The 144,179-nt window shown below is 39.1% G+C and overlaps 6 protein-coding genes and 1 long non-coding RNA gene across 15 annotated transcripts in view; 5 read left to right on the top strand and 2 right to left on the bottom strand.

Annotated features, from left to right (window-relative positions):
- LOC131125206 (acyl-CoA-binding domain-containing protein 5-like) overlaps positions 1 to 11,111 on the top strand; it is a 21,026-nt gene extending 9,915 nt beyond the window's left edge. For 2 of the 7 annotated variants that reach the window (XM_058066513.1, XM_058066509.1), the window contains exons 2-14: positions 848 to 956; positions 1,205 to 1,328; positions 2,827 to 2,899; positions 3,003 to 3,138; positions 3,216 to 3,252; positions 3,327 to 3,502; positions 6,721 to 6,927; positions 7,672 to 7,760; positions 8,149 to 8,308; positions 8,403 to 8,605; positions 9,856 to 9,906; positions 9,956 to 10,083; positions 10,159 to 11,111. In XM_058066513.1, coding sequence (XP_057922496.1) covers positions 848 to 956; positions 1,205 to 1,328; positions 2,827 to 2,899; positions 3,003 to 3,138; positions 3,216 to 3,252; positions 3,327 to 3,502; positions 6,721 to 6,927; positions 7,672 to 7,760; positions 8,149 to 8,308; positions 8,403 to 8,605; positions 9,856 to 9,906; positions 9,956 to 10,083; positions 10,159 to 10,171 — 1,506 coding nt within the window. In that variant the 3' untranslated portion in view covers positions 10,172 to 11,111. Of the gene's footprint in view, positions 1 to 238; positions 752 to 847; positions 957 to 1,204; positions 1,329 to 2,826; positions 2,900 to 3,002; positions 3,139 to 3,215; positions 3,253 to 3,326; positions 3,503 to 6,720; positions 6,928 to 7,671; positions 7,761 to 8,148; positions 8,309 to 8,402; positions 8,606 to 9,855; positions 9,907 to 9,955; positions 10,084 to 10,158 lie in introns of those variants that run through there. The other 5 variants (XM_058066516.1, XM_058066514.1, XM_058066515.1 and 2 more) reach the window with 5 other exon arrangements.
- Positions 11,112 to 11,922: 811 nt separating this feature from the next.
- On the top strand, positions 11,923 to 21,190 carry yme1l1b (YME1-like 1b). Its single transcript, XM_058066952.1, has 18 exons — positions 11,923 to 12,065; positions 12,546 to 12,677; positions 12,754 to 12,937; positions 13,145 to 13,234; positions 14,182 to 14,291; positions 14,421 to 14,571; positions 14,659 to 14,742; positions 15,690 to 15,863; positions 15,934 to 16,086; positions 16,165 to 16,297; positions 16,368 to 16,430; positions 16,556 to 16,668; positions 18,062 to 18,217; positions 18,304 to 18,455; positions 19,209 to 19,335; positions 19,429 to 19,502; positions 19,572 to 19,658; positions 19,728 to 21,190. Exons 1-18 carry the CDS (start codon positions 12,033 to 12,035, stop codon positions 19,869 to 19,871), a joined length of 2,160 nt encoding a protein of 719 aa, XP_057922935.1. The 5' UTR covers positions 11,923 to 12,032; the 3' UTR covers positions 19,872 to 21,190.
- Positions 21,191 to 22,159: 969 nt separating this feature from the next.
- LOC131125424 (ras-related protein Rab-18-like) lies at positions 22,160 to 27,228 on the top strand. Its single transcript, XM_058066986.1, has 7 exons — positions 22,160 to 22,353; positions 22,692 to 22,747; positions 22,843 to 22,904; positions 23,593 to 23,665; positions 24,426 to 24,544; positions 24,661 to 24,727; positions 26,212 to 27,228. The coding sequence occupies exons 1-7, from the start codon at positions 22,286 to 22,288 to the stop codon at positions 26,385 to 26,387; spliced, it is 621 nt and encodes a 206-aa protein (XP_057922969.1). The 5' UTR covers positions 22,160 to 22,285; the 3' UTR covers positions 26,388 to 27,228.
- A 4,870-nt stretch (positions 27,229 to 32,098) lies between these two features.
- On the bottom strand, positions 32,099 to 42,655 carry LOC131125707 (homeobox protein Mohawk-like). Of its 2 annotated transcripts, none has more exons than XM_058067506.1 (6): positions 42,294 to 42,655; positions 42,077 to 42,236; positions 41,858 to 42,011; positions 39,264 to 39,554; positions 32,630 to 32,663; positions 32,099 to 32,554 (listed from the first exon to the last, which is right to left on the bottom strand). In XM_058067506.1, the coding sequence occupies exons 1-6, from the start codon at positions 42,521 to 42,523 to the stop codon at positions 32,221 to 32,223; spliced, it is 1,203 nt and encodes a 400-aa protein (XP_057923489.1). In that variant the 5' UTR covers positions 42,524 to 42,655; the 3' UTR covers positions 32,099 to 32,220. The 2 variants fall into 2 exon arrangements, with proteins under 2 accessions (XP_057923489.1, XP_057923490.1); XM_058067507.1 differs by having other exon boundaries at positions 39,264 to 39,512.
- Positions 42,656 to 48,902: 6,247 nt separating this feature from the next.
- On the bottom strand, positions 48,903 to 82,885 carry LOC131125705 (MAGUK p55 subfamily member 7-like). Its single transcript, XM_058067504.1, has 18 exons — positions 82,750 to 82,885; positions 80,942 to 81,095; positions 80,271 to 80,382; positions 78,851 to 78,928; positions 74,914 to 74,994; positions 71,783 to 71,917; positions 69,583 to 69,664; positions 69,431 to 69,516; positions 65,861 to 65,935; positions 64,309 to 64,505; positions 64,180 to 64,238; positions 62,356 to 62,409; positions 58,053 to 58,226; positions 54,235 to 54,315; positions 54,037 to 54,130; positions 53,757 to 53,865; positions 52,010 to 52,153; positions 48,903 to 49,302 (listed from the first exon to the last, which is right to left on the bottom strand). Exons 2-18 carry the CDS (start codon positions 80,971 to 80,973, stop codon positions 49,072 to 49,074), a joined length of 1,824 nt encoding a protein of 607 aa, XP_057923487.1. The 5' UTR covers positions 80,974 to 81,095; positions 82,750 to 82,885; the 3' UTR covers positions 48,903 to 49,071.
- On the top strand, positions 82,718 to 95,016 carry LOC131125706 (WW domain-containing adapter protein with coiled-coil-like). The gene is made up of 13 exons (XM_058067505.1): positions 82,718 to 83,181; positions 83,534 to 83,567; positions 83,766 to 83,952; positions 84,981 to 85,072; positions 86,166 to 86,275; positions 86,385 to 86,479; positions 88,019 to 88,279; positions 88,627 to 88,743; positions 90,914 to 91,047; positions 91,520 to 91,611; positions 91,700 to 91,883; positions 93,616 to 93,743; positions 93,822 to 95,016. Exons 1-13 carry the CDS (start codon positions 83,141 to 83,143, stop codon positions 93,889 to 93,891), a joined length of 1,545 nt encoding a protein of 514 aa, XP_057923488.1. The 5' UTR covers positions 82,718 to 83,140; the 3' UTR covers positions 93,892 to 95,016.
- A 166-nt stretch (positions 95,017 to 95,182) lies between these two features.
- LOC131125771 (uncharacterized) lies at positions 95,183 to 115,212 on the top strand. 2 transcript variants are annotated; one of them, XR_009129060.1, is made up of 4 exons: positions 95,183 to 95,324; positions 114,510 to 114,647; positions 114,719 to 114,786; positions 114,895 to 115,212. It is a non-coding gene; the product is annotated as an uncharacterized LOC131125771 (long non-coding RNA). The 2 variants fall into 2 exon arrangements; XR_009129061.1 differs by having other exon boundaries at positions 95,251 to 96,019.
- Positions 115,213 to 144,179: the final 28,967 nt, after the last annotated feature.

Here is a 144,179-nt window from a genome sequence, read left to right as displayed (position 1 = left end):
TGACGTCTCTGAACTACATTTCCCGTGAGCACTTTCGGTTTAAAAACCCTTTCCCGGTGCATTGTTGGAAATATGTTTAGCTAGCGGATTTTCTTTAAACTACATTTCCCAATCAGATTTTTTCACCGTTTCGATAGTAATGATACATTATTTAAAAAAGAAATTGTATTTTATATAATTTTTACGATTAATGTGTTGAATTGTTTTGTCATTTTACGTATTAATTACACGTAAAAACGGAACTATTAATCAGTCTGAACAGAATGACGTCACTGAACTACGTTTCCCAGTAGCACTTTCGGTTTAAAACCCCTTTCCCGGTGCATTGTTGGAAATATGTTTAGCTAGCGGATTTTCTTTAAACTACATTTCCCAACCAGATTGGTTGATCGTTTCGATAGTAATGATACATTATTTACAAAAGAAATTATATTTTATATAATTTTTACGATGAATGTGTTGAATTGTTTTGTCATTTTACGTATTAATTACACGTAAAAAGGGAATCATTAATAAGCCTGAACAGAATGAAGTCGCTGAACTACGTTTCCCATGAGCACTTTTAGTTTAAAACCCCTTTCCCGGTGCATTGTTGGAAATATGTTTAGCTAGCGGATTTTCTTTTAAACTACATTTCCCAACCAGATTGGTTCACCGTTACGAGATTTATTTTTTACATTTTACATATGTACGCCAGGACACAGTATATTGAGTGAGTTAAAATGAAATTTTTACGTGTTTTTTGTTTTCGGTAAAGTGCTAATAACTTCAATTCAAAAGATTGAAATAAGATGATTAGTAGTGTATTGATTGAGGACTTATTTTCTCATTTGTGTGATGTTGACAGGTGAGGACTATCGCGTTGACGGTCACCATGGCGCAGGAGGAGGACGAACACACCCTGCAGGATAAATTTGCTGCTGCAGTTAAAGTGATCAGAAGCTTACCGAAAGAAGGTTCTGTATTTCATGGGGGAAGAGTGGACAATGGGACATGGATTAGTTCATTTGAACGAGTGTTTGATGCCCATAATAATACAGTATAGTTTGTCCAGGAGTTGTAGGTAGCTCAAGCTGACCTACATTGCAGTTTAGAGATCACCAAGCTGATTAACTGACCTGCTCCTGTAGTTTATCTTTATATTTCTGATTCTCTTAATAATACCTGCACCCCCCCCCCCCCCCCCCCCTTGTTCCCCTGTTAGGTCCTTTCCAGCTGTCAGATGACATGAACCTGATGTTCCACAGTTATTACATGCAGGCCACCTCAGGGCCGTGCAGCACAGAAAGACCCTTTAGGATCTGGGAGAGACACCAGAAAGCTCAATGGTGAGTGTGTTACCTTCAGTGGGGAGGAAGGGGGGGTGTTTGGTACCCGGGGCCTTCAGTGGGCGACTGGAATTTTTTGCCACGGCCTGCATTTGGAAGCCCGTTGAAAAAAAATTGTTTGTATCTCATAATTTCAACGTTTTATTTCATCATTGTGACTTTTTATCTTATAATTATGACTTTTCATTTCATAATTGTGACTTCCATCTATCCATTTTGTGTCATAGTGTTGAATTTTTATGTCATAATCTCGTAAATAGGACTTTTTATTTAATAATTGTGATTGTGTATCTCATCATTTTGACTTGATCTCATAATTGTGACTTTTCATTTCATAATTGTGACTTCCATCTATCCATTTTAAATGTTGCTTGGACTTTTTAGCTCATACTTATGTTTTTTTGTGTCATAATATCATAACTTGGACTTTTTATCTCATAATTCTGACTTTTTATCTCATAATCTCACAATTAGGACTTTTTATCTAATAATTGTGACTTTTTATCTTATAAGTTTGACTTTCTCATAATTCAGACTTTTATTTCATAATTGTGACTTCCATCGATGAATTTTAAATGTCGCTTAGACTTTTTATTTCATAATTTTGATTGTTATCTCATAATTATGACTTTTTATCTGATAATTGTGACTTCCATATATCCATTGTTAATGTCACTTAACAATGTTAATGTCACTTTTTAGTTCATAATTTTAATTATAATAATTATTAATATTATTAATTATAACTGTTATTAACAATTATGTACTAATTATTTATTATTGTATATTATAATTGCTAATAATTATTATATTATATAATATTATTATAATTAATTTTTATCTCATAATTCTGACTTTTTATCTTATAATTTCAACATGGTCTCATGATTGAGTTTTTATCTCATAGTTATGACTGTTTATCTCAGAATATTGACTTTTTGTCTCATAATTTAAACTTTATCTCATAATACAATTTGGACTTTAGGTCATAATCAGGACTTTTTATCATAATTTCAACATTTGATCTCATTATGATTTTTTTTATCTTGTGATTTTGACTTGTAAAAATAAATTCCACTTTTCCTCATGAAAAAGATTTTATCTCACAATTTCAAGTTTATCTCAAAGCTGTGACTTTTTATCTCATAATTTTTTTAATTTAATAATTAGGGCTTTTTTTTAATCTCATTGTGATTTACCATTGGGGTATATATTTTTTTCTTTCTGTGGCGGAAGGGGGCTTCCATAAGTATTGCTAAAAAAACAAAAAAAACGCTCGGTGATCCAGACAACTCCTGTTCAAAAGTGTGAAACTTGTGTAGTAATATCTAATAGTAATAGTAATAGTAATAGTATTCTGTCTAGTGTTCTGTCCTTTGTTTTGCACCAAAATGCAAATGTGCTTGAAACCAAGTAGAGCTGAAATGGCTGAGATTTAACACCACTTAATATGATTATGATATTCAAAGTGTGTATTCGTCCTTGACTTTGTTGCCAGGGATAAATGGAACTCTTTAGGAAATATGACAAAGGCGGAAGCCATGATGAAGTATGTTGAAAACATCCAGCTGGTACGTTCAACTTTGTAAATGTTTTACATCGCTTGAAATGAAGAATTCTGGAATGTCATCAACAACTGTTTGTACTTATACTTGTACTTGTCTTATATGTCAGATTTTGGAGACCATGCCCGTATCAAACGAAGTTTCTGACCTGGTTCAGCAACTTGGAAATTTCTACACAGAAGTTGAAGGTGACGAGAATGAGGTGGACAGGAGACCTTTCACGAGGCCTTTTGCAAAACAAGCAGGTATGCAGTTTCATTAGGAGATACAATGCTTTTAAAAGTGACTTATTTTCTTTCTAAATATGTATCTATGTCTTGAGAAGAGCTGGTGTTTCCGAAGAAACCTGTACTGGAAGGAAAGTACTTGATTCGGAATAATTACTCAGTGGAGAATATTTCAAATGACTTCATTTGTCCTGTCCCATTCCAGGCTATGGAGGTCTGTGGAATGATATCCAAGACGTTGGAGAAAAGGAGAGTGCTCATAGCATGAGTTCCAATGAGAATGAGGCGGAGGGATGCAAGGGGAGTAGTGATGATCTGGGGAAAGAAGACAAAAGTGATGATAGTGAGACTGACAGTGATGAAGGCAAGATGGAAAGAAAAGGTATCGGGTATCTATCTATCTATCTATCTATCTATCTATCTATCTATCTATCTATCTACAGCGGGGAAAATAAGTATTGAACACGTCAACATTTCTCTCAAAAAACATATTTCTAATCGAGCTATTGACATGAAATTTTCACCAGATGTCGGCATCAACCCAAGTAATGCACACATACAAAGAAATCCAAACATTTATGTCCATAAATTAAGTTATGTGTAATAAAGTGAAATGGCACAGGGAATAAGTATTGAACACGCGTACTGAAATTTATTTAATACTTAGTGCAAAAACCTTTGTTGGTGATTAGAGCCTCAAGACGCCTCCTGTATGGAGAAACCAGTCGAATACATTGCTCAGGTGTGATTTTGGCCCATTCATCCACACAAACTGTCTTCAAATCTTCAAGGTTCCGGGGGTCTCTTCTGTGAACCCGGATCTTCAGTTCTTTCCAAAGATTTTCAATTGGATTCAAGTCTGGTGATTGACTGGGCCATTCTAGCAGCTTTATTTTCTTTTTCTTCAACCAGTTGAGTGTTACCTTGGCTGTGTGCTTGGGATCGTTGTCTTGCTGAAAGATCCACCCTCTTTTCATCTTCAGCAGCCTGGCAGATGACAGCAGATTCTGATCAAGAATGTCTCGATACTTTTCTCCAGTCATTATTCCTTCAATGATATGAAGTCTACCAGTACCACATGCTGAAAAACAGCCCCACGCCATGATGCTCCCACCTCCACACTTGACTGTTGGTATGGTGTTTTGGGGGTGATGTGCAGTGCCATTTTTCCTCCAAACATGTTGTGTCTTATGACATCCGAAGAGTTCAATTTTGGTCTCATCTGACCAGAGTATGTTCTCCCAGAATGTCATGGGTTTATCCAAATGTTGTGTCGCAAACTCCAAACGAGCTTCAACATGCTTCCTCTTCAAAAATGGAGTCTTGCGTGGTGTGCGTGCATGGAGGCCATGGCGGTTGAGTGCATTACTTATTGTTTTCTTTGAAACAACGGTACCTGCTGATTCCAGGTCTTTCTGAAGCTCTCCACGAGTGGTCCTGGGCTGTTGGAGAACCCTTCTGATGAGTGTTTTGACTCCTCTGTCTGAAATCTTGCGAGGAGCACCTGGCCGTGGCTGGTTTATGGTAATGCCGTGTTCTTTCCACTTCCGGATGATGGCCCCAATGGTACTCACTGGAACTTTCAGAAGTTTAGAAATGCGCCTGTAACCAATGCCTTCAGTGTGTTTTGCAACAATAAGGCTGCATAGGTCTTTGGACAGCTCTTTGCTTTTACCCATCATGCAATGCTTCTTGTCTAACACCTTGCTGGTGAGAAACCTTTTTAAAAGGCATTAATCAGGACTAAACCAGCTGATATTACTTTGCACTAATAGGGGACAGGTTAACCTTCTAAATACTGACAAACTCCAGCTGCTTTCTTGGCTTTCCAGACCTTTTTACCCCTCCTTTTCTTCATGTGTTCAATACTTATTCCCTGTGCCATTTCACTTTATTACACATAACTTAATTTATGAACATACATGTTTGGATTCTTTGTATGTGTGCATTACTTGGGTTGATGCCGACATCTGGTGAAAATTTCATGTCAATAGCTTGATTAGAAATATGTTTTTTGAGAGAAATGTTGACGTGTTCAATACTTATTTTCCCCGCCTATCTATCTATCTATCTATCTGTCTGTCTGTCTGTCTGTCTGTCTGTCTGTCTGTCTGTCTGTCTGTCTGTCTGTCTGTCTGTCTGTCTGTCTGTCTGTCTGTCTGTCTGTCTGTCTGTCTATCCATCCATCCCTCCATCCCTCCATCCCTCCATCCCTCTATCCCTCCATCACTCCCTCTATCCCTCCCACCTCTCTCTCTTTCTCTCTCTTTCTCTCTCTTTCTCTCTCTTTCTCTCTCTTTCTCTCTCTTTCTCTCTCTCTCTATCTCTCCCTCTCTCTCTCTCTCCCTCTTTTGCTCTTTCTCTCTCTCTTTCACTCTCTCCCTCTGGCCCTCTCTCTCTCTCTGTCTCCATCTCTCTCCGTCTCTCCCTCTCTCCCACCTCTCCCTCTCTCTCTCTCCCTCTCCCTCTCTCTCCCTCTCTCCCACCTCTTTCGCTCTCTTCCTCTCTCTCTCGCTTTCTCTCTTTCTCTCTCTCTTCCTCTCTCTCTCGCTTTCTCTCTTTCTCTCTCTCCCTCTCTCCCTCTCTCTCTCTCTCTCTCTCGCCCTCTCGCCCTCTCGCCCTCTCTCCCACCTCTCCGTCTCTCTCTCTCTTTCTCTCTCTCTTCCTCTCTCTCTCTCTCTTTCTCTCTCTCCCTCTCTCTCCCTCTTTTGCTCTTTCTCTCTCTCCCTCTCTCTCTCCCTCTCCCCTTCTCCCTCTCTCTCCGTCTCTCCCTCTCTCCCACTCTCTCTGTCTCTCTCCCTCTCCCTCTCTTCCCTCTCTCCCTCTCTCCCTCTCTCCCTCTCTCCCTCTCTCCCTCTCTCTCTCCCTCGCTCTCTCTCTCGCTCTCTCCCTCTCTCTCTCTCTTGCTCTCTCTCTCTTTCACTCGCACTCTCTCTCTCCCTCTCACCCTCTCCCTCTCACCCTCTCCCTCTCTCTCTCTGTTTCTCTCCCTCTCCCTATCTCCCTATCTCCCTCTCTCCCACCTCTCCCTCTCTCACTCTCTCCCTCTCTTTCTCTCTCTCTTCCTCTCTCTCTGTCTCTCTCGCTTTCTCTCTTTCTCTAAGGGTGTGAAATCCCCTCCCAATACACTTTATATACATTGTTCACATTTTTCTCTTCAAAAAAGTTTTAAACCTTCATTCGTCAATTTTAATCACCAACCTACGGGTCAGACACAAGAAATTATTAAGTCACTCACGCATATTTAACTCCTGTGACCGTGCGTTTTTTCCTGGTGCTGTTCTGCTGTACTGTAGTCTTTTAAAAGGGATCTATTTTGCTAATTTTTGGCCCTTTGTATTGACTTGTGGACTCATAGAGCAGCTACACACAATAACCGGCACAGAAAGCTTTCTAGATCTTCCAGAATCTGCACCTATTCCAGCTTTATTTCCTTGGTTTTTCCAAACGGGTTTGTTTTGACTTATTCCTCCGGGCACGGCCAGTGGAAAAAGTTTGGACGCCCCTGATTCATACAACAAGAGCTTCAGTGAACGACTCTATTTAGTGAACCGCTGCGTCTTTTCTGATTCCTATCCTTCCATTCCACTCTTAACCCAGATTGGACCCCCCCGCTGGAGGACGAGGGGTGGTGGTGTGACACCAGGACATCCAGCTGCAGCAGCATGGAGCCGAGCGTGTCCTCCTTGACGAACGCCACCCACAGCTCCCTAAACAGTGAGATAGAGGAGGAGGAGCTGCCCTGCTCTGTTGAGCCCAGCCTACGCGGCAGCCCCGTCGACATGCACTTGAATGGACACTTGAGCGGTAGGAACGTACTTTTCGAGAGGCGGGATACACCCTGGACTGGTGGCCAGCCAATCACAGGGCACATATAGACAAACAACCATTCACACTCACATTCATACCTATGGACAATTTGGAGTCGCTAATTAACCTAGCATGTTTTTGGAATGTGGGAGGAACATGTATACTCCACACAGAGATGGCCGAGAGTGGAATTGAACTTGGGTCTTCTAGCTGTGAGGCCTGTGCGCTAACCACCTGTGCACCGTGCAGCCAGGCGAAAATCAAACTTTGGTCTCAGACCTTTTTACACCCATCTGTGTATTTTTTTGGCACATTCAACAACAAAAGTTCCCCCATGAATAGTGTCTGCATGCTCCCAAATCCCCCAATTCTGCCCACACTTGCAAGTACCGCTGCCTGACGGATGATCACATCGCGAGCCTCAAACTCACCACACCCTGCCAATTGTTTGGCTCCAAATACAGCACCAGTCTAAAGCTTTTCAAAGATTTTCAAGTTATTGGACGAGACATCGATACTTCCTTTTTCACTCATATTGGCCGATCAACCGGAACATCCCTAGTTCAAACAATACCTGGAAATTAATAACCCAAATGTTTTCAGAATGGAATGCGCCTCACTCTTCCAATACTTCTGGCGGGGCACTGCATTGGTGTCTAACCTTTCTCTGTTTCTCAGCAAATTTACAATATATTATATATATTTTATAAACAGTCCATATGTATGTTTGTGTATTTCCAGATTACAAAGATATTGAAGAAAACAATCATCACGCAGATTCAGATAATGAGGAATTCTGTGATTCAATGGAAGATGTGACCATGGAGAAGGTTAGTTCTATGTCCTATGAACAAATAAACCACTGGCACATCTGTCCATAATGTCCTATGAACAAATAAACCACTGGCGCATCTGTCCATAGTGTCCTATGAACAAATAAACCACTGGCGCATCTGTCCATAGTGTCCTATTAGCAAATAAACCACTGGCACATCTGTCCATAGTGTCCTATGAACAAATAAACCACTGGCACATATGTCCATAGTGTCCTATGAGCAAATAATTCACTGGCACATCTGTCCATAGTGTCCTATGAGCAAATAAACCACAGGCACATCTGTCCATAGTGTCCTATGAACAAATAAACCACTTGCACACATTTTGGACTGATGTACATGTTGTATTGTAATGATAATGCATTCCCATTTCTCCATTAAGATGCTGTCTAACTCCAAAATTGAGTCAATTGGATCACCGACTGCCTCAGTGAGGGAGCAAGATCTTTGGTTTGAGAGCTCCTCCACTCTTAAAGCAGAAGATAGCTCACTCAGAGCAGAGTCTTACCTTCAAGAACCTCACAGCGCTACCTCCATCAGAGGTAAACGTGTTCCAAGTTTGTTTAAAGGCATCGAAGCAAATCCACGCATGGTGGTGGCTTTAAGCGGTCTTTTTCTGTCTGGCTTCTGTCTCAGAGTCACCGAAGACCATTTGCAAGTCTCAGCCGTGTTTGGTGTCCTGCGACAGCGCGTCCCTGTGCACACACCCCAGCGGTGCTTCCTGGGGAAATGTTGACGATCAAGTCGCTGTGGCTCTGTTGAGGCTGCAGGACGACATGGCCCACGTGCTGCATCGGCTACGAACTCTAGAGGAGCTCAGTGTGACACAGGGACAGGAGGTTCGTTGCACAGTTGTGTAGAAATTTCACTAATTTGGTCAAAATCTTATATTTTTTTAAATATGTATATTTTATATCAGTATTTATAGTAGATATCATATAATTGTGTTAGCATGCTACCATTAGTATGCTAACACCTATCATTATAGTACTAAGTGTTCATTAATGTGTTTACCCATGAAAATGGATAAAAATGCTACTATGCTCGTGTTTGCATGCTAGCAAAGCTAAACTGTTAACGCTAGCATGCTAACAATGTCTCCCTGTGAAAATGGAAAAAATGGCAAATGTTAGAATGCTAGCAATGCTAAAATGCTAATGTTTACATGCTAACACACCAGCATAATAGTGCTAAGTCTTTATATACAGTAAGTGTCTACCCATGAAATTGGCTAAACATGCTGCTATGGTCATGTTAGCATGCTAGCAATGCTAACCTGCTAATGTTAGCATGCTAACACCTAGTATGATAATGTCTACCTATTAAAATGGCAAAAAATGCTACCATGCTAATGTTAGCATGCTAGCAATGCTAATGTACTAATGTTTGCTTGCTAGCACCGAGAATAATAGTGCTAAGCGTTCATATACTGTATGCGTCTACCTATGAAAATAGCTAACTATGCTAATGCTTTTGCTGTGCTGTGAGAAGAAAAAATGTTCATATAAATGTTTACCCATGAAATTGGCTAAACATGCTGCTATGCTCATGTTAGCATGCTAGCAATGCTAACCTGCTAATGTTAGCATGCTAACACCGAGTATAATAATGTCTACCTATGAAAATGGCTAGAAATACTACTACGCTAATGTTAGCATGCTAGCAATGCTAATGTACTAATGTTTGCTTTCTAGCACCGAGCATAATAGTGCTAAGTCTTCATATACAGTAAATGTCTACCCATGAAAACGGCTAAAAATGCTACTATGCTAATGTTAGCATGCTAGCAATGCTAACCTGCTAATATTAACATGCTAACACCTAGTATAATAATGTCTATGAAAATGGCTAAAAATACTACTACAATAATGTTATCATGCTAGCAATGCTAATGTACTAATGTTAGCTTGCTAGCACCGAGCATAATAGTGCTAAGCGTTCATATACTGTATGCGTCTACCTATGAAAATAGCTAACCATGCTAATGCTTTTGCTGTGCTGTGATAAGAAATACTATTTTGACATCTCATTAAAATGTGTTCAAGTGGTGTTTTGGTTAACTGGAATATGGATGTTCTCCCATTTCAAGTCAAGATCATCTTCATCAAGGTGCGAGAACCCCCTCCCTGTTGTACAAAAGGTATTCACATATTTTCCGATGAAATAATGACATTATTGATTGTCACCAGTTCTCTTTACAGTTTCTTAAGCCTTCTTGGTGGCCATTTGACCATTCACCGGTTACCATGGTGATGACCGCACTCTGGCCTGCTGTTGCGTTCGGACTGGTCCAGCTGTATTCAAATCATAGGAGACGGTGAGCAAGATGCTGGCTTAAGAAGAAGAGTAATAAGTCCAAAGTCTATTGGAAATCTCTGTTTTCATATTACAGGAAAATCCCTTGAATGAGTCCTGGTGCATGGAGAAGGTGATCCCTGCTGCCGTATTGTTTCTTCTAAGACAGATCGGAAGCATCGTGGTGGGAAAAAATGCCGACAAATCAAATGCTCAAGAGTATAGATATGGAAGTTTTGAGTGTTACCTGTCGACATTATTTTCAATAGCATCGTGTAACTACTGATAAAACAGTCATTGTATATTCAATTGAGGGACACCTCACACCACACATTATTTTCATTCAACATTTAAGGGAACAACATATACATTTACACTGAGTGTTTTAAGTACATTTTAGACTGCACAATAGAGTAGAAACATGGACATGTGGTATTTTATGAGGTATTTATTTGACAAGAGACTACTGTGTAATGGTAGGTTTGCCAGATTGAGTCTGTACTCCTAAATGTGGACCAGGACTGTTTTTCACGAAATGGAAAGATTCTAAAAAAAAATAAACGTTCTAGATTTAACAAGGGCTGCTTTCTATTCAAATGGTAAAACACGTACGCAGTACTTTAGATAGTGGGTCGGAATCTTGGATTTTGCAAGTGGATTAATATTTTTAGGAATATGTTTAATAATAGTAAATAATTTAAAAAAATTAATTAAAAAAATTAGTAATATAGAAATATATAAATACAACATTTATTATTTTTTTATTATTATTATTATTATTATAAGACTTTATAGCCCAAAGTCACAGAAAAAAATATTTACATCTGAGATTTTAAGACCTTTGCCCTTAAATTTATGCGAAAACATGAAAAACAATATAAAATATTACTACAGTAAAGTCGGAAATGTATGTGAGTATTATGTTACAGGCATTGAAGGGCCAAAAATGTATGACTTTATTTGGATAATAAATAATAATAATGACATTCTTGTAAATTTACAACTGTATTCTTGTATTCAATAATACAACTTTATTCTCGTAAATTTATGAATTCTCATATTCTGACTTCATTCTTGTAAATGTATGATTTTATTCTTACTCTTTTCAAATGAATTCATAACTTTTTTTGGTAAATGTACTTTTTTTTTAAATTAACAACTCCATTCTTGTAAATGTACTACTTTATTGTCATGTTAGACTTTTAATGTACATTTTTTTCTCCAAAAATGTATGATATTACAACATTATTCTCATAAATGTACAACTTTATTCTTGTAATATTACAACTTTTTTAGATACATGTCTGACTTTTTTCTCTTAAAAAAATTATTTTAATAAATCCATGATCTTTTTTGCAAATGCACAATATTTTTCCTGTAAATTTAGGACCTTTTTCTTCATAAATTTACAAGATTATTTTCATAAATGTCCACCTTTATTTTCTTTTTATTTTTTTACTTTATTCTCGTAAATTTCCAACTTTTTTTCTTGTAAACATACTTTATTCTCCTAATATTAGGACTTAATTCTTGTAAATGTATGAATATTTTTGGAATATCATAACTTCATTCTCATACATGTGTGATTTTATTGTTGTAATATTATTTTTTTCAAATGAATGTTTTCACTTTTTCTTGTACGTAAATGTGTGATTTTGTGTACGACTTTATTCTCGTATAGGATCGACATATTAGAAAATATACAAAAATATAATAATAAATAATAAAACACGTTAATGTTCATAGTGCTTTAATACAATTGTCTTAGCGAGACAGTTTTTTCCCTGCTAAACTACTAGTATGTACCACTCCAGTCCGATAGGTGGCGATGATGCATTTTATCAAGTTATATGCCCGGTCGCCGGTCAATCCAGTCCGGGGAGGTAAAAGAAAGTTAAAGAGACAGTCACGACCATTACGTCTATAGATTTAGACAATTTGTATGTATTTACTGTCCCTGTAAGCTTAAAAATGCTTTCTCTGTCAACGAACATTCAACCACAGGTAAGAATATATGTAACATTTGATTGTTTTGTCAAGCTAACGCTAACACTGTCGTATTTGTCACTAGTATAACCCTTACATCATAGCTAGCTAGCTAGCTAACCTTCACATTTGCTTTTGTACTCATTTGAGTATTTGGAGTTGTTCTTTTTTTAAATTCATCAAACATCGTATATCTGCATGCCAAAGAGCACTAGGGTTAGGTGGGAATTTTCTGATATTATTTTGGCGTCAGTGTTTCTAAAAGAGACGTGACGGACTTGCGTGTCGTTAGCTGACAGCTGGCTAACATTGCGTGAGCACATTTGACAACCGACTGTTGGCTAATAAGGAACTCTTATATTTCAATTATTTCTGTTAATCTTGTTTCATTATAAGCACAAACAGTATTACAATAAATGTATGACGTCAAACATAACCGTAGCCATATACGTGTTGTCTTGAATGGTGACAAAATGGTACTCACCCTTTACATTGCAGGTGACAGTTCCCCTGAGTCACCTCCTTAATGTGCTCCATACTCTGAAGAACTCGGTTGGAAGCAGCAGTACCATCAGTAAATCAAGACTACCCAGCGAGCACGCCTCTCAGTCGGAGCTACATAACCCAGAGGTAATGATTCTGATTTTGTATCTGCATCATTCCCTCATTTCTTGCTGCTAATTTGTCATTAAAACAACATGTACAGCTCCTGTGGAATCTACGGGAGCTCGGCCTGTCAGATTTGGGTGTCCATCAGCTGAAGGAGCTGGAGTCGAACCTGTTACCACGTTTGAATTCACAAGAACCACCACCCCCGATAGCGACTGGTACTCAGACGATCTGGAGAACGTCCCACCTTTCCACACACTCCTTTTTCCTTAACAAGCATGGTGAGTGAAATCTTGTCTGTGGTGGTTGTATAAATGGTCCTGATGCAAGAGAATGGCAAAAAAACAAAACAAGAAAGGGCAAACATAGTTTTCCAAGTACAATTCTATTTGAGTGCAGTCCACCACACCCATTTTCTCGTACTATTTTAGTTTTATTGTTTAAAAAACATTGACTGTCTTGGTAACAAGCACCCACTCTGTTGCCAGGCTTCTCCAGTCAAGTGTCAGCCCCCGTTTTTTCCAGGCAGAACCCGTCTCCTCTTCGTTCTATCTGCACGGAGCTGCACCACTGTTCAGGTGAAGGAAATGGGCTCATGTTATGTTGTGACGTTTTTTTTTGAGACGAACAGAAATCTGTGGGTGCGTTTTCAAACCTTTTACTGCAAAATACAAGGATGCAAGGGCACTTTTTGATATTTTAGATATGCTAAGATGTCGATTTGAAGAAAAATATTGGTGATGCAGGTGAAAAAGCGTGTTCTTTTGCTCTTTCTTTTCCGTTTGTGCTGGCTTTTTAAAGCTTTCTTCTTAAATAATCTTCATACTTTTTCTTTTTTTTTTAATCCCTAAACCTCAACCTATATTTCCATAAATTACAGCTTTTTGTTTTGTTTTTGTAATATTAAAATAAATATATATTTATATTAAATATATATAATATTTTTTCTATAATATTTCAACTCTATGCTACTAAACTTTTTTTGTAAAAAAAAAATTTTGTAAAATTTTTTTCTAAAATAAGTTTTGTTAATAATATATTTATGTGTATATATCAAATAGCAGAAACAATTGCATTTTTTTCGTCATTAGAATACAACTTTTATTTCTTAATGTTTTTATTTTATTCTCTTAAAATTGAAGGATTTTTTTTTCTATGTGTGCTGTTTTTTTTCTCCAACTATTAATACAGCTACTATTTCAACTTTTTTCTTGTAAATTTTCTTATAATTTTGACTTTATTCTTCTTCCACAGTCTCTTTATTTGTTGTTTTGTGTGTATCAGGACTTGATTTAAAAAATGTGTTATTTTTCTTTAATATTACCACTTTATGCTATTGTTTTTTCCTAAAATTAAATATTATTTTCAACAAAATTACAGGTTTTTCTTGTTAGATTACAACTGTTTTTGGGGGGGGGTCTTGTTTAAATATTTTTAGAAAGTGCTGCTGGCCACACTTTGGACACCCCTGGTTTAGTCCATGTCAAGAAACGTCTTAACATACTTGCATGTATTACTTTGATAGTGTGGATCCAGCGCAGAGGTTTTAAAACCTTGAGGAGCAGAACCAAAAGACAGCAGTCGGCCTACGAGCGCCCGGCAGAATATGAAGGTTTTACTCCGTCTTTCATGAAGGTAACATGTCCTTCAGTGTGAGTGACTGGGATTTGGGAATAATATTCGTTGCCCTATACCATAAATTCCCATGAAGATCCAGTTAATGTGAATATGTATTCGAGCTGTGTGAATCCTCTCTTCTTGTAGGGCTTTCTGGCACGTGACAAGGGCATGGATATGGAAGGTCTTGACACTCGAACGAAAAGCGGGAGCATCCCCGATGGGCAGCATGATGCTTTTAACAGAGGCTTCGCTGAGGGTTTTCTTAAAGCCCAGACTCTGACGCAACGAACACAAGGCAAGCCGCAGCCGATGCATTCGCTTCCTTTACAGGCAGGCAGGAATTGTCATTGACGCTGACCTCTTTTTGCATGCAACTGTGCAGACTCCCAGAGAAGGAATCGTCTCATTCTGCTGGTGTTGCTTCTCGTGGGGCTCTACGGCATCTCTAAGACACCCTTCTTATCGGGTAAAGCAGAGGTCTCAAACTTAATTTACTTGGGGGGGCCACTGGAGCTAGGGTCTGGGTGAGACTGGGCCGTATCAGGTTTTCCAAAAAAAAAAATGCATTTATTTAAAACAGAAAAATGAATAAACTTTGCTTTGGTTCCGATTTTCTACAAGAAAAGCTCTGATAAAACATTCCACTGTTCTCAAATATCTTACTTTTTATTTTTCTACACAAAATAAAATGAAAAATAATTAAACAAATCAAGAGTAAAGAAAATCGATAATAAATCAGTAATAAATAAATAAATAAATAAATAAATAAATAAATAAATAAATAAATAAATAAATAAATATAATAATAATAATAATAATAAAAACTTAAGAAACCACATATAGTTGGTGGGTAGACAAATTATTTTTTTCAGATTAAAATGAACAAAGCATTATTAGAGCCCTGTAGACATGACAAAACACCACTATAGTCACATTTATACTTTTTTTTTAAATTTACAACATATTGCGCAACTGCAGGGTCTTGAGACACATGCTAACTCGCAAACTAGAGAGCTAGCGGTAGCCTTCAAGTTATTTCCTTTAAACTTAAATAGCCAAAAACTTACCACTTCCACACAGATAGGGAGGATAACTATTAACAGTTATTTAACCTTTAACATGAACATTAATCAAACGTAATAATTTTTTTCTGGGTACATGATACCATACAGCATCCATATCAAACTTGCGCGGGCCGCACTAACATTAAACTTTCATATCAAGGCGGGGGCCTCAAACTAGTGGCCCGTAGGCCGCGTGTTTGAGACCCATGGGGTAAAGACTTCTTATGTCTTTTAAACCCATGTACCCATAATAAATGTCAACTTAAGCTAGCCCTGCATGTACCGTACTGCTCTGTCACAACATATCATGCCGAGTGATTTCGAACTTTAATCTTACCGTTTTTGACAGTGCGGTTCCGAACCACAACAGGCCTGGACTCCTCCGTGGATCCCGTCCACTTGAAAAATGTGACATTTGAGCACGTCAAGGGCGTGGAGGAAGCAAAGAATGAGCTGCAGGATGTGGTGGAGTTCCTGAAAAACCCCCAGAAGTTCACGGCCCTGGGAGGGAAACTGCCGAAAGGTTGGGCCTTTTGCTCATCCTGTTTCCATTGACTTTAGAATGGTGACTATATGTTTGATCATTGGTCTAGGTGTGCTTCTGGTGGGCCCTCCAGGGACCGGTAAGACCCTGTTGGCCAGAGCGGTGGCAGGAGAAGCCGACGTTCCGTTTTACTACGCCTCCGGCTCGGAGTTCGATGAGATGTTTGTCGGAGTCGGAGCCAGCCGCATCAGGAACCTTTTTAGTATGTCTGCTTCCAACGTTCCCCCAAGATGCTTCTTTAAAATGTTACTCCGCTGTGATTGTTGTCGATTTGTTCCAGGGGAAGCTAAGGCTAATGCTCCTTGTGTGATCTTCATCGATGAACTGGACAGCGTGGGTGGGAAAAGGATCGAGTCCCCCATGCACCCCTATTCCAGACAGACCATCAATCAACTGCTTGCCGAGATGGACGGGTATTGTGCTTCACACTTGCATATATTTGCTATAAATAATAATAATAATCATTTCCCTTTTATGTAATAGGTTCAAAACAAATGAAGGGGTCATCATTATTGGAGCCACCAACTTCCCAGAGGCTTTAGATAAGTATGTGTACATTCAGTACATAACAGAAACCTTAAAGAGCAGACCGGCTCTGCTTTAATGAACTAAATCATCAACCACTGTTGTACACTTGCACAACTTTTAAGCTAACTTCTTATTTCATTCAGCGCCCTGATCCGCCCAGGACGATTTGACATGCAGGTGACCGTCCCCAAGCCAGACGTAAAGGGACGCACAGAAATCCTCAACTGGTACCTGAAGAAGATTAAGGTGGACCCAGGTGTGAAATAAGCATCAGCAAATATAGCTCACAATTTTATGTAGCATACATAAGATCCAGTACATTTGCAGGACCACAAGCGAATGGCAGTAAAACGCGATTAATTGCTACATAATAGTAAAAATGTACAGATTTTTGGACCCATGGCTATGTGGTAGAGGTCTACACGGCTGTGCTTTTCCTTGGCCCCACAGCCGTGGTGAGATTTGAGCGGCCAGCCATCAGCTAGCCGAACAAGCGCAAAAATTAAATAATCGCTTTTCAGCTCAAGATAGTATAAATTGTGTGAAAAAGATGATACAAAGACAATATAGATGACCTTTCAAGAAACAAATGAGGCTATCAATATTTTTTTATATTAGTTTTCCATAGCCGTGGCCACAGCCGTGGACATATTCTTGAGATTTCTTCAGCCCGCCCCGCCCCTTTAGCCGAGGAGTCCGGACAGCCGTGGGGCCAGCCGCTCCGTGTAGACCTCTACTATGTGGTACTCGCCACTAGTGAATGATATCGTCAGAATCAGAGACTCAGAATCAGAATGCCCTTTATTGTCATTTTACATATAGTAGAATGAAATTGCAGCAGCTCAATTTTCAGTGCAAGACAGTATGACAGTACAAAATATAGAAATTAGTATAAATGAATAAATAGGTGGCACGGTGGAAGAGTGGTTAGCGCGCAGACCTCACAGCTAGGAGACCAGGGTTAAATTCCACCCTCGGCCATCTCTGTATGGAGTTTGCATGTTCTCCCCGTGCATGCGTGGGTTTTCTCCGGGTACTCCGGTTTCCTCCCACATTCCAAAAACATGCTAGGTTAATTGGCGACTCCAAATTGTCCATAGGTATGAATGTGAGTGTGAATGGTTGTTTGTCTATATGTGCCCTGCAATTGGCTGGCCACCAGTCCAGGGTGTACCCCGCCTCTCGCCCGAAGACAGCTGGGATAGGCTCCAGCACCCCCCACGACCCTCGTGAGGAAAAAGCAGTAGAAAATGAATGAATTAAAAATAAATAACGAAGGGTCTACATTGTAGAGGACGATTGGTTGCCTTGATTACATGGATATATTTTGTTGAGGGAATCAGAGTCAAATGGAATCGGAGTCGCGATTTACAGCACACAATTGTGATGCCTTCAAGGTCCGCCCGACAAAGTGTGGAGGTTTAATGCTTGATGACAAAACTTTATCAGTGACGCATAATGACACAAACGTGTAAAAAAAAAATGTTTTAATTGTGGTAATTGTTTTTAATTCTGTAAAGCACTTTGTGTTGCATGTCTACAAATAAAGTTGATTTGATCAGGGCCAGCAAAGCCTTCTCTGCTGGCCTTTCAGAAGCACTGACTTACATTTGCAACGCCGATTCTGATCATGATTACTTCTTTTGCAGCCATTGAAGCCAAGATTATTGCACGGGGAACGGTGGGCTTCTCTGGGGCAGATCTGGAGAATCTGGTGAACCAGGCTGCCCTGAAGGCAGCAGTAGATGGCAAAGACATGGTCACTATGAAGGAGCTGGAGTTTGCCAAAGACAAAATCCTCATGGGTGAGACCAATTTCACATATTTTATTAATAGCGTCTTACAATATGAGATAATGTGCCAAGTTTGTTTCTTTTTGTAATCCTTTAAGGCCCAGAGAGACGGAGTGCTGAAATTGACAAGAAGAACAAGATCATCACGGCATACCATGAATCGGGCCACGCCATCGTGGCTTATTACACCAAAGACGCCATGCCCATCAACAAGGCCACTATCATGCCACGGGGACCGAGTCTGGGACATGCAAGTTTACCTTCTATATTTTAATTCCCATATTCTTCATTGAGTGGTTAGCACGCAGACCTCACAGCTAGGAGACCAGGGTTCAATTCCACCCTCGGCCATCTCTGTGTGGAGTTTGCATGTTCGCCCCATACATTCCAAAAACATGCTAGGTTAATTGGCGACTCCAAATTGTCCATAGGTATAAATGTGAGTGTGAATGGTTGTTTGTCTATATGTGCCCTGTGAGTGGCTGGCCACCAGTCCGGGGTGTACCCCGCCTCTCACTCCGAAGACAGCTGGGATAGGCTCCAGCACCCCCTGCGATCCTTGTGAGGATAAGCGGTAGAAAATGAATGAATGAATGAATGAAAATAAGTTATAAGTCGGCTGCACAGTGACCCAGTGGTTAGCGTGCAGGCTTCAGAGCAAGGAGACCCAAGTTCAATTCCACCCTCGGCCATCTCTGTATGGAGTTTGCATGTTCTCCCCGTGCATGCGTGGGTTTTCTCCGGGTACTCCGGTTTCCTCCCACATTCCAAAAAAACATGCTAGGTTAATTAGCGACTCCAAATTGTCCATAGGTATGAATGTGAGTGTGAATGGTTGTTTGTCTATATGTGCCCTGTGATTGGCTGGCAACCAGTCCAGGGTGTACCCCGCCTCTCGCCCGAAGACAGCTGGGATAGGCTCCAGCTCCACGGGTTCCCCCGTGAAGAAAAGTGGTAGAAAATGAATGAATATTCTTCATTGAACTATACAACATCTCATTAGGTGTCCATGCTGCCGGAGAACGATCGCTGGAGCGAGACGCGTGCTCAGCTGCTGGCTCAGATGGACGTCAGCATGGGCGGGCGTGTTGCGGAGGAGATCATATTCGGCAACGAGTACATCACAACAGGTCAGAAGACGTAATGAAACCATCACATAAAATGCAATAATGATGCAGTTGCTCGACTGTGAAGATTGCATCTCAATTGGCGGTGTTCTCTAGGAGCATCGAGCGACTTTGACAGCGCCACCAAGATCGCTAAGATGATGGTGACTCGGTTTGGAATGTGCGAAAAGGTGACCTTGTAAAATAAGCTGATCTTCATATTTGCAGTAGTGTTTCATTTTCTTCACATTTGACCGCAGTTGGGTGTGATGACCTACACTGATATGACGGAGCAGAGCCCAGAAACCCAAGCCGCCGTGGAGCAGGAAGTCAGGGTGTTATTAAGGGTCTGTGCTTCAAACATCAGTTTGAAATGTCATGCTACTTTTTGCCTAAATTGCCTTTGTATTCCTCAGGAGTCTTACGAGCGAGCAAGAGCCCTACTGAAGTCTCACGCCAAAGAGCACAAGAACCTCGCCGATGCGCTTCTCTCGTATGAGACGCTGGATGCCAAAGAGATCCAGCTGGTCTTGGAGGGAAAGACACTAGAGACCAGATGAAAGACAAGGCAACACAAAGTTAAAAAAAAACAAACAAGGTGTCTGTTTTTAGTTGTATTATTTTCAAAGAGACTCAGGGCTTGTATAAAAACCTCTGAACCAGTGCATTAGAACATTTTAGTGTGGTTGTCAGACTTGACATTATCCCCACAACAGCGCTTGTGTACTGAAAGGCTTTTTCCCATCGAGAATTATGTCTGAAATCATCGATTAATGCTGGCACGAGTACCTACATCTTGTAAACGTTTGCTCAGGAGGAAGTCCTCGCATGTGAATGTAAATATGCACCACAACCAGAAAAAAGCAGCTGCTATAATTCACTTTCTGTTCAGCTGCATGTGGGTTTAATGTCAACGTCAAGCTGATCCCAATCCGCTACTCATAGTTGTCTGTTGTGTCCTCATGAACTGTAGTTACTTTTTTTTTTTTTTTTTTTTTAAAGTAAGGTTGCCTTTTGGGGAATGTACTGCATATACAATTTGTTTTCCCAGTAATTTTTTTTATTTTTAAGTGTCATTTCATCACAGCATTTTTTTGCTGTGTGTCAGAAACTGCTGCTGTGTACCGGTGGTCCTGGCGTTCTGGTTACGTAATACATAGGCGCTCCCTATCTTTTGGTCCGTGAAACTCACTTAAGAGCTAGTTACAGCGCAGTGTGCTGAAGAAGAATATATTGTGTAAGCCGCTCTAGATGCAAAAAAAAAAAAAAAAATGCGTTTGCGCTGATTTTCAAGCACACTTTGTACGTCCAATGTTTTTTTGACATATTTGGGCAAAATGTCACACTGTGTTGTCCACCACATGTGCACCTCACATACATACTGTAATTAGTATAGCCAACACACATACTTAATATTTACTAATATACAATTTATTCCCTTCCCATACCATACCGATGTAAGAAACCGGCAGGCCCATTCAACATTTCTGATGAATGGAACTCATACGGAACCTCCAGGGCCACATGTACATGGTATTGGTATTTCTACCTAGTACTTTACACATAGCTCCAAATGTACTGCAGGACTGAGGGAAGGTTTTGTTTATTATGATTATTGCTGTGCCCACTTTTAGCTTTTTTTTTTTTTTTTTTAGCACACCTCCCCACTCTACCCTCCCCGCCCCCATTCGCCCATCAATTTTCTTTTGGCCTTTTTGCCCTTATGTAGCTGTATATAAGAGTGGAATGTAATGGGAGAATTGTAAATAGATGTACATTAAAGTGTCTTGTGTGCATTGAAAATATACATTTTGCTTTTGATTGAACTGTTAAAGAAATAGTAGAATTATATGTAGATGCAATAAACCGTTTTTTATTTGTATTTTTTATTGGATAAAATTAGCGTGGTAACATTTTTCACGAGTTTTCATGAGTAAAAACTTCCATAAACATGAAGCGCTATTGTGTTAGGTGTTAGTGCTAGCATGCTAACATTAGCATAGCATTTTTAAAAACCATTTTTATGAGACTATACTTAGCGTTATCATGCTAGTTGTTGTGGGCAAATGTTAACATAGGTGCACTTCAGCCATTTTCATGAACAGAACCCATAAAAAATATTTTCATGTTAAGTGTAAACATGCTAACATTAGCATGTTACCCTCATCAACCCCAAGTTCATATTAATATATTAATGATATCAAAAAATACAGTTTTTAAATGACACTTTTTATTATTAAATAAATAATTATAAATGTTATAAAAACATTTCTAAAGCGTAGGGACTCCAGCACACCACAGTGAGAGCCATCAACCACAAATGGCAAAAACATGGAACAGTGGTGAACCTTCCCAGGGAGTGGCCGGCCAACCAAAATGACCCCAAGAGCGCAGCGACGACTCATCCAATAGGTCACAAAAGACCCCACAACAACATCTAAAGAACTGGAGGCCTCACTTGCCTCAGTTAAGGTCAGTGTTTGTGACTCCACCATAAGAAAGACACTAGGCAAAAACAGCCTGAACGGCAGAGTTCCAAGACCAATGACCGCTGATGAACAAAAAACATTAAGGTTCATCTCAATTTTGCCAGAAAACAACAGTAAAATGTGGTGGTGGTAGTGTGATAGTTATATATATTTTACTATAACATTTGTGGTTTATTTGCTACAATTGAATAAGCAAATGCCCATTAGGCACAAAAGAGGTAATTTTGCTGAGTTATCACTGACATAATGCGGTATTGGGCAAAACCTTGGTCTGTCGGTGTATTTCGTTTTCTCATGAAAAGCAATAATTTACGTGTGCGTTCAAAGATTATTTGTGACGTCATAGGTGGCGGAAGTTGCGCAGAGCGGTCAATGCGCAGAGCTGTCACGGCTACGGACGGGAGTCACCAGGCGTCTGTTGTTGTAAAAAGAACAGCATAAATTGTGTTTTAAGACAAGTTGACAAACGAACATCACATCGGAATATGGATGACGACGTGCTGACGACTCTGAAACTGTTGATAATAGGCGAAAGCGGAGTGGGGAAGTCCAGGTTTGTTGTTGTGTCTTGAGCTAGCTAGCGAGTCTGCTAGCTTTAGCATGTTAAGTCTGTTAACACTCTGGAGTAAAGTTTTATTAGCGCTGTTTTGCGCAGCAGCTGTTTCGACAAACATTGACTTTTTTTTCTTTTCCAGTTCATATTAATCAAATATGGTTGCCAATATATTATTTTTAATTCCTAATTATTTTTCTACGGTTTTTAGCGGATGACCCCGTCCATTTTTTTTAAAGTCTGCCAATATTTTGAAGGTCTCCTGTTACAATAAGAAGCTAAAAGTGTATGACGTCATCTCACGAAAGCTGTTTTCTCACAATTTATTTTATTAACAGTCTTCTCCTGAGATTCACAGAGGATACATTTGATCCAGAACAGTCAGCGACAATAGGTTTACTTTACACACACGCACATACACAAGTTAAAGACTGTATAACTTTTTTTTTAAAATCGTCTAAATGTGTTCCATATTTCTCTTTGGGTAAGGTGTGGATTTCAAGGTGAAGACTCTATCTATAGATGGAAACAAAGCAAAACTCGCCATATGGGTAAGAGAGATCACCACCTTATTGTCATTTGTTTATCCAGAAGTCGTATCAGGGAAAAACACCATGCAGTGTAACGTCTGTCCACTAGATGGCGACATTTCACAGCTTTGTACTTTAGTATTGCATTGTTTTTGTACCTGAGGTTGAACGGTTTTCTTGAAAATGACCAGATTCAAAATTATTAGATTACTATATAGCCATACTATAAAGTATAGTATAAAGCCATAGCATTTTAGTATGTGGAATCAAACTATGGAATGGATTGTGTAAGACCCTCAAACAATGCACAACGATGAGCCAATTCAAGAAACAATACAAGCAGTTGATGTTTGCTAAATACAAGGATGAAGAATCTTGAACCAGTTATGATGTGCTATACATATCACTATATTGATGGTCACTATATGGTCATATCACCTCGTACTTCGGTACAAGGTACATTATTAAAAAAAAAAACAAACCCTTAAACTGTGTTATGGAAAGCAGGAAGTGAACAAATGTAACAGTTAGTGATTGTAAAAGTACCAGATGGAGGGGTAGGATTTAATAAGCTTTGCTTCTTCCCACTCCTTTTGGACATGTAGAACTGTGAACTGATAATGTGATGCATTCAATTGTAATCTGATGTATGTTCAAATGAAATAAAACCATTACCATTACTTTCTCATCTTGCATGTTTTTCCCCCAGGACACAGCCGGTCAGGAAAGGTTTCGGACACTAACACCCAGTTACTACCGTGGCGCACAGGGTGTCATACTTGGTAAGAAATGTTATTTATATACCCACTCTTACCCAAACACATCATGTACTTTTGTTTTATACAAATCACACTTTTTTATTATCGTTGTTAGACTTCTCATTGTCTTGTCACTTTTATTGCAAATGTTTATCCAAATTTGTAGGAGAACGGCAGCGCCAAGCCAATAGGAGGCATGATGATTTGCAGTCTCACTGTCTATGCAATATTTTTCCTTATTTCTAAAATCACAAATACTTAAACATGCTGATATAGTTAATTTTCAAACAGCTAAAATAATGCATAAGGCTAAAAATAACCAATTAGCTAAAAATGTCATCCAATACTTCTCTACAAGAGAGGAGAAATATGATCTCAGGGAAGAACTACATTTCAATAAAACACTTATATGCTAGGACTACGTTAAAAAGCCATAGCATTTCAGTATGTGGAATCAAACTATGGAATGGATTGAGTAAGACCCTCAAACAATGCACAACGATGAGCCAATTCAAGAAACAATACAAGCAGTTGATGTTTGCTAAATACAAAAAAATTGAAAACAAAACCTTAAAACATATTAGGAAAGCAGGAAGTGAACAAATGTAACAGTTACTGATTGTAAAAGTACCAGATGGAGGGGTAGGATTTAATAAGCTTTGCTTCTTCCTACTCCTTTTTGACATGTGGAACTGTGAACTGATTATGTGATGCATTCAATTGTAATCTGATGCATGTTCAAATGAAATTAAAACCATTACCATTATTTCTTTTGGTGTTCCAGTATACGACGTGACAAAGCGAGACACCTTCACCAAGCTTGAAAACTGGCTGAATGAACTGGAAACCTACACAACTCGCAATGATATCGTGAAAATGCTCGTCGGGAACAAGATTGATAGGGTGAGTCACGTCTTTATAGGCGACTTGTATGGTTGTTATGGATTATATGCTTCGTATATAGACACAATTGTGTATACATTAAAAGTGCATCATATGGTGTTACATTTGCTTTGCAGGAAGACCATGAAGTAGACCGCAGTGAAGGCCTGAAGTTTGCAAGGAAACACGCAATGCTTTTTATCGGTAAGTAGAAGGCCTTTTAGATGATTTGGATGATTTCTCCGTCAAGGCACACAGAATATTGTGTTCTATTGCTATATAAATATGGAACCTACTAAAAGAAAGATTAGACTCCTGTCTTTCTGCCCTTTTCCATTCTTTAGTAATCAGCAATGGAACATAGGTAAGTTTCAGGACAATAGCAGTTCCCAACTAAAAACGGGAGAAAAACAGCTCAGCTGGTGGCCAGCCAATCACAGGGCACATATAGACAAACAACCATTCACACTCACATTCATACCTATGGACAATTTGGAGTCGCTAATTAACCTAGCATGTTTTTGGAATGTGGGAGGAAACCGGAGAAAACCCGGAGAGAACATGCAAAACAGATATGGCCAAGGGTGGAATTGAACTCGGGTCTCCTAGCTGTGAGGCCTGTGCGCTAACCACTTGACTGACATGCAGCATAAAACACATGATACATGAGTGCCAATTAACCTAGCATGTTTTTGGGAATGTGGGAGGAAACCGGAGTACCCAGAACATGCAAACTCCACATAAAGATGCCCGAGGGCGGAATTGAACTCGGGTCTCCTAGCTGTGAGGCCTGCGCGCTAACCACTTACCGTGCAACATTGTAATATAATGAGGAAAAATTACTGACTAATGAATAAAGTTGTAATATTGGAAAAATTAGGTTATGGAAAAAGTTGTCTTATGTGAATTTAGATATTATAGATTATATTATATTATAGATATTAATAATTAATAATTAATTAATAGATATTAATATTATTATATAAATTAATATTAATTTATAATTCATAATTAATATTAATATTATTATATAAAAACACAAAAAAATGTAAAAAAACAGCTGTAAATGTACAAGAATAAAGTCAAAATATAGAGAAAAAAGTATATTCTAATGAGAAAAAACATAGAAATTTTATAAAAATAAACCCATAGTACTATGAGAAAAAATAATGTAATTTTTGTTGCATAGATTTTAAATATTAAAGAAAAAATATTGTATTTTTAAGTGATGATATTGAAAACAAACAAAACAAAATAAAACTGTATTTTTTGGGGGAAATTTGATCAATGACAAAACTTTAAGGTGAAAGCTGTTTTGATGGGATGGCCTTTTTTGCGTTATGATTAGCATCTCTCGAGGATTTGACTTGTTTTTCAACTTAAAATCCGTGTCTGCACGCTTCCCCGGATTCCTTTTGTCTAATCTTGCATCTTGTCCTCTCTGTGAAATGAGGTTAACTTTTCTTTGGAGTTTCCATTTTAGTGACTTAGTACTTGGCCTGGAAAGAACGTTGTGTCCATTTGAATATCTCCTGCTTCCTAAATCGAGTTAATTCATCATGTCATTTTTTTTTTTTTACCATTACAAGATTTCCTTAAATCTCATTATCATGTTTGTCACGGAATCTGTTTTCATAGATTTTTTATGGTTTCCTGGTAACCCTCGTTTTTTTTTTTTTTTTTTTCAGAGGCAAGCGCAAAGACCAAAGACGGTGTCCAGTGTGCCTTTGAGGAACTTGTGGAGAAGATCCTCCAGACTCCTGGTCTTTGGGAGAGTGAATCCCAGGGACAGAAGCTGCACCTGGGTAGCCAGGAGCAAGGTGGCGTGGGCAGGGCGTGCGGAGGGTACTGCTCCGTTCCTTGAAAAAAACGACAGGAAAAAAAATGACAGACCAGAACCAATTAAGGAGATAAATACTGCGGAGTGGTTTACGAGTGAAGATGGGGGAATGGACTCCTTGCACACGACACTTCTTTCCGTTTAGCTGTTTTAGACTTTTGGAATGATCGTAAGCGATGCCGGTGTGGAACTACTATGAGATGATCTCACTCTTAACGGCAACATCTCGGCGACGGCTTCCTCTGCCTTCGTCATATGTTGCTGATTACCTAATGGTGGTTTCTGCTGGCTCCATGTAGACTTCCAGCATGCACCAAAACACTGTGCATCGTCCTAAATGAGACATTTCATTCTTTCGTTCTCACTTAATATTCATGTTACCACCTTATTCATGAAATTCATGTTACCCCTCCGCACTTCTATACATAAATAAATATGCAAAACAGGTCATATAGACTTGATGGACTTGTCTACAATATGGACCTTAACAACACACCGTATTTAACGCTCTAAATGTGCTTTAGAACACACTCGAACTTCGCTTAAATGATCGGCACACGTCTTATATATGATACACATACCCTGGTTAATTATGGACCGGTTCTAACTTTATTTGTAGTAAATGAATCATTGTCCATATTTATTATTCAGTATTCTACTGACCTATAAGAGCATTCCCAAGAACTTTATGTTCTGTTATTTCATTTTCATTAAATTTTGCTTTGTTCGATTATATTTAGCAATATCATGTCGCCATGATAACCTGCCTTAACCATAAATGATGTTTGCTGTAGTTGCAGTGTGGAAAAGTTTGTACTGTTTGAAAGAGAAATAAATGACACCGTGAAGGTGCGGTCGCTTTAAATTATATGTTGTATACTTTCAGTGCAAGAATACGGTTTTCGACTATTAAGACCACGTTGACAAAAAAAAACAAAGAGTTTTGAATTTAAAAAATTGTGGTCGTAAATTACCAGAAAAAAGTAGGCAATTTATGAGAAAAAAAAATATGAAAATTAAGTCAGGAAACTACAAGAAGAAAATTGTTGGCAATCTATGAGGGAAAAAGGAAAAAAAAATCACAAGTTTTGAGAATTAAGTCGGAAATTAAAAGAAAAAAGTAGGCAATATATGAGAAAAGGTTATACAATTATGACAAAAAATGTAATATTAAAAGAATAAAGTTGTACATTTCAGAGAAAAAATATTTAATTTATGTGGGAAAAGGGTGTAAATTTACAAGAATAAATAAATAAAATAAATTTCTGAGAATAAAGTCGTAAATTACAAAAGAAAAGTGACAAAAAATTGTAAATTCACAAGAAAAAAGTTGTGAATTATGAAAATAAGTCAGCACTTTACAAGAAAAAAATTGTTAGCAATTTATGAGGAAAAAATGCATAAATTTATGAGAATGAAGTTGTAGGTTTAGGAGAAAAAGTTATACATTTCAGAGAAAAAAAAATATATTAAAAGAATAAAGTTGTACATTTCAGAGAAAAAAAAATTATGGGGAAAAGGGTGTCATTTTACAAGAATAAAGTTGTACGTTTATGAGAAAAAAATCTTAAATTTATGAGAATAAAGTCGTAAATTACAAAAGAAAGTGACAAAAAATTGTAAATTCCCAAGAAAAAAGTTGTGGATTATGTAAATAAGTCGGCACTTTACAAGAAAAAATAGTTAGCAATTTATGAGAAAAAAATGCATAAATTTATGAGAATAAAGTTATACATTTATAAGAAAAAAATTAATATTAAAAGAATAAAGTTGTGCATTTCAGAGAAAAAAAATTAATTTATGGGGGAAAGGGTGTAATTTTATGAGAATAAAATTGTACGTTTATGAGTTCATGAGAATAAAGTCGTAAATTACAAGAGAAAAGTGTCAAAAAATTGTAAATAAATAAGTAAATAAGTCAGCAATTTACAAGAAAAAAATGTGTAAATTTATGAGAAAAAAAATCCTAAATTTACGGTAAAACAGGTAATATTACACAAATAAAGTCGTACATTTATGAGAAAAAAGTGCAATTTTTTAAGAAAAAGTGGTAAATTTATGAGAAAACAGATTGTAATATTTCAAGAATAAAATTCTAAATTTAATGAGACAAAAAGATAATGAAGTTTTGAGTTTAAAAATAAAACGTTTTGAGAATAAAGTCGTAAATTTCCGTGAAAAAAACGTATTAAAGACACATTGAAAAAAATCTGATTTTTCAAGGATAAAGTCGTAAAAATTCACGAGAATAAAGTCATACATTCATACAATAAAGTCGACACACACACGCCACCACATGCTTTCACCAATCATACAGACTCGTTCAATTGAATGAGTCAACTCGGGGAGCCGTTTCGTTCCTGACTAACGCATCACTACCAGATTAGATTAATCAAGTTGGACTGCCAGGGAGGTTTCCATTGCCGTTCAACATTCTCCGTACACACAAGTCGGCCACAAGTGGAAAGATCCTGTTAATAATATTTGGTGAAACGTCTGCCGAGGTTGCCGTGTGATTACAAGCTTATGTTTGGTGTCAGGTTTGTGCTCCAGGCTCGTCAGAAGTACGCAACGTTCCAGACATTTTTCTCCGAATTATCTTCCGTCTGTCCTTTTCCAGCGGTGACTGTAAGTGGGGGATAATTCTTATCTTGGCACATTGGCGGCTGTATTTTCACCAAAATATTACCACATCTATACGTTCTATACACATTAGGTCTGAACAGACTCAAGATGGTGGGTGGGCGCGGATATAAAGGTCTCGAACTATCTTCGAACTTCAGTTGTCTACGTCAGAGCCAGATGTCTGTCGATATTAAACAATCTTTGACCACAGATAAGTGAATGTAGCCAAGGTCTGAGATCAGCTTGACGCTCCATTTAGTCACTGTCATTGTCTGTGGTTGGAATCCATTAACTGTAACCCCAAACAATGAACTGGGACGTCATGTGCATGTCTACAATGCCGTCATCCATCCCTTGGGTATGTAAGGATGATCTCCACTGCCATATAAAGAAAATACTCTTACCTCCACCATAAAGAACACAAATATAATAGTTTTGAACTACTACTGATAATAATGATTAAGATTAGCTGTACTAATGAATGAAGTAGCCAGACGTAATTATTACTACTGTTTAATAGTAAAACCTACATTTAAATTACCAGAAAAAAGTAAGCAATTTATGACAAAAAAATTATGAAAATAAGTCAGCAAACTACAAGAAAAAAATTGTTGTCAATCTATGAGGAAAAAAGGATTATTTTTTGAGAATTAGGTCGGAAATTAAGAGAAAAAAGTAGGCAATATATGAGAAAAGGTTACACATTTATGAGAAAATAAAATTATTTTAATATTAAAAGAATAAAGTTGTACATTTCAGAGAAAAAAAATTAATTTATGGGGTAATAGGATGTAAATTTACAAGAATAAAGTTGTACGTTTATGAGAAAAAAAATCTTTATGAGAATAAAGTCGTAAGGATGTAAGGATGGTCTCCACTGCCATGTCACTGACCCTTTTCAAAGAAAATACTCTTACCTCCACCATAAAGAACACAAATATAATAGTTTTGAACTACTAATGATGATAATAATTAAGATTAGTTGTACAAATGAATGAAGTAGCCAGAAGTCATTATTACTACTGTTTAATATATCAGGTTTAACTGTGAACAGGAAATAAATCTGCATACATACAACATTTCTTCTCTTTCCTGTAAAGCCTACATTAAAAAAAAACCAATAACTTTACTTTTATAATGTCAATGTTGTTTGTTCGCCTTCACTTTCACTATTTTCTTAACTAACGATTGGATGCAGATGTTCTGTCATGTAAACATGAGACCACGTGACAAAACCAGGAAGTGTGAGTACCCGGAGAAAACCCGCGCACGCACGCACCACGTGACAAAACCAGGAAATGCAGTCTGAATTTCACCAGGCTGGTTCGCGGCTGGAGGAGGAGCCTCCGAACATCTGGCCTTCGTAGACCGGGTAGGTTACTGTGCTAGTAGGATGCAAACCACACCTCGGTGCGCTTTATTTGTGTTTGTAATGTGCTGAGATTAAGTATAGTTTATGTCATTACGGTCTTAGTTTGTTAAAATTTGTCTTCCTGGTTCATGTAATATTAGACTCAAAACAATCAAAGCTAAAGCTAAAGCCACGTTCGCTAACGTAAGGGCGAGCACACTCTTCACATAGTCATGGTGTAACATGAATGCGTTTTATTTGTTTGTGATTATTATTATTATTAATGATAACCCGATGACACAATTAAGTTAAAGAAATAAGTGAGAAAAATTGGCAGGAATAAAGTTTTGTACTACAAATTGATGGCACGTGCTCAAGTTTTTTTTTGGCAGTGCAGTGTAAGTGCGATCCAGCAGGGGGCAGTGAAGAAACGGGTAATCGACCTGGTGATTTACCAATATTTAATAGCTATTTTTAAATTATATCTGTTTTTTTATTCTTGTCAGATGTTTAAAACCAATTAGAACTTGTCTCTAGCAAAATCAAGCACTTAATGTGACACAGACTATAACAGAATACCTCATACTAGGAAATATTTGGCATGATTTAGTGTTGTCCATTACGGCCTTCACGCTAGATATTGGACCTAGTCCAGTCATTTTTGTCCCTGTCAAGTAGCAGACAGAAAAGGGTTGGAAATTGAGGTCCAGACGGCAGTCATTTGGGAACCAGTTGCAGACCAAATATTTTCCAACCGAATAAAGAAACTGAGACTGGTTGCTGGTCAGATAGGAGCAACGCACTTCGGAGCGATTCATGGAAATGTATAGCAGCAAACATCAAGCTGGCGAACTCTGTTCTGGTTGCTCAGTACAATATGGCCAAACGACACAACAGGTGGTTACGAACGCATTGCCATAAATCATTAATACTGCACAGAAATAGATCTATACAGTTGAAATATTTAGCATAAGTCTACATACTTAGATTCTTAATGTTAGCATGCTAACACATAGCATAATAGTGCTAAGTGTTTTTATATGTGTCGAGGTATGAATGTATGAATGTTAATGTTAGCATGCTAACAACTAGCATGATAATGCTAAGGCTTTATATAAGTGTCTACCTATGAAAATAACTAAAAAAGCTACAATGCTAATGTTAGCATGTTAGCAATGCTAAAGTGCCAATGTTGGCTAAAAGACTCAACAGGTGGTTACGAACGCATTGCCATAAATAATTAATCATTATTAATTAATTACCTAACCAAGCATAATAGTGCTAAGTGTTTTTATATGTGTCTAGGTATGAAAATTGCTAAAAATGCTACTATGCTAATGTTGGCATGCTAACACCTAGCATGATAATGCTAAGTGTTTATATATGTGTCTCCCCATGAAAATCGGTAGAAATGATAGTATGCTAAAATTAGCATGCTAGCATTGCTAGCATACTAATTTTTGCATACTATCATTTAGCATACTATCATTTGAGTGTTTATATATGTGTCTATCCATGAAAATCGGTAAAAATGATAGTATGCTAAAATTATGCTACAAAATATCAAAGTGGCCCTTGTATCCTTCCTTTCAGCTTGTGGCCCTTGGTGGAAAAAACTTTGGACACTCCTGTATGAAAGCGAAACTAAAAAGTGGCGGAATCAAACAAAGAATCTGTGAAGAGGTCTCACATTGACTTTATTGTGAAGTTGCTGTCAAATGAAGGCATTGGATGATGATCCAGTCTCATGGAAGTTAACTTAAAACAACAGAACGCAATAGAAACATATAAAAAAAAAATATTAAAAACAAAACAATAATATTTTTTTCTATTTTACAGTTTCCTGATTACAAATAAACAGTCCCTGGTTTGACCAAATGGCTACATTCCATTAACCACGCCCACTTTGATGGTCTGCACCTCAGAGATGTGAGACGACTTCTGGATGATGCGACTGGTGAGCGTGGACCGCTCGGCGCCGCAGCTCTGTCTCAGGGCCGAGGCGGGCGCCGTCGCGACAGGCATCCGGTGAGTGGCGCTCGTCCTCGTGACGGACAGGGGCTGCGGGGCGTAGCCGAGTCCGGCGGCGGTGCCAGGCACCGTTCTGATGTTCCTGTCCTCTATGCAGCTTTGCCCCTGGGCCAAACTGGTCAGGGCCACGGCGGCATTGATCTCTCGCCAGTCTTGGTTCTTTTGATTCTGCTGATGCTGACCACTGGAACAAAAAGTGAGTGAAGTTGGTCACATGTCGGCTTTGACAGAGAATTTATATGAAAGTAGTCATAATTACCTGTCACATTTGGGTGATGTGTAGTCCAGAGTCTCTGCAAGAGATAAAAATATTAATATTTACCATTATTTCAATCAGCAGGACCATAATGTGAGATATATGTAATTATTCCTAATAAAGGTACCTCAAAGTATCCTCATCTTGACTCTTTTAAGCTGGACAGGAGCCAAAATAAAATCATTTTTTCTATATTTATGTGTATATATATATATATAAGTATATATATATTTTGGCTACTGAACATCCCTAAGCACTTCTTTTTTTAAAGCCATAACATCCTTTTCCAAGAAACTATTTCGGAACATCTTATTTTATACCCAGAGAAAACATTGTTTTACCTCCTGCCAGTTTGAAATTTACTGCATGGAGAAGTTTTAGAAAGGGTAATGAAAGGGCTCGCTGCTTTTTTTTTTTGTTTATAATAAATGGCGCAGTACTGCAGAGGTACTTCATGGCCTCAGTTCCAGTATATTTCTGTATAGGGTCATTTACGCAACACAATGTGTTGTTTTTGTGTCACTTTTAAAGCAATTCAAGAGCACAGAGTGTTCAAAAATTAATATATACTGTTGTACCCGCAATTTGAGGATTTTGGGTGGAAATTTTTTTAGTTTTTCTCCAAAAATGTCAACATATGAATGTGTGATAATGCAGGTAAAATGAGCATACATGTACTACAGTTGCATCATGTTGACTGTTTACCATAGTTGCGTGCTGTGACTCCCGATTCCATAACACAGGGCTACCGTCAACTCTGCACCCCCTGATGTCACTTCCTGTCCGCCCCTCACTCACATTTACAGCAACGCCAATATCGTATTTTTCAGGCTATAAGTCGCTCCGGAGAGTAAGTTGCACCAGCCAACAATGCACAGTGAAGAAGAAAATATCATGTTTAAGTTGCACTGGACACGGTGGTCAAGTGGTTAGCGCACAGGCCACACAGCTAGGAGACCCAAGTTCGATCCACCCTCAGCCAGGGTCGCGGGGGGTGCTGGAGCCTATCCCAGCTGTCTTCGGGCGAGAGGCGGGGTACACCCTGGACTGGTGGCCAGCCAATCACAGGGCACATATAGACAAACAACCATTCACACTCACATTCATACCTATGGACAATTTGGAGTCGCTAATTAACCTAGCATGTTTTTGGAATGTGGGAGGAAACCGGAGTACCCGGAGAAAACCCACGCATGCACGGGGGAGAACATGCAAACTCCACACAGAGATGGCCGTGGGTGGAATTGAACTGGGGTCTCCTAGCTGTGAGGCCCGCGCATTAACCACTTGGTCCGCCGTGCAACATTGAAATATAATAAGGAAAAATAATTTTTACAGACTAATGAATAAAGTTGTAATTTTGGGAAAATTAGGTTGTGGAAAAAGTTGTGTTATGAGAATTAAGTACAAATATTATGTTAAAAAAACACAAAAATAAATGGAAAAAACAGCTGTAAATTCACAAGAATAAAGTCAAAATATAAAGAGAAAAAAAGTTTAAATTTGGATGGAATCAAACTCGGGTCTCCTAGCTGTGAGGCATGCGTGCTAACCGCTCGTTACATGACATTATTCATATACATTTTAGACTTTTTTTCATATTTTGACTTTATTCTTGTAAAATTTCAGCAAATTTTCAGTCTTTTGATTGTTTTTCATATTTCCTTGTCAAATTATATTATATTATGTATTATATTTAATATATATACTGTTTTCATGCCCCACAGAGCCTTTTTACGGGGGTGTTTTGAACATGATGCAACCGCCACATCATGCAAAGTCAAAAGAAAAGTGATCTCACATGTTTGTTTCCAACCTGTGAAATGGAGGCAGATATGTTTCGTGTGTCCTTGTGAGCGGCGATGACATCACTTCAAAGTCCATGACTCCATGTTTTAGTGCCTGCTCTTTAAAGCCTTGTGGAGCTGCACTACACGTGTTGTTAATGCTCTGCCATCATTCTGGCAGCCTGACTTTTCCACTTCAGCTCCGCAAAGGAGCAAAAAGTCATATTACGAGCAGCAGGGATACATTAGAAGTGTTCACAAACATTTCAACAGCTGCTAATGAGTTCCAAGAAAGCGCTTCTGGAGAAATGTTTAGATACGGTATTACCCTCAATATATAGGAAGATGTCCCTGCTAGCTAGCTTAGCATTGTGTCACAATATTACCTCTCCATCTTTTTTTTTCTTACAAAGAGTCTAAAGTGTTCCTAGTGGGTATACAAAGGTTTTCATTTGAATTGTAGCCAGCTTTATATTTGTTCTGTTCGTTGACGGCCATGAAAGTCACGTTTTAGCGTAAGTCGGAACTCGTACCTAAACTAGAAAAGCCAAGTATAGTTCCCCCCATATTGTGATTCACGTCCTGCATTTATTTTATCTATACAGTTAGACTAATTGACCAATGAAAACATGCCATTAACAATTGGATTCATAATGATACCAATCTTAGTTCATCAGTTTGCATTTTTCGTAATGGCGGTTTTCTTTAAGATCTAGCGCCACAGCTTTCTGACACCCGTTTGCATACTCCACATCCAGACTCCAGATTGTTTTTGCATGTTTATAGCTTATTTGTTGTTTTCCTATGATGAAAATTCCAAATGTCCACAATTTTTTCGTAGTCAGGATAATAGTATCCGGAACTACTACATTATCTGGATCAGTTTTTGACGTGATTCTGACCATTTTTTTGTGGAGTTATATGCACAAATGGTTGGATGCTGATAAATTATGGATCCACACAGCGATCTGGATCACCCCCAAAATTATATATATATATATGTATATATATATATATATGTATATATATATATATATATGTATATATATATATATATATATATGTATATATATATATATATATATATATATATATATGTATATATATATATATGTATATATATATGTACGCATAGATTTCATGCTTTCGTGATGTCATGCATGACAAAGGACGTTGAAAAATATTCACATTTGAGAGGATGAAATCACAGCATATGTACTTTACTCATGGGTGTTTTTTTGACATCGTAAGATTACGTAATATTACAAACAAAAAATACAGTTGTAATTTGGGAAAAATTAGGTTGGGGAAAAGTTGTAATATGAGATTATTATGGGAATAAAGTCATGATATTATTAGAGGGAATGTATATATATACCATTTTTGATAATTCCTGAAAAGTTCATCCAAATCCATTCAGAAGTTTTGAAATCAGAAAGTTTTAAAATGTTGTCTCAGGCTAGCCTGTGTCCAAGTAACAGCGCACCGAATCCATGACCCCTGTAACGTTCATTAGCATTCAAGTGTCTTTAAAGTTGGTCACGACAGTTGAGTTTTGGAGATCAATAAAGCGGCATTTTTTTCTTTAATATTTAACTTAATATGAACTCTATGTTACTAAAAGTACTATTTTGTTCTCATAATATTGTGAGTTTATTCTCATTAGAATCAGACTTTTTTTCACAATGTTTGCTTTTATTTTTTGTTTTATTTTTTGCTGTTATTTTTTGTTTTGCAGCTATTTTCCTCTCATAATATCATGACTTTATTCCCATTTTATTCTCGTTAGAATCAGATTTTTTTTTTCACAATTTTTGCTTTTATTTTTTGTTTCATTTTTTGCTGTTTTTTTTTTGTTTTCCAACTATTTTCCTCTCATGACTTTATTCCCATAATAATCTCATAATATTACAGCTCTTCCCCCCAACCTAATTTTTCCCAAATTACAACTGTATTTTTTGTTTGTCATAATATTATGATGTAAAAAAAAACACCCATGATTAAAGTACATACATATATTGTGATTCCATCAATATTCTTTTTAACATCATGAAAGCATGAAATCTAGGCAAAACAATCAGCTTGAAAAACAGCTTTTTTGCCTGTTTTCTGATATGTTGCAGATCAAACCAATAAATATTTGTGTTTAATTCATATTAATTTGGTCCATCGAGGGTCTTAACCGATTACTTGATTAATCAAAACAACATCCTTCATCTTAATCAACTAAGAAAATAATGATTACTTACAGGCTAAGGCTCAGACTTCACCATTGCAACTGCTCTCTTTACCCTTAATGAAGCTTTCATGCGTTATCACCATTCATTTGTGCCAATCTGAGGTTAAACACGAGGTTCCTAAAGATGAAGTGTTTTCACAGATCATAACAACATTAAATAACAGTCGGCAGACTGGAACGATTTATTTGTTTTCTGGGAAGCTGATCCATAGAGTCATAAAAATATATAAAAAAAGCAACTTAACACATGATTTGTAAGCAACGAATAGTTCTTGAAATGTAACTTTACAATAACAGCTAACAGGAAAAGAAGCATTCCGAGGAACAACAGACAGCCAAAAAGCGTACATGATTTAAGAAGAAAAACTCCAATGAGAGGAAGCCAAATGGATATTAAAGCTCTGGAGCATTTCTTTCACAGTTGACTTGCCGTTCTGAGAGACGTCTTGTGTGCCCTGGTGACCAAGCGCTATTTCTGAGTTTTGGCTCAGTTGTCAACTTCTCACCCTGGGAATAATAAAATCTTAGACATTCTGTAATTGTACTTGAAGCCCTACTGGACATTTCCACCATGGCAAGAAGCTGAAGCGGAACAAATGGCACATTCTGGTGTATGGAAATGAGATTTGTGGCGTGCAGAAGCAGCGCAAGCCAGAATCAACTCCGTCCAATCTTTAAAATGAAGGATTTGTGCGTCCACTTGGCTTTTTATTGCTAATGTTCATGAAAAAAATGTTGGCTCTTGTGCTTTGTTGAATTGCAGGTTTGTTCTAAAGGGCACCCAGGTGTCAGAGTCGTTGAACGAAAATAATGAAATGTTGCAGAGCTACTGACTTCTAGTGAATACCGGGCAGGGAACCCTGAAGAGTCATGTTCTATTTTGGTTTTACTAGTGACCTCTCACTTTGCTTCATGTGAAAAATAAATCTTTAACGACAATGGCACAGTACAAAGAAATGATTCATTGTCAGTGATAAAAAAACAAGTAATAAGGAGCAATATGTACACCAAGGACCGGTCCAAAGTTTCATCTCACTCAAGAACCCAATGACGACAAACCGTAGAGAAAATGGCTGAACTTACTAGTGGTGTGTCATTCATGAACGAACTGGTCAAAAGAACTATTTCTTTTTTGTGAACAGAATGAACAAGGTCACCGCCCCTAAAATACCCGTTTAGTCCGTTCAGTTGCAAATGTTTTTTTTTGATTGGCTGGAGAGTCAATTCACCGTTCTTTTTGCAGGGCGGGACTATCTGCGTGTCTTATCCTATCATCGCGCCTCGCTCTGTAGGTGGGCGGGGTTAACTGACTGAAAGACCGAGGCCGAGAGATTGACACTCGTCGGTCGTTCATTCGTGACCGACAGTTGGTCATGAATTGAACTACTTCTTTTGACTCGTTCGTTCATGACCGACACAGATCACAGGCTAATGACCAATTGACCGAAATGAACGAAATGAACGAAATGAACGAAATGAACGAAATGAACGAAATGAACGAAATGAACGAAATGAACGAAATGAACGAAATGAACGAAATGAACAGATCTTTTTACTGAATGAACCTTTTGACCCGTTCGTTCATGACCAACACAGATCACAGGCTAACGACCAAATGACCGAAATGACCGAAATGTCTGAAATGACCGAAATGACCGAAATGACTGAAATGAACGAAATGAACGAAATGAACAAAATGAACAGATCTTTTTACTGAATGAACCTTTTGACCCGTTCGTTCGTGACCGACACAGATCACAGGCTAACGACCGAAATGACCGAAATATCTGAAATGACCAAAATGACTGAAATGAACGAAATTAACAGATCTTTTTACTGAATGAACCTTTTGACCCGTTCGTTCATGACCGACACAGATCACAGGCTAACGACCAATTGACCGAAATGACCGAAATATCTGAAATGACCGAAATGACTGAAATTAACGAAATGAACAGATCTTTTTACTGAATTAACCTTTTGACCAGATTCATTCATTACCGACACAGATCACAGGCTAATGACCAATTGACCGAAATGACCGAAATGAACAGATCATATTACTGAATGAACCTTTTGACCCGTTCGTTCATGACCGACACAGATCACAGGCTAACGACCAATTGACCGAAATGAACGTAATGAATGAAATGAACAAAATAAACAGATCTTTTTACTGAAGGAACCAGAATGATGAACCTCGGTTAGCGTTTATTTCGGTTAGTTTACACTAAAATTTGGCCTCGGTTTACATGTCTTATTGGTGCAGCTTACACTGTATATGCACAAATATGTTTTTTTTTGTATAACTTTAGTGGGCGTGGCTTAGACACCAGAAATCATGGTACTATTTGGTACATTGACAGGTATTGGTTGTTTATTCAACCATCTTGGTCCACACACCCAACACTAGATGTCGCTGTACTTAGTTTTCACTGTACTACGGTATCCTATTTGCATTGTACTGTGTCATTCCGCGGATTCTCCCTAAAGCTTCAGAGACACCCGCTTTGCATATTTTTCGGATTCGTTCAGATAAATTACATCTTGAAATGTTACTTGAAAATAGACATTAGGGTTATCCATCAATGCGTGACGCCGTGTCTCTCACCCATGCGGTAGATGAAGTTGGTCTCCGTCTCATAGGAGGACGCCGGCGACGCCACGTCTCGATCGCACTCGTTTGAACTGAACGACTCAGAGTGGTTCCTCCTCATGAGTGCCACGCCGTCCGCCTTGCCCGCCATCATGTGTCTCAGGGTGTCGTTCAAATAGCGATTCAGCAAGCTACTCTTGTACTTGGATGGAGGAGAGGTGCCGTCATCGCCGGTTAGGACTCCGCTTGTTTTTTTCACCGTGTCTGATGATGAGCAGATAGGTGTTTGTAAGGGACAGTCATTGTCTGCACGTAGATGAAAACAAAACAAAAAAAAACATGAGGGAAGATGGAATGGATCAATGAGTACACTTGAGCACCGTCAAGACCTGGATCAAAAACTGACCATGCTTACTTTTAAGAGAGGTACAGTGGATCCCTGCACATTCGCAAATAAATATTACATTTTTAGTCAATTGTTACCCCCCTCCCCTGAAAATAGGCTTTTATTCTGCAGAAAACATGTCATTCATAAGTCAATAACAATTGATAACTACACAATAATACAGATAAAATGCACTGCATACATGTACCGCTGTTAGAAAGTCAAAATTTTCCACATGTTTATATATTTCCACGGTCCTTGAACGCACCATAGTGATGTGCCGTGAGACGAAAACTTTGTTTATCAATCGATGCACTACCTTGTACTAAGGCTAAGGCTAGACCACCAGGCTAAAGGCTACACCGTGTTTCCGATTCCATCTGTTCGTCGATCATCTTCGATTATCATAATTTAGGGCTCAAAACTGGATTGTGTCGCGAGTGAACAACGGCAATTGAAGATAGAAGGGGAATGTTATGCTACTAGGAATTATGTCAAGGGGTTGTAGTGTGATTATTGTAAGGTTACTGTGGTCGTTATGAGGATTATAAAGGGGTGGGACATTAATATTAACATTACTGATTGCAGTAAAATAAGTACCAGAACAAAAATAAGTGGTAGTCAAAGACTTTTACATATAGGATATTTACAGAATTTTTACAGATCACAGGAAGCCATTGAATAAATGTATGTACATAAAGTAAGGTGCAACAGATTCAGTCGTAGTGTACAAAATCATAGCAGCGTCAAAATAATCATATTCACGGAAAAAAAACGAGCATAGAATCTTCGAGGATTTTTCTAATGATGTCCAAATCCTAAAAAGTGGTTAAAGGAGCACCATTTTCTGCAAGATGACGAAAGATAGCTCAGTCACAAGAATGAGTGTCGTGTATGATAGCGCTACACCAGTTTGGGGTAAAACGTTCAGTTTTTGCTATTGCTGTCCGGTCACATGAGGTCCATGTGATGTACCAGTGACGTACATTTTTGTAATATCTCAAAATGTAATTGCATCAGCATGTTAGCATGTCAAATGTTAGCATGTCAACTGTACTTAACGTCAACGTGACAACTTTGATGCATATTTTGTAAAGCAATACATGTCGATATGCTAAGAAGTTATATATTCTTTAAAAAAGCCCACTTTTAATTTTAAACAAATTTTGCATAAATATATATAAATATAAATATTTCAAATTAAATATGAATTTTTTTGTGATATTATGATGTCATTACCGTAATATTTTAACTTTTATGTCCGACCAAATATTTCAACTAAACGCTACTAAAATGTTTCCTCATAATATTTTATTCTGGGAAAATTGCTGCTAGTTTGTCCATATTTGCTATTATTTTCTTGTTCTTTTTTTAGGTTTCTTGTTAATTAATTATTATTCTTATTATTTTTTTGATGTCTAACTTTTAAAACCTAACTGCTGTGCCCCGCCCCGCTTTTAGCCTTGTTTTTAGCTATGAATGAATGTATGCATGTTGTATTTTAATGCATCTTTTACTCAGTTTTTTACTCAACTTTATTTTTATTTCTTTTTTCTTCACTGTAAAGCATCTTTGAGTACTCTGAAAAGTACTATACAAATAAAATGTATTATTATTATTATTATATTTTTAGAATGATAGAAAAGTCAATAGAAAAAGAGCTGTGGGCCACACTTTGGATACCCCTGAAATTTTTATTTTTATTTACAAAGAGCTTACAAAGAGCAAAATCACTTTGATGGGAGAGGGGAGTGCTGAAAATAAGAACAACGTGATATAAAATTACAAATATCAATACAGTAAATATATAATACAAAAGCATCAAACAACATTAAAACAATGGGATATGGCAATAGGTCTAATCAGCAAGTGCATGAGTCGGATGTAATTAGTTGCAAGTTTTTGTTTATAATTGAAATGAAGATTGAATTATTATTATTCATAATATTATAATGTTATTCTTGTAAAATTATGACTTTTTCTCATTTTTTTTGGTAATATTTTTACTTGAATCTCGTGAAATTACTGCAGATTTTTCAATTTTTGCTGTTTTTTTTCCCTAGTTGTATTGTTAAATGATATCATGAGAATGTGCCACGGGCCAACATATTAATTTTTGGACACAATAATTTGCACAGCTTTCGCTCCTGCAAGTGTAGCTAATGCCATCCAGTGATTACAGACTCTAGTCCAAACATCAGAAAGGGTTAAAAAGCGTCCTCACCATCTGAGTCGGTGTCATCACTGCATACACTCAGCCTCTCCGCATTCCCTTGGATGTATTTATTATACAGTTTGATCCGTAAAGCCCAGCTCAAGTCTGGCTGTCTCACCGTGTTCTTCAACCTCCGTCTGGCATTCGCAAACCAGTTTGACACCTAAACAGAAGACGGTACATTGTCCAAATTGCGCTGTGCTCTTATCATCTTCTCTGCGGTCTCACCTGTACCAACGTCATATGGGACCCCAGAGCCAAGAGGACTTTTTCGGTTTTGGTGGGGTACGGGTTGTCTCTGTGTTTGTACAGCCAATGCTTAAGCGGGCGGGCCATGTCCTGCAGCACCTGTCTCTTGTGGCGAACTTTCACCCCACCCAAGCGAGACCTGTCGGGGTTGGGATAATAACTAACACTGAAGAAGAAACATAATGTATAAGCATACCCGTATTTTCTGTATTTCATCGGGGAGCTGTTTTCGGTGGTCTCACGGTATTGCAGCAAGTCCACATTTTGGGCGTTTTGGGATAGACAAGCCAGGCGACTCCTTTGTTCGTCTTTTCTATTGTCCTCCAAATGAAGAAAAGTATCTGCCACTGTGTTCATTGTCAAAATTGTCCAAAAATCAACAGGTGCATCAGTAGTTCTCCACAAGTAAATGCATGCAGTCGGCATCCATGTTACATAAATTGCCGTAAAAGTAACTAAAAGTTGGCAAAAAGTTCAATAGTCCTTAAAGTGGAGAATGATGACGGCTCTTCTAGTCACTCTTCCAGTAAAAAGAACGACAAATGTTTGAAAACTAAGAAGACGCTGTCTGGTTTTTGTTTTTTGGAGTTCAAATAACCTGCTTCCCTTCCTCCCATTGGCCCCTCCCACCCGTTCCAATCACCCCTTCGAGGAGCTCTTGTGAGGGGAACCCTCGCATGAGCGGAGGGAGCAGCCCCAAGCTATGCAAACTATTGCGCGGCAAACGTGGTTATTAGATTTTTTTTTTGTCTGGTGTTGAGCTAAGTTCAACATGATCTCATATTTTCTACATGAGGCATACAAAGCCTCTCGTCGCTTGCGGTTTTATATCCAAAAAAATCGTGTCAGCAAATAACACTGCATGTTTTACCAAGGGGGATTCGGGAGCTGGACGGGTGTAATTACAAGTTTCCTAATAACCAGCAAAAAAAAAACAACCCACCAATCCTGGATTTCAGAACAAATTGGGGCCATAATAATGTCAACACCAGCACTGGAAAATAACACTGATTGGCATTCATCTCGTACTCAGCAAGTGCTGCTTGTTTTGTGTACGAGTGTGTGGAGTTTGGTTTAGCAACTGTGGATTTTTTTTGCACCCGTCTGTGTGGGTTTATGTGGGTAACATTTGAGCCATTTCCATCAAGTGGCACATACGGTATTATTTCAGTACGGTTTGGAATACTAAACCCTTGGCATGGCTCACGTTATTGCTGTGTCAGCGATGTAAATAGGCTATGTAAGCTGTCAATCAATTGAACAAATAAGAACAAAGAACGTCTTGGGATATGGTTGTTTATTATATGAAGGAGACTTTTGGGGAAAAGGTTTTTTGTGTGATGGAATTCTGTAATAGTGACCTTTTTGTTGACCATTTAAGTGCAATGGGCACAGATAAGGAACATGACGCTGGTTGAATTCCATGTTGCTCTTTTAGTAAATTAAAGAACTCGTAATTTAAGGAGAAAAAGTTGTAATTTTGTGAGAATAACTTTGTAATATTCATTCATTTTCTACCGCTTGAGGGTCGCGGGGGGTTGCTGGGGTCTATCCCAGCTGTCTTCGGGCGACAGGCGGGGTACACCCTGGACTGGTGGCCAGCCAATCACAGGGCACATACAGTGCATATAATGTCCAACATAATAGAGTGAAAAAAGGTTCGCCTCCCATTCTGTGTGGAAGTGGTAAATTTGTGGCTAAATTAGACGCTAACTGTTGGGGTGTTATTTCATGTCTACAGTGCTCTAATAACATTTAAAATGTATTTAGAAAGTCATAAACAGGGGCGGCACGGTGGTCGAGTGGTTAGCGCGCAGACCTCACAGCTAGGAGACCAGGGTTCAATTCCACCCTCGGGCATCTCTGTGTGGAGTTTGCATGTTCTCCCCGTGCATGCGTGGGTTTTCTCCGGGTACTCCGGTTTCCTCCCACATTCCAAAAAAACATGCTAGGTTAATTGGCGACTCCAAATTGTCCATAGGTACGAATGTGAGTGTGAATGGTTGTTTGTCTATATGTGCCCTGTGATTGGCTGGCGACCAGTCCAGGGTGTACCCCGCCTCTCGCCCGAAGACAGCTGGGATAGGCTCCAGCACCCCCCGCGACCCTCGTGAGGAAAAAGCGGTAGAAAATGAATGAATGAATGAATTAAGTCATAAACAGATTTTTTATGTGTGATCTATGAAAATATTAATTAAACATTGAATCCTGTATCATTCATTCATTTTCTACCCCTTACCCTCACGAGAGTCGCGGGGGATGCTGGAGCCTATCCCAGCTGTCTTCGGGCGAGAGGCGGGGTACACCCTGGACTGGTCGCCAGCCAATCACAGGGCACATATAGACAAACAACCATTCACACTCACATTCATACCTATGGAAAATTTGGAGTCGCTAATTAACCTAGCATGTTTTTGGAATGTGGGAGGAAATCGGAGAAAATCCACGCAAGCACGGGGAGAACATGCAAACTCCACACAAAGATGGCCGAGGGTGGAATTGAACTCGGGTCTCCGAGCTGTGAGGCCTGCGCGTGAACCACTTGGGTTGCCGTGCAACATTGTAATATAATGAAGAAAAATTGTTTTTTTCAGACTAATAAATAAAGTTGTATTATTGGGAAAATTAGGTTGTGGAAAAATGAGAATTAAGTACAAATATTATGGTAAAAAAAACACCAAAAAAATGTAAAAAACCAGCAAAAACGGCATAGACAGTAGTCGATATTTATTAATACACCTTTTCACTACATCACAAAGCTGATGTTTTTACTTTACAAAATCTCAAAGTGGCCCTTGCATCCTTTCATTTTTCACTATGTGGCCCTCGCTGGAAAAAATCATGTTAGGTATGTTTTTTCTCTTCGAATAGAAAATCAAGCTCGAGGATAGAGCTAGATAAATACACTTTATTAATCCTGTGAGGGAAATTTAGTATTATGAAAACATTCTTATGTAAGACTGAATGGATATAGCATTATGACTTTGCCACGCCACATCATAAATTGATCTCCTACAAGCCAATATTCAAGGTGATAAAACTGACTTCTGGAATCAGCTTTGACAAGTAAGCACCTGTTTATTAGTGGGCCCACTTTACATTGTCTGTACTCGCGTTGTGGTTCACAGTTCAGCTGTATTAAAAAAAGTCGTTTGACTGCAGCTTAAACCCAAGCTGAAAAACACATGGACGAGACGCATCCCTGTTCTTTTCGCAGTCAAATTCCTCCGCTCACATTCCTGAGCAGAATGCTACATGCGACTGCGCACCATTTACTCTTGTCCCTCTGTGACATGTTCACCAGCGTATGTGTTGATATTAGCAGGGAACACACCCACGTTCAATCGCACCGAGACCTTTCACAAACAAGGAAGTACGTATATCTCTTCTATAGTGGGATAGTGGGATTCCTGTGCTAGTGTGTGTTCGTGTAATTACAGTAGCTCTACGAATTATTTAACCATAGTTTGATGTACCTCCCCGTGACTCTCGTGAGGGTAAGCGGTAGAAAATGAATGAATGATACAGGATTCAATGTTAAAATTAATATTTTCATAGATAACATATAAAAAAAAACCTGTTTATGACTTTCTAAATACATTTTAAACGTTATTAGAGCACTGTAGACATGAAATAACACCCCAACAGTTAGCGTCTAATTTAGCCACAAATTTACCACTTCCACACAGAATGGGAGGCAAGCCTTTTTTTCACTCTATTATGTTGGACATTGGTCGAGTGGTTAGCGTGCAGACCTCACAGCTAGGAGACCAGGGTTCAATTCCACCCTCGGCCATCTCTGTGTGGAGTTTGCATGTTCTCCCCGTGCATGCGTGGCTGGCCACCAGTCCAGGGTGTACCCCGCCTCTCGCCCAAAGACAGCTGGGATAGGCTCCAGCAACCCCCGCGACCCTCGTGAGGAAAAAGCGGTAGAAAATGAATGAATGAATGTTAACGTGTTTATCACTGTTTTTTCACTTTTTGGCCCCATTTTCAGCAGGCGGTGTTTATTATCATTCAGTGAAGAACATATTGTTTAACATCAATCTTGTTTATTTTTTCATACTCTGAACAGGCATTTACATGATTGAGCCAAATTATCCGAAACCAACTGACATCATCGTTTTCTGCGTAATGTTTGAAGTTGGAGCGGTTTTGGTTGGATCGGGTCGGTGTCTTAATGGCACTGTTATGATCTCACAGGGTGCCTGTAGATTCTCAGTGTTGTGATGAAATTATGCTGCCACGTTCCGCTAAGGCCGAACCCCACGTCTGGCAGCGGGGAGACACTTCTGATAGATGTTTGGAGTGTTTTTTTTTTTTTTTTTTGGGGGAGGGGAGGGAATCAGACATGTTGCACAACTATTGCAACCCATCACAACTAACAAGCCATCAATGGTCTTGACCCCTAAAGTTCTAATCCGCCATTGCGGGCCTCACTGTGTGGTTTTAACCTTTTTGTGAAGGCCCAAACCCCAAGAAAGCAATTACTGTCTCCCTTTTTCTTCCGTCCAAACACATTAACACTCCTTCGCACTCCAACCATCCAAACGAAGGAAGGAAACCCTGTGAAGGAATCCAGCTACTCACGAAGAGTTCAGTGAGGCAGCTTCTGTCACATTGACGCATGACAGTTTGGACTTTTGGTTGGATTTTTTCTATTTCTGACATTATTTTTAGTTCTGTGCTTTTATTGTGTTGTTTCTGTTTCCTGTCTGGCACTGGGGGGCGTGACCTTTAGTATTGTTGGAGGGGGCTGGGAGCGCACCTGTTTGACGTGGAAGTACACTTCTATGTAGTTCAGCCAGGGCTTCTGTTTAATGTGAAAATGCTGAAATTGTACATCATTTTTCTGTGGAAAAATGGATCGGGAAGCGTCCAGAAACCGGGTCAGTCTGCTCTACGTCCATTCGGTCACTGTCGTCGTGTCCCAACGACACAACCCCAGAGCGCTTGTGACTACAGATGTAGTTTACCACCACCAGTGTGTGCCTGAGGAGTGAATGAATAGTAGCTGAAAGCTTTGGCACTGTTAGCACATTTAGCTACTGATGACGTAGCATCAGCGGGGTTCAGTGTCTTGCCCAAGGATACTTGGACATAATCACGGGAGAACCAGCAACCTTCACTCCACCTATTTTTGCACATTTTCCAAATATTTCGACTTCTTAAGTAATCTTGGTGAATTTTCTTTTCTGAATATTTTGACATTATTTCTCTAATATTATAATTATTAACGTTTTCCCCTCACACTTAATTTTCTAAAAAATGTATAGTTTTTTTTTTCTCATAATAGAATACGGCTTTTTTTGGCTTGGAATTTTATTTTTTTTTTGTGTTTTTCAACTTTCTATCTTGTAATATTTTGACTTAATGTGCAATGTATTTTGATTTTATTCTCATTACAGTATAACTTTTTCTGTACAACTTTATTTAGTTTTTATTAATTTATTATTTATTATATTATTATTTTATTATTTATTAATTTATTATTATATATTTTATTATTTATTTTATTAGTTTCCCATAATATTGCAAAACAAACCTTTTCTTCTTTAATATTTCAACTGTATGCTACGGACATTGTATAAACAATTTTCTGATTTATTCTCGTAAAATGACAACTTTTTTTTTCTTCATATTTTCACTTTGTTTTTGCAACAGTTTTTTTTTTGTTCTTGCAGTTTTTCCCCCTCAAGTACTTCAAGTATTTTTGTAAATTTTCATCTCATATTTTAAGATTCACAAAATATTAAAAAAAAATTTGCAATCGACTTTTCCAAAAACTTTATTTTGCTTTTTTTAATAATATTACAGCTTAAAAAATATAACATTTTGCTTTAATATTTCAACTTTATGCTACTTGTTTGTTTGTTTCTCATTATTCATTCATTCATTCATTTTCTACCGCTTTTCCTCACGAGGGTCGCGGGGGGTGCTGGAGTCTATCCCAGCTGTCTTCGGGCGAGAGGCGGGGTACACCCTGGACTGGTCGCCAGCCAATCACAGGGCACATATAGACAAACAACCTTTCACACTCACATTCATACCTATGGACAATTTGGAGTCGCCAATTAACCTACCATGTTTTTGGAATGTGGGAGGAAACCGGAGTACCCGGAGAAAACCCACGCATGCACGGGGAGAACATGGCCGAGGGTGGGGATTGAACCCTGGTCTCCTAGCTGTGAGGTCTGCGCGCTAACCACTAATCCGCCGTGCCGCCCCTGTTTCTCATTATATTACAACTTAAAAAAAACTTTAAAAATATCGTCCTCATAATATTACATTTACTTTTTACATTTACATTTACTCATAAATTACGACTTTTTCTCATTAGACTTTTTAATCTTAATATTTTGACTTCATTCTTGTATGATTACTACTGATTTAAAATTTTTGCTGTTTTTCCTGTTTAATTTTGTTTTTAGAATGTGCCGCGGGCCAATAAAAAAAGCAGGTATGAGCTGCAATTGGCTCCCGGGGCCACAGTTTGGACACCCTCTGATCTAACCGAAGCGTCTGCACAACATGTTTTCTTGTTTATACCCCTAAATTGTACAGTTCCCCCGCCTGCTACTAATAATATTTCTCTGGTGTGCATTACAGTTAATTGAAGCGCAGCAGCTGTCAGAATAATTCCATGCTGATGTTTGCGACTTGGCAGGGAAGGATAACGCTCAGTCGCAAGCTCTGCTGAGCAGAAAGCCCGCCACCCCCCACCCCCACCCCCATTTGTTATTTTAGCCAAAATGCCAATAGAAAAACTGGCTCTGCGACAAAGAAAGGAAGATAGAGTCTGGTTGCCTAATTAGCTGCATGTTAAGGGACAACTTTATGGAAAAGTCATACTGTAGTAATCACAGTCATTGTTTATGAATGGAAAAAAACATTTCAAATATGGGACAAATGAATGCTACAAGCAGAAACCTACTAATCCATATAAAATTCCACCTACATCTACGTTAAAAAGTTCAAATCCAGCCAGCCAGAAGGCCGCAACTCCTCCTCGCCATTGTTGGCGAGAAGCGAAGCCACTCCGCAGGAATCCAGCAGACCTCCTCCTCCTCCATTCGCCGAAGGTCCGCCTTGAGCTCTCTGAAGGCCGTGGCAATGTCTCCATTAACGAGCACCTTGTCAAACATGTAACCATGCTGGGCTTCCATGGTTTCAGCCAAGTGAATCATGTCTTCAAAATCTTCCTCCTGCAGAAAGAAAACACTTGGCCGTGTTTGTTTTAGCCTTGAAAATGATAGATCTGGTTGTCAGTAGCGCCGTTTACGTCTGCGCGGGATGTGATTTGTGAGTTGAATAACGACAAGAAGAAAGGAATCAGAAGGCATTCAGGTTGGGTTTTAACTGTGCGGTCAAGGTACCATGAAAGGCCCCGCTGGGGGAATAATAATGGAGGGACCCAACATCCTACAGGAAGTTGTTTTTAGAAAACGGAGCACATACTGCAAGCGACTGTTTCAGCATGTGGAAGAGAACCTCATCTCTAACTGCTCTAAATGTATGAGCCTTAGCTCCTCGGTAACTACTACAGTAACTACTAATCATTAGTTCTTCTGTAACTACTCTATGTGCCTTAGTTCCTTAGTAACAACTCTAATCATTATTGCCTCATTAGTTCCTCCGTAACTACCCTATGGGCTTTAGGTCCTCAGTAACTACTCCATGTATTTGTTCCTTAGTAACCACTGTAATCATTATTTCCTCATTAGTTCCTCAGTAACTACTCCATGTGCCTTAGTTCCTTAGTAACAACTGTAATCATTAGTTCCTCATTAATTCCTCAGTAACTACCATATGAGCCTTAGTTCCTCAGTAACTACTCCACTTATTAGTTCCTTAGTAACCACTGTAATCATTATTTCCTCATTAGTTCCTCAGTAACTAACCTATGTGCCTTCGTTCCTTAGTAACAACTCTAATCATTATTTCCTCATTAGTTCCTCAGTAACTACCCTATGTGCCTTAGTTCCTCAGTAACTACTCTATGTGCCTTAGTTCCTTAGTAACAACTCTAATCATTATTTCCTCTTTAGTTCCTCAGTAACTACACTATGTGCCTTAGTTCCTCAGTAATTGCCCCACTTATTAGTCCCTTAGTAACTACTCTAATAATTATTTACTCATTAGCTCCTCAGTAACTACTCCACTTATTAGTTCCTTAGTAACTACTCTAATTAGTACTTCCTCATTAGTTCCTCAGTAACTACCCTATGTGCCTTACTTCCTCAGTAACTACTCTATGTGCCTTAGTTCCTTAGTAACAACTCTAATCATTAGTTCCTCATTAGTTCCTCAGTAACTACCCTATGTGCCTTAGTTCCTTAGTAACAACTCTAATCATGATTTCCTCATTAGTTCCTCAGTAACTACACTATGTGCCTTGGTTCCTCAGTAACTACTCTATTTGCCTTAGTTCCTTAGTAACAACTCTAATCATTTGTTCCTCATTAGTTCCTCAGTAATTACCCTATGTGCCTTAGTTCCTCAGTAACTACTCTATGTGCCTTGGTTCCTTAGTAACAACTCTAATCATTAGTTCCCCAGTAACTACCCTATGTGCTTTAGTTCCTCAGTAACTACTTCACTTATTCGTTCCTTGGTAACCACTCTAATCATTATTTCCTCATTAGTTCCTCAGTAACTACTCCACTTATCAGTTCCTTAGTAACAACTGTAATCATTAGTTCCTCATTAATTCCTCAGTAACTACCATATGAGCCTTAGTTCCTCAGTAACTACTCCACTTATTAGTTCCTTAGTAACCACTGTAATCATTATTTCCTCATTAGTTCCTCAGTAACTACCCTATGTGCTTTAGTTCCTCAGTAACTCCTCCACTTATTAGTTCCTTTGTAACCACTCTAATCATTATTTCCTCATTAGTTCCTCATTACTCCAATTAGAGTAGTTACTAAGGAACTACTCTAATCATTATTTCCTCATTAGTTCCCCAGTAACTACTCCACTTATGAGTAACTACTCTAATCATTAGTTCTCCATTAGTTCCTCAGTAACTACTGTACTTATTAGTCCCCCATGAGTTCCTCAGTAACTACTCTACTCTTAGTTCTCATTAGGAGTACCTAGCAATGCTTTGTGGGTATTTCGTAAATGACAGCGTTGCAGCCGTCCCTCGTTTATCGACCGTGAAAAGTGAACTTCTGCTAGTGACGTGCGGATCCATACTGAAACATAGATTCCGATTGCAATATTTAACATTATTTTAACAGAATATTAAATCAACAACAACATTTTAGTGTATACAGTACACATAAATAAATAGATATCACTTTCTCAATAATAAAAAACATTTGGTGGAAAATCACAGAGAACCACTGATTTAAATCAGTGTGGGAACAGGTGGTCCAGCCCAACTGAACTGTACAATCTGTCACGTTAGATTTATTTATTATTGTTCTCTTGACACTTGTGTGATTTACGTACACTTTGGGCTTATGCCCGTGGTGTTTAGTCAAATCCAAATTGCAGCAAACGCAGGTGTGGGACCTCATGGATTTAACAAGGCTAACTTGGGCAGCCAAGGTCAAACACTGAGAGGCCAGATGGATGTTAAGTGACCTTGAAAAACATATGCAGAGTCGAACATATGCGCTTGTTTGGAGGAACATGTTATTCACTGATATACAAGAATGTGTTTATCACAAGCACGCACTTGTGATATCACGCTATAATGTATGGATATCAAATGTGGAGCAACAAGCCACCCACAGCGCAACCGAATCACCGCCCTTTTCCCTTAAATGTCAATCATGTGCAGGGTGTGTGCAGTTCAAGTATCGGGGAAAGGGGGTCAGAGTTTGTGACCTCACACCGCCCTTGCATGTTCCGAGGCGGTATACTACGTATCTTGTGTGTTTGTGATCTACTTGCGCTTACTGAGAACATCCTGGCTTGGTTTGAGTCCTCTTCATCACAGATGAATTTGACTCTTCTTCTGGTGAGGCGTAACTCCTCGATACGTGGTGGCTTCACAAAAACCACAAACGGTTTAAATTCAAACGTGTAGACACGCTTGAGTTTCTGGAGGGGGAAAAAGACAAAATGTCAGGTGCAAGGAAAAGAGTCTATGGTGGAATCGAGGTTGAGAGCCAAACGGCAATGACCCCTAGTGTGCAATCACGACTCAAGCAAGAGGTTACAAAAGACCCCACAACAAGGTCTGTGTTCATGACTCCACCATAAGAAAGACACTGGGCAAAAACGGCCTGCATGGCAGAGTTCCAAGATCAAAACCACTGCTGAACAAAAAGAACATTAAGGCTTGTCTCAATGTTGCCAACATCAACATCTTGATGATCTCCAAGACCTGTGGGAAAATACTTTGTGGTCTGAGGAGACAAAAGTTGAACTTTTTGGAAGGTGTGTGTTCCATTACAAGAACGTCATTCCAACAGTAAAATACGGTGGTGGTAGTAGTGTGATGGTCTGAGGCTGTTTTGCTGCTTCAGGACCTGGAAGACTTGCTGTGATAAATGGAACCATGGAATGGAATTCTGTTGTCTACCAAAATCTGTTGGTGACCTCAAACTGAAACCAACTTGGGTTCTTCAGCAGGACAATGATCCAAAACACACCAGCAAGTCCACCTCTGAATGGTTGAAGAAAAACCAAAAAAATCAGACTTTGGAGTGTCCTAGTCAAAGTCCTGACCTGAATCCTATTGAGATGCTATGGCATGACCGGAAAAGTAAAATATGGTGGTGGTAGTGTGATGGTCTGCGGCTGTTTTGCTGCTTCAGGACCTGGAAGACTTGCTGTGATAAATGGAAGCATAAATTCTGCTAAAGAAGAATGTCCACCCATCTGTTGGTGACCTCAAGCTGAAACCAACTTGGGTTCTTTAGCAGGACAACGATCCAAAACACACCAGCAAGTCCACCAAACCAAAACTTCAGACTTTGGAGTGGCCTAGTCAAAGTCCTGACCTGAATCCTATTGAGATGCTGTGGCATGACCTTAAAAAGGCGCTGGAAAAAGCCTCCTGGAAAAATTTACTCAAACCAGGACAAAATTTTGGTGTAAATTTTCAACATCCACTGTGTTTCAAATCATTTTATGTATGTAAATATAATTGCAAAACTATTTGTTTCAACATTTTCGGCTTTCTGGAACAGATTAATTGGATGTACATTATTTCTTATGGGAACATTTTTTTTGGTTAGAGTACAGTTTTGGTTTGAGTCTGACCTTTTGTGAGCGGATTAATGATGCTAACCAAGGTTCCACTCAAAAATCAAACAGCCCCAGTTTTCGAGCTTTGTTTTAAACTGCACCCCCTTATAACGGTATTTTATTATCTGGATTCTTTTGTCTTTTATTCTTTCCGAACATAAAATGATGGACTGTTCCTATCATGTCCAACACCGATTTTTCCCCACTGAAATGAAAAACAGTATTCGAGCTTCACTTTTTTCCTCTTAGCTTGCAGAGCTTTCCAAAAAACGTCAAATGCGGAATTAAAAAATGTCATGATAAAAGACATATTTACTTCATTAAGACAGAGAAATATCATCCTTGTGCGCCTGTTTCTTCAACGGCATAACGTTCCAACGTTCCAATGATTTTCCACACAGATTGTTTTGAGTAAACATTCCGTAAACTTTCCTGATAGCCCATTACTCACACTAGGGTGCATGTCCAGTAGGCACACTTTGCCCTCAGCCATGACACGGTAAACCGAGTCCAGACTTGTTCCATAGTAGTGGCCTCTGTATCTCCCATAGTCTATAAACCTGCAGGCAGACATTAACGGGGGCAGACAAGGACATAAAAGCCAGTTGCTTGAAAAAAAACGTCAGAAAGGGTGGACTTTCCTTTCAAAACAGACTTGAATGGTATAGAATGACCAGAACACATGTCAGACTACATTTTAACGACACGGGAGAGGAAACCCGCACATGTACCTGTGGTTGAGAATGTCCTCCTCGAATTTGAGAACCGACACAAAATGATAATCCATTCCTTCTGTCTCTTGGCATCTCTTGTCACGCGTGGTGTCTGAAAAGAGCAGAAGTTTGGCAAAAAAAGTTGACGACAACCACCCTTAATAATAAACGGGCGTACAGGAAGGAAAAAGTGACAAGGTTGTCTTACGGCCTTACATGGTACAGTTACACCGTAGAGGTCAGGGTCCGAGATCAGGAGACGCCTCTTCAGTTCGTTCACGCCAACACCGCTGGGACCTCCAGATAAAGAACAAAACGACTTGTTTTGGTCGAAGGAATTCAATAATGCCTACAACAATAGCCGTGGTAGTCATTCGGTATAATTGCACTTCCTGTTCTGAAGCTACAATACAGAATTAGCTTTACACTGAGAAGAAAGAATATGACAATAAAATTGGAATATTAAATGGTAAAGAAAAGTGAAAAAATGAAAAATAACTACTCTATGGGTGCCCGTTTCTTCCGCAAAACCCCCCAAAAACCCCAACATCCTTATAGTAAGTTACAATTAGGAGATAAAAAGTCAAAATTATAAATTATGAGATACAAACTGTACTTCTTTGCTGTTTTTTTTTTACTTTTTATCTCTTAAATTTGACTTTTTATCTAATAATTATGACTGTTGAACTTGTAATTTTGACTAGCCCACAATTATGATTTTCCTATTTCCTAATAATGACTTTTTAATCTCATAATTTTGACTTTGTATCTCATAATTTTGACTTTTTATCTCATAATTTTGATTTCTTTTCAATCTTATAATTATGACATCAAAAAGCCTAAAGCATAAAAAACATAATTTTGACTTGACTTACCAATGAGATTTTTCTAACAGTGTTTTTTTTCTGTCAGGTTTCATATTATTATGAGAAAATCTTTCTTAAAAAAATACTAAAAAGTTATGACATTATTTCATAATTTTGACTTATGATCAAATTTGAACTTTTTAGCTCATAGGTGTGACTTTTTACCTTCTAATGGATTTTTTTTATCTCATAATTATGACTTTTTGATCTCATAATTATGACTTTCCAACCTCGTAATCATGACTTTTTATCTCATAATTTCAAAATTTTTAACACATCATTTTAAATTTTATCTCATAATTGTGACTTTACACATACATGTAATTATGACTTTCCTATCTCATAATTTAATTTACTTTTTATCATAATACAAGTGGAATGTACAACTGGAAAGTTTAAATATTTTCAAAAATGAAAAAAAGGTATAATTTAAGAAGAAAAAGTGAATACTAATAATATGCTTAGTCACCGATAAAACAAAGCTAAAATACAGGCTGTTTTTTTCTTTTAAATATAAAAAACATCTTTGCATATCTACGTGGGTTGGTTTCAAAAATGTGAAAGTGGCCCCAGCATCCTTTGAGTTTTCAGTATGAGGCCCAGAAGTATTTTTTAACAGATGCTATTGTATTCATATATACTGTTGAGTTGACGTTTGCGTGGTGCAGTCGTCCCTCCAATATTGCGTTTAAAAAAAAAAATCAGTTTTGTGGTTGACTATAGTGTAAAAGTGACTATAGGGGTGTTATTTAATGTCGAGAGGGCTCTAATAATGTTAAAACCTTTATTTAGAAAGATACACTGGTTTCCTTTGGTTTAACTACTAAAATATTCTATTAACCATTAATATGGAATGGTCTTTTGTGGAAATTCACTTATCACTGTCAAATCTGGAACCAATTAAGTGTGATAAACGAGGGATTCCAACTAGCTCTGTATAATATGCTCCATATCAGGGTGCACTAATGATTTCATGCACCGAGTGACTTGAGTGGTACATCTGTGTTTGCCATTGGGGTTTAATTTTTTTTTTTTTTAAAGGCCCAAAAATGAGTAAGACAGTCAGGCAGACAGAGCTCTGATTTCATGCTGTTTTCGGTCTGATTCTCCAACCAATCAGACTGTTTTTTTGCTGGCTGTGCCGCCATTAATGCTGTATACCCTCTGGAAAATCCATAGCCGCACATAAAAATATAACATCTGCAAAGTCACATAGTATCAGTGTCATTACAGTGTAGGATGTAGGATGAACACACACACACACACACACATTTTGCAGTAGCATCTGGGATATTCTTCTAAACTAGGTTTGTCCGGCCTTAGATTGCATCAGACTCTGAAAGTAGGATTCCTGACATACCTGCCTTTTCCATCACAGTGTTGGACGGACACAGTACATTACAAAATATCAAGTTTTTAGGACTCTCTGCTCTTACACTGCTAATGGCTTTCACAGTGGCTTTTAAGAAAAAAATCCACATCGGGCCATGTGGATACTGTCCACTTCACCTTCCTCCTTGAGTTGCATGCTACGTAGTGCCAGCAGTCATTTACACCAACTTTTCTAGGGCACAATGGAATATTGTTTGATTTGATTCAATCTGCTCCACTTTATGTATCCGGGGTCTGGTTTTTCTTGTCTAGGATTCCGAATGCCAAAAAATCTTAATGATGACCCGTGGCCTTCTTTCTCTGCAGACAGTGAAATCCAATCCAGACTCAGGTAAAATCAAACTTAATTATTCATTCATTCATTTTCTACCGCTTAACCTCACGAGGGTCCCGGGGGGTGCTGGAGCCTGTCTTCGGGCGAGAGGCAGGGTAAACCCTGGACTGGTCGCCAGCCAATCACAGGGCACATATAGACAAACAACCATTCACACTCACATTCATACCTATGGACAATTTGGAATTAACCAATTAACCTAGCATGTTTTTGGAATGTGGGAGGAAACCGGAGTACCCGGAGAGAACCCACGCATGCACAGGGAGAACATGCAAACTCCACACAGAGATGGCCGAGGGTGGAATTGAACCCTGGTCTCCTAGCTGTGAGGTCTGCACGCTAACCACTCGACCAATGTCCAACATAATAGAGTGGGAAAAAAAAGGTTTGCCTCCCATTCTGTGTGGAAGTGGTAAATTTGTGGCTAAATTAGACGCTAACTGTGGGGGTGTTATTTCATGTCTACAGTGCTCTAATAACTTTTAAAATGTATTTAGTCATAAACAGGTTTTTTTATGTGTCATCTATGAAAATATTAATTTTAACATTTCATCCTGTATCATTCATTAATTTTCTACCGCTTACCCTCACGAGAGTCGCGGGGGATGCCGGAGCCTATCCCAGCTGTCTTCGGGCGAGAGGCGGGGTACACCCTGGACTGGTGGCCAGCCAATCACAGGGCACATATAGACAAACAACCATTCACACTCACATTCATACCTATGGACAATTTGGAGTCGCCAATTAACCTAGCATGTTTTTGGAATGTGGGAGGAAACCGGAGTACCCGGAGAAAAAACCCACGCATGCACGGGGAGAACATGCAAACTCCACACATAGATTGGCCGAGGGTGGAATTGAACCCTGGTCTCCTAGCTGTGAGGTCTGCGCGCTAACCACTCGACCGCCGTGCCGCCCCCCAACCTAATTAAACCATGTAAATCCAAGCTGTAGCTTAACTATTCCGGTTTGACGACGGAGCCCTTTGGCTGACATTTTCAAAGCTTTTCTTCCCAATACCAATTATGTGTTTTCTTTCTGGACATATACTCATCGTTGTTCCAATTTGTTGCATATATATGACCCACAGTCACATGACGTTAAAAAGACCTTCAACGGGGCTCAGCGTAACCCTCCCCCCCCACCCACCCGGGGAGAGACGGAGCTCCGAAATACAAAGAGCAGGCCTGCGGGATTGGCAGAGAAGAAGAATCTGGGGTGGGCCACTGAAGTAAGTTAAAAGAATACAAACGATTCTGACTGTGTTTACGTAGTTCTGATGGGAAAGGCTCGTTCTGTCAATCAAAAGCAGGAACATAAATCTTCATCAATGCCTCGAATTTTCACGTTTGATCAACTGCAGCTCAGGTAAATTGGATCACCGTGCACTGCTCTGAAAGGATCTGCGTGGGATATAGTCAGTATTATTAGTTCATACGTACCAACCAATACCACCAGACGGTGTCTGTCTTTAGGATCTTTATGGTAAGGGATGACCTCGACGTACGTAGGTGGACAAATGGAGTCATGAACTCCGGAGCTCCACCTTCTGGAACGAGCTGCTTCTTTCACCCAATTACTCTTCTTGCCAAGTCGGAAACTCTTTCTTAAGCCGGCTGAGAAAGAAAGAAAAGGTAGGCGTTGATTTTGGTAGGTCGGTTCTGTAGGTAGTTTGGTTCTATGTTGGCATATTGACATATGAATACAATATTCAGAAGAGTTCCAGCTAAAATGAAAGGAAAACTCAGTCGTGTTGTTTGGTGTAGAGACAGTGCCACTGAGGAACCGGAGGTAGCAGAGATGAGGATGCTGAGGTTCTCATTGGGAGTGACCAGGATGGATAGGATCAGGAACAAGTACATTACATGTTAGAGACCTTGGAGATACAGTCCGAGAGGCCAGACTGAGATGGTTGGGACATGTCCAGAGGAGAGATAGTGAATACTATATTGGTAGAATAATACTACATTCAATACTACATGCTAACCACTCGACCACCGTGCAGCCTAGTTATTACTTATTCATTCATTCATTTCATTCACTTTTCTCAAATATATTTTTCTGCACAAAATAAGATGAAAAATAAATAAACAAATCAAGAATAAAGAAAATCAATCAATTTTTTTCAGATTAAAATGAACAAAGCATTATTAGAGCCCTGTAGACATGACAAAACACGACTATAGTCACATTTATACTCTTTTTATTTACAACATATTGCGCAACTGCAGGGTCTTGAGACACATGCTAACTCGCAAACTAGAGAGCTAGCGACCTAAACGGTAGCCTTCAAGTTATTTCCTTTTAAACTTAAATAGCCAAAAACTTACCACTTCCACACGGATAGGGAGGATAACTATTAACAGTTATTTAACCTTTAACCTAGTCACATTTATACTCTTTTTATTTACAACATATTGCGCAACTGCAGGGTCTTGAGCCACATGCCAACTCGCAAACTGGAGAGCTAGCGACCTAAACGGTAGCCTTCAAGTTATTTCCTTTAAACTTAAATAGCCAAAAACTTACCACTTCCACATGGATAGGGAGGATAACTATTAACAGTTATTTAACCTTTAACCTAGTCACATTTATACTCTTTTTATTTACAACATATTGCGCAACTGCAGGGTCTTGAGACACATGCTAACTCGCAAACTAGAGCGCTAGTGACGTAAACGGTAGCCTTCAAGTTATTTCCTTTAAACTTAAATAGCCAAAAACTTACCACTTCCACACGGATAGGGAGGATAACTATTAACAGTTATTTAACCTTGAACATGAACATTAATCAAACGTAATAATTTTTTCTGGGTACATGATACCATACAGCATCCATATCAAACTTGCGCGGGCCGCACTAACATAAAACTTTCACATCAAGACGGGGGTCCTGCGGGCCGCGTGTTTGAGACCCCTGGACTAGAGGAAGACCAAAGAGTTTTATGGATGTAGTGAAGGAGGACATGAGGGTAGTTTGTGTGAGAGAGACTGATGTAGACGCAGACGCGGTTGATTTGCTGTGGGGACCCCTGAAGGGAAAAATAGAAAGAAGATTCTGTGTGCCTTAGAAATCATTAAAAATTGTCTTAAATCGCTGATTCTGAAAAACGGATGGAATTGAACGAATTCAGTAGCAGCTAACCTACATTTAGTTTATGGACGGTAGAGAAAGTTGGATCGGTGATATGTCAGAAACCAAAATCAGTTGTTAATCAGCATGTTGATTCAGCACTGTTAGCGACATAAAACCGCAGTGAAGAAACGACAACACGGGGAAATCGGGCCCCCCCATTGCAGTGTGCCAAGGGTGATTTGTACGCATTCTGACAGCCAGCGTCTGCCATTTGCGCCTGCGGTTTGGCTTTTGTCTTTGTCGGCACGCTGTCTTTCATGAAGTTAACTACTACTGAACAGCGATGCCAGGCGTTCTTCGACATGGACTGTAATTTGACTTGGTAAGCATATCTGTCTGTTTCCTCCCCGGTGCAAGCGTGACACAGTGAGCAAGTGTTTGTTTACATGGCACCGAACTTAAAAAAAGTCCGACAGAGTTACCCGATTTCTTGAAGTAAAACAAGTTTAAGAAGAAAACATCTTGTCGTTTTCAGTCGTAAGTCATTGTGGCAGCGAAATTACCATCTGTTAGAGAAATGCCGTGAACCGTAAACCGCTTTAGTAATTACTGCAAAGTTATTTCTACTTTGTAGGATGATGGGAATTAAGAGTTTAGATCTGCGCAGAGCGGTAGTGGATATGCTGCAGGAGGATGTTTGATCCCCAATGATGACTTTAACCAGGAGATTGCGATTTCACAAGGTTAAGGCCTTAATAAGGAGTAATCCTGTACATAAAACTAAAAGTCAGGATGCATGGTTGTAGACCATGGTTGTAGAATGAAACCTCGGTACACCCTGGACTGGTGGCCAGCCAATCACAGGGCACATATAGACAAACAACCATTCACACTCACATTCATACCTATGGACAATTTGGAGTCGACAATTAACCTAGCATGTTTTTGGAATGTGGGAGGAAACCGGAGTACCCGGAGAAAACCCACGCGTGCACGGGGAGAACATGCAAACTCCACACAGAGATGGCCGAGGGTGGAATTGAACTCAGGTCTCCGAGCTGTGAGGTCTGCATGCTAACAACTCGACCGCCGTGCAGCCAGTGTGAATGGTTGTTTGTCTATATAGTAATCCCGTACATAAAACTAAAAGTCAGGATGCATGGTCGTAGACCACGACAACGTACCCCACTGGATAGAGCACACTAATGATTCAGCATTCCGAATCTGCAAATTCTCAGATTTTTGGTCCCAAAAAAAATCACCAAAAAACACATCTCTAATACAGGCAAAGGCAGCATATGTCTTTATGCTTCCCTGATACTAACGAGTGGTTAGCGTGCAGGCCCCACAGCTAGGAAACCCGTGTTCAATTCCACCCTCTGTCATCTCTGTGTGGAGTTTGCATGTTCTCCTTGTGCATGTATGGGTTTTCTCCGGGTGCTCCGGTTTCCTCCCACATTCCAAAAACATGCTAGGTTAATTAGGTTAAATTGTCCATAGGTATGAATGTGAGTGTGAATGGTTGTTTGTCTATATGTGCCCTGTGATTGGCTGGCCACCAGTCCAGGGTGTACCCCGCCTCTTGCCTGAGGTTTCATTCTTTTATGGCACATATTTCCAAAATTGATAATTGATAAACTTATTTTATATGCGATTAAATGTGATTAATTCCAAGTTAACAGCAAAAAAAATTGATTCATCACAATTAAATAGTTTAGTTACTAGTGTCAACATTTCTGCTCTTCTCTTTTTGTGTTTTTGCTCTATTATTTTTGTTTTTTTTTTGTTTAATTTTATGCCCACAATGTGCCACTGGCTAATAACAAGCTGCAGGCCGCAAATGGCCCCCAGACCACACTTTGGATACCCCTGGACGAAAGGAATATATGCTATCCTGAAGGAGAATGTCCGGTCATCTGTTGGTGACCTCAAGCTGAAACCAACTTGGGTTCTTCAGCAGGACAACGATCCAAAACACACCAGCAAGTCCACCAAAAACCAAATGAAGACTTTGGAGTGGCCTAGTGTTTTAAAGCAAGTATCGTCCGATATTGGTACCGTGCGTTTTCCACTGATATTGATCGGTGGCTGATTGATTGACGCATCCCTACTACTTACGTATGTTATCTGTGTTATAAGAGAGGGAAGTCAACAATTAATGAAAATTTGTAAGACCAGTGGAATAATTGCAAGAATTTACATTTTGAACTGGTGGATTTTGAGTGGGTAAAATTTGACATCTCTTTCAGACAGTGGATCCCATCTGTGAAGCCATCTCCACCACCCGGACCAACATTCCCACTAGCTTCCCGGGAACACTGGCATCAAGCATACCCAAAGCCATTTGGAAAAGCCCTATTCCAGGTACAAATGTCGTGTTTGAGAGAAACATCTTCCTCTGCTCACGTGCACCCAGGACTACGTACATGCTCATCATTTCAAATCCACGATTAAGACAGATCGGAAAACGGGAATGCTCAAACCACATTTGCTGTTCAAGTCCTTTCCTTTAAATCGTTAAACCTCCAAAATGCTTCATCAGATACAGCGGTCCCGTGTATTTTTCTTGGTGGCGGCTGTTGTTGAGTCGTCCTCTTCCCACTTTTTTTTAACACCATTACTCTTTCCAGTATCAGCGGGATTTATGTGGAACAAGTCAAACATCTCACCAATGTGGATTCCAGTTATCGCGCCGTAGTCGACATCCTCCTCGACTGGAAAAACTAGGAGAGGGAAAACCATGAACACAAAGATCTGAAATTTCATGCTTAAAGTATTAGCACATGATCTAAATCAAATGTAGCGCTATTTTGCTTTGGAAATTCAAATGATAGTTGGATTTGGGAATGATATCCAGAATGAAAAAAAAAAATGATTAATAACTGGCTTACAAAGTGGTTGAAACAGTCAATGGAATGTTCTACATTTGGGAAAATGTAGAACTACTTTGGCGAGTACAGACATTCAAATCATCAAAAAAAAAACTATATACTATACTATACTATAATTATGTATGTTATAGTATGAAGGCCACACTAAAAAGAAATAAATTATTATATTATTATTTTATAATATTATATTATTAAATTATTACATTATAACATTATTGGGAAAGTAATTATTACGTTACTTTTTCAGAAATCGGAATTCCAGTGGTGTTCAGAGATGTTTTGTGAGAGTCAGGCTGAGTGCTGACAGTAAAACCAAAACACTAGGGGGCAGCAATCACAACTCTTGTTGACTAGCTCTTTAATTCCCTGTTTACTAGTAATCAACAACAGCAACTGAAGTGATATGCAAATTGTTGATAATACTACACCACATTTTATTGTTGGTAATGTTGTTGTAACCTTTCAAATAGTCATTAATTATGTTACTTCTTACAGTAAAACAGACCTCACAGGGAGGAGACCCGGGTTCAATTCCACCCTCGGTCATCTCTCTCTGTGTGGAATTTCCATGTTCTCCCTGTGCACGCGTTTTCTCCGGGTACTCCGGTTTCCTCCCACATTCCAAAAACATGCTAGGTTAATTGGCGACTCCAAATTGTCCATAGGTATGAATGTGAGTGTGAATGGTTGTTTGTCTATATGTGCCCTGTGATTGGCTGGCAACATTGGCTGTTTCATTCATTTATGGCACATATTTCCAAAATTTATATCCCTTTAGATAAAATGTAGTTATCATTGTAGTTGTGTCTCGAATCGTTTACCACAAAAAAATTCATTAAATGTGATTAATTCTAAGTTAAAATTCCCCAACTTATTGCATATAAACTTATTTTTTATATGTGATTCAATGTGATTAATTCCAAGTTAACAGCAACAAAATGTGATTAATCACAATTAAATTAAGCAATTAAGCGGTAGAAAATAAATGAATGAATGAATTAATTAATTTATTTATTAATATAAAACAGGGGTGTCGAAAGGCCCCGCATCTGCATTTTTTAAATGGCCCACAATACATTCATTCATTCATTCATTCATTTTCTACCGCTGGGTGCTGGAGCCTATCCCAGCTGTCTTCGGGGGAGATGCGGGGTACACCCTGGACTAGTGGCCAGCCAATCACAGGGCACATATAGACAAACAACCATTCACACTCACATTCATACCTATGGACAATTTGGAGTCACCAATTAACCTAGCATGTTTTTGGAATGTGGGAGGTTACTGGAAATCTACACAAAAAAACGCAGTTTTATTGACTATTTTTATTGTTTTTCCTTTTTGTTGTGACCCTAATACTCCTTTGTAAGTTTCATAAAATAATAACCCGTAAATGTACAATATGTTTGCCATCATCTGTAGCGCATATGGAACAAAAACACAACACTTGGTAACAACAGCAATGGTACGACCCATCACCTTCTGACCTGAACTCTCCCTCATAAGCCAGGCTTAAGTATGTTTATAGGCGGCCTTTTAAAAAAAGGTGTTTGGCTCTTTTAAGCGGTGCTTTTGTGGAAAAAGAAAAAGTCAGCTCATCACCTGCTGGTTTGACTTGCTGCGGTTGGAACATGGCTTTGGGTCGTTGTAGTGCAACTCTCCTGCAGGACGTTAAATCAAAATAGTTTTTTTTTTTTTAATGTGGGCCAAGATACAGAAAAAAAGCATCACCTCTCGTGGAGCTGCTGTGAGGGGATGAGTCCTGCTCGGGTGTTGTTATTAGCGACTAAACAGGCCTGCCACCAGGCGTCATCCTCCATGGTGACGATTTGCAGGATGTCGCCTCTTTTAAAAGCAATTGCTGCATCCTTGCACGGGACCGCTGGATCCTCGTTTGGGTTGTAGTCAAATAGTGCTCTCACAAATAACTAGGAAGAAGAAAATCATATAAAATTAAAACTGCAAGCAGTGATGAGCGGGCTCAAGCACCTTGACAAGCTCGGGGGTACGTGCGAGTCAGGGGTTGTACAAAAAACAAAAAAACAGGGAGATCGAATAAGTCGTAAGGGAGTTACGGGACTTACAATTTTCTACCAGGAGGGGGCGACACTGGTGACAAGGCGGGTATGCGGTCACGTCCCGTCTGATGCCCCAAACCTCCATAAAAAAAATTGCGACGATCGGACTGTGCGGAAGGTACTTGTGGCGCCTACTTCTGGCACGAAAATCGCCGACGCCATAAAAAATGGCCGACTTCCTGTTGGTTTTGCAATATTGGTTCTTGAGACTTTTTGGTGCGTCCTGTCATGATAGACGTCTCCACCAAGTTTCATGACGATCGGTGAAACTGGTGGCGGGGGCTAATTTTTTTTTAAATTTCAGAGAGTCAATTTTGGAACATTATATTTGAAACCCATAAAATATAAATTTTTTTCGCCAGATCTGATGCGTTCGCCAAATTTGGTGAGTTTTCGGGCAATGTTAAGGCCCTCAAAATCGCGATCATTTTGGGAGAATAATAATAATAATAATAAACATTACGATTACAATACTTGTGGCGCCTACTTCTGACCCGAAAATGGCCGACACCATCAAAAATGGCCGACGCCATCAAAAATGGCCGACTTCCTGTTGGTTTTGCAATATGGGTTCTTGAGACTTTTTGGTGCGTCCTGTCATGATAGACGTCTCCACCTAGTTTCGTGACGATCGGTGAAACTGGTGGCGGGGGCTAATTTTTTTTTTTATTTCAAGGTGGCGCTAGAGAGTCAATTTTGGAACATTATATTTGAAATATAAAATTTTTCGCCAGACCTGATGCGCTCGCTAAATTTGGTGAGTTTTTGGGCATGTTAAGGCCCTCAAAATCGCGATCATTTTGGGAGAATAATAATATTAATAATAATAATAAACATTACGATTACAATAGGGCTTTCGCACTGTCAGTGCTCGAGCCCTAAATATGTTGTGACTATGAGAAATATCATAATACAGATATACAGATGTTTACTCACATGGAAAAGTAGTACATTTCTTGAAAAATGATCACCGTCACAGATAATAATTAGTCTTAATCCAATACAATAAAAGCGTTTCTGTAACAATTTTCCATGATTTGGATCCAACTTAATTCTTAAAGGCATCGTAGCCAAGCCCAAACACAGCCAACACATGGCAAAACTAGCTTTTTACTGTTCCCAGATGGGCGGCCATTCACATAAAGCCACGATGCAAAGCTCAAGTCAAAAGAAATACCTCAAGGGAATATGTCATCCCATTGTACCTTTTTATTGGATGGCACGTCTTGTTTGGATGAGGCAGGAACGATTGTGAATGTGATGTCACCTCGAGAGCGTGCCTGCACACCATTAATGACACATTCAATGTTAGGGAAATATGAGTGTTTGCTTTTTCTTTTGTTACATGATGATTGATTGCTCCTTCTGTGTTTGTTTGCAGAATATGAAGCTGCAGCTGGGAGACGTTAGCTTAACATAAAGAAATAGAACGGTTAATTTGCATATGACTTACCGTATGGTGTTTATGTTAGGAAGACACGTAAAGGTATAAAGTACATGCAGTGTTTCTTTTTCCAGGGAAGGTTGTGATAATTTGTTGTAAAAGTCGTATCGCCTTCTGGTGAGCTTGGGTATACATATAGTCCTCCATCTTGGCAGTCAAATTCATTCATTCATTTAGAAAACCGGAGAAAACCCACACATGCACGGGGAGAACATGCAAACTCCACACAGAGATGGCCGAGGGTGTAATTGAACCCTGGTCTCCTAGCTGTCTATCTATCCCTTTCGATAAAATGTAGTTATCCTTGTTGTTGTGAATCGTTTACCACATAAAATTTCACCTACTTCTTGTCGATAAACTTATTTCTATATGCGATTAAATGTGATTAATTCCAAGTTAACAGCAACAAAATGTGATTAATCACAATTAAATATTTGAGTTTAGTTACTAAACATATTAGAATGTGGGAGGAAACCGGAGAAACCCCATACATGCACGAGGAGAACATGCAAACTCCACAGAGATGGCTGAGGGTGGAATTGAACTCGGGGTCTCCTCGCTGTCTGTCTATCCCTTTCGATAAAATGTAGTTATTGTAGTTGTGTATTGAATCGTTTACCACATAAAATTTCCGCTACTTCTTGTAGATAAACTTATTTTTATATGCGATTAAATGTGATTAATTCCAAGTTAACAGCAACAAAATGTGATTAATCACAATTAAATATTTGAGTTTAGTTACTAAACATAGTAGAATATTTTAGTTTAGTTACTAAACATAGTAGAATGTGGGAGGAAACCGTAGAAAACCCATACAGGTACAGGGAGAACATGCAAACTCCACACAGAGATGGCCGAGGGTGGAATTGAACTCGGGTCTCCTAGCTGTCTATCTATCCCTTTCGATAAAATGTAGTTATCATTGTAGTTGTGTACTGAATCGTTTACCACATAGAATTTCACCTACTTCTTGTAGAAAGACTTATTTTTATATGCGATTAAATGTGATTAATTCCAAGTTAACAGCAACAAAATGTGATTAATCACAATTAAATATTTGAGTTTAGTTACTAAACATAGTAGAATGTGGGAGGAAACCGGAGAAAACCCATACATGCACGGGGAGAACATGCAAACTCCACACAGAGATGGCTGAGAGTGGAATTGAACTCGAGTCTCCTAGCTGTGAGGTCTGTGTGCTAACCACTAGACCGCCGTGCAGCCCTCCGTATGTTTATTTTTTTATTTATTTATTTGTTTGGACAGCAGCACCAGCTATATCCACTACTACTATGTCCAAGCTCACCAAGGTGATTTTACAACAAAATATCAGAGCCTTTCCTGGAGAATGAATTAATAAAGCCGAATAAAGACATAAAATATGAAATAGTATCAATAAGTACCCCCTGTCTCTTGTCTACTAAGGGGTTAACATTTTTCCCCTCGACAACATACGACCTGGATCTGTCAGAAGTGCACCCCCACACCCCCCAAAAAACCTCATCAAGTCTAAAAGTACCCACAGAAGACAGAAGGGGGGTGGGGGGGAGGGGGTGAAGGAAAAAGCTATTTAAAGTGTCTTTGTAAAGTGTTTGGCTAGCATCTATGTACCTTGGCATCGTTGATGCTAGCCTACTGGTGAGATGAACAACATTCTTCCAAAAGATATTGCCATATTCATGGTTATGCAGTGTGCGGTATAATTCTAATAATTTTAATAGCTATACGATATTTGTCATCCATCTACACGTCTGCATTTACCAACCTCAGTAATTAACATAAAGCATATTTCATGCAAATTATAAGCAGAGACAATTTCTTGGCATATCGTTTTTAGTGTCGGAATTCACTGAGCTAACCATTTTTTGGCTGTATTGCTTCAAATTGTTCATGTTTCATATTTTTTTTTGTTATTGGCAACAAATATTTTGTAAGGGACCAAAACTAACATGAAATTAATCTTACTGACAAGTTTTGTTTGTGGAGCCAAAAGAGGAAATGCTTGATTGGTCTGTCTCGTGTTGTCCAGAAATATAAAAACTCAATGAGACATTTGCTTTCATTACACAACTACAATATAGTCATATATTGTATATATGTGTATGTGTGTTTATATAGTCATAAACACTCGCTTGTGTGAAAAAGGTGGATTAATGCGCCGTAAGAAGCCAGACTTTACAAATGGCTGGCGTACCTGGGAAAAAAAACCCAATGCAAGCATGTGGGAACATGCACTTCATTTCATAATAATGTATAGCTAACTATACATTTAGAGTTAGAGTTAGTTACGACAATTAATGATTCCTTTATAAAAAATATATTTTAATATTAATATTTATTCATTGAAATGTAATATTAATGTTATTTTTTAATTATTTGTTATTATTTATATATTTTTTATTTTTAAATTACATTAAAAAATTACAAATTTTATTAAAACATTTTAAAATAACAATGTTATTTTTATACTTTTCTATTTCTATTTATAATATGTATAAATTATTACATAGATTACAAATGTTTAAAATATTGTAATTTGAAAGTCCTAAAAACAGGGTCTATGAATGTACCTGTGAATTTAATTTAATTTAATTTAATTTAATTTAATTTAATTTAATTTAATTTAATTTAATTTTATTTTATTTTATTTTATTTTATTTTATTTTATTTTATTTTATTTTATTTTATTTTATTTTATTTTATTTTATTTTATTTTATTTTATTTTATTTTATTTTATTTTATTTTGCTATAATTATTTATATTTCATGCATACAGTAGTTTTGTTAAATATAAAATATTTAGAAAAATGTAAATATTTTCATTTACAATTCCAAAAATAACACTGCATATGAATGTATAATTTCTATTTTCTGTTTTATTTCATTATATTTTATTCATGTGTTATGCTTTAAATATTGTGTATTTTTTTATTTTATTTTTTATTATTTATGTTGTTTTATTTTTATTTATTTTTAACATTTAAAACATTTATAAAATATGTTAAATATTTTCATTCACAATTCTAAAAATAACAGGTGTATAATTTATTGCATAATTTATTATTATTATAAATTAACTTAAATTAAATAAATTAAATAAATTATTGCATAATTTTATTTATATATGATTATTTAGTTATAAATTATTATGATTATTTATATTTTAAAAATAAAATAATTACAACAAAATTACAACTCTTGTTGCAAATGTTGATCCAAAATCAGAGAATGTCAAATAGACATTTTTCCGGGCGCCACAGTGACCATTCTCTAATGAATTCGCAACGTAACCCCCGTGAAAGGCGGGACTCAAACATGACTCAGGACTCACCAGGAGAGGAAGAACCTCTTTGGGCTTCCTGCGTTCTAGAGAGACACCGTTCACCTCTTTTAGCTGGTCTCCTTCATGGATCAGACCTGCAACAACCATTCGGTGTTGGCCTGCTTGGCACGTGTGTCCACACAGTCGATACTTCATCTTACCACTCTTGTCGGCCGCCCCTCCTCGCATGACTCTCGCCACAACAATGGCCCCGGTGGATTCGTCCCTCTTAATTGTGGCTCCCTAAACGCATAGTAAAAAAACATGTTGTTTGTATTATGATCCAGACAGACCTCTTATTAGGAGTCATTTTATTCCAGTTGAAGGTTATTTGTATCAAGATGGGAGCATTTAGGCAGCTGCTGTCATGTAACACACAAAAAAAAGCATATTGGATAAGGTTATCCAAACTTGCGTTATTTTCAACAGATGTTGTTGCTTTGGAGCAAAAAAATCGCAGTGGAAACAGCACCCTTATGTCGTTGATAGGGTGTAGTCGGTCCTGTATGGAAAAACTGGAACACGTCGGGTCGATGAGAAAAAAAAAAAAAAAAGCACATGTTCCAATTAAGTTTTGGGATCAATACAAGCGGCTGTTTTCCATTATTGTTTTCAAGCAAAAACTCTACTCATTAAGTCCATTATTCTCATATTTAAATCATGCTAAATGTACTTTATCGTGATGAGAACAGTGTTTGTTGTTTTCCAGTTGCGCTGTCAATAATATTAAATTAGAAGTAAAGATTACACGATGAGACAGATAATACTTTGATGATAAGCCAGGAGGATTAAATGGATTGTTGCTATTTACTAATCAACTACTGGACCTGCTAACGGAATAAAATCTGGTCCATGTTACTCCTTAGCAGACAATCACCATATATTCTTTATATATATAGACCTCGATCCACGCTCAAATCCCTTCAACTTTTTCTTCAAGGAAAATAACAACCTCAGAGAGAGGCCTTTGTGGCCTTGGTGGAAAATATGTGAACTTTCATCCTTATTTCAGTCCGGTACCACCTGATCCAAGAAATTTCCAAGTGACAATAACTTGGAACAAAGCAGAATAAGATGTTCTGGTAGGACCAAGAAAATTAGTCATGATTAAAGACCAGCCTTGGAAGGTAATTTAGTTCAGGCGCAGCAGAGGAATGATCTCAGTTCATGATAATGCTCAACAATGACTGAAGGGCATCAATGAAGAAATGTCACTTTTTTTTTTTAGCTTGCTAGCTAAATGTAATATAAATGTGGTATATATGTGAGTGTGAATGGTTGTTTGTCTATATGTGTCCTGTGATTGGCTGGCGACCAGTCTAGGGTGTACCCCGCCTCTCGCCGGATGACAGCTGGGATAGGCTCCAGCACCCCACGCGACCCTCGTGAGGATAAGGAGTAGAAAATTAATGAATGAATGATTTTCGTGTTTAGCTTATGAGTGAACAATGGCAATTGAAGAGAGAAGGAAAGAGTCCAACAGTCCCTTTATTGCAAATGTTGATCTGAAATTGGAGGAGACGTCAATGTCAAGCTAACGGGAGGATGAATGAGCCAATAAATGAATGGCTCGTGGGGGTGCTGGAGCCTATCCCAGCCTATTATGAATTTATATTTTCAACAATATTGTCAATAATTCCAAAATTCATCCTTTTTTTATGCCGCTTATTCTCATGACGGTCGTGGGTATGCTGGAGCCTATCCCAGCTGTCTTCAGGCAAGAGGTGGGGTACACCCTGGACTGGTCACCAGCCAATCACAGGGCACATATAGACAAACAACCATTCACACTCACATTCATACCTATGGACAATTTGGAGTCGCTAATTAACCTAGCATGTTTTTGGAATGTAGGAGGAAACCGGAGTACCCGGAGAAAACCCACGCATGCACGGGGAGAACATGCAAACTCCATACAGAGATGGCCGAGGGTGGAATTGAACTCGGGTCTCCTAGCTGTGAGGCCTGTGTGCTAACAACTCGGCCGCCGTGCAGCCGACAGATAACTTACAGATTAAAAAAAAACAAAACAGGGCCCCCAGACTAGGTGTGCGCCCCCGCCCGGCCCCCACCAGGAGGGGACCGGGGTGCCTGCCTTTTGGTCACAATCCATCTCAATCTACTCACAATATTTGGGTAAAGTTGAATGATGGCACTTAGCCAGTATTTCCTTATTTTTACAATTCCGTGATATCTTTTATTGCGTGGTATTTAGCATCCATCCATCCATTTTCCTCCGCTTATCGGGGGCAAATCATGTGGGATTTTATTGCACTGATGGGAAAGCGACCATAAGGATAATACATGTAACTTTATCTTAAAGGGGACACAAAATGATGAATGAAAAGCATAGTTACTGACCAGGGGCTCTTTGGTTTTGACAAGACTGACAATCTTGACCGAGTCGTCTTCGTCGTCCGTTATGTTGTCAGGTATCGGTGGCAGCGTGGGCTCGTAGTCTCTCCGAGCCACTGCGTCATGGACATACAAAAGACTCTGTACAAGAAAACACAGTTATTATTACTTCTTATTTTTATTTATTTAACTTGCTAGGTTAATTGGCGACTCCAAATTGTCCATAGGTATGAATGTGAGTGTGAATGGTTGTTTGTCTATATGTGCCCTGTAATTGGCTGGCCACCAGTCCAGGGTGTACCCCGCCTCTCGCCCTCGTCCCCCCGACCCTCGTGAGGAAAAAGAGGTAGAAAATGAATGAATGAATGAATATTTGGGTTTGGGCGAGTGGTTAGCATGCAGGCCACACAGCTAGGAGACCCGAGTTCAATTCCACCCTCAGCCATCTCTGATGCGTGGGTTTTCTCCGGGTACTCCGGTTTCCTCCCACATTCCAAAAACATGCTAGGTTAATTGGCGACTCCAAATTGTCCATAGGTATGAATGTGAGTGTGAATGGTTGTTTGTCTATATGTGCCCTGTAATTGGCTGGCCACCAGTCCAGGGTGTACCCCGCCTCTCGCCCGAGGTTTCATTCATTTACGGCACATATTTTCAAAATTGATATCTCTTTAGATAAAATGTAATTATCATTGTAGTTGTGTATTGAATCGTTAACCACAAAAAAAAATACTACTATTGTAGATTATTTTTTTTTAGATGGGATTAAATGTACCCAAGTTAACAGCAACAAAATCTGATTAATCACAATTAAATATTTTAGTTTAGTTACTAGTTATGCTGGAGCCTGTCCCAGCTGTCTTCGGGTGAGAGGCGGGGTACACCCTGGACTGGTGGCCAGCCAATCACAGGGCACATATAGACAAACAACCATTCACACTCACATTCATACCTATGGACAATTTGGAGTCGCCAATTAACCTAGCATGTTTTTGGAATGTGGGAGGAAACCGCATGCACGGGGAGAACATGCAAACTCCACACAGAGATGGCCGAGGGTGGAATTGAACCTGGGTCTCCTAGCTGTCTATCTATCCCTTTTGATAAAACGTAGTTATCATTGTAGTTGTGTATTGAATCGTTTACCACATAAAATTTCCCCTACTTCTTGTAGATAAACTGATTTTTATATGCGATTAAATGTGATTAATTCCAAGTTAACAGCAAAAATTTGATTAATCACAATTAAATATTTTAGTTTAGTTATCATTGTAGTTGTGTATTGAATCGTTTACCACATAAAATTTCCACTACTTCTTGTAGATAAACTTATTTTTATATGCGATTAAATGTGATTAATTCCAAGTTAACAGCAACAAAATGTGATTAATCACATTTGAATATTTTAGTTTAGTTACTAGTGTCAACATTTCTGCTCTTTTTGTGTTTTTGCTCTATTATCCACATTTTTGCTGTTTTCTTTTGGTTTAATTTTAAGAAAACGCAGTTATTATTACTTTTTTATTTAATGTATAGGCCACAGTTTCTTACACTTCTACTTGATTCCTTCACTTTCAGTTTTCCTGTGCATTTCAACCACCCCCGTCAGTCACGGACCATTTACGGCACCCCTTTGGAAGCCGCAGGTGCAACTCCAGTGTGCCTTATTGACTGATCAAAGGTGATCCGGAGGGTGAATGAGTGCAAACATTTCCACATTTCCTAGAGGCCCGCCTGATGCATTTGAGCGCATTAAGCACTTTCAGTTAGTGGCATGCCAAATGTGGTGATGTTTGGGAATGCACACCGCACCGTTGGGCCACCTGCAAGAACTCATTCCACCACCAACCACCAAGTGTCTTCGCTCAAATGTCGTGTCATGTCGTAGGTCGTGTTTTCAGAGAAATTATGACTACGTGGTCTTTATTTCTTCCAATGCCCAGACAGGTATTCATTTGGCGTGAACTTTTACCTTGTCAAAAATCCTATGTTTGTTACTAGGAAAAACATTATTTTGTTGGAGGAAATGACCATGTGGAGTTACAGCTGCCATAAGGCCTATTTAGGTGCAAAAAATGTCTGCATATTGTCCTGAACTGTCACTTTGCGGAGCCGTCATTTAGTGTACTTGTTATCCTAGTGTCCATCAACAGTTGCTCTGCTTAGACGACGTTGTGTGCTTTTGGCTGCAATCAGGTTCTCATGAAAACAAACGTTTATTCACGCTATATTAAACCGCCGCGTCGCTCCTATACGTGCCTACATAAGCTTAAGCCAAAAAACAAGCAGGTCATTAGGTACTGTTCAAACAAATCTGCTAGTTCTCAGTTCACTCACTGGACCGGTTGTGTAAGTCTCGACATCGGTGAATACTAATAAACATAACTTAGTAGTTATGGATGATAGAAGGCAGTACCTTTTATTTAGAGAAGGAAGAGGGGCAATCAATTTCAAACTCATTTGCCACTTCGCATGACCCAAATAGGAGGGAAGTGCCAGAAAGCATTGACCAGAAGTCTGAAAATGTGTGCGTTTTAAGTCAGACGGACTCACTTCTAAATAGGCTTTTCTACTCACGGATATTTAGAATTTAAAACCAGTATCATAAATATACAAATCTTAAAAAAAAAAAAAAAAAACATGTTTGTGTCAGTGTGAGAGTCTCACTCGCTTACATTTGTATTTGCTGAACATTTGTGGGCGAGTTTGGGAGCTAATATGCTCACAATAAAGAAAAATAATATATTTAAAAATATATATATACATTTTAACCATATATTATTATGAATTTATATTTTCAACAATATTTTCAATAATTCCAAAATTCATTTCCCATTCATCCATTTTCTATGCCGCTTATTCTCACGACGGTCGTGGGTATGCTGGAGCCTATCCCAGCAGTCTTCAGGCGAGAGGCGGGGTACACCCTGGACTGGTGACCAGCCAATCACAGGGCACATATAGACAAACAACCATTCACACTCACATTCATACCTATGGACAATTTGGAGTCGCTAATTAACCTAGCATGTTTTTGGAATGTGGGAGGAAACCGGAGTACCCGGAGAAAACCCACACATGCACGGGGAGAACATGCAAACTCAAAGAACAATCGGGACAACTTCAGAAATCAGTACCTTAAAGTGAGGTTTCGAAAATAGGGCCAACAGTTCTTTAACTTCCTCTCTCCAGTCATGCTGGGTCAGGTCTTCCAAAAACTGAAAGTCGAGAAACCAAAGACGTTATATGATCACATTAATATGAATCTTTGTGCAATGCAAACACATTCATTCATTCATTCATTTTCTACCGCTTTTTCCTCACGAGGGTCGCGGGGGTGTGCTGGAGCCTATCCCAGCTGTCTTTGGGCAAGAGGCAGGGTACACCCTGGACTGGTCGCCAGCCAATCACAGGGCACATATAGACAAACAACCATTCACACTCACATTCATACCTATGGACAATTTGGAATCGCTAATTAACCTAGCATGTTTTTGGAATGTGGGAGGAAACCGGAGTACCCGGAGAAAACCCACAAATGCACGGGGAGAACATGCAAACTCCACACAGAGATGGCCGAGGGTGGAATTGAACTCAGGTCTCCTAGTTGTGAGGCCTACGTGGCAAATGTGTAAATGTGCAAATATACAAGTGTACAGTGACAATTATGATGTCGTCACTACCAACAGCACTGAATTCATCACACAGCAACTTAACACCCAAAAGGTGTACCTGATACAAACCTGATACCAGACTGGTGGCCAGCCAATTACAGGGCACATATAGACAAACAACCATTCACACTCACATTCATACCTATGGACAATTTGGAGTCGCTAATTAACCTAGCATGTTTTTGGAATGTGGGAGGAAACCGGAGTACCCGGAGAAAACCCACACATGCACAGGGAGAACATGCAAACTCCACACAGAGATGGCCGAGGGTGGAATTGAACCCTGGTCTCCTAGCTGTGAGGTCTGCGCGCTAACCACGAGACCACTGTGCCGCCCCAATGCAAACACAAGGAAGGAAATTCAGCCCGATAACGGTGACACATCATCAGTGTTAGTGTTTCATACCAGGGGAACCGTTCAACTTATTGCGACTCATTTTGGGAAAAAAAAAAAAACACCAGCTCCTGCGTCCTCAAGGCTAACACGACAGCTGTGGCGACACATAAAATAGAGCAGCCATAGCCGTTGGGCCGTCGGGCCGGCCAGCGACCGTGTGCAGTCACCCACTTGTCAAGAATATTACTGTAATGACTTCTACTGCTTCAAGATGTCGAGGCACACTCCCGAGACACAAAGCATGAAGGTCATTAGTTTCCACTGTGAGCAAACAGAAGCGTCTCTGAGGGGAAACAGGCTCGCGGTTTTTGGCCATTCCAGCAGGTTCTGATGATTTAAGCCAGGCGGAGAAGGGCTGTCGGACCAAATCAGAAGCGACGAGACTGAGAGAAGGATGGGAGTTTGATGGTCAAGTATGGAAAAATGGTACAAAGAGTTGCTGTTAGCATGATGACAAGATAACACACGGGTGTTTCATTTGGGGGTTGATGGTAAGCGAGGATGGATGTGTTCATTATGAAACATGATGCACATCGCAGATGTTGTGTGCCACTTTGGGTAAACGCTGTTTGTAGTGTGTGTGTGGGCGCTGTCGCTTCCTCGGACATTCCAAAAACATGCTAGGTTAATTGGCAACTCCAAATTGCTGGAAAAGCCTCCAATGTGGCTGAATAACCACAATTCTGCAAAGATGAGTGGGCCAAAATTCCTCATTGAGACGGGGAGAACATGCAAACTCCACACATAGAAAGCCGAAGGTGGAATTGAACTCGGGTCTCCTAGCTGTGAGGCTTGCGCTAACCACACGACCGCCATGCAGCCCATGAAGTAATATTCCTTACTTATAAATAGAATATTTTCATAGTTTGCGCAAAGAAAACAGTTTTAGGACCTTCTAAAAACGGTGATTAAAATGATTAGAGTGCTCCAGACATGAAATAACACCCCTATAGTAACATTTACACTTGTGTTACCCAATATAGTAGACATAATAAAAGTTCATTCATTCATTCATTTTCTACCGCTTATCCTCACAAGGGTCGCGGGGGTGCTGGAGCCTATCCCAGCTGTCTTCGGGCAAGAGGTGGGGTACACCCTGGACTGGTTGCCAGCCAATCACAGGGCACATATAGACAAACAACCATTCACACTCACATTCATACCTATGGACAATTTGGAGTCGCTAATTAACCTAGCATGTTTTTGGGTCTCCTAGCTGTGGGGCCTGCGTGCTAACCAATGTAATTGTGATTAATCACATTTAGTTGCTGTTAACTCGGAATTAATCACATTTAATCGCTTATAAAAATAAGTTTATCTACAAGAAGTAGGGGAAATTTTATGTGGTAAACGATTCAATACACAACTACCATGATAACTACATTTTATCGAAAGGGATAGACAGACAGCTAGGAGACCCGAGTTCAATTCCACCCTCGGCCATCTCTGTGTGGAGTTTGCATGTTCTCCCCGTGCATGTATGGGTTTTCTCCGGTTTCCTCCGACATTCCAAAAACATGCTAGGTTAATTGGCGACTCCAAATTGCTGGAAAAGCCTCCAATGTGGCTGAATGACAACAATTCTGCAAAGATGAGTAGGCCAAAATTCCTCATTGAGACTAATTGCAAGTTATCACAAATGCTTGATTGCAGTTGTTGCTGCTAAGGGTGGCCAGGTTTCATTTAAAAACTGAATTTTGTGTTGCCATTTCCAAATATTCACATTTTTTGTTTATGATGTGAACCACTGTATGCGTTCATGTTTTAAAATAAGAATTGTCAATAGCGGCGGCACAGTGGTCGAGTGGTTAGCGCGCAGACCTCACAGCTAGGAGACCAGGGTTCAATTCCACCCTCAGCCATCTCTGTGTGGAGTTTGCATGTTCTCCCCGTGCATGCGTGGGTTTTCTCCGGGTACTCCGGTTTCCTCCCACATTCCAAAAACATGCTAGGTTAATTAGCGACTCCAAATTGTCCATAGGTATGAATGTGAGTGTGAATGGTTGTTTGTCTATATGTGCCCTGTGATTGGCTGGCCACCAGTCTGGTATCAGGTACACCTTTTGGGTGTTAAGTTGCTATGTGATGAATTTAGTGCTGTTGGTAGTGACAACATCATAACTGTCACTGTACACTTGTATATTTGCACATTTACACATTTGCCACCTAGACCTCACAGCTAGGAGACCCGAGTTCAATTCCACCCTCGGCCATCTCTGTGTGGAGTTTGCATGTTCTCCCTGTGCATGCGTGGGTTTTATCCGGTTTCCTCCCACATTCCAAAAACATGCTAGGTTAATTAGCGACTCCAAATTGTCCATAGGTATGAATGTGAGTGTGAATGGTTGTTTGTCTATATGTGCCCTGTGATTGGCTGGCAACCAGTCCAGGGTGTACCCTGCCTCTCGCCCAAAGACAGCTGGGATAGGCTCCAGCACCCCCTGCGACCCTTGTGAGGAAAAAGCGGTAGAAAATGAATGAATGAATGAATTGTCAATAGCCACGTTTACATGGACCTAAATATTCCAATCAGACAAGATAACACACGGGTGTTTCATTTGGGGGTTGATGGTCAGCGAGGATGGATGTGTTCATTTTGAAACATGATGCACATTGCAGATGTTGTGTGCCACTTTGGGTAAACGCTGTTTGTAGTGTGTGTGGGCGCTGTCACTTTGTCTTAAATGTGAAATTAATTGTATTCCTCCATAGTGAAACATTACACCAAATGAGTTTAGCAGCTCGTGAACTGTCCTCAGTGACCAAACTCTCCGCATCCAGATTAAAAAAAAAATCTCGCTGTATCTTGTTTCAGGCTCGGTTGGCAGACTTGAAAGATACTTAGTGTTCCTATAGAGTCCTGCGCCTCGTTTATTGTTTCCGTGTGACAGTGAAGTGACAGGAAACAATTTAAAAACCTGACAAATCCTTTCCCTTTGCATCTGCAGTCATCCTGTCATCTGTACGCCGTGTGTTTGTCTGATGTTCGAAGTAGGGGCTTACATGCGAGGCCAGACTGGTTGCACGCTCTTCAACGGGAACGGGACCTCGCTTCACAAAGCGTCGCAGTCGCTCGTAGATCTGTGGAGTCAGGTAAGTTATGACAATAAAGTGTTGTTTTCGAGTGTGCTGATCCCTCCTGTATCGCGGTTAATTGGTCCCCAGACCTGACCGTGATAAGTGAATCTCTCTTCTGTATTTATGAGGGGTTTCACAAGATCTTGCGAGATTAAAATGTGACAAGATTTCTCATTCAGTAAAAAAAAAAATCTGAATATTTTTGCCGGACCTCCTGCCTCCAAAGAGTCTGTGAATTGGTTTCCACACCTAAGCGTGTTTCTTCCATAGAACAACTGCATGAACAGAGTGAGCCCTTGTGTCAATTATACAGTCTCTATGTCTCTGTGGGCGGAGGCGGGGTCAGTAGTATATACACACAGAGTGCAGCCGTAGAGTGTAACGCAGTTGAAATAAAATGAGTGAATATTGTCATATTTTTTCATTGTACTTAAAAGTAATGGCAATGGTTTTATTTCATTTGAACATGCATCAGATGACAATTGAATGCATCACATAATCAGTTCACAGTTCCACAGGAAGAAGCAAAGCTTATTAAATCCTACCCCTCCATCTGGTACTTTTACAATCAGTAACTGTTACATTTGTTCACTTCCTGCTTTCATAATATAGTTTTTATTTTTTATTTTTTTATTTTTCATTATTTTTATTTTTTATTTTATTTTTTAATTTTTTAATTTTTTTGTCCCGTACCAAAGTACGAGGTGAAAAGTAATGTTAATATCTCGTCTTGTCTCATTCTCATAGACTCAATTTTGTCTATTATCTCATTTAGTAACACCCCTTGTATTTATAAATTGAATACTTTTGCACTAAGATCATAGAAAAGCTGTGTAAGACCTTCTAAATGTGATTTTTAATTATTATTATTATTATTAGAGACCTCTAGACAGGAAAATAACACCCCTATGGTGACCTTTGCACCCATATTAAGAGAAAATAAGAGGTATAAGATTTAGTATAGACTCACATATTAGCATTGAGAGAGTTTGTTATTTTTATTTTTTTTTACTTCTGGTTTCTGTACAGTACTTCCTGTTGTGGCTCATGAATGTAACATTACTGACACCTAGTGACCAGTGTAGAATACTATGCATCGTCTCAGAATGCCTTATGTTTGTATTTCAGTTCATGTAGCCATTTTTCGGCTTGGTTATTGGTTATTTTTCATATTAGGTTATTGTGAGCTTGCTAATAGTGTTTACGTCATGGCAACACATGAAAGCTGATATGTGATTGGACAAGAAAATACTGGAAGAACTGCAGCCAAGAGACTCAAAAGGCTATTTGTTTACACATGAATGGAGGACAAATTAGAATGAAATTAACACAAACCAGTTCTTGCCTTAAAGAGCAGGTGGAGCTTCTTCTCCATCAACATGCTGTGGAGGAAGCGGTAGTGAGCTTCTTGATCCGCTTGAGACGCCGGCCCAGATATTGGCGCTGACGGCAACATACTGGAAAAGTGAAAGGAACAAACATGGTAAAACTGTGAGGTATGTATATTTAATTTAATTTAATTCTATTCTATTCTATTCTATTCTATTCTATTCTATTCTATTCTATTTTATTTTATTTTATTTTATTTTATTTTATTTTATTTTATTTTATTCTATTTTATTCAATTTTATTTAATTTTATTTAATTTCATTTGTGTTGTACAACCAATTTATTTTTCTTTCAAAAGTAGTTCATGTGTACAGTCCATAGGGAAAATAGGCTGAGAAGGCTGAATTCATCATGCCCTCTGTTGTTTAAAAGAGGTATTGCAACATGAAAACACTATTGGGATATGCTTACTGTATGTAGAATTACTTCAAAAAATATGAGGCCAATCTGCAATATTGAGTTGTGATTGTTGTTTTTCATATACAACTTCCATCAGATAAAATATAATTCATTTATCCATCTATTTTATCTATCAGATAACAAACAATACAGTCCAATTATCCACAAATGGCCATTAAGTTGCGGCTGTCAGTGTTTCCTTGCAGAATGTTGCAAAATCCCACTTACCCGTCATGATGCTTAGGGGTCGCAGGTCGCATATTTTCTGCCACCGCAGAGGAGTGAGAGCTTTCAGCACTCACTTGCACAGATAAGTTGTAAAGTGTTGTGGTCGGATTGTAAAAGAGACTCTCTTGTTCGGTCAATACATGCCAGCTCTGACCTAAATCAAGGCAGCAGATGATCAATAGAGCAATTATGGAGTGGTGAACATAATAGCCTTCACTTGTTCAGTTCAGGAAAATGTATAGAAATGGGTACGAAATGTTATTTGGTGGACACCTATTGAAATATGTAAATTAAATTGGATTCATAGGTCGATATAAAATTGTCCATAGGTATGAATGTGAGTGTGAATGGTTGTTTGTCTATAAGTGCCCTGTGATTGGCTGGCCGTGACCCTCGTGAGGATACACAACGGTCACTCTGGTGTTAAGAGTTTAGGTCGGGGGTGTACTTTTTTTTTAACAAAGGGCTACATTAATATTTTTTTATTTTGTAAACATGCTATAAAAACATATACAAATATGTACCAATACGGGTTTAAATGAAATTGGGGCACTGCAATGACATCAGCCTCCCTCTGGGCTCCTATGGCACCCTCTGGTGGACAGAGGCAGCATTACAGTGCCAGCCATCAATTTTCTGTGCTGCTTGTCCTCCAATATGAAATACATTATTATTTTATTTAAAACGTGTTTTTATTATTTTAAACTTGTATTGGTACATGTTATATGTATTCATTTGATACCTTGTGAGTGTTAAGTTGCTGTGTGATGAGTTTTATATTCTTTGTGCCAAATTGATGTTTTTTTTCCACTCATTTAGGGTATTTTGTTAGTTTTCATGTTTAATTGTGTTTTTAGAATGTGCCGCAGGCCTGTGAAAAATGAGCTGTGGGCCAGCAATGGCCCCTGGCCCGCACTTTGGACACCCCTGGTTTAGGTGATTAGTGTGAGGTGATGGAAATGGTTTAATTTATTTATAACATTAAATCCTGTCTGTTAACTCCCTGTGTTTAACATATACCACAGAAAAAATGATACAGAATACTTGATAGCATATTGTAGATATTTGGGGCATATCATAATTAATGTATTTAATTAAATAAAAATCGGAACTAAAACGGACAGAAGCATGATGATTCGATAAATAATGAATATATTATAGATAAAACTAACATGGATTCATTTACCTTGCAAACACCTTACATTAGTTCATTATTTTTAATTTTATCATTGTTATATTTATTTTTCTTTCATTTATTCAAAAATACTTTATCATTGTGAGTATATCTGGTCAAAGATGTTACATATTCACTGCTGCAAAACATTTGTCATTATGGGAAACTTCATTCATCACAAATGAAAAATGATCTAAACATATTCATGTGCATAAAAAGATGGCATATTCGGAAATATGTGCTTATAATTAGCATACTGTGTCCACTGATGGACAAGATAGAACAGACGTGGGTGTGTCCCATACTGTAGAATAAACACAGAGGCATCATACAAGCGTCCTTTTCAGACACGTCATTCCGTCCACTGACAGCGACACAAATACCGGAAATACTTTGTCCTTTTTCAAAATAAAAACAATGTTAACTGTTGCGCTGTGGCATATTTCTTAACGTCATAATAGAAAACGTGTCATCTTAAAGAACGAAATGTTATATCGTCATCACATACGCTTTGTGATACTTATGTGGCTTATTCTCGCGGTATTGGCAACATTGCCGCTTTATTGAGCGTGTATTTTTGGCTGTTTTTTTAGTTAAACTTTTCGACGGTGTGCTATATAAATAACGACTTTACCTGACAGACTTTTGCATTAGTGTGAGCAGTTTAGTGTTTTATACTGACAGGCACAAAACGGAACCCGTCTTAGCCAAACACTGTTGAGGTTGTCTTGTTGGTTTCCTCCCGTCACTGCTGCTTTCTTGCTTAGCGACGTCGGCCGAGCCTAGCTTACCGTATCTACGTGCCAAATGATGCTCACAGGGGGGGTATTAACTCAACACCACCCGTAATGTTGCGCTGGTTGTCGCTGCGCGCCTTGTAGGTCGTTGTTTGGTTCGAGAAAAAGAGTCCAGGAAGCTTGGAGAGAGAGAGAGAAAAAAAGAGAGAACCAAGAGCAGAGCAAGTCAGGAGGCCACGGTCCCCCTTCTCGCTAACACACACACACGCACACATCACCACGGCCTTGATGGTGATGCATGCAAGGAAACCAGCAAGAGTCAGTGATGGGTAAATTAAACACTGGCTTTAACATTTGAACACAATTCGATTTAAATATATCTCATTTTAATCTAAGCCCGCGGATCGGTAGCCCTGCTATGTTTCCTGTTAGCGATTAGCTGCTAGCGCTAAATGCTAACAATTTACAATCGGTCTATATTAGCTTATATTTACGGTTAGCTAAACATTGATATTGATATTTTATTTACAAAACATTTGTTAGCAGAAGTGGTAGTAACTAAACAGTGTAGCGTGTCTTAATTTGAGAAATAAGACTATTAAAATTGTTTGCATATCAAGCTAAGCTATTTTTTTTAATCACGTACTGCTTAGTAATCTTTGATGTTTTTTGTCTGTATAGGTGCACCGACAGAAGGGATCCACAATCCTATCAGGTATTAATATATTATTTTCCACTCTTAACATGTTGACACCAGCCCACCTCAAAGTGGCTAATTGCTAATTTCCCAATTAATATTCTATTTACATGGTTATCTGGTTAGTGAGGAATGCATTGCCAATCACACTCATCAATATTTGTATGTAAACATAAAATTTTCTATGCATTTCAGTTTTCTGTTTACACTTTCCAGACCCATAAATCTCAGCCAAAGAGCCAGTCCAGCAGCCTTCACCGTTACGACAAGGTTCGGGATGGCTCGTCAGAATCCACGCCCCCTTATAAGATGCGGCGCTCGGATGAAAGTCCTGTCAGCAGACACGTTGACAGCACAGGACACGGCAAGGCAAAGATCTCGCACACCGTTCGGGCGAAAAACGGTAAGACACAACCTTGGGAGTGGAGCACATACGCACAAATGCGGTGTATTTTTTTCCGCAGACAAAAATTGGGCGTCTGGCTGCTGCAGGAAAACAAATGGTTGGTGTTTGTGAGTGGTATTGTTACACAATGTTTTTTAAATGTAAATTTTTCCTGTTTTCTATTGCACAACTTAAGTCAACATGATTGCCATTTAGAAGAATTTCATACAAACTCATGATAGGGTAATGGTAATGGTATAATTTCATTTGAACATGCATCAGATTACAATTGAATGCATCACATAATCAGTTCACAGTTCCACATGTCCAAAAGGAGTAGGAAGAAGCAAAGCTTATTAAATCCTACCCCTCCCATCTGGTACTTTTACAATCAGTAACTGTTGCATTTATTCTCATCGTCTCAATAGTCTCACAATACAGCAGGTACACAATAATGCATATATTCTACAAAGCATGATGATGTCAGTAAGAAATTACAGTAACCACTTTGCGCATCATATTTTGCTTCTTCGCTCTATCATGGTCTTTAAAAAATATATTAAATAATCATGCTTTTTCAGGGTTGCATGTGGCGTGTTAGTAGCAAATTGTATTTATTTTTTAAACTAAATTAAGCATTTTCCGACATAAGAATGGCTATATGAACTAAATACAAATATAATGCTTATTATTTGGTGTTATTATGTCTACTATAGGGGTGTTATTTCAGGTCTAGAGGGCTCTAATCATGTTAAAACACTAGATTTGTCGCCAGTCTTTTTTGTTTGAAGAGTTGCTAGAGGGTGCTCTGATTACTCGCTAAATATAGCGAAAAAGTTGCAAAGATGTCACCACTGTTTCATTCTCTGGTACATGTTGTGCTTTAGAAAATCTTTTTTAGGGGTCAAGGTCAACAGCTAGCACCAAATCTGTTTGTGTCGGTCCAATTATATGCATGAATGTGTAGGAAACGCTGTGGTTAATGGCTACCTTGTAGTACTTTTTGTTCTTCCAAGATGACGTGATGATACATGGCTTTGTTTTAGGGACCAGCGACTCTCCCCATGAGAACTCTCAAAACAACAGCTCCCACCATGTTGCCGATTCGCATTCAGTTCAGAGCAAGCCTGCAGAACGAGTAAGAGGGTGTTCAGCATGTATTGAAAGCCTTCTTTCACAACTACACATAAGCAAAACATGCAGGCTTCCAATGTAATGTTACTGTCCATATCAGTGTCCATTTTGTCCGACAGTGAGCATTAGGGGTGTGTATTGGCAAGAATCTGGCGATATGATACGTATCACGATACTAGGCTCACGATACGATATATCACGATACTGTTAATAAGGCAATATTTTTTTTGTTTTTCTTGTAGTTAAAGATTATTTCCTGGAAAAAAACAGAATTACACCAGCAATATGCACTTACTAAACACATTTTTATTTGATTAGAACAGTATGTTATGCTGTATCATAAACTTTCCTCTGTAAAAACTTCTAGTGTAGCATTTGGATAAATAAAGCTTTAACATCCAGCTTTAATTTTACAAAAAAAAACCCATAAAAAACAAATAAATTATGTCTCAAGATCCTGCAAATGTTCATTCTTTGGTGGAACAAAGTAACTAACATCAGTAAAAAGTCCTTTTAGGATGCATCAAATAACCATTATTTAACAAAATAGTGATATCAATTTGAAAAACAAAATACCTGCAATATCCCAGTACTACTTTTGTGGTATACAAAAGGACCTTCGCATTGCTTGCTAGCGGCAGGTCCTCATGGTGTCTCGCTGAGTGGACTCGCAGATTTGTCGTGTTCAATTTCTGCACACGCTACGTTGTGTAGAAATCCAAAATGTCTCCACACTTGTTATATGGCCGGTGTTATGTGCTCGTATTCCGCCATGTTGAACCGTGTTTATGTGTGAGGATGTTTAACTCGTGAGTCTCATTCAACGTCCTTGCATAATTGACTATGTAAGCGCTGCCACTTAACGATCGGAGGTTTAAATTAAAATTAGAAATGAACCTTTGCCGTGTCTGCACTTGCATAAATACCATATACAGTCTATGATAAATGCCTAAAAATATCGATCTCATACTTTTTAACATCGATACAGTATCGTGGAACAAAGTATTGCGATATATCGATATTTTCTTATATTCCTAGTAAGCATATTGTGGTTTGTATTAGTGAAATACAAATGCAAGTACGTCTGTCCTGACCAGGATCCAGCAGATGACTGGACAGAACACATCAGCTCTTCTGGGAAGAAGTACTACTACAACTGTAGAACTGAGGTCTCCCAGTGGGAGAAGCCCAAGGACCTGTTGGAGAGGCAAGCCGCCACGGACTATTTGCTCATAGCGTCACAACACATTGTTATTTTGCTTTGTTGCAATGTTGTTATTGTTGTTGTTGTCATTACTGCTTTGCATCTCCACCAGAGAGCAACGACAGAAGGACTCAGTCAAGTTGCCGGCGAACAGTTTCCCTCGAGACATGGACTACAGACAAGAGGCCTTACAGGACAAAGCTACTAGTAAGTCAGTGGTTGACTTAAGCTGCGCACACGCTGTATGATTTTAGTAGTGTGGTTTTTACGATAGATTTACGATAGAAATAAACCGCAACCGAAAGTTGACTATTGAGGAGGCTCAATATCCATCTGTCATTGGCCATTATGGTCAAACAAGGAGAGAAATTCATGGATTGACCCCCTTTTTTTCCTCCTGACCTCAACCCATTTGAGAACCTATGGAGCATTGGCAAGCAAAAACAATCTATAAGGGTGGGAGGCCGATCACAACAAAACCATACCTGTGGGGGGGCTATTCTGACATTAATTCATTTTCTACCGCTTGTCCTCACGAGGGTCATGGGGGTGCTGGAGCCTATCCCAGCTGTCTTCGGGCGAGAGGCGGGGTACACCCTGGACTGGTCGCCAGCCAATCACAGGGCGCATATAGACAAAACAACCATATAGACAGTATAGACAATACTTATATACAACTGGCTGCACGGCGGTTGCGTGGTTAGCGCGCAGGCCTCACAACTAGGAGACCTGAGTTTAATTCCACCCTCGGCCATCTCTATGTGGAGTTTGCATGTTCTCCCTGTGCATGCGTGGGTTTCTCCAGGTACTCCGGTTTCTTCCCACATTCCAAAAGCATGCTAGGTTAATTGGCGACTCACAGGGCACATATAGACAAACAACCATTCACACTCACATTCATACCTATGGACAATTTGGAGTCGCTAATTAACCTAGCATGTTTTTGGAATGTGGGAGGAAATCGGAGTACTTGGAGAACATGCCGAGGGTGGACTTGAACTCAGGTCCCCTAGCTGTGAGGCCTATTCTGACATCTTGCAAAGGAATTCATTCATTTTCTACCGCTTTTCCTCACGAGGGTTGCGGGGGGTGTGCTGGAGCCTATCCCAGCTGTCTTCAGGCGAGAGGCGGGGTACACCCTGGACTGGTGGCCAGCCAATCACAGGGCACATATAGACAAACAACCATTCACACTCACATTCATACCTATGGACAATTTGGAGTCGCCATTTAACCTAGCATGTTTTTGGAATGTGGGAGGAAATCGGAGTACCCGGAGAAAACCCACGCATGCACGGGGAGAACATGCAAACTCCACACAGAGATGACAGAGGGTGGAATTGAACTCGGTTCTCCTAGCTGTGAGGCCTATTCTGACATCTTGCAAAGAAAGTTCAATGTAATCATTGCGAAGGTTGTGTCAAAGAACATGTTAACATGTAACTAGGCCTGTTAAAATGTTAGTGATTTGCGTAGTTTTTGCTGTCCCCATGACTATTTTTGGTTCTTAACAACCATTAAAATGCTTTGAAGATCTGTTGTGCATAATAATATGGAAGAGTTTTTATTTTTCTTTAGCAAAATCAGACACAAATACAATTTCACTGCTTCTCTGATAGCTGGTGTCATGTGAATGCACAGAACCTTCACAAATATTCCACTTCCAGTACATTCCTATGGGAAAGGACGAAGTATTGTATTATTTATTAAGCCCCCCCCCCCCCCCCCCCCCCCTTGTCTTTTCAGAAAACTCATCAGGGGACCAATCCAGTGCGTCCAACTCCGGCCATGTGTGCTCTTCCTCTCAGAGCCTAAACTCAACGTCCGCCCCGACTACCACCTCCTCAACCTCCTCTTCCTCCGCCGCGGGCCAGTTAACTCAAACTGTCCAGTCCCAGTCTCCGGCACTGCTTCAGGACCCGGCTCTCCTGCGGCAGCTCCTGCCTGCACTTCAAGCGACTCTGCAGATGAACAATGGAGGGATGGACATGGCCAAGCTCAATGAAGGTGAGGGCATCTCATTCAATGGAAAATGTTAGGTTCGCCAAATGTTGTATAGACAGGTTTCAGAACTTCCTGTTTTGTTCTTTCCATGTAAGTGTTTGTTTTTGAACCAGTTTTAAGTGGGTTACCGCACACAGCTGTTGCTAACCGGAGTGTTCCGTGCAGGCACACATATGCTTGTTAAGTGGAATTTATAATAAGATGGCCGTTATCGGTGATGGGTATCTCTTGATTTTTTTTTTTCCTCACTGTTTTCTAACATTGCTATACTTTGCGCTGCACTCACTTGTCACTCACCCGTATGCGTATGCGTGTGTGTGTGTGTTTGCATTTCTTCTTCCTCCCTCCAGTCTTGACAGCCGCTGTCACCCAAGCTTCCTTGCGGTCTGTGCTTCATAAGCTCCTCACTGCTGGACCCGCTTTCAACATCACTGCTCTGCTCTCAGCTGCTCAGCACGCCAACCAAGGTACGACCTCCACGCCGTTTTTTCACCATCTGACCTTGCCCAGGCGGTACTTTTTTTTCCAAAGGTCCTGCTGTCCTTTTTATGCACTTAACTCGGTTTGCTGAGCGCAGCTTCAAACCTACTGTAGTCGCTGACCTTCAGACAGGGAAGTTCCACGTTTCCTGAAAGTTAACTATGTGTCGACAGCACGAGGCCATCCCGATATGTTTAGGTTAAATATCGATATACGATAAACTGTATATCCAATCTTTTTTTTTTTTCCACAAATTGAGTTTAGACTATGCGTGCTGCATTCACGGTAGTCTCTCTGCAGCCATATTAGCGCCGTTAGCGCTTCCATCTCACGTTCCCCATGACGACAGATGACAAACAGGGTTGATAGCGTCTTTATGCAGCGACTTTTATACCGTCTTTTTTTGCTCTTTACTCCTGCTATGCAGCCTCTCCTCCGCATCTCAGCTGTAAACGATGGAGCAAGAGGCAAGCTACAAACGTAACAAGATAAGCATCCATAGCCCTAATTAGCTTGCACTCGGGCAGCGCCATCTTGAAACATGAGACAAATCAAATCCAGTCTATATACTGTATCAAAATGATACACAGTACAACAGTCCCTCGTTTATTGTGGTTAATTGGTTCCTCTAAGTAGGGTTTCTTTTTGCTCGTTTTTTGTAGTTGGGGCGTAGAAAACCTAAATACAGTTTTTAACACAATTAGAGCCCTGGAGACATGATATAACAACCCTATAGTTACATTTACACTCGTAAAATACCCAATTGACTAGATAAAATCAGAGAAATTAATCCATTTAAGACATAAATATGATTTTTGCCCATCTGTGTCTTTATTGTGGTTAATTGGTTCTTTTAAGTAAGATTTATTTTTCCTTGTTGTAGTTGGGGCGTAGAAAACGTAAATACGGTTTTTAACATCATTAGAGCCCTCTAGACATGAAATAACAACCCTATAGTTACCTTTACATTCGTAAAATACCCAATTGACTAGATATAATCAGATAAATTAATCAATATACGACATAAATATGATTTGTGCTCATCTGTGTCTTTATTGTGGTTAATTGGTTCCTCTAAGTAGGGTTTCTTTTTCCTTGTTGTTGTAGTTGGGGGGTATATAACTCAAATACGTTTTTTAACATCATTAGAGTCATCTAGACATGAAATAACAACCCTATAAGTTACTGTTACACTCGTAAAATACCCAATTGACAAGATATAATCAGAGAAATAAATCAATTTAAGACATAAATATGATTTGTGCTCATCTGTGTCTTTATTGTGGTTAATTGGTTCCTCTAAGTAGGGTTTCTTTTTTCTTGTTGTTGTAGTTGGGGCGTAGAAAACCTAAATACAGTTTTTAACATCATTAGAGCCCTCTAGAGATGAAATAACAGCCCTATAGTTACCTTTACAGTCGTAAAATACCCAATTGACTAGATATAATCAGAGAAATTAATCAATATAAGACATAAATATGATTTGTGCTCATCTGTGTCTTTATTGTGGTTAATTGGTTTCTCAAAGTAGGGTTTCTTTTCCGTTGTTGTTGTAGTTGGGGCGTAGAAAACCTAAATGCGGTTTTTAACTCCATTAGAGCCCTCCAGACATGATATAACAACCCTATAGTTACCTTTACACTCGTAAAATACCCAATTGACTAGATATAATCAGAGAAATTAATCAATTTAAGACATAAATATGATTTTTGCTCATCTGTGTCTTTATTGTTGTTAATTGGTTCCTCAAAGTAGGGTTTCTTTTTCCTTGTTGTAGTTGGGGCGTAGAAAACCTAAATACAGTTTTTAACACCATTAGAGCCCTGTAGACATGATATAACAACCCTATAGTTATCTTTACAGTCGTAAAATACCCAATTGACTAGATATAATCAGAGAAATTAATCAATATAAGACATAAATATGATTTGTGCTCATCTGTGTTGCAATAAATGTCTTCCGGTTGTGTGAGTAGGAAGTGGCATTGGACGTTTAGAGTACATATTCATAATTCTTGAGTGTTTATGGATTAAAATAACGTTTTTAATTCATGGCAGCGTCTTAAACAGGGATCACCCATACATTCATCACATGGATGACTATATGGATGACACGCTTACTCCTCCATATTGACCTGACGTTCTATGTCCTCTTCAGCCCAGCACTCCAGCCAGTCGCCTGCATCTCTGACATCAGACACATCGTCACCTCGACCGTACGTTTCACCACGGAATGGCACACAGCAGGGCAACCAGAAAACCCCCAGCAGCGTCGCATCTTCACAGGCTCGGGTGAGAAATATTATCAAATATTTGACACTGTCACTCTTTTTAATAACTCACGATAGTTTGGCAGCCCTCATCTACTCAATATCTTGGATAACTCTTTCACAGTAAATATGACAAAACAGTGCAAAATGGTGCACGCTCACACACGGTGTCGCTCGCTACATTGTAAAAGAAATGCAATCATTCAATATGGTTATATGCCATAAATAAGTAGTGATATTTCTGTGAAACATTAAGAACAACGTGATTGAGTTCCGCCATCTTTTACTGTCAACATACTTATAGGTGTCAAGCTAATGTGGCTCACACAGGTACACTATACTTGAGTACCATCTAGTGGTTCAAATGTGAATTATACCTTTCATGACAGTTAAATTAAAAAGGTCTTCAAAAATAATATTGATTATCAACGATAATTTCTAGCACAATTATCAAACTGCATAATTTGTTATCGAGAAATGTCCTCTTGTTGTAGGGCGGTACATCTTCAGCTAAGCAGGGCTCGACCCCCCTAGCTCAGACCTCTGAGAAGCGCCCAGAGGACCCCAGGACCCTGCAACAAAGAAGGTAGTAAGAATCCTGACATCCTGAGCCGTTAGCTCCAACATTGAAACATTTAGTAGGTTTTCTTACATCATTTTATCTCTCCCTACAGCCAGGAAATTCTCTCAATGGGATCAAACACAGCTGGTGCTGCGCTGTCCCACACCGCTTCCAGCAGCACCGGTCAAAGTCAGCCTGACGCCCCCAGTTCCTTCACCCCCTCCCTGGCAGCTCACTTTGATGAGAATCTCATTAAACATATCCAAGGATGGCCTTCAGAGAACACTGAGAAACAGGTACCATCTTTAAGATTTTCTAAACATGTTTGTTTGGATCTGTTGACTATATCTTTTAACCCTGACTGTAGCTTTAATGCTAATTAGCCAAAATCAGTATGCAGATCAAAAGATCCGCTGTGGCGACTCCAAAATCAAAGCTGTTTTAGTGTGAATGAATTGTGCAGTTTATCACACTGTTTACATAACACAGGATTATGTATTAGTTCTCAGCCAAGACTCGAGTTTCAGTCACTCGCGGGTTCTCAACACGACCAACATTCAAGTTTGATTGACTCACAAGCGCTTGATAGAGACTTGAGTTTCACTGACTCACAAGTTCTAGACGAAGACTCTGGTTTCATTGCCTTCACGTCGACCAAGACTCAAATTTCACTGACTCACGGGTTCTCGACACCTTGAACATTCAAGTTTGACTGACTCACGAGCGCTTGATGGAGACTTGAGTTTCATTGACTTGCGAGTTCTTGATGAAGACTCGAGTTTCACTGACTCACAAGTTATAGATGAAGACTCGGGTTTCATTGCATTCACGTCGGCCAAGACTCAAATTTCACTGACTCACGGGTTCTCGACACCTTGAACATTCAAGTTTGACTGACTCACGAGTGCTTGATGGAGACTTGAGTTTCATTGACTCGCGAGTTCTTGATGAAGACTCGAGTTTCATTTGACCAAGACGTGGATGTCACTGACTCACGGGTGCTTGATGAAGACTTCATGTTCGCCGACTCCACACTAAGACTCGAGTTTCAATTACTCCCTGGTTCTTGACAAAGACTCAGGTTTCGATGACTTTGCATTGACCAAGACTCCAGTTTCACTGACTTGCGAGTTGTCGGCGAAGACTCGACTTCACATTGACCAAGACTCAAATTCCACTGACTCACAAGTTGTCGATGAAAACTCAAGTTTCACTGACTCACAGGTTCTTGAAGAAGACTCAAGTTTTATTGTCTCATGGGTGCTAGATGAAGTTTTACTGACTTCTTGCTGAAAACTCGAGTTTGACTGACTCAGGTTTTCGCCAAATACTTGATTTTCACTGACTCTCAGGTTCTCGACAAAGACTTTTCAAAAGAGTTTCAATGACTTTGCATTGACCAAGACTCAGATTTCACTGACTCGCAAGTTGCCGATGAAAACTCGAGTTTTACTGACTCTCAGGTTTTCGACAAATACTCGAGTTTCAATGACTTTGCATTGACCAGGACTCAAATTTCACTGACTCGCAAGTTGCCTGTGAAAACTCGAGTTTCACTGACTCACTGATTCTTGACAAAGACTCGAGTTTCAATGACTTTGCATTGACCAAGACTCAAATTTCACTGCCTCACAAGTTGTTGATGAAAACTCAAGTTTCACTGACTCACATCTTCTTGAAGAAGACTCAAGTTTCACTATCTCATGGGTGCTCGATGAAGGGTCATTGACTTCCTGCTGACCAAAACTCGAGTTTCACTGACTCTCAGGTTTTCGACAAATACTCCAGTTTTACTTGACTCACGGGTGCTCGGCAAAAACTTGATTTTCACTGTCTTCATGTTGACCAAGACTCGAGTTTCAATGACTCACAGGTTCTTGACTCGGACTCGAGTTTCGTTGACTAAGACTCTTTATTTTCACATTTGGTGCTCATAAACAGGTTTTGGAAACCTGCATTACTGTTATCATTAAAAAGTACATTTTACATTTCCCATCCTACAATAACACTGTCCCATCTCGGTGTCAGGCGGCCCGGCTGCGCGAGGACATCCACAACATGGGCAGCCTCTACATGTCGGAGCTGTGCACGGAGATGAAAAACCTTCGCTCCCTGGTCCGAGTCAGTGAAATTCAGGCCACGTTGAGGGAACAGAGGTGAGACAAATTGACCGAAACTGTCGGAGAATTTACTCCTGAAAACAGGACTCATTACTCCCATGATTTTTTTTGCAGAATCCTGTTTCTGAGGCAGCAGAGCAAAGAGCTGGACAAGCTGAAGAACCAGAACTCTTACATGGTCTGAGCAAGGACAGACTTGGGACGAGATGGTTTCAAGAATGTCTGCCAACAGCCGACCAGACGTGGACAGCTGCTCCTTGCCTGCCTGTTTACCCCCCACCCCCCCCCCCCCCCCCAATCTTTCCCTCATCCCACAAGAGCAACTAAGAGGCTGTTAGACGGCAGCAGCTTTTCCAAGGGTGAGATCCATCACCCTGAACACGTCTGCCATGTTTTTTTGTTTTTTTTTTTTCGTTTTTTTTTTTTTCTTCTCCAACCTCCACTGCGAGTCGCTCTCATTGATAACGGCTCACCAAGCTGGACACCAGAGGACCTCAGGCTCTTTTCAAAAAAACGGCACCTTCTCCGATTGTGTGTATTGTACTGAGTTTGTTTGCAGGTGTGTTTTTAGATGTTGTGGTCAGAAAAAAGATTAGTTCATTATCTTAAAAAAAAAAAATAAAAATACAAAAAAAAAAAAACTGTCGGAACATCATTAATGATGATTGTCGGTGGACACGTGGACTTGAAGAATCAGATATTTCACGTGATGTTACACATTTCCATGCACTAGAATGAGCACCATTCCGGTTCCACTTGCTCCAGTAATAATGCTTGCAGAAAACACAGTAAGTTGTCTCCAGAAATCCTGTATTTGAAAGACATTTTGGAAAAAAAACAACACATTATCGGACCTAGGTCAGCTGCTAGTACATATGAGGTCATGTGATCTCTTCATCAGTTCTGCTTTATAATGTTTTTTTTTTTTACTGTTTCCTCCCAAATCCGAATTGAAGGGAACTTTCATTCCTTTTGTGCGGTGATTGTGTAAAAATGACTGAACTGACAGTCATGTAAATTATTGTTCAACATAATTTTTTTGTGCTTGTAGTCATTAGGCAACACTTTTTTTTTTTTTACTCTTTAAAGTAAAATTTTTTTCTTTGTTCAGCTGCTGTGGCTGAACGCCTTCAACATTCAAATTTGTAACCTGAAGGTTTACTGTTATTTTAATATATATATATGAACAACCGAGAGATCACATTGAACTACATTTGTACACCCAGAAAAGCAATTTATTTTCTCTCTCAGCTGTTTAGTTTTCCTTTTTGAGTCCAGGAGATGATGTGCACACTTGTTTTTTTTTTGACAGGGCAGGGTGGGTTGGGGAGGGGTGCGTGGGCTTTGTATTTCGTAAAAATATGAGATTAAAATATAATACCCCACCTACTTACACAGTTGTGCTGTTCGAGGGTGTCATTATGTTATTGTATGAATGAATTGATATTAGCTTATTTGGAGCGTTCTCATATTGACCACAAGATGGCGACATGGAGTAATTACTACGTTTAGGTGGCCAATAACCCAAACAAAAGGTGTTCAATGTTATGACATTGGACCTGAATGTCCGACGTGGAATGAATGATCACAAAGCTGGAGAAGAAACGCGTGTATAAGGTGACATTGACCGTGATCTTTTAAGTCTGAACACCCCAGCAGTTTTTTTTCTGCTTCCACAGCGGAACAGGCGCCAAAACACACACTTTAACCTTCCTCTTGTGTTAGCTTACTGGTATCATCTTTTATGTTAACGGGTCGGTTTTGACCCGTGTATTAAATCAGCTATAAAATACACAAAAAACAATAATTTACCTTCAAATTTGCTTCTTATCTCTTTGTTACCTTCTTAGGCTTCCTCATCTATGAAAATATTGGTTTTAATACTTCCGGTGTGGGCATTGTAGGCCTTTTTTTTGTGACTATACCCCTCGATTTGAACCGACCCTAACAATACAGTGGTCATAATTTCAACCAGACCATTTTAAAAATGATTTTTTGGGGTTTTATTTTGTTGAAATATAGTGTCCTGACAAAGTCAAAAAGCCTTGATGCAATAAACAAATGTTATGTGATTCTTTTTATGCATTGAAATAGTAAAACGGGTCGGTGCCGACGCTGACACAAGAGGAAGGTTAAGCTAACTGTTTTCCAGTGCACAGCTGAAGTGTTTTTGCAGTAATAATTAACAGTGTAAACGCGAATCACACTCGTATCACATCGTTTAGAGCACCTGGATTAGTACCGCACCTCCTGGTTGTTTAAAGACAAGGTAAAAACCATCCTGGATATGCCTTTGGGTGTCTACATATAAGGTAGGATGTCAGAAATGCGGACACATTACAAAGTGCCTGTTCCTGTAAATTTGCATTATAAAATGATGGAAATTTTGCAAGAATTGTCTTGCAAAATTTGAGTCAAAAGACACACATGATGTGTCTTGTTACTTCTAAAATATTGTGTAACACGTTTGTTAAAAAATATATATATGTTTATATTCCATGAAAATATAACATGGTAGTGTTGACTCAAAGAATAACGTGCTAATTTTGGTATGCTAACACCTAGCATAATAGCGCTAATTGCTTAAATTAGCTATGTGCCGAAATGTGTTTATTATCATGCTAACATTCTAAATTTAGCACCAGGTTAGATAGCTAGATAGATGGATAGCTAGATAATTCATCTCCAAGAGAAATTCACAGTTCGATAGCGCTGTCTGCTTAAGTTCACATTACACAAAGTGTTAGTATACGCATGTTAGCATGTTAGCATAGTGGCACTAAGAAGCTCACTTTCATGAAAGTGCTAGTATATTCATGTTAGCATAACAACACTTAGCATAATAGTGCTAAGTGTTTGTATAAGTGGCGGCCTCTAATAATGCTAAAAATGCCAGTACAATTATGTTAGCATGGTAACACCTAGTAGCATGATGGCAATCAGTCTTATGAAAATGTTGGCATGCTATCTATGGTAACATGCTAACGGTACCATGCTAACACTGAGCATGATAGCGTCTACGTACGAAAATGGTTTAAAATGCTCTCCTCATTCATTCATTTTCTACCGCTTATCCTCACGAGGGTCACGGGGGGTGCTGGAGCCTATCCCAGCTGTCTTTGGGCGAGAGGCGGGGTACACCCTGGACTGGTGGCCAGCCAATCACAGGGCACATATAGACAAACAACCATTCACACTCACATTCATACCTGTGGCCAATTAACCTAGCATGTTTTTGGAATGTGTTTATTGCACGGTTTATTGCATGGTTAATTGCACAGTTATTGTACAGGATTATTTTTCATTCATTCATTTTCTACCGCTTTTCCTCACCAGGGTTGCGGGGGGTAGGGTGCTGGAGCCTATCCCAGCTGTCTTCGGGCGAGAGGTGGGGTACACTCTGGACTGGTGGCCAGCCAATCACAGGGCACATATAGACAAACAACCATTCACACTCACATTCATACCTATGGACAATTTGGAGTCGCTAATTAACCTAGCATGTTTTTGGAATGTGGGAGGAAACCGGAGTACCCGGAGAAAACCCACGCAAATCTCCACACAGAGACGGTCGAGGGTGGAATCGAACCCTGGTCTCCTAGCTGTGAGGTCTGCACGCTAACCACTCGACCGCTTTTAAGAAGTATTTTAAGACTTGAATCCAAACAGCTTCTTTCTAGTAAGTTTCCCCGTGATGTTTTTCCAAGTTTGACTATGATATTTTACAAAAGGTGAGCTGCGATGTCAGCAAGAATTCCAGATTGTGTCGGAGACCCCCTTGGATATAAGATATTGCCGTCTTTCGCTCCTGAGGCACGTTGTGGCATTCCCGCCAACCCCCCACAGGCTCGGTCACTGTCACCTTTTATAACAACCAATATTTCTCCAGGCCGGGTGATTGATAGATCCCATCGCTGCCGCCTTCGATCCTCCTCTGCCGCCTTCGATCCGTCACTGTTTGTCTTTTCCAGCTGGGGTTAAAGGTCATCCGCATTTCTGCTCCTCCGAGGGAATGTCTCTTCAGCACACAGAGTTTCAATCAGGCGTCAATCACATGCAGGATGGTCCCGTTCGGCTAAACGCCGTCCTTGGGAGACGTTCTTTAACCGCGCTTGATGACCTGTCATGGCATATTTATGGCCGTGAAATCGCATGTGAGTGTTATTTTTCCAACTTCCTGTTCCTCCTTTCTGCACACCAATTAGATCCTCTTCCTGATGTATGCTAACTACATCATATGGGACTCACTTTGTTTGGCTTTAGGCATGGAAACTTTTGATAAATGACAGCTGATGGTGATTTTTTCTTAGTGATGACATCGTTTGGACTATCCCCGCGACATCGAGAGGTGAGCCTGGGGCGTGCGTCATTACGCAGCCTCACTAACCCGCGTATGCCGATGCTGTAAAGATTTCAGCCCCTGACTGAAGCTTTGATGGTCGATGGTTGCGTTTAGCGTTTGTCACGTAACTGGACCATTCTCGACACAAACTGTATTGTGGTGTGCATACTTTTTTTTTAACAATCAGCAAATTGATCAGTCATTGTGACCAATCCTGAGAGAATTAGCCATCGATTTAGCGCTTTATTTATTTCTCAGATCGCTATGACTTTAGTCTTCAGGCTAAGCTCTCACAGGCTTTATTTGGCTTGCAGTCGCAACACTAAATTGGATAAGGGAACTGGGGAAAAAAATGTAAATTTACAAGAATCAAGTCGGACATTTACAAGAAAAACTAATACATTTATGAGAATAAAGTCGTACATTTAGGAGCGAAAACATAAAGTTGTACATTAGGAGAGAAACAGTTGTAAAGTTACAAGAATAAAGTTTACGAGACAAACAATTTATCAAAATTAAGTCAAATTAGGGGGCGAATTATTAAATTAGGATGAATTTAGGCGAATAAAGTAATCCATTTAAAATAGAAAAAGTCATAAATGTACAAGAATAAAGTCGTAAATTTAGAAAAAAAGAGTTATTTATTTGAGATAATCAAATCATAAATTTACGAGAATTAAGTCATAAATTTAGGAAAATAAAGTTGTAAATTTACAAGAATCAAGTCGGTCAATTACGAGAAAAAGTAATAGACTTATAAATTCATAAATTTAGGAGAGAAAACGTTGTAAAGTTACGGGAATACATTTATACATTTACGAGTCAAACAATTAATGAGAATGAAGTCAGAAATTTATGAGAAAAAAGTCAAAAATTTTGTCGAATAAAGTAATACATTTACAAGAAAAAAGGTGTATATTTCCGATAATCAAATCATAAATTTACGAGAATTAAGTCATAAATTTATTAGAAAAAAGTCAATAAATTTAGGAGAATAAAGTTGTAAATTTACAAGAATCAAGTCTGTCATTTATGAGAAAAAGTAATACATTTATGAGAATAAAGTCGACATTTAGGAGAGAAACTGTTGTAAAGTTACGAGAATAAAGCTTACGAAACAAACAATTTACAAAAAATAAATCTTAAAATTATGAGAAAAAAAGTCGTAAATTTTGGCGAATATAGTACATTTAAAAGAGAAGAAGTCATAAATGTACGAGAATAAAGTCGTAAATTTACAAGAAAAAAAGTTGTATATTTCCGATAATCAAATCATAAGTTTATGACTTAATTCTTGTAAATTTATGAAAAAAGAAAAAAGTCTTTTTTTTTATTTAGGCGAACAAAGTAATACATTTAAAAGAGAAAAATCCATAAATGTACGAGAATAAAGTAGTAAATTTGCAAAAAAAAGTTGTATATTTCCGATAATCAAATCATAAATTTACGAGAATTAAGTCATAAATTTAGGAGAAAAAAGTCATAAATTTATAAGAAAAAAGTCGTAAATTTAGGAGAATAAAGTCATACATTTACAAGAGAAAAAGCCATACATTAAAGTCATAAATTAATGAGAAAAAGGCGTATATTTATGAGAATAAAGTCATAAATTTACAAGCGAAAAAAATCATAGATTTACGACAAAGTTGTACATTTTCCGCCACTGAAAGTAAAGAAACATCTCGATGGTAAGCCATAATTATGACATAAGACGGTGAAATGATGTCATCATTATGAGACAAAGTCACAATTATGAGATGAAAAGTCTAAATTCTTATATAAAGCGTTCTAATTATGAAATAAGAAAATCATAATCATACCATGTGTCAAAGGCGAAAGTTTTGTTTGACTACAGGGGATTTGAACCAAGAGTGTCCATTCCAATGTCAGGAATGCTAACCACTACACTACAGTAGCTCAAAATTAGACTTGTCTGTTTCATGATCTTTAAGGATAATTTTTAAGAGACAATGCATATTTACAAATAGTGTATAATATACAAGGAAAGACAAAAGAGTGTGTATCTACTACAATCCCTTGCAACGAGTATGATCCAGAAACAAAATATGACGAGATATATATGCAGGTCCCCTACAGAGGAGATGCTGTGCAATTTCAAGCAGGGTGGATTTACCATCCTGTCAGTTTAGGCCGACTTGAGACATAAAACTGCTTATTTATACACCAAACGTAGGCCTGATTTTCCCAGATAATCCAAAGAGAACACGTGGAATATATCCATAGCGAAATGAATAGCGATAAGGCGACAATTTGGACAGCATAGCCGTCAATATCAGCATCATTACAAAGGGGATGTAGTACTACAAAGTCACCACAGGGTAGTGCTGTTTATCAGTTTGTGAACATTGGATTTTTAACGGCGGCACAATTATGTCTAACAAGACCATCTTGATTTGAGTTCCACCTGCTGTATGATCACCAACGTCCCAGTTCACGGCTGTTTCCAATCTATTATTTTAATGACAGCAGCTGCAGCAATTAGAGCTTTTTTTTTTAAAGTCCTCCTCTTTTGATTCCACAGAAACGTTGAACCAAATCAAACGTTCGCGTCAATAATGGAGGCAGAATGAAATGGTTTGATTGTCTAATTTGAGACTTGAGGAATGGAATAAAGTAAAGTAAACTAAGCATGAAGCCGCATGTAAGGTATTATAAAACAATGTGTATATGAAACAGCATAAAACCAATGCTGGTATTTTTTACTGATTTTTCAAGGTACACATGATATTGTGTTCTAACCTATTATGTTTAAACCTACCAAAAGAAAGATTAAACCCTCGTGTTTCATCAGAAAGTTTGTTTCTATTATTAATTATTATTAATTAGCAGTAGAACATAGTTAAGTTTCAGGAAAATATCAGTTCCCAACATAAAAAAGGGAAAAAACAGATTTTTTGAAAAGATACACTTAATCACTTTCACTTTGACAGACATGTTTTGATAAATTTGCAAAAATTCTGACATAAAAAGGTGAAATTATGACATATAAAAATAATTATGAGAATTATGAGAGATGATTATGCAATAAAATGTCCTAATTATGAGATAAAAGTCATAATTATGAAATAGTCATGGCTACGTGATAACAATGATGACATCCAAAGTCATCATTCTGAGATAAAAAGTCAAAATCATGAGATAAAATGTTGAAATTATTAGATAAACAAATAACTAAAAAGTCTAAATTATGACATAAAAAGTCATAATTTTGAAATAAAATGTTGCATTAAAATAAAATAAAACGATGCATTAAAAAAATAATAATTATGAGATAAAAAGTTGTAATTATGAGATAAAGATATGATAAGATAAAATGTCATAATTATGAGATGAAGTCAAAATTATGAAATCAACATATCCAAATCATAATTATGAGAGTAATTAGGTGATAAAAAGTCAAAATTTTGACATTAAAAGTTATCATTCTGAGATAAAATGTTGAAATGATGTGTTAAAAAGTAATAATTATAAGATAAGTTAAAATCATGAGATAAGAAGTTGCAATGATGACATAAAAAGTTGCAATTATGAGTCAAAATTATGAAATAAAGTGATGATTATAAGATAAAATGTCATAACTATGAGGAAAAAGTCAAAATGATGACATTAAAAGTCATAATTCTGAGATAAAACATTGATAAAATGTTGACTACACATTAAAAAGTCATAATTATGTAATAAAAAATGCAATTATGAGTCATAATATGAGATGAAGTGATGATTATGAGATAAAATGTCATAATTATGACATAAAAATTATGAGAGAAACAGATCCAAATCATAATTATGAGAGTCATGATTATGTGATCAAAGTCAAAATTAAGTCATGATTTGGAGATAAAAAGTTGAAATTAAGATTTGAAACTAGGAAGCAACAGAAATATTAACACTCCAGATGAAATTACACAGTGTATTTAAATTAAATTAAATTAAATTAAATTAAATTGTACTAGATAGTACTCTAACCGAGACACAATTATGGCACAAATTTTTAACGGCAAACAGGACTTACAGGGACTGTACGTACGTGGAAATGCTTTAAAACAAATGCGCTAGCCCGATGCTAATTTACATTGGATATCCCATATACACGCTAGCAATTAGCATGGTGATTTTATATATTTAAATGTACATCTCACTAAAAGTGATGCTTCATAATAAGCATTCAGGCCAGTTTTGGAACCCTATTATTGTCCAAGAAAACCTCTGATGCTTTGTTGCAAAAGTTTGTTCACCTCCTGGTGAGCCTGTGTATACGTACTGTATTACCCTGCATTTTGGCAGTCAAATTCATCCCCGTGTTTTTGTATGTGTGATATACGACGCGTGTGTTGCTCCCTTTAATGCACTTCAGCTAAAACATGGATTCAAGTGCCTCTCTAAGCATTTACCCACCCGATACCCACTGAAAGGAAATGACTGCAATCCACCTGAGTGTGCAACGGGGCAATTAAAAATAAGCCCCGAGCTGACAATATTCAACTGAGGTACGTTGATGCCGCAGCAGCGGTGTGCCCGAAAAATGTGACTCCTCAAGATTAATAGCCGTGCTTTGCATGGACATTTTAAGACGGCTTGGAGCATCGTTAGAGTGGGCCAATTAGTGTGCTGAGGACAATAGCCAATCAGGACTAATTACACAGCAAAACTGTTATTGTTTCAAGCTGAAAGCTGCTTTGTGGTATTAAAGATTTTACTCTGCTAGATGTCTTGCGAAACAACGATTTAGTGTATGGGCAGCGACCCGAAATCTGGATGTTAACCACTAGCCCCCCCCCATTTGACCCTCTTTGTAAGTTTTGCCCATCATTCCCAATCCTTATTTTTCCATTAACACATATTTCTTTCACTTTTCTGTGCATTATAACACCAGAAAATGAGTTAATATGAGCTAGCTAACAATGGACGGCATAAATACGCAGTTCCCCTTTAAAACCGAATACTTGTAGCTGTTTCTGCTGAGCTTGACAGTCTCTTCTCTCCCTCCTTTGTTGGCTTTGTTGTACTTAATGACTGGGTTTTTTGGGGGGGGGGGCTCAGGCCTCTGCATCTAGCGTCTGAAGGTATTTTGCTCAATTGTGCTAGCTAAAGATATAAGCTAAAACAAACACATAGTCTCACAAATACAGACAAAAGATTCTTATACACGCACCCAAAGGTGGAAACATCGGGTACGCAGGGAAAGGAAGGGTGCTTTTTTGCAGCTGCGCTGTAATAAGACCCGCTTACTCATAGGCATACAGGGACTGCAGATAAGCCCGTACGTCTGTATTATTAGGTATTGTTGTCAGGAATTCACAATCTGGTTCTCATTCTATAATTTGGTTCTTTAAGATTCCCTTATCCTCTATTTGAAACCTAAGACCCGCTTACTTGTAGGCATACAGGGACTGCAGATAAGCCCGGACGTCTGTATTGAGTATTGTTGTCAAGAATAAACAATCTGGTTATATATATTTTTTCTGATGTCATAATTATGTTGACTTTTATCACATAATCATGACTCTCATAATTATGATTTGTTCCTCTCATAATTTTGAGTTTTTAAGTCATAATTATGACATCTTATCTCAATCATCACTTCATCTCATATTATGACTCACAATTGCAAAAAATAAAATAAAAAAACTATATATATATATTTTAACAAATATAACTATGAACTATTTACAATTTTCACATTTGCAGCTACGTATGTGTGTGCACATGATAAAATTTTCCTACAATGTCTAACTGGCATTGCGCAACATGGCAAATAACTTTTCACTTCCTGTTTGCTGTGCAACATTTATTTCAACGAGAGAGATGCAGGCCGAGTTCTGCCACCTTGTGGTTCTTTTTATCGTCTTAAAACTGCATCACACATGATATCTTCTATTGTAGAGTTGCATCATCACCTCTTTGTGCCTCTCTCATGGAAAAACATAAAACATGTCTAAATACGTCTTTAGGAATGAATGAGTTAAGGTTGACCGAAGGTGTCCCGGAACAGATTGTTTTCAGGAACGTCTGAGTTTGATTTTCCCAAGAAGCGATCAAGCAGAAACACTTAAAGTCGGAAACCGGAAGTGGCTACTCTGATATGCGATCCTTGAGTCCCACCCACGCAGGGGCGTTACTCTCTCCTGACTGGATCAGTATGTGATCATGTGTTAGTGTTTAACTAGTGCGTTTAACAGCGTTAGCGTTGTCTAAGTCTACCGTACTTGTATTGTATCATTCTAGTCAGCTCTAACGCCATTTTCCAACAGTTCCACGGGCCGTAAATTATGGTCCTGCAAGCAAAGCACAGTTTTGGACATGTAATTTACGATAACCGTATTTTCCGGACTATAAGTCGCACTTTTTTTCATAGGTTGGCTGTTCCTGCCACTTATACGCCAGAGTGACTTACATAAACACTGGACACCTTTTCTGTTCATGTTTATTTTTTGTTAGCTGAATAACCATTGTGTTAGCATATCTTACACCTATTCAACCTGTTAGCTATTATTTTATTGTTAGCACTTGCCTTCCAAGAGGACGTAATGTCTGTTTTGGTCAAGTAGTTCAAATAAATTACCTGCAAAAAATTTGACTTATGTATACTCTAGTGCGACTTATGTTTGTTTTTTTCGACCTAATTATACATTTTTGGGCTTGTGCGACTTATACTCTGGGGTCACTTATAGTCCAGAAAATTCTCCGTAGGGAAGCTCACTATGTGTTTAACTAGTGCGTTTAACAGCGTTAGCGTTGATTAAGTCTACCGTACTTGTATTGTATCATTCTAGTCAGCTCTAACGCCATTTTCCAACAGTTCCACGGGCCGTAAATTATGGTCCTGCAAGCAAAGCACAGTTTTGGCTATGTAATTTACGATAACCGTATTTTCCGGACTATAAGTCGCACTTTTTTTCATAGGTTGGCTGTTCCTGCCACTTATACTCCAGAGTGACTTACATAAACACTGGACACTTTTTCTGTTCATGTTTATTTTTTGTTAGCCGAATAGCATATCTTAGCATATGTTAGCATATCTTACACCTATTCAACCTATTGTCTATTATTTTATTGTTAGAACTTGCCTTCCAAGAGGACGTAATGTCTGTTTTGGTCAAGTAGTTAAAATAAATTACCTGCAAAAAATTCGACTCATACTCTAGTGCGACTTATGTTTGTTTTTTTTGACCTAATTATACATTTTTGGGCTTGTGCGACTTATACTCGTATAAGTTATACCCGTAGGGAAGCTCATTATGTGTTTAACTAGTGCGTTTAACAGCGTTAGCGTTGTCTACCGTACTTGTATTATATCATTCTAGTCAACTCTAACAGTTCTGTGTGGACCACGACAGTTTACACAATAAATGTTATGATGTATGAAAAAAATATTGTCCGATGTTACCCAAAATAATACTGAATGGAGTACGAATTGCATGCGGTTTCATCGATGCGCAAGCCATCCCACAGAGTTTGTCCTCCTAAAGATGTCGGGATGTTCAACTTAAATGAACTATCGATCCGCCTTAAGCCGCAAACCCTGTTGAGAAACAAAAGCGCTCGTGAGAACACGCGTTTCGGCGACCGTTTATTGCATTTAGACAGCTTTTCTTTCCCATTCGCCTTGCTCAATGCGATCCCTCTCTGATGTCCACTACATCACCCCCTCCGTGAAGCACGCTGAGCTGAAGGTGTGGAGGTCAGCTACCTTGGAAAGAGCTGAATAGGAAATTCACTCTAATCTTTGATGTGCTGAATGAAAACATCAATGTCCCCGTCCGTTTCCAGTAGCAGTAAATCTGGCAACCAAAGGCGAGTTTTTAATCCGGTATTCATTTCATGTGAGGAAAAGAACACAGTCCATACTGTATATATATATATATATATATATATATATGTGTGTATAAATCTCTTCTTGTGAGTGCTCAAGGTACGCCCTGAAGGGATGCTTTACTAAATCTACTGAAAGGCATCAGAACGTCTGCACAGATAACAAATCGCCTGCTTGCTCAATTGCAGCAGTTAGTCAAGATCCCATCATCTGCTGCCATGCTCTTGCGGGATGAAAGGACTAATAACAACAACCGAGTCGCCGTGACAACATATATATATTTTTCAACGTATAGGCACCAGTGTGTAGAAAAATGAAAACAGTATATCCTTCCTTATATCTCTGTGTAATGTACTGCACAAACACCGAGAATAGAAAATCGGTGGCTCCCAAACCTGGGGCCCGAACACACCCTCGACAATACGCCCCCAAACGACTGTGGTGCTGAATAAATAAAAAGGCCATTACTTTGAGGAATGAATAGTTTGTCCATCTCGCTAACGCCTCCCTATAGGTCCTCATTATAGCTAACCCTGTCAGTTAGCGCCTTTTGGAAGAGTTGTGCTCCAACGTAATTGCACTTCTTTGTCTTTCAAGCAAACCCGCGTCAATACTGTTAACAGAACTACACGTCTGCAAGATCAATGTATTGGGAGAAGTATGTCTAACAAGGAGTCGCAATGTATATTCATTCATTCATTTTCTACCGATTATCCTCACAAGGGTCACGGGGGGGCGGGGTGCTGGAGCCTATCCCAGCTGTCTTCGGGCGAGAGGCGGGGTACACCCTGGACTGGTGGCCATATATAGACAAACAACCATTCACACTCACATTCATACCTATGGACAATTTGGAGTCGCTAATTAACCTAGCAAGTTTTTGGAATGTGGGAGGAAACCGGAGTACCCGGAGAAAACCCATGCATGCACGGGGAGAACATGCAAACTCCTCACAGAGAGATGGCCGAGAATGGGATTGAACTCCGGTCTCCTAGCTGTGAGGCCTGCTAACCGCTACCCACTCTACCGTCGTGCAGTCAATTCTGAAATCAATTTGAGTGGCTACACAACTGCCAGATGAGGAAAGAGAGACGGAGAGACCGACAACATGTGTGACAAAGGAATTATTCATTCATTCATTTTTGTCCCACTGAAGAACCCAAGTTGGTTTCAGCTTGAGGTCACCAACAGCCGGATATTCTCCTTTATCATAATTCATGATTCCATTTATCACAGCAAGTCTTCCAGGTCCTGAAGCAACAAAACAACCCTAGGCCATCACACTACCACCACCATATTTTACTGCTGAGGTCACCAACAGATGGTCGGACATTCTCCTTTATCAGAATTCATGGTTCCATTTATCACAGCAAGTCTTTCAGGTCCTGAAGCAACAAAACAACCCTAGGCCATCACACTACCACCACCATATTTTACTGTAGGTTTTTTTCTGAAATGCAGCATTAATTTTACCTTAGATGTAATGGAACACACACCATTCAAAAAGTAGCTAACTTTTGTCTCATCAAACCCAAGATCTTGGGGATCATCAAGATATTTTCTGGCAAAATTGAGACCGCTCTTAATGTTCTTTTTGTTCAGTGGTGGTTTTGGTCTTGGAACTCTGCCATGCTAGTTGTTTTTGCCCAATGTCTTTGTTATGGTTGGTTTGGATATGCAAAAGAATAAGAAATTAAGAAGGGGGCAAAGACTTTTCCACGTCATTGTGTGTAGAAGGAACGTAAGATCCATAGCATAACATATCGTGTGTCAAATTATGGCAGAGGTAAGGGAGGGGACTTCTAATCTGTTCAACCTCCGAGTTCAACTCAGGACATTTTATGTCACTCAAAATCATTTGACCTGATTATGTTACTGACTAAACTAATTATATGACATCTTTGTCACTGGGACTCATTATGTTCAGAATCCATACATAGTCTCTATACAACGGCTCTATTCCTAAAATAACGATGGAATAAAATAGTTGAGTTTATTTGCATTTCTCAGGTCGGCTCTGTATCGGATGAATATGCACGCAGGTCTGGTGGCGATAATGGGATACTGAAAAGATCGTTTAATCGTAAATTATATCACAAGTGATTACATTTTATTGCACATGCGCCACTTGTTTTACAGCAACGCATGAATAAATCTAAACCATCACACACACACGTTGCTTTCTCCATTGGGCTGAATTCTTTTAAGGATTTATTAACAGTGCTGTGTCACAACATTCAGTGCACAATCTAATTAAAAATGTACTGCATCATGATGAAAGGTGCTTTTCATATTCTGGTTGGCTACATGAGGTATTAGATTAAGCTTAATAGGATCAAGTTGTACGCCAATGAGGATAATACTACTAAATGAACTCTAAAAAAAAAAAACTCAAAATGTCCAGTTCGTGAGCTAAATCGGACATAACCATAACAGAGGGGCCCGCCCCACTATTTGAGAAATGCTGCAATAAAGTGATGTTTGATCGACGACCTCTTCATCATTCTCTTAATAGCCATATTTACACAAGGACTTTTTCCTCTTTCCGAATGGAATCTTTTCCAATGACTTTTCCGAAAAAACATTGGTATACATGGAAAGTAATATTCCAATCTCTGGTCTACATGCGCCGCTATAATCAACCAGAATAGTCAATGGGGCATGCGCAGTAAAACGTAAACACCAACATCACGTGATACCGACTTCCCCGAGTTTTTCTTTCACTTGTTGGAATAACTCCATATTGTCGTTTTTTCCGTTCGTTCCAGTCTTGAAATTTAGTTTGAATCAAAAACAAACTTTCCGCAGCAGTCCAGTGCCGATTGCTCGCCTCCATTTAAAAAAAAAACTGAAGAACGTCTCAAGCTGCATGTTACGTCATATCTCAGCATTCGCTGAAAGAACTTCACCCGGGATAAATTTAAACATTAAAAGATCAAATTCAATCTTGCTAATATTTTATAATTAAACTCGGGACATGTTTTATATAGATATATATTTTTCTTTTTATCCAACTGCAGGGTCTTGAGACACATGCTAACTCACAAACTAGAGCGCTAGCGACCTAAACGGTAGCCTTCAAGTTATGTTCTTTAAACTTAAATAGCCAAAAACTTACCACTTCCACACGGATAGGGAGGATAACTATTAACAGTTATTTAACCTTTAACATGAACATTAATCAAACGTAATTATTTTTTTCTGGGTAGATACATGCATACATACATGGGTATTTGTATATAACTCTGGGTAAAACTGTTGATTTTGTTAATACTTGGGTTGTTTATATTGTTTATTTTTCTATATTGTGTATTTTGTACTGCTTAACTGATTCTGTACTCTGCTGTGCAAAATTTCCCCACTGAGGGACAAAGAAAGGCATATTTATAAATATATATATATATATATACTTATCTCTTGTTGCGCCTCATGCTGTAACTTTTTCTTCAGGGTTCAAATCCTGTGTTTTAGCGACGTGACAAAGATTGATAGAGCCGGGTTGTCAGTTAAATCACCTAATTTGTGTCGCATGTCCACCCTAATTGGTATCAATCAATGCAGTTACAGCCAACAGACCTTCACACTCAGCTTTTGAGTTGACGGGACAGAAAGATCCCCGCTCTCACCTCGCATGTCTCCATCTCCACCTCCGCCGCTTCTAGCCAATTTACTGAAGATAATTAATAATGCGGGGGGAAGAAACAGACCTGAATAGATAATAAGCGAGGCAAGAAGGAGCTGCGGGTTTCTACCCCCACTTTTCCTTTTCAGGGTGACTGCCGGTTCACCGCTCACAAGAATTACCACTTCCACCTCATTTTACTGATCGCTGTAATTATACAATATCACCTTTCACCTCTCTTTATTCAAAGTGTCATACTTATTTTGATGTATGGCTTCACATCGCAAAATCTAATACCGGCCGTATATCTTCATTGGTTGTTTTTTCCACGTTGACAGGAACAACGATAGAGGAGCTTGCAGGAAGAAAGATATAATTTGCTTGGCTGCCCCAATAAGCTGAGACACAAAGGTCTCTTTGTAGGAAATATACAAATACCAGACAAGATGATTAATTGGCTTTAATCTATCTCTTAACCAATTATGCTGGATATTTAATTACACATGAATGCATGGCCAAGCTCAAATGGTGAGAAGGTTATTCTTCTAATGGGTTAAAGACATGCATTTTTTACTTGTATGAAACTTCGACCCTCACGGATAAAAAAGGAAGGCTTTTGTACGACGACATGAACTAAAAAGGTCCGCACAGCTTGTGTTCTCATTGGTGAGTATTGGTATGGAAGGGGGTGAGTGCTTCCTAACTAATAGCTTGTGGCCTTTAGCCTGGCAGTGATGAATGGTGCTGTGTATACATGCTGTGGTTCCGGGATTATCACAGCCAAAAAGTTGCAGGACTGCAACCTAAACTCAGCTCAGGTACTCAACCGTGGGATTGTCTAAACCAGGGGTCTCAAACACCAAATGTGGCCCGCAGGACACTAGTTTGATGCCCCCGCCTTCATTCATTCATTCATTTTCTACCGCTTTTCCTCACAAGGGTCGCGGGGGGGTGCTGGAGCCTATCCCAGCTGTCTTTGGGCGAGAGGCGGGGTAACACCCTGGACTGGTCGCCAGCCAATCACAGGGCACATATAGACAAACAACCATTCACACTCACATTCATACCTATGGACAATTTGGAGTCGCCAATTAACCTAGCATGTTTTTGGAATGTGGGAGGAAACCGGAGTACCCGGAGAAAAACCACGCATGCACGGGGAGAACATGCAAACTCCACACAGAGATGGCCGAGGGTGGAATTGAACCCTGGTCTCTTAGCTGTGAGGTCTGCGCCAACTGCACACTAATCAATGTAATTTTTAAAGCCACTTTTAGAACATTTTTAAGTCAGAAAAACGGCCACAAGCTCAAAAAGAAGAAGTTTTATTGAGTTTATTTTCCGTAATATCTCAGAAACTGCTTTTAAAGTCTTTGTCGGATTCCTTGAAATGTTGCAGTCGCATAAAAATATAACGGCTGAGCGGAACCCATAGCATATAAAAATGCCACCGATGCTACATATCAGAATTTTAATGCGGCTGTTGTCACAATCCTTGGACAAAATATAACAAAGTTTCAGCAAGAAACAAAAAGGTGTAATCAGACTCCCGGTGACTCCCAGCTCGAGCTAAACTGAACATAAGCAAGAAGGAAAAAGAGCCTGCTCTTCTCGGCATTTATAGTCTGCAGGTGTTCACGTTCAGCCAATGGCACTTGAGCTCCTGTGACTGTAATCAGGCAGCAGAAACCAGAAGGTAGCAAGCCCTGCTGAGGCCAAGATGGAGAGCATAGGCATGAATAGTTTGTTTCTGAATCATGTGGAAGCATTTGCAACATATTTTCTTCTATCAAAGCAAATCAGACACTTTGAATAAATACCGTATTTTCTGGACTATAAGTCGCTCTGGAGTCCAAGTCGCACTAGGCCAAAAATGCATAATTAGGTTTTTGGAATGTGGGAGGAAACCGGAGTACCCATAGAAAACCCACGCATGCACGGGGAGAACATGCAAACTCCACACAGAGATGGCCGAGGGTGGAATTGAACCATGGTTTCCTAGCTGCGAGGCCTGCACGCTAACCACTTGACCACCGTGCAGCCCGACTAGATGTTCTTAATCATTAAAACAAACAGTGGTCAGCCTCTCAGCCACACAGACAGGAGATCAAGGGTTTGAATCTCTTTAGCACCTTGCTCAAGTTTGCTTTTTTTTTTTTTTGTCCGGAACCTTCCACTCCAAAAGATTCGCGAATGACAGGATCGTATCCAACATTGACCTTCCGAATGAATTTAAGCTGTAATTTGAAAGTAAAGCAGAGAGATCATGTTGCTTTAAGCGTATTAAGTGAGTCTAGATAAAATTAGAATCAAAGTCAAAAGTTTAAGATCCCTTTTCCTTCCTGCAGCAGAAACCTTTCGTCCACTGCCAAAGAGTTGCAAATGTTTCTCTCACATTTCAGCTAATTATCCTGACGCAGGCTGGCACGGACTTTAGTCACCTTGAGCAAGAATCGAGTGAAGACTATTCAAACCTTGACAATCAGGTTTTTTTCCTTAAGGATACCAAGACAGGAACACATTTTTCCAGAACTAGTTGCGTGGTCTTGTCAGACGATCCAGGGTTGCTGTGCCTTCCGAGTACTTCCGAGTACTTAATATTGCTTTGGCACTTTGCTGCTACTTTCTACGTAGTATATTGGGACCAAGGGAATAGTACCAAAGTGCCTATTTGGTGTTATTTAAAAATATTGATGTCATTTAATTTGTATAATTACTATTTTTTTATATTTTATTATTATTTTTATGATCGTAGGCATGGCAGTATTTATGGTCTCCGTAGAGATCCAGTTTTATTGATGAGATTATGAGTTCTAATTCAAAACATTGCATCGTATTTTATTAGATTTATAGCCTACCTAATTGCAAATTGCAGGGTGTACGTGGAAACATTGAATAAATAATTTCCACGGTCATAAAGAAATATTATCTGTCATTTCATATTAGGACAGACAATACAATCTGTGCTTCCCCACAGAGACAATAAACTGTTGTGTTACATTATGATGAAAACGTTCTGGAGTATGGGAAACTCTGTACAAAGCCATAGCAGTATATAGTTGAACATAACACAACAACAGTACTCCCCCACTATATTGCTCACTATATTGTGTTTTTTCAAATAATAATTACAGTACTTTCCGGACTCACTTTTTTTCATGGTTTGGCTAGTCCAGGGACTTATACTCCGAAGCGACTTGTTCTGGAGTATGGGAACCACTGTACGAAGCCATAGTAGTATATAGTTGAACATATATCAAGACAGTACTCCCCCACTATATCGGTCACTATATTGTGTTTTTTCAAATAATAATTACAGTATTTTCCGGACTCACTTTTTTTCATGGTTTGACTAGTCCTGGGACTTATACTCCGAAGCGACTTATGTGTTTTTTTTTCACACTGATAGCCATCTCCTATCACTCCTGCATCACTGAAACTTTACAAAGTTAATAGCAACGTATAAAGATGACTGAGAAAGATGGAACACAAACTCCATCAATATCATATTCTGATGCTAAAAATCAACTAGTTATGTTGACTCAATTTTATTATTATTAAAAAAATGTACCCCCCAAAAATGTGACTTAGAGTCCAGTACGATTACATATGGTTTGTTTGTCATTGTGCATTTTTGGCTAGTTCGAAGCGACACATATCGTCTATTATTAGTCAAAAAATATTGAAAAACAACACAAGAGCCGTGTTTTGTCTTATTTGTCCTCCTTAACCTTTATTAAGTTTAGAATAAAAACACTGGAGAGGCTAAAGCTCACTAGCTTGCTGTTCTCGCGCCGGCTTTGCTAGCATAGAATAACAGGAGTGTAAAAGTGAATATTGGGGTGTTATTTCATGACTGCAGGGCTGTAATAATGTTAAAGCCTGTATATAGAAAGTCATAAACAGGTTTTTTAATGCTCTAACTATGAGAATATTTGATTGACTAGGTGTTGTCTCATTTGTCCTCCTTAACCTTTATTATGTTTAGAATAAATACACTGGAGAGGCTAACTGTTAGCTAACTAGCTTGCTGTGTTAGCTAGCACAGAATAACATGAGTGTAAAAGTAACGATTGAGGTGTTATTTCACCACAACAGGGCTGTAATAATGTTAAAACCTGTTTTTATAAGTCATAAACAGGTTTTCTATGCTCTAACTATGAGAATATTTGATTAACTTTGACTCCTTGAACCAATTAACCTTGATAAAAGAGGGATTACTGTATGGTGTTAATGATAAGTTAATCATAGAAGAAAAACAAAAACAAAAAAAATCCAGTGGTTACATAAGTTATAATATTTTAGTAACATCATGCATTTTAAATCACTTATTTTTTTTTTTACAAAGCTTAATCTTCTAGCCCCCCAAAATTAGACACCTTATTCATTTGCCAGTCATATGTAATATATATTCAAATGCAATGCTACACTGCATCTGACTCCGGTTTGCAATTTTGCTGTGCGGCACGCAACAAATCACATTACAGGGGAAATTCATTTGGAGCTGTTTTTAATTTGCACCACTTCCCTAACAAATGCATTGCTTTCCCTTTTGTGATGAAGCTGTTGTTTAGCCAGGATACGGCGGTTGAGTGCAGTGCCGCTTTTTCAAATCCATCGCTGATGCAATACGTCTCCACCGGGGCAGTATTAACATTTTCTCATAACGAAGTATTGACTTTAAGGAAACGATTCATAAATGTGATTTTGAAATATGCTCGCCTTTTAATGACCTTCCAATAACCATCAGGCCCGATTCGTGGATAGCCAAACCTAATATACCGCATCATTACCCTCATTATTGATTTGTGATGTTGCCCTTGAATTGATTTGTAGAAAAGGATGTAATTGTCTTTTCTCTTCTTATACATTTCCTATGTCTGCCTTTTTAAAAAGCGCCAGTGATTTATTAACCACAATGATATCGAGATGAAGTTGTCGGACAGTAGCGCGCGTCACCATGTAGGACAAAACTGTATAAATATTACCTTATCTCTGACACAGGAGGTGACAATGAAGCCCATAGGTTCCATTCACCTGCCCACGTGCCTTAAAGCCATCGCCATCCCTGCAATGGAGCTGATGTCGCGATACGGAGGATGAAGACTTTCATGAGATGACCTCTGAGGGGGACACAAACTGGTCAGCAAAGTTAAGATCTTTTTTTTCTCTCTCTGTGATTTGATATCCAGCTGTCTGATGTGGTGATTCAGTTCAGTGTCCAGAAATAAGAGAGTCCGACTGGTTGTGGAGGACCTGCGGGGTCTCACTGACATGTTTTGTAAGTAGCCAAGGTCTTTGATGGATGGGTCTTATTTTCTTGTCAAGCTGTGACTGCTTTAATGTTCATCTTGATCTCTTCTTGATGGGCTTTCATTATCCACAACAGAACCGGACAGGTTGGAACAGAAAAAAAAAAAATGGAAGGGAGTGAGTGGCAACACAAATGAGGGGACCTAATGTGATGCAGGTGATGGAACAACGGAGAGGAAAGAAACCGTCATTCACAATCCTTTTGGGCATTCTAAAGAATGAAGAACAGCTAGCACGAGGTAGCTAACAATGCATTTAATGGGACACATCTATTCCACTTATAAAGCCCTCTACAAATAACGGCTACAATGTTCCGTTTACATCACGTGACATGCATATTGAAATACAAATAGACTGTGTAGACATTGAAAGGGGGAAGGAAAATAAATTACATTTCTGGGGATCACAATAGATGGAAAATATGGGCTGGAAACCTCATATTACAAATATATAAAACATAAGGTGGCCAGAAATATTTCAATATTGAACAAAGCAAAATTTTTAGCAAAATCACTCCACACTCTTTATTGCTCTCTGGTTCTACCATATCTTACTTATTGTGTGGAAATATGGGGTAATAACTATAAAAGCAATATTGACTCGCTAAATGTACTGCAAAAAAGGTCAGTAAGGATAATTCATAATGCCGCCTACAGAGAACATACTAACTCCTTATTTCTAAAATCACAAATACTTCAACTTGCTGATATAGTTCATCTTCAAACAGCTAAAATAATGCATAAGGCTAAAAATAACTAATTAGCTAAAAATGTCATCCAATACTTCTCTACAAGAGAGGAGAAATATGATCTCAGGAAGAACTACATTTAAATAAAACACTTATATGCTAGGACTACGTTAAAAAGCCATAGCATTTCAGTATGTGGAATCAAACTATGGAATGGATTGAGTAAGACCCTCAAACAATGCACAACGATGAGCCAATTTAAGAAACAATACAAGCAGTTGATGTTTGCTAAATACAAGGATGAAGAGTCTTGAACCAGTCATGATGTGCTATACATATCACTATATTGACACTTACTATGGTACCCATTATGTCATTGGATGGTCATATCACCAAGTACTTCGGTACGTGACAAAAGAAAAAAAACTTCAACTATATTATGAAAGCAGGAAGTGAACAAATGTAACAGTTACTGATTGTAAAAGTACCAGATGGAGGGGTAGGATTTAATAAGCTTTGCTTCTTCCTACTCCTTTTGGACATGTGGAACTGTGAACTGATTATGTGATGCATTCAATTGTAATCTGATGCATGTTCAAATGAAATGAAACCATTAAGTTAAGTTACGTTATGTTAAGTTATTGTAGGTGGTAACATAGAAGAACTACTTTTCTGGCGTAGTGACACAACGCCTCATTCACATTACCTCATGCCACTGCTTAGTAGTGATGTGCAATACCACTGATTTCTTTTTCCTTTGATACAGAGTACAATTTACATCGATACCAGTCTGATACCAATACTTTGTGCAAATAAAAACATGATTTTTTTTTGTAAAAGTGTTGTATTTCAAATAATAATCAAATAATAATCAACTTAACACTAATAATGTGTATATACACACGTACAAATACTGTATGTCCCAATATAGTATAAATATATAAGATGAGAGTCTAATCTTACTTTTGGTATATACCTTGTCCATGGCAAAACCCTTATTTAGAAAGTCATAAACAGGTGCTTTTTCTGCGCTCTTGCTACAAAAATATTAAATCTATTACCTTTGCCAACCACAATGTGTACAATATAACAGTCAGACTCACTGTGTCGTCTTTCAGACTTCAGACTACTAACAATTAAATTCATCACACATCAACTTAACACTAATAATGTGTATATATACACATGTACAAATACTGTATGTCCCAATATAGCATAAATCTATATAATATAGCATAAAGATGAGAGTCTAATCTTACTTTGGGTATATACCATGTCCATATAGCCCAGGAACACAATATTCAGTCAAAATAATCAAAAATGGGCGGTGCCAATAGGGACGGCTTTTGAAAAATGTCTGTTGTAATTTTACAAGAATAACCTGATATTCTGAGTAAAAATAATCATGAGAAACATAAATCATAACGTTTAAATCATAACAAAAATCCTCATTGAAGAACAAGAGTCTACTGTTACCAATATAAAAAAAATATGATGCTGATATGATGTATCAAAAATTGTAACCACAAGCAAATAAACAGAAAAACCTTAACCTTAGCCTCCATAGCAAAGGTAATAAAAGTATTAGCATTGGTTTAGCTTTTTTCCCCCCTGTCTTCATCACATACTATAACAAGTGAACTGGCTTTCCTGAATGGGCCATGGACAACATTTACCATAATGTTTCCAATTTGGTAAGAGATGGTGACTTTACAGAACTTTAATGGAAATCTACTCGACTATAACATCCACTAACGGTGGCCATCCATTTTGGCTGTGTTTGCACCTTGACACTTGCCTTCTTACTATCAAGTGTTATTCTGAGTAATGTTGTTTACTCCGGCGTGAGCGCACAACTGGCAAAGTAAAAGCTACTGCACTGGGAGCTCAGCGTGATGCTAAACCTGGACTATTGTCACTAGTTTTCAGGGTGTGAAATGTGAAAATCCCATCTGTCTTTTAGCCAGTTATATAGTCATTTTTTACCACTGAACACAGTGTATGGACGTGTTAGATATTATCCAATATAATAACTCAGTGAATTGTCAGTCTTACAGGGGAACACACTCACATAGCACAATCAGAGTTGTTGAACTGTTGAAAATAATTTCCATGAACTAGTTGTGTTTGTAACATTCATTCTTATTTCATATTTACATGGCTGTAATTTTGGCAAAACTGTTATTTAGAAAGTCATAAACAGGTGCTCTTTCTGTGGTTTAGCTACAAAAATATTAAATCTATTACCTTCGCCAATCACGATGTATACAACATAACAGTCAGACTCACTGTATTGTCTTTCAGACTTTACTAACAATTACATTCATCACACATCAACTTAACACTAATAATGTGTATATACACATGTACAAATACTGTATGTCCCAATATAGCATTAATATATATAATATAGCATAAAGATGAGAGTCTAATCTTACTTTTGGTATATACCATGTCCATATAGCCCAGGAGTGTATTGTCTTTCAGACTTTACCTACAATTAAATTCATCACACATCAACTTAACACTAATGTACACGTGTACAAATACTGTACGTCCCAATAGGAATCAAAAAAAATATATAAGTAGTTTTCCCATTAGGCATTGTGTCTGCAATGACGTCAGCTTCCCTCTGGGCTTTGGGCTCCGGGTCCTCCTTCTCCCTCCAGTGGACAGAAGCAGCATTGCAACGCAGTGCTTTTGTAGTTAATATTGAATCTTAATACTGAAAATTCCCATAGTGTGGTTGGTTATGGAAACCTATTAACTGCAATTTATGAGGGATGGCTATTGCGCTGTTTAAAAATACATTTTGAAATCCTTTGAAATTGTATGATCATTGATTACCTCTCTGAAAGGAACCAGGAATAAAGGTTGAAGAGAAGAAATAGCCTTTACCCAAGTGTAAGCTTCAAACTGAATTTGAAAATGAACGCTTACTGGGATATTTATTGCAAATAAAACATCAGGTCCTTGGTACTGAAATTAAAATTTTATACCTGCTATTTAGCTGCAAGAAAACATCAATCTGCAAATTAGGTCTTACTAGCCCTACCCTTTGCACATGAAAAAAATATTAGTATTTAGAAAGTCATAAACAGGTGCTCTTTCTGTGCTCTAGCTACAAAAATATTAAATCTATTACTTTCGCCAACCACAATGTATACAACATAACAGTCAGACTCACTGTGTCCTCTTTCAGACTTTATTAACAATTAAATTCATCAAACATCAACTTAACACTAATAATGTGTATATACACATGTACAAATAATGTATGTCCCACTATGAATAAAAAGTATATATATGTAGTTTTCCCATAAGGCATTGTGTCTGCAATGACGTCAGCTTCCCTCTGGGCTATGGGCTCCGGGTCCTCTGTCTCCCTCCAGTGGACAGAAGCAGCATTGCAGCACAGTGCTTTTGTAGTTAATATTGAAACTTAACACTGAAAATTCCCTTAGTGTGGTTGGGTAATGAAACCAATTAACTGCAATAATTGAGGGATGACTATATTGCGCTTTTTAAAATTACATTTTGAAATTGTATGATCATTGATTACCTCTCTAAAAGGAACCGGGAATAAAGGCTAAAGAGAAGAAATAGCCTTTACCCGAGTGTAAGCTTCAAACTGAATTTGAAAATGAACGCTTACTCGGATTTTTATTGCAAATAAAACATCAGGTCCTTGGTCCTGAAATTAAAATTTTATACCTGCTATTTAGCTGCAAGAAAACATCAATCTGCAAATTAGGTCTTACCCCTTGCACATGAAAGAAATATTAGTATTGCTTTAAACCTCATCTGATATGCAACATTTGTGTGCTGCCTATTAGGAGGCTGGTGTTAGATTCTGTTATTCAGGACATGTGGCTCCGCCTCCGTCAAGATTGCTTTGTTTCGTCTTTCCCGGAGAGTTGGGTCTGACATTAATGACACAGCAATAATGTGAGACGCAACAGAGGATGAAACAATGCTAGGTAAATTATTGGACCCGATTTTACTCAATATGCCTATGGCTCTTTAATATCAATTATACATAAATAAAATTGCTTTTACCGGTCGGAATGACATTTGAAACATTGGGGTTTATTTTTAGTCTAGACTGAAATCATCTGGGTTTGACATGAAATCAACATTTAAGATAGGTTGCATTTTTTTTTATTGTAAGGTTCAAGCAGATGGTGCTCTTTAAAGATTTGTGTCATATCCATTTGTAAATTATGGAAATGAAGGCTGAAATGATCTCTTGTCTTAATATTTACCTTGTGATGCTTTTCAGCCTGCGGGAAAAATAGGGCTTCTCAGACAATTATGATAAAGCGTTGATGCGTATCAGATCTTTTTTTTTTGGTCCCTTATGGGTACATATTGAAGATGACGTTACAATTGTCTAAAAGTTAAAACATCTATATTTTATCTGAATATTTGAAGCTTGTTTTTGTATTTTTGTGCAAATTTCAGCCTGGTGCTAATAAGTTTTTTTGGTGGAGTCATTAGAGGTTGTTGTGGAAGTCACTAACAGTTGATGGATGGTCTTTTTTGTACAGCTCTCACAATGTTTCCGCCATCAGCTGCTGAAGGTTCAGTCAGAAGTCAGGAGCGCAGGGTACAAGAAGGGAATTGAATACACTAAGGGAGAGGAAGCTAGTGGAGGTTCTGAAGGACAGGGAGATGTGGTGTTGTGAGCGGATACGGGTGAGGAGGCGGGCTGTCAGAGTTTTGAATGTATTGCAGTTTGTTAAGGAGATTGGTGGGAGTGGCATAAAGAATGCTAATATTAAGCAGATTTACATTAATGTAATGCTTTTACAAAAATGTATTTGGTTAGCATCCGTTTTGGTTAGAGTTCGACTTTCTCCAACAGATTAATTACACTAACCAAAGCTCCACTTTAGGTCAGGCAAAATGATCTGATTCATTTGTAGGTTAAATAAAAGGCAAATAAAGTAAAGAAACAAAGTTTTTTTATTTTATATTTATATTTATATTAAGTACATATAATGCCATTTTGCTTTATATCGTTATAATGCCATTATTTTTAATTTCTCTTTCAGTTACTTCCATGAATTGGACTTGTGAGCACCACGCTTTCATTGTGGAAACGTTTATCAAAACAAACAAATCTGTAACTGCAACACAACGAGCGTTCCGTTTACACTTCAATCTTGATAGACATGATCCCGTACCTGCTCGAAATCCGATCTTGTTATTGGGATACCGACTTCAGAGCGACTGGATATGCATTGCATATGCATCAACCGGCCGACCTTGCACCGCTTGATCTGAATTAATTTTTAAAACTTCATGAAACAGAATGGCATTATATGTACTTTTCAAAAATGAAAACACTTTTTTGTTACTTTACTTTATTTGCGTTTTATTTAACCTAGAAATGTGTCCGATTTTAATCATGTTCTGTAATTTATCCTTCTGTTGATAAAATATAGTGAAAATGATCACATTACTGACTTATGGTTACTCATGATTAATCAATTTGTCAATTATAATTAATCTAATTAAAAATGTAAACCATTTCACGGCTCTAGATAGATAGACAGACTCTCTTTATTGTCATTGCACAAAAACACAGTAGTGAAATTGCCAACGAAATGTCGCTGCCTGGCTCCCATATAATAACAGACACAAAAGAAAATAAGTAATAATAAATAATAATAATAATAATATAACTCTATATATAATAACTCTACTTAATATGATTGTAAATTGTTACTGGAATTCCCTACAATAGGCTTTAGTAGTGGCCCGATGACCAGGCTAGAGACTATTTATAGTTATTTTTAGTTATTATTTTATAGTTATCTGACCAGCTGCAGAAACTGCCTCCTTCTGACACCCATGATGTCATCAGTTGTAGGATCTATGAGCGTTCACACCTCCGCAGAGGCATTTACTAATTGCCAAAGCACACAGCCATTATTCCCCAGGCTTGTTCTGTCCGGGCGGATCCATGTGAGTCAGTCCAATGTTGGACTGACTCCAACTGTCTCCCGATTTATGCAGTAGGAACCTTGAAGGAAAGTCCATTTGCTCTAAAGGAAATAGAAATGAATGGAAAAGAGTCTTCAGAAAATATGCAGATAGTCTTTGGATGTTTTTTTTCTGCTGTCCATTTCACAAAGTGCAGAGAAATACACAAGGACGTTACCATGCATGATGCGTACACATATATTACATACACAAAGACTCCAGTATAGATAATAAAACAGCCTCACACGGCCCGACCAGCCTTCCGGCATTCTGAATCCTCATTATGATCTATTTCTCTGATCCTTTTCCGAGTGTATACATTTTCTCAAAGAGTATCTTCAGGTTGACCCATCCATCCATCTCTTGGAGATGACTAAAGTATTCATGTGTCTATCTCATCTCTTCCTGCCGTGCCCTGAACATCTTCCCATCAGACATCGATCCTGATGTCTGAGGCACCTCATCTGTCTTCTCTCAATATTTAAAAGCAGTGGATTTACTTCTTACTTACTTTCTAAGGGACAGTCCGATCACCCTACGGAGGAAATTCATTTTGACCGCTTGTATCCGTTCTCTCGGTCAAGCTCATGACCTTAGTTGAGGATAGAAACGGAGATCAACCATTAATTGAGAGCTTTGGCTCCTTCTGTACTATGGTGGATAGATGCAGAGTCCACGTCACTGTGGACGACGCACCAATCAGTCAATCTTACAACAAGACCCCAACGTACTTGGGGCAGTATCTCCTCTGCGACCCAAAGTTGAAACTTCAATCTTTTCCGAACAAGAACCATGGACTCTGACTTGGAGGTGCTGATTCTCTTCACTTGGCTGCAAAGTCAGATCCGGTCAGAGTTGAAGATCAGCAGAATGACACGACCCAGTCCTTCAGCCACCAAACCAGATCCACTCAAGGTTCTGGCTGCAACTCGAAATTCTGTCCGTAAAAGTAAATTGAAAACTTTGGCTTTTGGTTCAGCTCCATTTTTTTTTACCACAAAGGAGTGATGCAGAGTCCACTTCACTGGAGGTACCGCATCAGTTCTTCTGTCATTCTCATGATCCATCCTTCTCTCACTTGGTAACAAGACCCCAAGGTACTTAAACTTCCCTGACCGGAAGATAGCTCTCCATCGTTTTACAGGAGAAAACCATGGAGTTGGCAGACATGACTACGAAATACGACGGTCCGCCGCGAGGCGAGCCCCTGCCTCTTGACACCCCCTGGATGCTCTTGGCTGAGTGTCCCGCGGGGCTCGAAGCGGTTACTTTGAAAAAATCGCCTGAATACCGCAGCTAGGAATGATGGAATAGGACTCCGGTTCTATTTTGTGGGTGTTGCTCTCCCTGAACTGGGGCCATGATTGTGACGGACGGCCGGGGGCATTCGTATTGCGCCGCTAGATGTGAAATTCTTGGACCGGCGCAAGACGTACGAAAGAGAAAGGATTTGGCAAGAATGTTTTCATTAATCACGAATGAAAGTCAGAGGTTCGAAGACGATCAGATACCGTCGTAGTTCAGACCATAAACGATGCCAACTGGCGATCCGGGAAACCAAAGTCTTTGGGTTCCGGGGGAATTGACGGAAGGGCACCACCAGGAGTGGATCCTGCGGCTTAATTTGACTCAACACGGGGAACCTCACCCGGTCCGGACACGGAAAGGATTGACAGATTGATAGCTCTTTCTCGATTCTGTGGCTGTTTGTTCATGGCCGTTCTTAGTTGGTGGAGCGATTTGTCAGGTTAATTCCAAAATACGTTGATAAGGAAACATACTCATACAAGGCCATTCATACCATGTTGGACTTGGGTGCAATTCCCTCTCTTTTCCCTAGTCCCTGCTGGCCTGCACCCACATTGAGCGTTTATAACCCATCACTTATGTTTTACTACTACAACTTTTATGTTATTTTGATGATTTCTTTGTGCAAGTTGGCCACTGTCATGAATTACTTGCGAGAAGAGCACTAATTAAATGACACAGGTGAATGTGTGCATGCTGTGGGTTTGACTTTTGGATCATTTTGAGGTTTTTTGGGGCACAATCTATTATCAGGACCCCAGGATGAAGAGACTTTGGCAACGTGCGGTAAAAGCTTCTTTAATGAAGCTCACACGGAGCAAAACAAGATGCAAAAAGGCTAAGTACAAAATAACGACGGAGGAAATGAGGTTCCGCTACAGCTAACAGATGGACTCGCCCTGGGAGGCAGCGAAAGGATAAAACCAGGAAACATTTACTAAATATTTACACACAAATAACAATCACCAAAGGTAAGCAATTAACCGTTTTTTTTTACTTCGAAAAATGATAAAAACAATTTGACTTTTTTACAGAAAATACATTTACAGTAATCTCTCATTTATCGCGGTTAATGGGTTCCAAACTCGACTATTGATAAGTGAATTTCCGTGATGTGCCCTGTGATTGGCTGTCGACCAGTCCAGGATGTACCCCGCCTCTCGTCTGAAGACAGCTGGGATAGGCTCCAGCACCCCCCCCCCACCCTCGTGAGGAAAAAGCGGTAGAAAATAAATGAATGAATTTCAGAGTGCAGCCATGAAGTGACTTTTACACTCCTATTATACTAGCATATGAAGCTAACTGGTTAGCCTCGCCAATTTTCTAAACTTAAAGCTAAAAAGAAAGACCAAAAAAAAAAAAAAATCCCAAATGTACCACTTCCACACTGAATAAGAGGAGAACCTTATTTTTACTCATTTTCCGCAACGGCATGTCGGCTCTGCTGCATCAGTAGCCACACTCCATGCAGTAAGAAATGTAATGAGATAAGTTTGTGGACTGAAAGTGGGCATCTAACAGCTAAAGTGGGAGTGTAGGAAACTTTCCTCCAGGATGCGAGCCTTTTTTATTTATCACTAAGATAAGAAACTCAATTGGTCATCAGGCTCTTAAGGGAGTGTAAATGAATTCACCTTGAAAACTCATTGAGAAGTGATGCGCATTTACAGTATTAACACCCGCCATAGCGAGCAAAACAATTGATTTTCTCGTATCGTACCTCGGCCCTTATCTCACCTTTTGAAATGTACGAGACTTAATTTTCTCTGCCAATCCCCAATCATCCGCACTGACTTTGTTTGAGAGTTAAAAGGCACCATTAATCACGGCTCACTTGTCACACTCACAGAGGCGTGTTTGTGATTCACCCTCCATGACAAACATGTTCACCCCGTCTCAAGGTCGCGGGACAGCTCTGACTTTCCCCCCACAGCACCAGGGAACGGGCTTTCATATCAGCCACAGTTCTTTAAAATAATCTAGTAATTACACCCACGCTAGTAGCAGGATTTAAAACTTTTAAAAAGAACTACTTTTTGAACAACTAAAGTGTTATTATGGTGAAAGTAGCATTAATTATTACATTTTATACAGTTGCAGGAGCCACAGGTCCTCCAGGGTAACAGAAATTAAACAACAATCCTGATTATGTTCAATACTACCCCACACTACCGTGGGAATGGACTGAGTGCGTATTAATGACTTTTGGATACCCTCACCCAATCACAGGGCACACAGAAATAGAATATTTTCGTAGTTAGAGCAAAGAAAACAGTTGTAGGACCTTCTAAAAAAGGGGATTAAAATTATTAGAGTCCTCTAGACATGAAATAACACCCCTATAGTAACATTTACACTTGTGATACCCAATATAGTAGACATAATAAAAGTTAATTCATTCATTCCTTTTCTAACACTTATCCTCATGAGGGCCACGGGGGTGCTGGAGCCTATCCCAGCTGTCTTCGAGCGAGAGGCAGGGTACACCCTGGACTGGTGGCCAGCCAATCACAGGGCACATATAGACAAACAACCATTCACACTCACATTCATACCTATGGACAATTTGGAGTCGCCAATTAACCAAGCATGTTTTTGGAATGTGGGAGGAAACCGGAGTACCCGGAGAAAACCCACGCATGCATGGGGAGAACATGCAAACTCCATCCAGAGATGGTCGAGAGTGGAATTGAACTTGGGTCTCCTTGCTGTGAGGCTTGTGCGCGAACCACTCATCCGCCCTGCAACCCATGAAGTAAGATTCCTTATTTATAAATTGAATATTTTCATAGTTAGAGCAAAGAAAACAGTTTTAGGACCTTCTAAAAATGCAAGATTGGAATCCTGTAGACATGAAATAACACCCCTATAGTAACATTTACAGTTGTGTTACCCAATATAGTAGACATAATAAAAGTGAATAAGCAATTTAAGACACAAATTGGACTTTTTTCCTTCGGGGGAAAAGAATGAGAGGCGAACAGACAGTACACAACCCAAGTGTGGTTGGGCTTGAGACTTGAAATGAAGAGGTCGGCAGAGATCCTTATTCCCAACAACAACAAAAATGGCCAAAATTATTTTCCTTGTCTTTCATGTGAAGAATTTTGATGTGTTTTAACTTGAAGCCCATATATTGTTAACTTTACATCTGTTGGCATTCCCATGATAGTTTTGATGGACAGGCCTTGGACTGTCAAACTGACTTTGAATAAGGCACACACGGTGGACGAGTGGAATGGGGAGCTCATTATTTGTTTTGCCTACTCAATTATCTGCCAGATTTCTTAAAGGCCACATCTATGGGGGCATTTCTTTGCTTTAAGAATCTATTCTGGTCATCACTGAGGCCACGGAGAGTGTGCACACAGAGCAAGAATGAGGATTGAGAGCTTCTCATCACTTTTTTTTTATTGTGGATAAACCCACAAGGGAGCCCCAGGGGCAAAAATGAACTATGAACCTCCTGTTGACCCGGATGCTCCTTCAATTCCCGGTGCATTGGGAATGCACACGATCACGGGCAAGTACACACTCGCCTCACGGCAGGTTAATTACGTTTTGCCTTTGGGCTGAGAGAGAAACAGACTGGCATTGTTTTGTGTGAAGCTAAGTTTCTAAAGCGGGGGTCGCCAATCAGTTGATCACGATCGACCAATCGACCTTTGGGACTTACGCTGATGTAAATTAGCTATTTATATATTTGTATTGTATTTGTATTGACATCGTGTGCGGTGTCCACTCCCAAACTGCAAACGATGAACTACTACAGTTGGTCACTTGAAGTCAGCGGGCAGATAATTAAAGAGTTCAGTGATAATTAAAGGGTATCAGTGAGTGGTTAGCACATAGGCCTCACAGCAAGGAGACCCGAGTTCAATTCCACCCTCATCTCTGTGTGGAGTTTGCATGTTCTCCCCGTATATGTGTGGGTTTTCTCCGGGTACTCCGGTTTCCTCCAGTTTGAATGAATGAACTTTTATTATGTCTACTATATTGGGTAACACGAGTGTAAATGTTACTATAGGGGTGTTATTTCATGTCTAGAGGACTCTAATCATTTTAATCACCGTTTTTAGAAGGTCCTAAAACTGTTTTCTTTGCTCTAACTACGAAAATATTCTATTTATAAGTAAGGAATCTTACTTCATGGGCTGCACGGTGGTTGAGTGGTTAGCGCGCAAGCCTCACAGCTAGGAGACTCGAGTTCAATTTCACCTTCGGCTTTCTATGTGTGGAGTTTGCATGTTCTCCCCGTGCATGCGTGGGTTTTCTCCGGGTACTCCGGTTTCCTCCCACATTCCAAAAACATGCTAGGTTAATTGGCCACTCCAAATCGTCCATAGGTCTGAATGTGAGTGTGAATGGTTGTTTGTCTATATGTGCCCTGTGATTGGCTGGCGACCAGTCCAGGGTGTTCCCCCGCCTCTCGCCCGAAGACAGCTGGGATAGGCTCCAGCACCCCCCGCGACCCTTGTGAGGATAAGCAGTAGAAAATGAATGAATTAATAATTATTGCTTTTTTATTTGAAGCTCAACTGTACGGTGATCGAGTCGTTAGCGCACGGACCGCGCAGCTAGGAGACCAGGGCTCAATTCCACCCTCGTCCATCTCTGTGTGGAGTTTGCATGTTCTCCCCGTGCATGCGTGGGTTTTCTCCGGGTACTCCGGTTTCCTCCCACATTCCAAAAACATGCTAGGTTAATTGGCGACTCCAAATTGTCCATAGGTATGAATGTGAGTGTGAATGGTTGTTTGTCTATATGTACATTGTTGCTAAATATATGTGCGGCACGGCGGTCGAGTGGTTAGCGTGCAGTCCTCACAGCTAGGAGACCAGGGTTCAATTCCACCCTTGGCCATCTCTGTGTGGAGTTAGGTTAATTAGCAACTCCAAATTGTCCATAGGTATGAATGTGAGTGTGAATGGTTGTTTGTCTATATGTGCCCTGTGATTGGCTGGCCACCAGTCCAGGGTGTACCCCGCCTCTCGCCTGAAGACAGCTGGGGTAGACTTTTATTTTGTCTACTATATTGGGTAACACAAGTGTAAATGTTACTTAGGGGTGTTATTTCATGTCCAGAGGACTCTAATCATTTAAATCACCATTTTAGAAGGTCTTACAACTGTTTTCTTTGTTCTAACTATGAAAATATTCTATTTATAAATAAGGAATCTTACTTCATGGGCTGCACGACGGACAAGTGGTTAGAGCGCAAGCCTCACAGCAAGGAGACCGGAGTTCAAGGTTTGGAGGGGCCTCGGTGAGCTGACGCACTGCAAATCTGTGAGCGAAAAGCCAAACCACTCGAGAAAAACACTCAGCTTAAATAGAGCAGCACAGCTTCCCGAGATTTAGTTTGCCCCCAACTACCACTTCATCAGTGGCGGTCAATCCAATGTAGTGTAGAGGAGGAAGTAAAAGTGTTTACGTTTTGCTTGTTTGTGTGTGTGCATTCATGGTTTCCATTTCGGGTGGGCAAGTCGAGATGTCGCTGAGGAGAAAAAGCATCTGAATCCTGTCGTCGGCTTGATGGATGGCACGGTACCATGTGTCAATCTGGCAGAAATGGCCGCCAGTTAGTCGTTTCATCTGGTTCATTTGCTCTGAAGGAAGGAAGTCGACAAAGAAAAAGAAAAAGGAGTAAGGAGCCTGTCAAGCAAAGGTGACAAAAAGCACAGTGGGGGGGGGGGTCCCCTCATGGAAAAAAAAAATATTGCTACGGCTTTGAGATTTGACCGGAGCACACGGGTATAAATATATAATAACATGGCATCATATCAAAGGTGAGGGTCGGTCTATTAACATCAATTTCATGCGGATGTGATGACATCAACAGAAAATAGTCATGAATGCTTCCATTGCATCTTCACCATTCATGTCATGAATGCAAAAGGTCGTGTTTGGAGTCACGTCTCCGCATCTCACGGAGATATACGACTGTGAAGGGGAAGGCAGCGTCTAACTGACACTTGAAAGGTGACATTTTCAAAAAATGGATGCGATTTTACTCTTATCTCTTGTCTGTAGCCACGTTTACATGAGGAGTTTTTCTCTTTCCGAATGGAATCTTTCCGAATGACCTTTTCCGAAAGCAATGGTATACATGAAAAGGAATATTCCAATCGTGTGTCTACATGCGGCGCTATAATCAACCAGAATAGTCAATGGGGCATGCGCAGTAAAGCGTAAACACCAACATCACGTGATACCGACTTCCTCCAGTTTTTCTTTCACTTGTTGGAATAACTCCGTATTGCCAGTTTTTCCATTCGTTCCAGTCTTTAAATTTTGTTTGAATCAAAAACAAACTTTCCGCAGCAGTCCAGTGCCGATTGCTCGCCTCCATTTTTTTAAATCGAAGATGTGTTACGTCATATCTCAGCATTCGCTGAAAGAACGCACCCGGGAACAGGAAAGGATAAAGTTCAATCTTGCTAATATTTTATAATTAAGCTCGGCACATGTTTTATATAAATATATATTTTCTTTTTTAATAAAACTGGACTTGTGAATGGCGTATAGAAGGGTTTAGATTCTGTTCCACAGATGGCGCTAATGCACACGAAAGCTGCTTGCCAACCGCCAATAAACAACAGAAGAAGAACTTTCCGTTTGAGCAGGTACAAGATACCTCAATCGGATTGGGGAAAGGAATATTCCACTCCTGGGAATCCGATTATATGTTCATTCGGATTGGTACTTTTATTTCGGAATGAGGTGTATACAAAGGTTACATTAACCCAAATGGAATTGGAATATTTGGGTCCATGTATACGTGGCTTGTGACACTAATATTTCTTTGCTGTCAGTTTTCTGGATTTCTTTCTGCAGATTTTTTGTATTTTTCTATCTTTAGTAATCAGCAGTAGAACATAGGTAAGTTTCAGCAAAATATCAGTCCCCCCCCCCCAAAAAACAGCTTTTATGATGTCCGGCCCCTGAGGTCCTGTTGAGAGTGCTTTGTGCTGATAGGGCAAATTGGATCCCCTGTGGCGGTGGGGAGGTCAGAGGTGATTTAAGTCCCGACTGCCAAATAATCACTCTTTCTCCTCCTCCTTCAGACTGGAGAACATGCGGATCATCCTTCTACCTTTTGGTTTGGTTTTCCTTTGATAGTTTATATTCTTCAACATACATTCACACACATTCAATGACAGCTAACGATGAAGCTATCATTCATCAGCTCGCGAGGGAAGCGATGAATTCATCTGCATCAATTGCCTTGTTGTACGTACATGAATACGCTGTCATGTAATGGTAATGGTTTTATTTCATTTGAACATGCATCAGATTACAATTGAATGCATCACATAATCAGTTCACAGTTCCACATGTCCGAAAAGGAGTAGGAAAAAGCAAAGCTTATTAAATCCTACCCCTCCATCTGGTACTTTTACAATCAGTAACTGTTACATTTGTTCACTCCCTGCTTTCATAATATAGTTCAATTTTTTTTTATTTTTTTGATTAAATTAAATTAAATTAAATTAAATTTGATTTTTAGCACGTACCGAAGTACAAGGTGATATGACCATCCAATGACATAATGTGTACCATAGTAAGTGTCAATATAGTGATATGTATAGCACATCATGACTGGTTCAAGACTCTTCATCCTTGTATTTAGCAAACATCAACTGCTTGTATTGTTTCTTGAATGGGCTCATCGTTGTGCATTGTTTGAGGGTCTTACTCAATCCATTCCATAGTTTGATTCCACATACTGAAATGCTATGGCTTTTTAACGTAGTCCTAGCATATAAGTGTTTTATTTAAATGTAGTTCTTCCCTGAAATCATATTTCTCCTCTCTTGTAGAGAAGTATTGGATGACATTTTTAGGTAATTGATTATTTTTAGCCTTATGCATTATTTTAGCTGTTTGAAGATGAACTATATCAGCAAGTTGAAGTATTTGTCATTTTAGAAATAAGTTAGTATGTTCTGAATTATCCTTACCCGAATTCATGAACTAATCATCATAATGGTTTAATCCACGTGAACCGCTGGGGTTTCCGACCTGCTTGAGGGGGGTCGATGGTGACTGTGTGGGCATGCATGCATGTATGTGTGCTGTAGTTGCAAAACAGCACGATAGAGTCTAAACATCCTCATACTTGGCTTAGGCCAAGCAGCCAGTTGTCATGAAAAGCAGCGCAGGACGTTAAATTCAGGGGTCAGAATCAGCAAAGAGCAGGTGGACTGAATGGAGAATGAGTAATGTGTGTGCATGTGAACAGTGCAAGATTGTGCTATGTGAAATGTGTATAGATACACGCTGTGCATGTGTGAGAGGCGGCGGCAGAGGGGGGGGGGGCCCGTTGTGGCGAGGCGATAACAGCAATGAATGGCCCCGCCAAGTACCTAATGAAGCATTAGCGACTGACTGAGGGAGGGAGGACAGTCGTTGCCCGCTCCGCTGCCGATGCTCCCTCGCCCATTTTTCATCTTCCGAGAAGAGGAACCAGGATTCAAGATAAAAGGATAAATAAGAGGCGTAGTGAGCGGCACCGAGGAGATGCTTATGACGGGGCTCTTACCTTAAGGAGCCGGAACGTCAGCTCAGCAAAAGCATTGAGAAAGCGGCAAAAATGTGGCATCTCATTTATTACGTTTGTTAGCAGGCCGCGTTTGCCGAGTATGCAGAATCTGGGATGACTCTATCCTTCAACGCTAGCGTTCGTAGGTGTCAGACGTATGTAAGAATGGAGGTTAAGGTGGATCCCGCTATATTAATGAACGTAGGGTCTTTTCATGGGAGTAAGTGGCACAGAAGGTGAAGAAAATGAAATTTTCTGTTTGCTTGCAATATTTGTAGTTGGACTCTTGCATATTTTTTTTTAATCTTTCCTTTTCTGCCATTTCGAATTTAAGGTAAAAATATAGAAAAGTCCAACAAAATTACCCCAATTCTGAAGTACACTGAGATTTTCACACAAGGAACTTGGAGTTTGAACCCATGTTCCTCAAAATGTATGACTCAAGAGCTCACTCAGCTCATCAAGAATCAAAGAGTTAATGGGGTTAACTGCTCCAATGGATATTCGAACCTTAAATCCTGTGACTGTGTGCATGCAAGCCACTAAGCCACCTTGCAACATTTTCAATGGTGAATATATTTATATATTTATATATATTTATATTTATTGTAAAAGTACCAGATGGAGGGGTAGAATTTAATAAGCTTTGCTTCTTCCTACTCCTTTTGGACATTCATTCATTCATTCATTTTCTACCGCTTTTCCTCACAAGGGTCGCGGGGGTTGCTGGAGCCTATCCCAGCTGTCTTCGGGCGAGAGGCGGGGTACACCCTGGACTGGTCGCCAGCCAATTACAGGGCACATATAGACAAACAACCATTCACACTCACATTCATACCTATGGACAATTTGGAGTCACCAATTAACCTAGCATGTTTTTGGAATGTGGGAGGAAACCGGAGTACCCGGAGAAAACCCACGCATGCACGGGGAGAACATGCAAACTCCACACAGAGATGGACGAGGGTGGAATTGAACCCTAGTCTCCTAGCTGTGAGGTCTGTGCGCTAACCACTAGACCGACGTGCACACACAGTGTCAATTTCTTTTAAAAATTGTTCAGAAAGTGGTTTGAATCAGTGTTACTGATAGAAAAAAAAGTGGCCTTCTATTGTGGCCAGCCTTGAGCACACCTGTGAATAATCATGTTGTCTAACCAGCATCTTGATGTGCCTCACCTTTTTTGAGTCGGATGGATTATCTTGGCACAAGAGGTACAGATTTAGACATTTTTATTTTGTGTGTTTTGCTTGTCTTTCAGTAGCTTGAGGCATTTGTTCTTTTTTTTGTCGGAAACCAAATCCCCTTCTTCCATATCCCACAGTAAATCCCTCCCAAGCTGGATCTCCACATTAATGTTATCCACTTGAAAATAATGGAACAAAATGTACTATTCTTTTGGGATCTGCAATATATACGAAGGAGTATGAAGGCTGTGGGAAATTCTAAGAAAAAAGATACAAAGTTACGAGAATAAAGTTTCCAACAGCGCTAGCACCTCCACTATTAAAAATAAGTAGATAGGCTGTGAGATGAATATGCTAAAGTATACTTTACAAGACCCTCAACCGTCCTTATCTTAAAACAGATATTGTGGTGTGAAAAAGTTTTTGACCACTTCCTGATTTCTTTTTTTTTTAATGATCATACAAATGCAAATATTAGTCTATGACAACACACATGAATACAAAATATAGTTTTTAATGAAACTTTTAATTATTAAGTGAAAAAAAGCAGGAACAACTGCAATCAATTATAACTTGCAATGAGTCTCTTACAGCTCTGTGGAGGAATTTTGGATTGTCATTCAGCCACATTGGAGGCTTTTCCAGCACAAAGTACCGAAATGTTTCTGAACCCTAAACCTACTAAACCCTAAACTGCTTGGGCCACTAACTTGCAATGAGTCTCTTACAGCGCTGTGGCGGAATTTTGGCCCACTCGTCTTTGCAGAATTGTTGTCATTCAGCCACATTGGAGGCTTTTCCAGCATGAAGTACCTTTTTAAGGTCATAGGATTCAGGTCAGGACTTTGACTAGGCCACTCCAAAGTCTTCATTTGGTTTTTGATGGACTTGCCGGTGTGTTTTGGACCATAGTCCTGCTGAAGAACCCAAGTTGGTTTCAGCTTGAGGTCACCAACGGATGGCCTTCAGGATTGTTTGGTAGACACCAGAATTCATGGTTCCATTTAGTTTTCCAGGTCCCACTACCACCACCATATTTTGCTCTTGGTATGATTACTTTTACGCCAGATGTAATGGGACTTTAAGTTTAAAGTAGTTTCCCAAAATTTTGGGGATCATCAAACTGTTGAATATGAAACGAGCGTTAATGTTCTTTTGATCAGCGGTTGTTTTGGTTTTGGAACTCTGACCTTAACCAAGGCAAATGAGGCCTGCAGTTGTGTCTTGGGTGATGTTGATCACATGATGTTGTTGTGGTGTCTTTTGTGACCTCTTGGCTGAGTGATCGTTGTGCTGTTAGGGTATTGCTGGTTATTTGGGCACTCCTGGGAAGGTTCACCAATGTGTCATGTTTTGACCATTTGTCGATGATGGCTCTCACTGTGGTTTGCTGGAGTCCCAGAGCTTTAGAAATACTGACCTTTTCCAGACTCATTCATTCATTCATTTTCTACCGCTTTTCTTCACAAGGGTCGCGGGGTTGCTGGAGCCTATCCCAGCTGTCTTCGGGCAAGAGGCAGGGTACACCCTGGACTGGTCGCCAGCCAATCACAGGGCACATATAGACAAACAACCATTCACACTCACATTCATACCTATGGAAATTTTGGAGTCGCCAATTAACCTAGCATGTTTTTGGAATGTGGGAGGAAACCGGAGTCTTTTCCAGACTCGTAGATCAAAATTAATTGTAATTAAGCTTTTAACAGGAGTAATTACTTTTTCACAACTGTGCCGTGGATACATGGAAGAAGATGCATGCAAGGACATATTATCTTTGCAACTAATTGCATGCATACAATACATTGTCCATATGTATTTGCTAACAATAGTATACTTCCGAGGCCTAAACAAGATCCGGTCGATCCGGTTTTGCCAACTTCTATTGGTGATTTATCCCGACCGGTAGTAGAATCGCTGACTTTTGCAGATAACCAAGGTCACAGCTTGCTCAGTCTTGCTCAGTCTATATCTGTCCTCCTTCAGGTCTCCTGGTGAGCCCATCTACTCTTAAGATTGCATAGTACCTCCTGATCTCCCTCTGACATTGCTTCCATCCGAGGTCTGGTCCGGAGTGCTTTTGGAATGGTCTCTGGAGCTTTGTTGTTTCGTCAGATTGAGGCCCCTGGACTCCCTTAAGAGCCACCCGGTTTTTCTTAATCACTGACTAGCATACATTGCCAAAGCTATTTTTCGTTATTAGGAAAGGAGTTTGGGTTTTCCAGTTGACAGATCTAAAGGAATGTTCCTTGATTTTTTTTCAAACGCTTGTCTTGACCAGCGCCTCAAGATCCACCTGGCTTTCCATATCTTCCAGCTCATCTATCTACAGCATATATCTTATCTTAGCTTTTGACCGTGTACCTAATGAAGTATGAAGTACACCAAACCCACCACGCTTTCCGCCCCGGGTCACAGTGTCCTTCTCAATGCTGCTATGTGCCTCGATGTGACAGCTCCATATTTCAGTGCGATGGGCATACAACCTCTACTCCGCGGGATTACAGTGCAGAGGTATGGCATTTACACAGCTTTTATTTACCTCCAATTTCACACACCGTTCATAACACTCTCCCAGGGGAGAGTAACGTTCCGCAAAAAGCTGCGTTTGATGGGCAGTGCATTGTAAAATGGAACTATATTCCTAAGAACATACACAGAAATGCTGTATATGTACTGTATGGGGGTGGTTGGGGCGGAGGGGGGTAAGTGTTCACCTTGTAGAAGGAGATATATGGTCATGTTTATTGCTATACATTGATCTATCCGCTGTATATGTAAATGGCTTATTGATCCCCATCAGTGTGATGTGGCTGAGTTTGAGTTGTTACCTGACCTTTATTAGTTATGTCTTATGAAACACAATAAGATGATACATCGTTATTGTGTTGTAAATGTGCTTATTTATCATTCTGAAGGATAACCATGGTGGTTTCGTTTATCGGTGTACAGCAGGGACTGAAAAAACTGTTTAACAATGGTGTCCAAAGTCCAGCCCACTGAGATTTTCTAATTCTACCCGGGTTTCAATATTTCAATCCAATCCAATCCACTTTATTTATACAGCACATTTTATAAACAGAGTTTCCAAAGTGCTGCACAGACTAGTAAAAATTAAAAATAAAATACAATAAATAAAAGTACAAATTGAATTTAATCCAAAACTAAAAGATCAAATAAGAAATAAAATAGTAAAATTTAAAAAAAATAAAAAAATAAATTATATAATATTATTATATATATATATATTAATTATGAATATTAAAAACAAGAAGCAAAGCAATAAAAGTATAGAAAATAAAGCCAATTAAAATAAAAAGAAGAAACTAAAAGACACAGGACTATACGACTCACTTCGTTAAAAGTTAAAAGCCAGAGAATAAAAGTGGGTTTTAAGACTTTTTTTTACTCCAGGGGAGAGAGTTCTATAGCTTGGAGCCAAATTTTGGAAGGTGTGTGTCCCATTACTTCTGGCATAAAAGTAACACCACATTTTAGAAAATAAATTCATACCATGGTAAAATATAGTGGTGGTAGTGTGATGGTCTGGGGCTGTTTTGCTGATTCAGGGCATGGAAGACTTGCTGTGATAAATGGAACGAATTCCACGAATTCTGCTGTCTACCAAAAAATTCCTGACGGAGAATGTCCGTTGGTGATTCGTTGGTGGTCCTTGATGATCCCCAAGAATTTTGGGGAAATTACTTTAAACTTAAAATCCCATTACATCCGACGTAAAAGTAATCATACCAAAAGTAAAACACCACATTTTAGAAAATAAATTCATACCACAGTAAAATATAGTGGTGGTAGTGTGATGGTCTGGGGCTGTTTTGCCGATTCAGGGCCTGAAAGATGACTCACTCTGAGTTAAAAGCCAGAGAATTCATTCATTCATTCACTTTTTACCGCTTATCCTCACGAGGGTCGCGGGGGGTGCTGGAGCCTATCCCAGCTGTATTCGGGCGAGAGGCGGGGTACACCCTGGACTGGTGGCCATCCAATCACAGGGCACATATAGACAAACAACCATTCACACTCACATTCATACCTATGGACAATTTGGAGTCGCCAATCAACCTAGCATGTTTTTGGAATGTGGGAGGAAACTGGAGTCTGCGCGCTAACCACTCGACCACCATGCCGCCCCTAATGTTAATATATCGGAGCAATTTCTAATCAATAGAAAATAGATAGAAAAAAACTTGAAATAGATATGTCTATATGTCTATATGTATATATATATATATATATATATATATATATATATTTTTTTTTTTTACCAATCTTCCATTATGTAACACCCGCCACTTCAACTTGAGGAAGCTCCTCGAAAACCAATATGTCCTTCAGATGTTCTTATAGATAAACCTGAGGTTATGTAACATGCAACCTGTTCCACATTGGTTCCCTTTCGTCCTCCTACAGCCCTCAGCCTCGGGAGCCTCGAAAATTAATTAAAGGTCTGGAAATGACAAGCTCTCTTGCTCCCGCTCCAACAGCACCGCCACCCTTTTCTCTGGACCTCCGGGACACCACATTGATTTCCCCGCTGTCTAATTTTCTCACACCATGTCCTTCACAGGATATTTTTAAGTGTAAGAGGAGAAAAATATAGAAGTAAGATGGCACGGCATGAGGGAATGTGTACTGGCTGCTGCATATTGTCATAGCATGATAGGGGGGGCCATTTTTTTTTTTAATTTGGGCAAATATATGAAACATTACAGTGCATTTCTTACATCAATCAAAATATAACTTTCCATTATTTACATTTGTATCTTTGTATCTGATCACAAGCAAAAGCTTATAAATGCCGACCCCTTTTTGCAAGATATAGTCATGTTCATGCCACTGTCTTGTTTCCCCCTGTTATTATTATAACTGCAATATTATTATTGTTATAATATTTATCATTATTACCATTATTATTGTTATTATTATCACCATTATTATAATCATCATTAATATTACCATTTTTATCATTATAGTTGGTTATAGATGGTTCCATTTATCTCAGCAAGTTTTCCAGGTCCCACTACCACCACCATATTTTACTCTTGATATGATTACTTTATGATTACTAAGTTTAAAGTACTTTCCTCAAAATTCTTGGGGATCATCAAGCACCACCAACAAACCAACGGACATTCTCCGTCAGGATTATTTTGGTAGACAGCAGAATTTATGGTTGCATTTATCTCAGCAAGTTTTTCAGGTCCCACTACCACCACCATATTTTACTCTTGATATGATTACTTTGACTCCGGATGTAATGGGACTTTAAGTTTAAAGTCATTTCCCCAAAATTCTTGGGGATCATCAAGGACCACCAACGAATCACAAACGGACATTCTCCGTCAGGAATTTTTGGGTAGACAGCAGAATTCGTGGAATTCGTTCCATTTATCACAGCAAGTCTTCCATGCCCTGAATCAGCAAAACAGCCCCAGACCATCACACTACCACCACTATATTTTACTGTGGTATGAATTTATTTTCTAAAATGTGGTGTTACTTTTACACCAGATGTAATGGGACATACACATTCCAAAAATTGGCCCCAAGCTATGGAACTCTCTCCCCTCCCAAGTAAAAAAAGGCAGCTGGGATAGGCTCCAGCACCACCCGCAACCCTTGTGAGGATAAGCGGTAAAAAATGAATGAATGAATGAATGAATTCTCTGGCTTTTAACTCTGAGTGAGTCGTCTTCCAGGCCCTGAATTGGCAAAACAGCCCCAGACCATCACACTACCACCACTATATTTTACTGTGGTATGAATTTATTTTCTTAAAGCACACTTTTATTCTCTGGCTTTTAACTCGGAGTGAGTTGTATGGTCCTGTGTCTTTTAGGTCTTTCTTTTTATGTTAATTTTTTAGTTTTATTTTTTATACTTTTCTTGCTTTGTTTCTTGTTTTTAATATTTTAATATCTGTTTTACTATTTTATTTCTTATTTGATTTTGTAGTTTTGGATTAAATTCAGTTTGTACCTTTATTTATTGTATTTTATTTTTACTTTTTATTTTACTAGTCTGTGCAGCACTTTGGAAACTCTGTTTATAAAATAAATAAAGTGGATTGGATTGGATTAGATTCCAAAAATTCTGCTTTTGTCTTGGTGCCATTGGAATCATCAAGATGTTTTCTAGCAAAACTGAGACAAGCCTTAATGTTCTTTTTGTCCAGTAGTGGTTTGGGTCTTGGAACTGTGCCATGCAAACCGTTTTTGCTCAGTGTCTTTCTTATGGTGGAGTCATGGACACTGACCTTAACTGAGAAAAGTGAGGATTGGAGTTTTTTGGATGTTGTTGTGGGGTCGTTTGTGACCTCCAGGATGAGTTGTTGCTGCGCCATTCAGTGTTATAGAGTGAAGCCGCACAATTCGAAGCAAAAAGTGGCAAAGGATTAGTGTATTACTGATTACTATACTACTGTATATACTGTATATACTGTAACCAGAGCAGCTCTGGTGAATTCCATGCCCAAGAGGATTAAGACAGTAGATAACATACACTAAATATTGACACTTCAAACACAATTTGGACTCGTTGACTGGTGTGGTGTATTCTCTTGCGTCGCTAGCCACTTAGACAATAATAGTACTGTGTTGTGTAAGTTTTGCCGGACAGTAAATCGATACTGCTATACATGAGTGCCGTGTACACTGACTGCAAGTTTCATTTCTTCAAGTTGTGGGGGGGTCAATATCCATTGAACTATGTACGTCTGCATCGCAGGCAGACCCTGTGACTTGGTAAAGCCTGTTCATTAACTTCCTTCTCCGTCTCTTCCTTTTTTCCTGTCTAGTTCAGGAACGGAAGGTCACTTATGGAAGGGGAGGCATCCTACAGAGACCTCATTAGCATACCATCAAGCTGGACGGACCGTTTTTGCTGTCCTTCCCTGAAACCAAACCAGCATTAAAGTGAGAATGCTATATATATACAGTATATACTGTATAAACCCAAAGTAGTGTCAGAGGTATTGTTTTTAATTTGGGAGTCAACCAGTTTAAATCTGAAATATACAACAAAAACAGCTAAAAAATAAAAAAAAAATCCAGTTATTGTTGGTAGAACTAATTTGCTGATTGGCTGGCCTCCGGACAGAATCAGCATCACGGTAGAGAGAACCAAGGATCCACTAGTGCCTTAAAAAAACACAACACAATAACATTCAATTAGGATTTGATGGCAGAAATAACACAAACAGGGCGGTGGTTGAGTGGTTAGTGCGCAGACCTCACAGCTAGGAGACCAGTGTTCAATTCCTCTCTCAAATGCATCTCTGTGTGGAGTTTGCATGTTCTCCCCGTGCATGCGTGGTTTTTCTCCGGGTACTCCAGTTTCTTCCCACATTCCAAAAACATGCTAGGTTAATTGAATGTGAATGTGAGTGTGAATGGTTGTTTGTCTATATGTGCCCTGTGATTGGCTGGCGACCAGTCCAGGGTGTACCTGGGATAGGCTCCAGCACCCCCCGCCACCCTCGTGAGGAAAAAGCGGTAGAAAATGAATGAATGAATGAATAACACAAACAAAAAGAAATACAACAAATTGTTTATTTGTGGTATTATTTCACAATTTTCTGATTCATAAACTTGATATCACAAATTGATCCTTCTGCAAGTAATGGAAAACATTAATCGAGCATGGTAATTATAATCAGATGCAGAGACACTTGAACATGTAAATAAATAAAAATGAATGAAAAAACACCCCCATAAGCACACAGGCTTAAAATGACTTTTATCCAATTCCGTGTAACTGCCAATTCTATGACACTGTAAGCTTTTCACTGAAATCAAAATGGCATGTTCATCAAAAAACACTTGAAACGGCACTTCATTCTTTCGGGGGGGGGGGGGGGGGTAAACAGAGCATATAATTAACAATTATTTTTCTTAATTAGCTCTCACTGAGCCGTACATGACCTCGGTATAATTGCACATTACTTGCTTTTTCGTCATCCCAGTCAACATAGAGAGAACATGCCAGCGGGTAATTGATAGGCGATGGGATCGTTTCCAAAAAAGATCAGCTTATGTGGAGCGTGTTACACTTTTCAAAGCAAAATTAATGTCATTCAATGTGTGCGGATAATCTTGATTTTTCACTTTTTTCTTTTTTTTACTATGCACCCGTACGCATACCTTTCATCAATACCAATTTACTGCATATGACATTTAGATTCATCAATACTCAATGACGGCTACACAGTGGAGGAGTGGTTCAATTCCACCCTCGGCCATCTCCGTGTGGAGTTTGCATGTTCTCCCCGTGCATGCGTGGGTTTTCTCTGGGTACTCTGGTTTTTCCTCCCACATTCCAAAAACATGCTAGGTTAATTGGCGACTCCAAATTGTCCATAGGTATGAATGTGAGTGTGAATGGTTGTTTGTCTATATGTGTCCTGTGATTGGTTGGCTCCCCCAAAGACAGCTGGGATAGGCTCCAGCACCCCCTGCGACCCTAAGTGGTAGAAAATTAATGAATTAATTTTTTGTAATTGTTGCTAAATATATGGGCGGCACGGCGGACGAGTGGTTAGCGTGCAGACCTCACAGCTCGGAGACCAGGGTTCAATTCCACCCTCGGCCATCTCTGTGTGGGGTTTGCATGTTCTCCCTGTGCATGCGTGGGTTTTCCCCGGGTACGCCGGTTTCCTCCCACATTCCAAAAACATGCTAGGTTAATTGCCGACTCCAAATTGTCCATAGGTATGAATGTGAGTGTGAATGGTTGTTTGTCTATATGTGCCCTGTGATTGGCTGTCTCGCCCAAAGACAGCTGGGATAGGCTCCAGCACCCCCTGGACTGAATGAATTAATATTTTGTCATTGTTGGTAAATATCAGTCAACACCGATCCCGATAAGCCATGAGTGAAGTGGGTTTGTCCACCTCTGCTTGGTCCCTCCAGCTGAATCCGCTGCCTTCTGAAGCACAGATGCATCCGACTCTCTTTTCTGTACCCACATAGGAGATACTTTGTTTACATGCTGCTGCAGTGGCGGAGCTGATACTTAAAACAAGTACAGGCCGATATCGATACCGTCCTTTTTCCACTGATTTTTCTGCTGATCTTTGTCTCAGTCTAGGACTTGGCCTTGGTCCTTGACTAGTAACATGGGCCCAGTTTCTGGACCAGGTGCATGGGCAGATCCTGATTCTGGGTGTGGTCTGGCTTGTCTGGCTTTATACATGTTTTATATGCTGGATTGACCGCTGCCAAAAATAACCTAGCTTCCCAAGATTTTCCCGTACTTTTGATATACCACAGGTGTGTTGATTTTGCTATCCACTTGTACTCTAGTCACATCGCCAGCTTGAAGCTGATACATATCTGATTTTTATCCACACATAGTGTTATCTATACCTTCTTTAGAGCCGAGGATATGCATTACACTGCATTTTAATGCATATCCAATCTTGGTCACAGATTGTGTCATTTCAACCTTGTGTGTAAATCCTTTTCAATATGCGTATATATATATTTTTTTATGGTCAAGCATGGACAAGGTTTACATGCGGGCCTTATAGAAGGCCGGTGTTGGGATAGGGAATGGGAGTATAGGAAGTTATGAATCAGATGAAGACAAAGGAAAAAAAGCATCTGTAAAGAAGAAGAAAAGGGTCCATACCTTTCCAATTTACTTTTGCTGTCATCCCGGTTGGTGATTAATGAGGTATGGATAGCCTACCCTTTTTCCTTGGGAATTTTTTCCCTACTCCACACAGAGGTATTGGTCTTCCTGGTACTCCCATAGCATCTGTGCATTTCTCATTTAAACATACAGTAGCTTGCTGGGGGATGGAAAGGAGATGGAAGGAGTTGGCAGAAAGGGGGTCAGAAAGAGATGGATGGAGAACATCAGAGGCACAGCTGATGAAGTGTAATGTCACCGAGGCGGGGGGACCACAGGGTGTGGGGAGACCGCTATCGCTTGTAAACATTCCTCCCATCACCTTCAGGAGCGATTACCAGACTTTAATGACCAATAAGGAAAATGTGTTGTGTTGGGAGTCTTGTTCGATGTCGCTCAGATGATTTGGGGTTTTATTGGCTTTTAAATGAACAGAAATCAATCAAACACTAATGGTTACATATTTTGTAAATATTATAAATTTTGTATTGCGTATTCCTTTAGTGACAATCCAAAGAAGTTAAGAAAAAAATGCATCTCAGTTTTGTGATACAGGTGAAAAAGCCTATTATTTAAAAAAAAAAATCCCATAATTTTAACTCTCTCGGCAGCTTAATTTTCCAAAAATACAACCTTATTTTGTTTTGTTTCTAGTAACATTCTGACTTTAAAAAAATACAAAATTTTTTCATTACTTTTCAAACTCTATGCTACTAAAATGACATTATTTTTCCTCATAATGGAGTTTATTCTTGTAAAATTGGGGGACCTATTTTGCTTTTTCCAATTTTATGACCTATAAATATTATTAGAATGTTGTATTCTCCTGTTAAACGATGCCAAAGTTTCAGATAATGAGGTTTGTGCATTTGGAAGTTAAGCCTGAAAGAAGTTTGGGATGGCTCTCTGTGACATCACAGTGAGCCAGACTACCTTATATTACCTTATATCCATATGAATTACCTTATATCGGAGTGTGTGTGTCTGGAGAGGGGCCGTGGCTGGAATATATTTAAGTAAATATTTAATATTTAATGAAGTTAATATTTAACTTTTTGGAAATCCAAGGAAATACAGGTGGAATAGGTGCAGATACTGGAAGATCTAGGAAGGGTTGGTGTAGCTGCTCTATAGGAGTCCACAACTCAATACAAAGGGAACTAAATGATATAAAAGACTCCACATGAATGAATGTGAATTTGATTTCTTCCATGGAAACGGAGAGAAATAGAACAGTTATCCGACAATAAAGCATAGCCAAAGTGACATCTTATTTCTTCTGGGAAGGGAACTGGTCCTTGGAAAGGTTCCTAGTAACCAAAAGTGGCTCAGGTTACACTTGCCAGTTCCAAAATAGCACACGGAAAAGTTTTCACTTGTGTGTGGGAGGTACCATATGGGGTGGAAAATATGTGGAGAGCATACAGAGCTTGGGGTTGTCATATTTTTTTTTTTTTAAAAACCTGTAAGATGGCGTGTTCATAGTGGTAAATTTGTCATACGGTGCTGGACTTTTGCAATTCCTTCTCTTCCTCCAGTCTCCAGTGACTTTTATGGCGTGAAAGTGGCACATTAGCTTATGAATGTGGACGTAGTGGCAATATAGCATGGAGCTAATTAAGCCTTAGACATAGCATATTGTTGAAGGCAATGTGGTCACTTTTCGACTCCCATACTTTGAGCCATAAATGATAATTGAGAAGTAAACAAATATATATATATATATATATATATATATATATATATATATATATATATATATCGTATTTTTTATGGACAATAAGTCGCACAATGCCAAAAATGCATAATTAGGTAGAAAAAAAAACATAAGTCGCACTGGAGTAGTTGCATTTCATTGATTGATTGATTGATTGAATGAATGAATGAATAAAACACTGGAGTGATTAATAATAATGACAGTACAGTATAGTACAGATTGTAATATACACTATTTATATCTGTGTATACGTGTTGATCAAGTCACAGGTTTA

This window comes from Doryrhamphus excisus, chromosome 3 (assembly GCF_030265055.1).
Source record: "Doryrhamphus excisus isolate RoL2022-K1 chromosome 3, RoL_Dexc_1.0, whole genome shotgun sequence".
In the NCBI taxonomy this organism is placed as follows: Eukaryota; Metazoa; Chordata; class Actinopteri; order Syngnathiformes; family Syngnathidae; genus Doryrhamphus; species Doryrhamphus excisus.
The sequence above is the reverse complement of the archived record's forward strand: the minus strand, read 5'-3'. Positions and strand labels throughout refer to the sequence as shown.

Coding starts and splice junctions, on each gene's coding strand:
- yme1l1b (XM_058066952.1), top strand. CDS start 12,033: ATGCTTTCTCTGTCAACGAACATTCAACCACAG. Junction 12,678..12,753: donor CGGAGCTACATAACCCAGAG/GTAATGATTCTG, acceptor CAACATGTACAG/CTCCTGTGGAATCTACGGGA. Junction 19,503..19,571: donor GGTTTGGAATGTGCGAAAAG/GTGACCTTGTAA, acceptor ATTTGACCGCAG/TTGGGTGTGATGACCTACAC.
- LOC131125424 (XM_058066986.1), top strand. CDS start 22,286: ATGGATGACGACGTGCTGACGACTCTGAAACTGTTGATAATAGGCGAA. Junction 22,748..22,842: donor AGAACAGTCAGCGACAATAG/GTTTACTTTACA, acceptor TCTTTGGGTAAG/GTGTGGATTTCAAGGTGAAG. Junction 24,545..24,660: donor TCGGGAACAAGATTGATAGG/GTGAGTCACGTC, acceptor TTTGCTTTGCAG/GAAGACCATGAAGTAGACCG.
- LOC131125705 (XM_058067504.1), bottom strand. CDS start 80,973: ATGCGACCTGCGACCCCTAAGCATCATGACGG. Junction 69,665..71,782: donor TCAAAACCAAAGAGCCCCTG/GTCAGTAACTAT, acceptor CTATGCGTTTAG/GGAGCCACAATTAAGAGGGA. Junction 58,227..62,355: donor GATAACTGGAATCCACATTG/GTGAGATGTTTG, acceptor TTTCTTTCTCAG/CCGGCTTAAGAAAGAGTTTC.
- LOC131125707 (XM_058067506.1), bottom strand. CDS start 42,523: ATGCCGACTGCATGCATTTACTTGTGGAGAACTACTGATGCACCTGTT. Junction 39,555..41,857: donor TGATGACACCGACTCAGATG/GTGAGGACGCTT, acceptor ATCTACGTGCAG/ACAATGACTGTCCCTTACAA. Junction 32,664..39,263: donor CAACTTCATCTACCGCATGG/GTGAGAGACACG, acceptor TATCTCTTGCAG/AGACTCTGGACTACACATCA.
- LOC131125706 (XM_058067505.1), top strand. CDS start 83,141: ATGGTGATGCATGCAAGGAAACCAGCAAGAGTCAGTGATGG. Junction 91,048..91,519: donor TCGCATCTTCACAGGCTCGG/GTGAGAAATATT, acceptor CTCTTGTTGTAG/GGCGGTACATCTTCAGCTAA. Junction 91,884..93,615: donor CAGAGAACACTGAGAAACAG/GTACCATCTTTA, acceptor TCTCGGTGTCAG/GCGGCCCGGCTGCGCGAGGA.